At 47.3% G+C, this 107,258-nt stretch overlaps 2 protein-coding genes and 1 long non-coding RNA gene across 4 annotated transcripts; all 3 read left to right on the top strand.

Moving 5' to 3' along the window:
* Window positions 1–15,629: 15,629 nt before the first annotated feature.
* On the top strand, window positions 15,630–72,933 carry EGFL6 (EGF like domain multiple 6). Of its 2 annotated transcripts, none has more exons than XM_043569807.1 (12): window positions 15,630–15,903; window positions 38,809–38,921; window positions 44,860–44,952; window positions 49,407–49,526; window positions 52,374–52,493; window positions 55,199–55,333; window positions 57,104–57,226; window positions 59,986–60,312; window positions 61,358–61,438; window positions 65,218–65,322; window positions 68,401–68,666; window positions 72,384–72,933. In XM_043569807.1, exons 1-12 carry the CDS (start codon window positions 15,830–15,832, stop codon window positions 72,492–72,494), a joined length of 1,668 nt encoding a protein of 555 aa, XP_043425742.1. In that variant the 5' UTR covers window positions 15,630–15,829; the 3' UTR covers window positions 72,495–72,933. The 2 variants fall into 2 exon arrangements, with proteins under 2 accessions (XP_043425742.1, XP_043425743.1); XM_043569808.1 differs by having other exon boundaries at window positions 65,221–65,322.
* Window positions 72,934–79,849: 6,916 nt separating this feature from the next.
* On the top strand, window positions 79,850–85,306 carry LOC122476859. Its single transcript, XR_006295622.1, has 3 exons — window positions 79,850–79,975; window positions 84,385–84,655; window positions 85,258–85,306. It is a non-coding gene; the product is annotated as an uncharacterized LOC122476859 (long non-coding RNA).
* A 2,012-nt stretch (window positions 85,307–87,318) lies between these two features.
* Window positions 87,319–90,155, top strand: TCEANC (transcription elongation factor A N-terminal and central domain containing). Its single transcript, XM_043569728.1, is given in 5 exon segments — window positions 87,319–89,379; window positions 89,382–89,720; window positions 89,723–89,794; window positions 89,797–89,943; window positions 89,946–90,155. Coding segments are annotated over 5 exon segments (963 nt in total). The 5' UTR covers window positions 87,319–89,156; the 3' UTR covers window positions 90,128–90,155.
* Window positions 90,156–107,258: the final 17,103 nt, after the last annotated feature.

Here is a 107,258-nt window from a genome sequence, read left to right on the forward strand (position 1 = left end):
GTGGGGCACTTGGTCAGTGTCCTCCGAGAACTGAGTGAATCGTTTTGGTGGTATTAGAAAAATAAACACACGTGGGAGCTAGTAGTAAGAATATCAGCTGGGGGCGCCTAAGCGGCTCAGTCAGTTAAGCGTCCGACTCTAGATTTCAGCTCCGGTCGTGATCGCGCGGTTCGTGAGTTCGAGCCCCACACCCGGGCTCCGTGCTGACAGTGTGGAGCTTGCTTGGGGTTCTTTCTCTCTCCTTCTCTCTCTGCCGCTCCTGTGCTCACTTACTGTATCTCTCAGAATAAATAAAATAAACTTTACAAAATTATAAACATAAAAAAAAAAATTACCAGCTAGCCATGTGATGTTAGTTGTTTTAGCCTCTCTGATGGAAAATCAATCTTCTATCTTAACAGTTAATTTGTTAATAGCCCTCCCTAGTCAACATAGATGGTTCCAATATATTCATTTAAAAATTTTTTTAAGGTCTTGTTATTTATTTCTGAGAGAAAGAGACAGAGTGTGGGCGGGGGAGGGGCAGAGAGAGAGGGAGACACAAAATCCAAAGCAGGCTCCAGGCTCTGAGCTGTCAGCACAGAGCCTGACGCAGGGCTTGAACTCACAAGCTCTGAGATCATGACCTGAGCCGAAGTCGGGTGCTTAACCGACTGAGCCACCCAGGCGCCCCCCAATATATTCGTTTTTTAAAGTTTATTTCTATTTCGGTAAATTTGGGTTGGGGAAGTACTTTATTTTGTTGGGGTTTTTTTAACGTAAAGAATTTTTATTTTAAAGTGTGTGAGCAGGGGAGAGGAATGCCACCCAGGTACCCTTGCTTTGTTCAAATTTAAGAACTCTATTACAGAGAAGTAGAAATAAATTGTGATTTAAAACAAAAACAAACTGATGGGCATCTGGGTGGCTCTGTCGGCTGAGCATCTGACTTCAGCTCAGGTCATGATCTCATGATGAGTTTGAGCCCCACGTCGGGCTCTCAGCTGTCAGCACAGAGCCTCCTTTGGATCCTCTGCCCCCCCCCCCCGCCTCTCCCCTGCTTGCGCGTTCTCCCAAAAACAAAACATTAAAAAAAATTCAAGGGGCGCCTGGGTGGCTCAGTCGGTCGAGCGTCCGACTTCAGCTCAGGTCATGATCTTGCGGTCCGTGAGTTTGAGCCCCACATCAGGCTCTGTGCTGACAGCTCAGATCCTGGAGCCTATTTCAGGTTCTGTGTCTCCCTCTCTCTCTGACCTTCCCCCACTCATGCTCTCTCTCTGTCTCAAAAATAAATAAAAACATTTAAAAAATTAAAAAAAGAAAAAAAAAAAGAATCTAACTGGTTTGGAAATCACACCTCAGAGTGTCTTAGTTATCAAACCAGTGCCCCGTATATAGAACCGGTATTTTTATTTTTATTTTTATTTTTTTAATTTTTTTTTTCAACGTTTATTTATTTTTGGGACAGAGAGAGACAGAGCATGAACGGGGGAGGGGCAGAGAGAGAGGGAGACACAGAATCGGAAACAGGCTCCAGGCTCTGAGCCATCAGCCCAGAGCCCGACGCGGGGCTCGAACTCACGCACCGCGAGATCGTGACCTGGCTGAAGTCGGACGCTTAACCGACTGCGCCACCCAGGCGCCCCAGAAACCAGTATTTTTAAAACCTATTATCTACTCTGTCTGGTCACATTAGATTTCAAGTATTTAAGCTGTATTTCGGTTAACTCTGAAGACTAAAGTGATAGTTTTCGAAAGGTCAAAAAAATCATGGCTCCCCTAAAAATGTAAGACGAACGCGTGTTAAAGATTTAACTCATCGCTGTGGGAACTAGGACAACGCTACAAGTAGCTCGGGAGAAATCAAAGAACAGACACACGTAGACCAGGAATGTTGAAATGAACGTGCCTCCATTTGCAGGATGGTACAGGTCTGTGGACAGTAACGATTACGCGCTGTGACCCGTCGTCTACAACATGTAGTCGAATAGCTCACAGACTCTGAAAAGCTAGAGTCAGGAAACCAGGAAGGGTGCCATCTAAACACACTGCTTTCCACTGGAGCACAAATGTTTCTCTGTCCCCACCATACGACAACATTTTTTGACCGAGATTTCCCCTTGGCGTGGCCGTGAGTGTTGGGGATCTTCTGTAGCCGAAGAATAAAACCTGAGGAGGTTTATTATGGAAAAACAAGGAGGCTTTTACTAAACTTCTTAGAAAGCCTTGACCGAATCCTTGCAATGAATACTGACGTCATATTTGTCGTGCTGCAGAAAATTCGGTCTCCCCAAATGCATCCTCTTTGGTATGGTAACCAACGGTACAACTGGGAGATTCAGTCCTAGTTGACCCCCAAACTCCAAAACCCGTGTTGGTTTTGAAGGGGGGGGCTGTAGTGTGGTGGTATGGAAGGAGCTTTGGGAGTTCAAAGCCTGGATGCCACTCTAGTTGTGGGCTTGGGACACATCTAAAATAAAAAAAAATTGAGGGCGCCTGGGTGGCTCAGTCAGTTAAGCGTCCGACTTCGGCTCGGGTCACGATCTCGCGGTCCGTGAGTTCGAGCCCCGCGTCGGGCTCTGGGCTGACGGCTCAGAGCCTGGAGCCCGTTTCAGATTCTGTGTCTCCCTCTCTCTCTGACCCTCCCCTGCTCATGCTCTGTCTCTCTCTGTCTCAAAAACAAATAAACGTTAAAAAAAAATTTTTTGGGGGGCGCCTGGGTGGCGCAGTCGGTTAAGCGTCCGACTTCAGCCAGGTCACGATCTCGCGGTCCGGGAGTTCGAGCCCTGCGTCAGGCTCTGGGCTGATGGCTCAGAGCCTGGAGCCTGTTTCCGATTCTGTGTCTCCCTCTCTCTCTGCCCCTCCCCCGTTCATGCTCTGTCTCTCTCTGTCCCAAAAATAAATAAACGTTGAAAAAAAAAATTTAAAAAAAATTTTTTTTAAATAAAATAAATTTAAAAAAACCCATTCCAACTCTCTGATGACCTCTAACACTAGATGGGTTTTTGCCTTGTACTAGACACCATTCTAAAGTCTGAGTTTGTATTAACTCACTTACCTTCACAATGACCCTGGGAGGTAGCTTCTTCCCGTTTCACAGCTGCGGAAATTAAAAAAAACAAGTCGAACTCCCCCCATGTGATACAGCTAGTAACAGGTGGGACTTTAACCTCCATTCTTTAACCCAGATCATTCACGTGGCCCTATCTGGCCCTGATTTTTATGTCATAAAAGCCAAAACAAAACAAAGACGGGTGACACCAGAGAAAAATGGGACCAACTTCTTTAGAAGTTTGTCTTCCAAGACTTGTCTTACAATTCACCATTTCCCGTGTCTGTACTTCGATGAATATGTACGGGAACCAGAGTTCTCAGTTGGCCTGGAATCCGTTTGAGTTGGACAGAACAGTAAAGGCACCAAAAAAGAATCCTTGCATAAATGATTGGGCGGCAGGCTTGGACCCACCTCCTTCAGAGGTGGCGTCTTCTATCTGTCCGCACTTGCACTTAAATCAGAATACCAACCTTCTAGATGGCTCCTATCCCCAGAGTATTCCCACGAACCCTTGGAGACTGGTGAAGAAATGCCATCGTTGAAAGATCCCAGAATTCGCAGTTTGAGACCGATCGCTTGATTTCTGAGTCTTAAAAGTCCAGCTATATTGGGTCTCACAAATACCTGCTTGCAGCCGTCTTGTTACCGGAAAACAGGTCAGGCAAAATTCGGGGTGATGAGGCCAGAGCGAGGCTGCACGTCAGTGGTATCGTTAGCATTCGGGTGACACCTGACGGGTTTGGGTCCGGGAATCAGAGATTCTCGGCTTAGCCCCCGAAGCCGGAAGCAAAACTCGGCAATTCACGGCAACTACCCGGCAGGCATTTTCCTCCTTTGACGACGAGGAGGAGGGGGTCTCATGCTGCTTGATTGCTAAGGTTTGCACTTGTATGTTTCTATCCTTCAGGACTGATACGAAGCGTTAGATGGCTGTTTTGCATGTGTTTCCTATAATTGCTGCCCCTTGCCGTTGTATCCAAAAGAGACCAAACGTTATGCTACTTTAAAAAATGTTTATTCTTTGTTTCTTTGATTTTTTTTTTAATGTTTATTTTTGAGAGAGCGCGCGAGCAGGGGAGGGGCAGAGAGAGAGGGAGACACGGGATCCGAAGCAGGCTCCAGGCTCCGAGCTGTCGGCACAGAGCCCGATGCGGGGCTCGAACTCGCAGACTGCGAGATCATGCCCTGAGCCGAAGTCGGATGCTTAACTGACTGAGCCACCCAGGTGCCCCTAAAACTTGGTTAAGTGTTAATTTAAAAGGTATGTTGTAGAAAGTAGGTGCTGTTTAAATAAATGGTATGTAAATCTCCAGTTTTGTTGTTCTGTGGCTATAAAGCCAAATTAAGGGCTTTGTATGTAACGGGATGTCCCCCGCGCCAAAAAAAACCAACTAAAAGCAAAAGTTCTATTACTTGCATATTTACCTACTTGTTCATCATCTGCTTTCCCTCATAAGGAAGCTCTCAGAGTAGGAATTTTCTCTTGTTCGGTGCTCTGTTCTACAGATGGGTGCTGGGGACATCGTTTGCGTGAAAGAGAAAACACAATCAACTTTTCAACAGCTTCCAGCACAAACATTTCCATCAGCCTTATGTTGTATTAGTAATTCCTGAAAATAGGCCATCATCTACAATGTTTTACTAATTAACTTACATTAATGGAGCCCAGTAGCAAACGTGAGGTATCTTATTTTCATAGTATGAAGATTATTTCACATCAACCAAATTTTAGTACATATTTTTCTGTATTTTTTTTTTTTATTTTTTAGGGAGAGTGCACGCAAGCAGGGGAGGGGGGCAGAGGGAGAGACGGAGACTCTTAGGCAGGCTCCATTCTCAGTGTGGAGCTGTACATGGGGCTCAATCTCATGACCCTGGGATCATGACCTGAGCTGAAATCAAGAGTCAAACGCTCAACTGACTGAGCCACCCAGGCGCCCCTGTTACATATGTTTCTATTTGGCAAAGAGATCTATGAAATACAAAATAATTGTTATGTTGTGTTTCTACCATAAGCTTCCAATTACATAAATTCTTGTCTCCGGCGTTCAAGTATCAGGAATTTGACGAAAGAAAAATTCTAGAATTTATAAACATCATAAATCTGTCATTTAGGGAATTAAAAAAAATTTTTTTTAATGTTTATTTTTGAGGGAGAGGGAGAGAGAATCACAAGCAACAGAGAGCCCAGTGCAGGGCTCGAACCCATGAACTGTGAGATCATGATCTGAGCTGAAGTTGCATGCTTACCTGACTGAACCACCCAGGTGCCCCCCTAGGGAATTTATAGTTTAATTTTACAAGGTGTATTTTCTTCATTTTCATACCAGACAAATATTACGCCATACCCAAAACACCACATGTTGAAATAAGTTCAGTAAAATGAAAGGTGTGGGGCCAAGCAATAAATTGAGGATTAGATTTATGGGTTTTATCCTCTTGCTTATAGTCAGACTAGGATAACAGGTTGTACCAAAATGGCCACTGAAGAAGACCAAAGCACCTCACTGTTCTCAAATTGGCTGTGGGGAACCTCTGAATTCATATATACAATAGAGTTTATGTTAGATGGGCTTCCAAGGAGGGCCCCAAAGCTCAGATGGAAATGTTTCTACTAGAAGATACGTAGGTATCTCGTTTAGGGTTTCCCCAGAGGCAAGGGGGTGAATGCCAGGAGGTTACTTGGAAGGTGATCGTGGGAAGTTTTGGCGAGGGAGTGTGGAAATGAGATGGGTAGGAGAAGAAAGCCAGTAAAGAGTAAATTATCAAGCCAGCATCCGTGCTGGGCGTCTGGTGCTCAGTCCCCCTGGGGAACGCCAGGAGTCCGTGTAGAGCTCTGCCAACCAAGAGGTGAGGTATCTGGGGTGTTGAGTCACCAAATCCCTGTCCGTTACTAGTTTAGTTGTCATCAGTGACTACAAAGCCCTTTGATGAAGAGTGGCAAGGGTTCAAGGTAAGCAGCCCTCGGCAATGAACAGAGAGTGCCACAAATTTTGTCAATGTTTGTTTATATTTGAGAGAGACAGAGTGCACGCAGGGGAGGGGCAGAGAGAGAGGGAGACGCAGGGTCCGATGCAGGCTCCGGGCTCCGAGCTGTCAGCCCAGAGCCCGACGCGGGGCCCAAACTCACAAACCGTGAGATCATGACCTGAGCCAGAGTCGGATGCTTAACCGACTGAGCCACCCAGGCGCCCCTGCTGCCATAGATTTTAAAAGGTCGACGGATGAACTGTTTCTTTCAATTCCTCTGTGCATTTCCTTTGCCCCATGAGAATAAACTGCGGGGCCAGGAAGAACACTTACCAGGTGACCTCATTCTTTTTATTTATTTATATTTTATTTTAGAGGATGAGCATGGGGAGGGGCAGAGGGAGAGAGAATCTTTTTAAAGTTTATTTATTTTGAGAGAGCGCGCACGAGCAAACGAGGGAGGGCCAGAAAGAGAGGAAGAGGGAGAATCCCAAGCAGGGATGTGGGGCTTGAACTCCCACACCGTAAGATCATGACCTGAGGTGAGGTGAAGAATTCACCTGAGGTGAAGTCAAGGGTCGCTCAGTGGATTGAGCTACCCAGACGCTGAGAGAGAGAGAGAGAGAGAGAGAGAGAGAATATATCTTAAGCAGGCTCTACACTCAGCACAGGGCCCAATGTGGGGCTCGATCCCAGCGGAAATCAAGAGTCAGATGCTCCAGCAACAGAGCCATCCAGGTGCCCTCATTCTATCCCCATTTTTATATTTTACTACCTCTAGTAGTAAATACCTCCAACATCTCAAGGCCGACTCCAGGTTGGAGCTCTCTGTACCCATTTTCCTGTCTGTGAAGTGGGAGGCGTGGACCATGTGATCCCCCGAATTTCTTCCATCTTAAGATTCAATGTTTGATGCAAATGAATGTCTCCTTTTCTTATTAGAAGAGGTCAGTGCAGGTTGGCCAGACTGGGCAAAAGGTAGGAGGTGGAATGTGATAGTGTTTTAGTCCAGACCCTTCTGGATGCAGGAAATAAAAACTCACTCAAACTAGCTCAGGGTCAGAGAACGTCTATTAGAAGGATCCAGGGACTCCTAGAGACAGAGAGCTCAAGGAACAGAAGAATCCTAAAACTAACTTGAGATAGACAGTGATATGATATAGACAGTGATAGAGAGACAGCTAGTTACAGGTATATAGATGGAATTATAGAGATGTAAATATATAGAGATACTATCATAGACCTAAGGATGTCGATAGCTACACATATAGAGAGAGAATTACACACAGAGTGATAGAGGTATAGCGATAGACTTATGGACATGTCGATACAGATATGGTGTTAGATAGTCATGGATACATGGAGAGAAACATACGCAGAGAGGGATAGACATAGAGCTATATAGAAATAGGTGCACGTGGGTGTAGTTGTAGAGATACTGTGACACAGGGTTATATATATGTCGCTAGATATGTAGATTGTGTATAGATATTGATATGGATACGGATATAGACATAGATGCAGATAAAATGGGTAAGAACCACCTAGTCCCTCAGCATTTGCTCCCTTTCTGCTCAGTGGCCTTGTTACTCCTCTCCCCGGTCAGTCCCCTGCCCTAACATCGGCTTGGACATGCTTGACTTGTCCCATGCCACTCTCCAGTTGAGCGACAGACTAATGACCTTAGTGTTCCAATTCCAAAGTCTTGGAGAGGAAAAGCATGGCTTGTATATCCACCCTGGTCCAATCAGCCACAGCCAAGGACTGGTGAGTCACAGGGCACAAACGTGACTACTAAGCCTACTGTGTTTTTAGTACTGAAGGGAACTAGTTTTAAAGTTGACGAAGGAAGGGCACCTGGGTGGCTCCGGGTGTCGAGTGTCTTGACTCCCGCTCAGGTTATGATCTCGACGTCATGAGTCCCGCGCTAAGCATGGACCCTGCTTGGGATTCTCTTTCTCTCCCTCTGTGTCTCACAGCATGGATGTGTGCTCTCAAAAAAAAAAAAAAAGTGATGAGGGAGTCATAAGATGTCCAAGCACCCCAAAATGTGTCTTCTTAATTATTCTTAAGGAGTGCTAGAGGCATGGTTCTACACTTAAAAGAGGACGAGGGTGTTTGGGCTGCAAGTGATTCAAAGCAAGTACTTATTTATTTGTTTTCGGAAACTTCTTTTTTTTTTTAATGTTTGCTTGTGAGAGAGAGAGTGCTTGTGTAAGCAGGGAAGGGGCAGAGAGAGAGGGAGGCAGAGGATCCGAAGTGGGCCCGGCACTGACGGCAGAGAGCCCGAAGTGGGGCTCGAACTCACGAACCGTGAGATCGTGACCTGAGCCGAAGTCGGACGCTTAACCGACTGAGCCACCCAGGCGCCCCGTGATAAGTGTATTCTTAATCTCCTTCACCTGTTTTATCTATCCCCCCACCCACCTCTCCTCTGGCAATCAATAATTCGTTCCCTAGAGTGAAAAGTCTGTTTTCGTGTTTGTCTCTCTTTTTCTTTGTTCGTTTGTTTTGTTACGAGTGAAATCCTTTGCTATTTGTCTTTCTCCGACTTCTTTCACTGAGCATTATACTCTCTAGATCCATTCATATTGCTGCAAATGGCAAGGTTTTATTCTTTTTATGGCCGAGTAATATTCCACTGTATATACATAACACATCTTCTTTATCCATCCATCTATCGCTGGACACTTGGGCTGCTTCCATGATTTGGCGATGGTAAATAATGCTGCAGTGAACATAGGGGTGCACATATCTTTTCAAATTAGTGTCTTCGTATTCTTTGGGTAAATACCCCACAACGACATTACTGGATCTTAGGGCAATTCTAGTTTTAATTTTTTTTTTGTTTACACAGAAACTCTAAGTTCTACACCCATTGTGGGGCTCCAACTCAAACCCCCAAGACCAAGAGTTGGACGCTCTACTGACTGAGCCAGCCAGGTGCCCCTCCATGTTTAACTGAGAAGCCTTCGTACTGTTTTCCACAGTGGCTGCACCAGTTTGCGTCCCCACCAACAGTGCACGAGGGTTTCTTTTTTTCCACATCCTCGCCAACACTTGTTTCTTGTGTTTTTGATTTTAGCCCTTCTGCTGGCAGGTGTGAGGGGATAGGTCATGGTGGTTTTGATTTGCATTTCAAGGAAAGTATTTTAAAACAGCGGAAAGGTAATACCAAAAGGTACAAGTGCCCATAAAAAATAGCAAAGGAAAAAAAGGTGACACGTACAAGAGGCTACGAGGTTCAGAGAATTATTATTTCAACTTCCTCCTCCTCCTCCTCCTCCTCCTCCTTTTTAGAGTTTATTTTGACAGAGAGAGAGCACAAGTGGGAGAGAGAGAGAATCGCAAGCAGGCTTCGCACTGTCAGTGCAGAGCCCGATGTGGGGTTCTTGAACTCTCGAACAAGAGATCGTGACCTGAGCCAAAGTCAGACGCTTACCCGACTGAGCCACCCAGGAGCCCTGGGGTCCAGAGAATTTCTTAAGAGAGCTTAGGATGCCGTATCACGCCTCCTGCCCTAACAAAGTGCCTGCCTCCCAGAAGGAGACCCCGAGACTTAAATATGAGTGAAAATGACTTACAGATGATTCAAGACAACAATGGTAAACAAGAGGGGAGGTGAGACAAAGAAGGGAAGGAAGCCTTAAGCAGAGTGTGTATTTAGGGAGCTCTTGCTGTGGTCCCCATCCTGCTACGCAGTTCTCAATAGCACAGGACCACCCTCATGAGGGCCTAATGGAAATGTATGGTGGGTTTTTAGTAGACGTGATGATTAGGGGTACTAATGTCAGTTAATGCTAGACATCCTGAACTATATTACCAACCCCAAGCTCTCTGACACCAAGTGGATACTAAATACAGCTTTTGAAAAAAATTTTAAACGTTTATTATTTTTGAGAAAGCACAAGCCGGGGAGGGGCAGAGAGAGAGGGAGACACAGAATCCGAAGCAGGCTCCAGGCTCCGAGCTGTCAGCACAGAGCCGGATGCGGGACTCGAACCCACGAACCGCGAGATCGTGACCCGAGCTGAAGTCGGACGCTTAACCGACTTGAGCTACCCAGGCACCCCAAGTGGGTACTAAATAAATTACTGTATAAACACACACAACGTGTGGGATAAAAGCCAGAAGCAGAGCAGAGTGAATCTTAGCCACAGTGGAAGAGGAACTTCCATTTACTCCTTTTTCCATCCATTTATTCATTGAAACAAGATTCCTTGTTTGCTGAAATGAACCCTACTTTTGAGTTTCAAATACGATCTTTTGGGTCCTAGTTGTTTTTTCCCCCCACCTTCCTACAAAAGAAAATGTTAGAATCATGGAGCTTTGAAGAGAGACACTTAAGGATCCAGAATCCTTTGCAAGCATGATACAGACGTAGTGAGGCCTGAGGACGTGAACTGACTTTGCGCGAGTGGAGGCAATTAGTTGGTAGAACCCTGAACTGAATCCGGATGCTCCCCCTCTCAAAAGGACCGGCACCCCTGTGAGTCAGGACCACGTCGTGGTTTGGGACCAGTTATTATCTGAGCAAAGACAGTTTTCAAGATTCCCTGTTTTGTAAAACCCCCGCCATCTAAAAACTGTTTTATAAGACAATTTATGCAAGTAGGGAACATCGATAGGTATAGAACCCAAAGCATTTATCTTCTTCCTTCCTTGTTTCCACAGCACCTAAAGTACTTCTGTTAGCCCTGACACCGTTAATCCTAATGTATTGACATTTCCGTCACCCAAGGCAGGGGATTATCTCTTACTCATCTTTCCATCCCCGCCGGACACAGTGTCCTGCACGTGATTGGCAGGAGTACAATAAATGGATTAAAGGAATAAGTCTGCAAACCCCATGAGAACCGTTTGCAGATCGGAAGGTATGTATGTGAAAAAAAAAAAAAAAAAGAACGAAAATATATTGTTTTAGCAAGTGTTGCTACTTTCATCCTTAAAAGAGGCATCACAAAGATAGTTGCAACTTAACAGTCCACGGAGCAGCTCTCAGCCAGGCTTTCCCAAGTCAAGTCAGAGCGACTTGGGACAAACGTCTGTACTTTGAAGGCCCATGTAAACGGAGTTGCCCGGGTTGAATTCTCAGCAATCAGCCTGTAGGATTTCTGTAGAACAAAATAAATAGACTAGCCTTGCCAGGGGTATGCCGAGCTATTATATTCAATCGTGAACAGGAAAGCAGCACAGGATATTTACACATGGAGCAGGAAGGAAGTATAGAGGGTGCACTCCAGCTGTACCCCCACCCCCCACCCCGTAAAGACAAAAAGAAAAGCCCTTGGTGACTGAGTGCCATAGGTGGGAAACATGAATTTAGTCAAAGTCAAGGGCGCTAACATTCAGACAGTGAAATTTCATTCATGGGCAAGGAGATCTCTCTAGACAGTAGTGACCTTTAAAGCGTCCTAGGTCACAGACTCCCTTAAAAATCAGACGAAAGCCGGGGTGCCTGGGTGGCTCAGTCGGTTGAGCGTCCGACTTCGGCTCGGGTCATGATCTCGTGGTCTGTGAGTTCAAGCCCCGCGTCGGGCTCTGGGCTGACAGCTCGGAGCCTGGAGCCTGCTTCAGATTCTGGGTCTCCCTCTCTCTCTCTCTGCCCTCTCCCGCTCATGCTGCCTCTCTCTGTCTCTCAAAAATAAGTAAACACTAAGAAAAAATTTTTTTAAAAATCAGATGAAAGCCGTGCTGACCCTCACCAGCACATACTCCCCGACATCGAAAATCTTCACTGTTGCTGGTGGTGAACGGGCCTTCCTCCACCACCGCCAGGCCATGAATTCCTACTAGGAAGAAGGAAATCTGGTGGCCAAATTAACCACCAGTGGGGTCTGACTCCCACATCCATGTTCCTTCCATTTTGTCGATGGGTGACCGTGGACGAGACGTAACTGCTCCAGACTTCACGTGGCTCATCCGTAAAACGGTGTGGTGGTATCTACCTTATTGCCAAGAGTAAAGAATGACTCTGAAATGTCCAGCATATGATAATCCCTCCACAAATACCAATTTCTCTTCAGTTATCAAGTGGGAGGTCCTAGGAGCGGGCAAAATTGGAGGAAAAATGAATCACGGTGTGATTTTGTTCTCTTTCAAGTTGACCGTCGTTTTTTTCCTGCTCCCCAAGAGGTGTGGGTCATGATGTTGAAGAGGGCCAGGTGTTGGCGGGCCATCCCAGGTCCCCAGGGAGGAAAAAGCAGAGCCTGTCCGGCAGACACATTTCTACCAAGCGGTCCCCACAGGGCCTGGCACTTGGTAGGGTCCAGATAAATGAGCAAGAAGGGAGGGAGAAGACGCAGAGGGAAGGAAGGAGAGGTGGGGGACCAGGAAGGGAAGGAAGACTAAAAGGGGTCGGGATTTTTCTGCCGCCGCAGAGCTCCGGGAACAGGGTCCCTGACAGGCACAGGATGAAGCAAAGCTGTGTGTACCTGAAGATTCTTCTTGCCATACAGAAGTTCACGGAACAAATGAGAAGGGTGATGGATATGAAGGAAGGCACTTGCTGGGACGAGCTCTGGGTGTTGGAAGTGATGAATCACTCCATTCCACTCCTGCAACCAATACTGTGCTAAACTAAAACTTACACTAACATTTAAATAAAACTAAAATTGAAATAAAAAGTAATAAAACACAACAAAACAGAGAAATGGAAAGAAAACCAGACTGGGAAAACATCAATTTCTAGAACGTGTCACTACAATTAACAATAGAAGACTAAGAATGAAGAGGGGCCATTTTCCTCTTGAGAGGAAGGGTGATGTCGAAAATCTCTTGGTTTGCGCTTAGAACCACCAGGGAAGATTCTAAGGGTCCCCATGCTCAAGCCATGGTTCATACAGTAGAAACTGTGGAGGTGTGGCAGGGCATCGGCAGTTTCAAAGCTTCCCAGGTGACCTCAATGTGCAGCTGAACTTGAGAACTACTCCTTCGGGTGATCTCCAATTGTTTTTTAAGGTTTTTGATTTTTCTTTATTTTGAGAGAGAGAGGGAGACAGAATCCCCAGCAGGCTCTGCTCTGTCCGCGCAGAGCCCGACGTGGGGCTTGCACTCAACGAACCTTGAGATCCTGACCTGAGGGGAAGTCGAGTCCAGTGCTCTACCGACTGAGCCACCCAGGCGCCCCCTCCAGGTGATCTCCAGACTCTCACTTCTTGGGACGGCAGCATAGACATCACTTGAGATCTTTTGAGTAATCGAGACTCCGGCCTTATTCCAGAGCTAACACCATCCGAATCTGCATTTGAACAAGACCCCCAGCTAGTGTGTACTGACCTTCGAGTTTAAAAGCTCTGGCCTAGACACTTCCACCCAGCCGTTTGATCTCACAATGCTTTGCTTCTGGTGCCGCTATTTCCTTTTTTTTTAATTTTTTTTTTAACGTTTATTTATTTTTGAGTCAGAGAGAGACAGAGCATGAACGGGGGAGGGGCAGACAGAGGGAGACACAGAATCTGAAACAGGCTCCAGGTTCTGAGCTGTCAGCACAGAGCCCGACGCGGGGCTCGAACTCACGGACCGCGAGATCATGACCTGAGCCGAAGTCGGCCGCCCAACCGACTGAGCCACCCAGGTGCCCCTGGTGCTGCTATTTTAATACAACTTTTGGATCTCAGCACCGGGCACGATGTCAGCATTCAAAGTTTTATACGTGTGTTCCGTGTGTATATTTCAGAAGGGCACAAGAATATCCCATCACACCTGTACCACGCAGGGGGCTCGGCGAAAACAGATTGGAGGAAAAAAAAAAAAACGTGGTAAAAGGCGCGAATGATTTTATGAGATTCTGATCAAAGATTGTTTTTCCTTTGTAGGAGGCAGTGGGGCCCCCTAAAGAGCCGCACTCCTCAACGTCAGCGACGCCAGTGTGGTTATTAGAAACACCTGCCTCTCCACGGCAGTTTGTATCCAATGTCTTCTCACCTGGCAACACACAATTTCCAGGTTCCTTCTCTGTTCATCATGCTACCCGATGGCGCCTCTGTCCACAGCTCCCCCTAGGAGGTAATAGGTGGGTTGGCAGAGGAGAGTTTGACCACTCTGGAAGGTTCCTGTTATAACGTTCATCACCTCCTTTAAGCAGACAGAAGAGAGGTCTGTTCCGAAAAAAGCAACAATCGTAAAACAGCCTCACCTTTAGAACTCAGTTTTGGTATTTTCAGTAAATCTCACCAGTTTTGGTGTGAAGAGTCCAAAGGATTGGGGTCATGGCCTTGAAGCGGTCATCTTACTACCTTATTCACGAGACTCATTTGACATCTGCAGCCGCCAAGGATTAAGAAGAGGAGAAAAAGGATTTCTGGAACAGCAGAGCTCGGGGGAGAAGGGCCCTCCTTTCCAATCCCAGCTTCACACTTGTTAGATGTAGGACTTCGGGGAAGTCGCTTAACCTCTCTGGCTGCCTTTCTTGACACTTTAAAAATGGGGGAACCAATGATCACTACGTATAGAGTTGTGGGTGTTGAGTAAGATGATGCATGTAGAGTGTTAGGACAGGCCATTATCTGTGAGCAGCTCAATGGCCTAACTGGTTACTGACCAACGATACCGCATCCACTAGGATACCTACAACCATAAAACCAAAGATCCAACTGAACATGGCTTGCACCAATAAGGAGATCCATTATGGTTTAAATCAAGAGTCCACCACTTGAATCTTCCCATCTCCGCTTCTCACATTTTGTTGGCTACAGTTAAGGCATATACTCATTATATAACCATGAATCAAGCATATCAAGACAAACCTCCTCTTTCTCCATTATGCTTCTTTTGATTTCTAATACCAGGTCATAGGCTGCGTCCGCGTAACAGAGGGTCACAATGAGGCTCAGTAGTTTGTCTGGCATCGCTGACCTTGGCTGAGCTCATTCGTGTATCTGGGGGTTGGATGATACAGGCTAAGCTTGACTGAGTGGCTCTGTTCCTCATTCTCCTTGGCCTATGATGCCAGCTGGGCCATGGTCTTCTCTTGTCCGGGAGAGGGGCTCAGGTGTCTTATGGTGTAGGCTTGGAACTGGCAACTTGGCTAACTTCTGCCCTTATGCCATTGGTCGAGGCAAGTCACAGTCAAGTCCAGAGACAAAAACGTGGGGCCACAGGTTGTGCCCACCGTGAAGCCAAAGGGTATGGATGTGCAGGGGCGGGGTGGAGGAAGGTCCGAACGTGTTTCTGCCATTAGATTCTGCGCTGGTTATATTACAGTATCATCCGATGGTCCCCTAAGTAAGCCGTCGCAGATGAGCCTGAGAGATCGCTTGTGAAAGGAAGGGTTTGCCCCGGACTTCGTGACCTTCCAGCTCTAGCCGCCCATGATTTACAGTGCGTGGAAGAAAACCTAGCGGAGTATGAAGACCTAAACAAAAGTGGTACAGAAGTGCTCTGAACCAGCATCCTGGGCTCCTGCTTCGACTACACCAAATTCTGAAACCCGAGCGCAGGTATCCCCGGAATCGGCCCCAAACAGATGGCGCCACGCGGTGACTCTGCCTGGAGACAAGCGCCCTGAGCCCCGGGGGGAAGGTTCTCGGGTGAGCAGAGAGCGCGGAGGATGCGCGGGTCGTGCTGGAGGCGGGTCCCGGCCAGATGTGCACGGCCCGCCCCGCCCTCCCTGGCGCGCCCGGCCCCGCCGCACGGGGACAGGAGCCGCGCGCGCCTCGCCGGGGCGCCCCCACAGCCCGCTGCGACCGCGCCGGGGAGCGGCGGAGGCCCCGAGCGGCCGAGGAGAGCGGAGGCGGCCGGCCAGCAGCGCCCCGGGGCCCGCGCCCTCCCGAGGGGGCGCAGCAGGAGCGGCGGGAGGCGGCGGAGGGAGGCCCCGGCGCCAAGATGCCGCGGCCCTGGGCCCTGGCGCTCCCGCTGCTGCTCCCCTGGGTGGCAGGTGGATCGGGGGACACGGCCAGGTGAGTGGTTATCGCCCGGCCTGAGCTCCCACGCGCGGCGGCTTCTCACTCTCTCCTGGGTCCCTCCAGGCACCCCTGCAGCGTAGGGGAGGGGGGTGCCAGTGTGCGCGCGCGCTGAGACGGGGTTTCAAAAGGTGCGGGGCCCGGGGCGCACACGGGCTCTCCAACCCGCGCCCCTTTGGCGAGGCTTGCTCCCCGGCACCCCCACACCGCCTGCGCCCCACCTAGCGGCCTCGGGCGGGTTTCGTGGGGAGAGAGGCTCTGTGCCCAGCCCGGCGGGTGCGCGTTCTGGCTTGATGGTCTGCACACATCCGTGCGGGTGAGAGCGGCGGTGGGTGGGTGGGTTCTGTGCCCGTGGACTTCTGTATCTTCCGTTCTGTCTGTAGGGCGCCCACTGATTGTCCGTCCGTCGCTAGTTTTGCTGGGGAAGGAGGGGGAGAAACTGAGGCCGAGGGAGTAAGTGTTTGCCGTGCTTGGGCTGAGCCTGGGGGGAGGGGGGCGCGACTGCGCCCCCCCCCCCGCCCCTCCTCGCCCCTCCTCGGTCTAGGTGCCTTTCTAATTAAGGTTGACGAACCGGAAAGAAAGGGTGTGGGTGTCGGATGAAATTGACTCGTTTTTTCTTGCTGTGGCAATTGAGACTCTGAAGCCGTTCTCTCTACTGTTGATAAACTTCCCGAAGCCCTTGAAAAACTTCCTTCTCCAGAGATCAGCAAAGCCACTTGGTAAAGACGAACGTAGTTAGGGCTTACTGTCGGCCTGGCCCCGTTCTAAACACTTGAGGACTATTAACCCCATTTAAAGCCCATAAGTGTTGTGGTAATAAGCACTATGATTATAATCCCCATATGTCAGGGAAGGGAAATGAGGCACAGAGCAGTTGAATAACTCCCGCAAAGAGGCACAGCCAGTAAGTGATGGAGCCCGCGTTCAAACCCAGGCAGTCTGGCTCAGATTCCTGCACTGCTCTCCCGCACTAGGGCAGCCTTTGAGGAATCACTCCCTGGACATGCTTTCCCGGTTCTCTGGTTGTGATACCTTGCTTTCTGAGGTGCCCACTAGAGCTGGGTTCCTTTGTTGTAGCGCTGTTGACCTTTGGGGCTGGGCTGGACAATTCTTGGTTGGGGGTGGGTGGAAAGCTGTCCTGTGCATTACAGACTTTTGAGCAGTAGCAGCCTCTCCAGCTAGAATGTCCCCAGACACGCACCAAGGTGGGGGTGGAGGCGGTGGCTTCCAGAATCCCTGCCCTGTGGAGATTTTTTTGTGTGTCACTAATTCCCAGGGAGAGCAGGCTGAGAGCCTTGGTGTGGAACAGGCTTCTTAAAGGTGAGCCTGACTATCTTTGTTTGACTTACAGGGGGGAAAAAAAATCTTTCATCAGTCAGCCACCGTATTAAGGGATTTTGAAGTTCAAACAGAACAAACCTCAAACCAGGTTCTTAGAACGTATGATCGTAAGTTTCAATTTCCTTTCCACAATAAAAATGTAAGCAGATGCAATTTTGCTCATAATCACGTTTTCCTGGAACGTTGGGGGGTTCTTGTATGGCTAGAAAGCCTACTTAAGAAAGACCAAATGCTCTTTGGAGATGAGATTAACGGTTCCTCAGCAGCCGGCAAACCGACCTCCAAGAGCTCCACTCGCAAAGAGCCACCAAATTAAAATAAAAGCCGAAAAGCCCTCAAATAAACCAAGGAATAGTAAAACGAAGAATCCACGTCAGGATTCTGCAATTCCTTGGTTTTCGAGATGTGAAGTGTGCTTCCTTTACACGGTATCAGGTTCACAAGCTGGTGTGTTTATTACCTGCTCAGCGGGCTTGGGAATGTCAGGCGGTCAGCCCTCCAGGAGCTGCCCAGAAACCACGTTTAATCAACTCCAGCCCCCACGTTACAGACGATATGTTCACCAAAAAGGCAAGGCACTTGCTTGAAGAAGAGTGTGTCTTCCAGTTGTTTCCTGAGGCTTCGCAGCCTACAGTAAAATCTGCGACTGCTGTGTAGAGCTTTCTAATAGAAGCACTGTTTTCTTTTGTTTTTAATTAAAATACTGCACCATGATTTTCGTGATCTAGAAAATTGCATGCCTCCTAAATGGTGCTTAGTGCATAGTACACAGTTATCAGTCATCAACTGAATAAATCATTAGCAGCATGTATTTTCCTGATCTTAAGCATCAGTATTTGGCTTGAATCCTATGTATTTAAAAAAAAAAATCTTTCTAATGTTTTATTTATTTTCGAGAGAGAGACAGAGACAGAGCGTGAGCAGGGGAGGGGCAGAGAGAGAGGGAGACACAGAATCCGAAGCAGGCTCCAGGCTCTGAGCCATCAGCACAGAGCCCGACGCAGGGCTCGAACTCATGAACCGCGAGATCATGACCTGAGCCGAAGTCGGACGTTTAACTGAGACACCCAGGCGCCCCTGAATCTTATATTTTTTAAATGCTCTCTGGGCATTGGGACTTTTTGCCCGTCTAGGACATTTACTGATCTGAATTTCACCTCCACAGTGTTCCAGGACCTAACACTGGTGTCTTTTGGCCTTGAGCACATGAGATAAATGTTACTGTTGTTAATCTTTTCAAGTTTGGAGCAATTCCCTGTTATAACATATCTCTGGTAAACGTTTTTTTCTCTGTTGAATTCAAGTGAAAATGTGAGAGGAAGGAATGAGTGGGTTCATGCTGAGGGTCTGTGCTCAGGGAGAGAGATGCCTGCTTTCTGTAAATCACGCCTATGTTGAGAACTGATTCTTGTCCGAGCCCTGCTAAGAAAGTGCCCTTGTATGAATTTTCCACACATTTTGTGGCTTAAAAAATACACAGATTTATTCTCTTAGAGTTCTGGGGATCCACAATCCAAAATGAGTCATAAGGGGCTAAGACGAAGGGGTTCGGAGGGCTGGTTCCTTCTGGAGGCTCCAGGGGAGAATCTGTCCTTGTCTTTTACAGCTTCTGGAGGCTTCCAACAATCCTAGGCTTGCATCCACATCACTTCAGTCCCTTCCTCATCACCTTGCCTTTTTTCTCTTAGTCATCTTCCTCCCTCAAAGAAGCAGCCTGCGATTATATCAGCCCCACCCAGATATTCCAGGACGGTCTCTGTCTCATAAGATCCTTAATTTGATCACATCTGCAAAGTCCTTTTGCCATAAGGTAACATGTACAGGGTCCAAGCCTTAGGACGTGAATATCTTTGGGGAGACCATTTTTCAGCCTTCCACAGGAAGCATGAACTGTGAATCCGTTGGTCTTGGTTTTATGGGCTGGATCTTTTTTTTTTTTAATTTTTTTTTTATTTTTTTTAATTTTTTTTTTTTAATTTTTTTTTTCAACGTTTTAAATTTATTTTTGGGACAGAGAGAGACAGAGCATGAACGGGGGAGGGGCAGAGAGAGAGGGAGACACAGAATCGGAAACAGGCTCCAGGCTCTGAGCCATCAGCCCAGAGCCCGACGCGGGGCTCGAACTCACAGACCACGAGATCGTGACCTGGCTGAAGTCGGACGCTTAACCGACTGCGCCACCCAGGCGCCCCTTTTTTTAATTTTTTTAATGTTTTATTTATTTTTGAAAGATTGAGCCTGAGCATGAGAGGGGCAGAGAGAGAGAGACAGACAGACAGACACGGAATCCAAAGCAGGCTCCAGGCTCCAAGCTGTCAGCACAGAGCCCTACACGGGGCTCGAACTCATGAACCATGAGATCACGACCTGAGCCAGAGTCGGACGTTTCACCGACTGAGCCACCCAGGGGCCCCCTGGATCTTGTTTTTAAACACGATTTTAGTGATTTGTCAGTGGCTGAGGTATCATGCATCTTTTACATTTCATGGTCACTATTTCCTAGAGGAACTCCGCTCATTGGTTTAGGAGTTATTAAAATCCTATTTATATGTAATTGATGCGTATAAGCCAAGGTTGCACGAACATTAAAATGAAAATAAGTATCTTACCCAGTCTTCATAAATCAGATCAGCATTTAACAAATACTGTTGACACTGTACTGTGTGTCAACGCTTTTCAGTGTGATTTCAATCACTTCTCTCCTCAACCCTAAGAAAGAGATATTGTACCTATTTGACAGACATTGGGATGGACAAGCTTGAAGAGATTTGATGAATTTCTAAGAACCTTATTTGATTGGCTCTTCTGCCTTTAGAGCAGTGACATTCCAATATTCCAAATTTATTCCCCCACCCCCCAAATTGGATACATCAATGCTGACATAATCTCAGAAGCAGATTCTGAGACCAGGATTTGAGTGTATGCGGTTTATTTGTAAGGTGACCCCAGAAAGTTCTAGTAGGGAACGAAATGTTTTCGAAGTAAGTTACCACTGTGATTTCATCCTGCTGGGGAATTCTGGGAGACCGTAGGACACACGGCTCAGAATTACCCCCCTGAAGGCAAGGGAGCTGGGGTATTTATACTCCCATCAGTCATTGGTTGAGGGCTTCTGAGGGGGGCAGTCTACACTTTCAGCTTACCGTGGGCACAGGCAGAGCTGGCTGCCGCCGACAGAGAAGACCCTTGAACATCACGAAACGAGGCTGGCCACCAGCCACAAGGCACCATTTGTCACTAACCTGATGACACAGGGAAATGCCGCAGGCATTTGTGCTTCTGGTGACAAGTTCCAGGACACAAAGTCCTCTGGGGAGACTAGGGGCAGGACATACGGGTGTCCTAAGGTTTTGTGGGCTGAGTTGTGCCCTCCCCTCCCAAATTCATATGTTGAGAATGTGGCTCTTAGGGGACATAGGGTCTTTAAAGTGGTAACTAGTTAAAAATGAGGTCATTAGGGTGGCCCTAATCCAGTATGACTGGTGTCTTCATAAGAAAAAGACATTAGGACACACAGGCTCACTCGCGCGCACATACACACGTACAACCACAGAGGAAAGACTGGAAAGACCATGTGAAGGCACAGGGAGAAGATGGCCATCTGTAAGCCAAGGAGTGAGGCCTCAGAAGAAACCATTTGTGGCTTGATCTCAGACTTCCAGCCTCCAGAATTGTGAAAAAATGAATTTTGGTCCTGAAGCCACCCAGTTTGGGGTACATTGTCACGAAAGCCCCAGCAAACGAACGCGCAAGTTAAGCGCACAAAAGATAGAGACCCTATGGGACGTGATCTTGATTTCCGGTTGAATGCACACTGAAAACTGGGCCTCCCAAGACATGTGATGTTGGGGATTTTAGGTAGGAGATGTCAGAATAGGGTAACTGGCCAGTGAGTATAGCAACATTGCCTTTTGACCCTTTAATATTGGCCACAAGTGAGAGAAAACCCACATAACCTTGGCTTAAACAAATAGAACTGTGTTTCTCAACATAGGAGGGGGTAGTTGGGTCAGTCAGGCGCCCAGGCTGCACCATCTAACATCTCTACCAGAAGGTTCCCCCTTCATAGCCAAAGATGGCTTCTAGAGCTCTGGCAAATCTATCCACATTCCAGCCATAAGAAGAACAGATATTGAGGTCCCTTTTGCGATGTCAGCCATGTGTAAATTACAGATCATGTCTTCAATTTATAGATGGATAAACTGAGTTTCAAAAGACTGAGTGATTAAGTGATTTGCTTAAAATATCATAGCGGAGAGGTAGCAGATTTAAAAGCTGTGGTTGTCTCCCAAGGATAGTTAGATCACTTTCCATGAGGTGTTCTATCCAGAGTAATCAGTGTACTGGTTTAAATACTAACCTGTTTTAAGTCTGAAGGTCTCAGGGCACCTGGGTGGCTCAGTCGGTTAAGCGGCCGACTTCGGCTGAGGGCATGATCTCGCGGTCCGTGAGTTTGAGCCCTGCGTCGGGCTCTGTGCTGACAGCTCAGAGCCTGGAGCCTGTTTCAGATTCTGTGTCTCCCTCTTTCTGACCCTCCCCCGTTCATACTCTGTCTCTCTCTGTCTCAAAAATAAATAAACGTTAAAAAAAAAAAGAATTAAAAAAAAATCTGAAGGTCTCATTTTTTTGTGGGTTTTTTTTTAAAGTTTATTTATTTGTTTTGAGAGAGAGAGAGCATGAGCTGGGGAGGGGCAGGTGGAGAGGGGGACAGAGGATCTGAAGCAGGCTCTGTGCTGTCAGCAGTGAGCCCAATGCGGGGCTCGAACCCACAAACGGTGAGATCATGACCTGAGCCGAAGTCGGACACTTAGGCAACTGAGCCACCCAGTCGCCCCTGAAGGTCTTGTGTATGAAAACAAATGAACAAAACCCCCCAAAACCCAATGTTCTAAAAGTAGTTAAAACTAATTCACTTCAACTCAACATTAATTGAACAAACGACATGCCCAAACATTCTCCTGCATGCCAGAGATACATATCTCTTTGCCGCCCCCACTGAACAACTTTGTAGGACAGGCAACACCTCTGTCTGTTTTGGTGAATGGGGTGCAGGGTGAGGGTCGTAACTCTAGCTCCTAGCCCCGTGCCCGGCACATAGTAGGTGTTGCATTCCAAAGAATGAATACGTATATATTATATTTTTACGTATTACAGTTGACCCTTAACACGCGTTTGAACTACTTAACCTTGGATTTTTTATGGTACGGTACTGTGGATGCGTTCTCTCTTAATAACATTTCATTTTCTCTAGCTTACTTTACTGTAAGAACACCATATTCATACATATACAGAATACGCGTTAACCTTTGTATGTTATCGGGAAGGCTTCCAGTCAACGGTAGGCTATTAGTTCAATTTGGGGGGAGTCAAAAGTTATACAAGGATTTTTGACTGTGTCGGGGGCCAGCGCCCCTAACTCCCACGTTGTGCACAGATGAACTGCGTCTGTTTATGTATATATATACACGTATAAAACTATATACACATTTGTGTGTGTGTGTGTACGGTGGGGGGGAGAGAACATAGAGAACATAGGAAACATTCCATAGAAACCAGATAGGAGAAATTTAGTCTGCGTGAGTCAGGGAAAGTGGAGGACAGGGGCTGACATTTAAACTGTCCTTGCGCAATGAATATGAGCCCACCTGATAGAAAACAGAGGGCAGAAAGCCAGGATTCCACTGCTTAATTCCCAGTAGATGTTTCATAGGAATAAATGAGTGGCTGGCTGGATTGATACATACTTGCAAGAGGAATGTGAAAGGAAGGCATTGGGCCCAGATAGGAAGTGGACTGGCCAGCATCTGGGGTCACGAGCCCAGGGGCAGCCAAGAAGGCGAGCTGGAACCAGGCTGCAGGGAGCCTGTGGGTTGGGCCACGGGACGTGGGCTCGGTTGTGAGAGCAGAGAGCAGGGGGGGGCCTTGCAGGCCGCGTTCTGTAAAGCTAACCCCATCATGACCAATTCAAGCTCAGAATGATCACACAATTGCCCTGAATTATCTTTAAGGCAGTGGCCCATAGTTCAGTGAGACTGGCAGTATTTTTCCTTTCCGGATGTACATATTAGCGCGCTTATGATCCGTGGCGCCTCAGACTTGATGAAAACAAATGCAACCTTAAAAATCATACCAAAGCACCAAATATCTTTACAGAGACCATCACCTCTGCTCTTCGGGTAGTCCCTTTGCTTGGTTTTAATTTTAATTTTCTACTGCCATTCTACAGAATACTCCAAAGCTCAGAGGTTTCAAACGACATTTCTTATCCCTCATGGTTTCTGTGAGCTGGGAGTTCGGGAGCACGTCAGCTGCACAGGGCTTGGGGCTTTTCACAGGGTTGCAGCCAAGTTGTCGGCCAATGCTGTGGTCCTCAGAAGGCTGGACTCCAGCTGGAGGGTCTGCTTCCAAGATGGCGCACTCACCCGACCACAGCAGGAGACTTCGGCTCCTCAGTGGCCGGTGGCAGGAGGTCTCAGCGCCTGGCCTTGTGGACCTCTCCATAGAACTGCTCGAGGGTCCTCATGGCATGTCAGCAGACTTCCACATCGCAAGAAATCCGAGAGAGAGAGAGAGAGAAGGCGAAGGTTGCTACGCCTTCTGTGTCCTAATCTCAGAAGTGAGCCTCTATCGCGCCCACCATGATCTCTTCGTCTGAAGCCAGGCACGAAGTCCAGTCCCACATAAGGGGTGGGGACGTGGGCTTCACCTTTTGAAAGGAGGACTGACAAAAAAATTTGTGGGCATGTCTTAAAACCACCACATCACACTTTCTGGTTTTCCTTCTCCCACGCTGGTTACTCCTCAGCCTCTTTCATCAGCCTCCATTTGCGCAGAGTTCCATCTGTGACCCGAGTTTATTCCTTATCTATACTCCATCCAGGCGATCTTTCCAGTTCTAGCTGTTTCAATGCCATCTATGTGTAGACGGCTTCAGAATGTCAGCATCAAGCCCCAGGTGCTGTCTGCTGTACTCTTGACCTGTCCATTGGGATGTCCCGTTGAGCTCAGGACATCCCAAACTGAGCTCTAGATCGGCTCCCCAGAACTCACTGCCCCCCGTCTCACCCAGTCTCTCTCTTCCAGAACAAACAGTATCCCCACTGGTTCAAGCCCAAAACCTGGGCATCATTCCTGACAACTCACTCTTCTCCCCTCTTCTGTTCAGTCTGGCGCTAAATCCCATTGCAGACCGCGTCCCAAGCCCATCTCCTGGCCTCCCTCTCGCCTGCCACCACCCGGCCACATCACCGTCATCTGTCACCTGAACCCCTACAGTAGCATCCCTTTCCTGCTTCTTGTGTCCCCTCTAGTTCAGTCCCAAAGTGTTCCTCTTCAAATTTAAATCAGATGGTGTTAGCCCTCTCCCTAAAGCCTTTCGGTGGCTTTCCATTGGATGAAGAATAAAATCTGTTCCATCTAAGATGGTGTAGAAGGCCCTGTTTGATCTAGCGTTGCCTAGTTCTCAGACTCCATTTTCTGCCCTTGGCCCCCATGCCCTTCCCTCCTCGACTAACCACTTGTATTCAGACCCTTGTTTCGATCGGCCTCTGGAAGAGCCCGAACTAGGACCACCCCCATGCCCAGTTTCCACCGGCTCCTGAGCTTGGAAGGCAAGCGAGAGAAATGGAGGAAGCCATGGGAGGCACCACGTATTACACTACCATTCATGACCCGGGAGACTGGAAGGTAAGGGACACATCCCGGGGCACACGTGATAGTCCGGGCATTTTTTGATGAGGCTCTTCAGTGGCTTCGCATCTGGGAAGGTGAGACGCTTTGGGGCATCCCTGGGCCTGTTGGACTTGGGCTCTGGATATTGAAGATGTGTCGGAAATCAGAATTAATCCTAACCGGTTAGGTACAATGGGCCAGCCGTCCTGGGAGTTCTGATAAACACAAAAGGAAACAAAGCAAAGAGACCTCATGGCCGGACCTGATGGCCCCTCTCTAGAAACCATTTCGTTTCATTTGTTTGGCCATATATAAACGTGAGCGGAAGAAGTTTTAACTCCTCAATTTGTCTTGTAGAAGGAGTAGCCTAAAGTTTCCTGGAACCTGACCATCAGCAAGCAAAGAACTCTGGCACAGTATATTTCTGCGGAAAATAAGGAATCCCATAAAGACATACTACACTACTTACACAATCCCTGGAATGTTTTTAAATTAACTTCAGCTGTGGAGATGGCGATTCGTGATTAATTTGATCAGTGTAGACAGCAAGCTGTATAACGCGTTAAAGGAACTGGGGACAGTTTGGCATTTAGCTCAGACTCCCACAGCTCAGAGCCTCCTCTCCACAGACGTTTGCTCATCTACACTGACACGTCCCTGCCTCGGGAACAGGTTCCCTGGGCCTCCGATATGCCAAACGTTGTTCAGGAAGAGAGATCTGAGAGAGACCGCCTCTAGCCGACCAGGCCAGACCTCCCGAGATGGCCGAGGATGTTGCTGGGGTCAGTTCAGCCCACGATCAGGAATTCTCTTTCTAGGTTCGTAAATCCCTTTGGATTGATGACCCCACGTTTATCGGGTCCCAGCAGGTTAGGTAATCCAGCCAAATGCATACGAGCACATTATAGTCTGTTATGCATTAAATTCCAGTGCTTCGTACTGTGCCGGAAGCATGCCTCCTTCGTATCTTGGAATGCGCTGCTCCAGTTTTGTACATTTCAAAAAAAAATTTTTTTTTACATTTATTTATTTTTGAGAGACAGAGCACAAGTTGGGGAGGGGCAGAGAGAGAGAGGGAGACACAGAATCCGGCTCAGAATCTGAGCCATCAGCACAGAGCCCGAGGTGGGGCTCGAACTCACAAACCGCGAGATCACGACCTGAGCCGAAGTTGGACACTTCACCGACTGAGCCACTCAGGCGCCCCGCCAGTTTTGTACATTTTAAGAAATACATGCTGGGGTGCCTGGGTGGCTCAGTCGGTGAAGCGTCCGACTGCAGCTCAAGTCGTGATCTCGCGGTTCGTGAGTTCGAGCCCCACGTTGGGCTCTGTGCTGACAGTTCAGAGCCTGGAGTCTGCTTGGATTGTCTGTCTCCCTCTCTCTGCTGCTCCCTGCTCGTCTCTGTCTCTCTTTCAAAAATAAACATTAAGGGGCGCCTGGGTGGTGCAGTCGGTTAAGCGTCCGACTTCAGCCAGGTCACGATCTCGCGGTCCGTGAGTTCGAGCCCCGCGTCGGGCTCTGGCTCAGAGCCTGGAGCCTGTTTCCGATTCTGTGTCTCCCTCTCTCTCTGCCCCTCCCCCATTCATGCTCTGTCTCTCTCTGTCCCCAAAATAAATAAAAAAATATATATATGTATATTAAGAAAATAAAAATACACGGTTCACTAAACAGGGAACTAAATGCAATTCATGTTGATAGTTTCGTAAGATTTTATTTGTGCAAACAGATGCACGTATGAGAAACAAATAAAAAATAAAAAGAAATAAAAAACAGATGCACGTATGAGGAAAATATGTGCGCTAGACTTTAGGAAAGGAAATCGCTCTTGAGATACTACTCTGTTGATCAGGGTAGGCTAATTTCCGTATCAAACCATCTCAAGTTTGCAGTGGCTGAACATGGTTAAGTTTATTTCTTCACCTGCCTTGAAGTCCAAGGCATGTTTGAGAGACTTCTGCTGCATGTTTTCACACGGGTCCAGGCTCCATCCATCTCAAAGTGCCATTTCCTCCAGGTCCACAGAGTCCTTTTTGTTCATTGGGCTGTTAGAAATGGAGCGTGTCCGGGATCCCACGGGAGGCTTTGTGAACAGACCTGGGGGTGATCTGCCCACTTTTGATGGGCCCAAACCAGTCATGGTGACCCCACCTAACTGGCAGGCTGGCGGGCAAGCATAGTGTAGCCCAGGAGACACAGAAGCCGATTTGCTGAGTACCTATAATGTTCTCATCCACGATCGTTAAATCGTAACGCGAAAGTTCAGAAACTTGGCCATTTTGGGGGGCCAGTTTCATCTTGTAAAAATTTCATGTAGTTTAACCTAACAGTGTATGTCCCTCATCCAGAATACAACCAGATATTAAAGTAAAACGATAATTGAATTAATGGTGGGAAACTTAGTGATTGGACAGGAATTAGAGCAAAAGACAGGTGGAAGGAGGATGCTAGGGAAGTAATCTGAATAATTCGCTAACATTAACTTGCAATGCCGTGCAAGAACTCTAGATTAAAGAACTATAGATTAAACCTTTTTTTTTTAGCGCTTTTTAAAGGATTTTATAAGCCCACGTGCCCTGCTAGTATTGTCGAGATGCTTGCCTGCGCTGCGTTCCTTTCTTCCCCTCAATCGTATTGTTTCAACTTAAACAGAAATATTTTAATACTTACTTTTTTATCCATAATTTTAAATAACTGCATATGTGCATTTCAGAAAAAAAAAAAAGAGAAAAGAAAAACCCGGCAAACATAGAATGTAGAGCCGGATTCTTGGGGTAATAAATCAATTTCCTCTGGCATCTACAAACCAACAAGTAATTATTAGCCACTTTATCCGCCAGAGAGTCCCCCCCCCCCCCCCGCCTTTAAACTAGTTTTCCATTTTCCTGACCAGATGTAGAATCGGATGATTAAACCACTAAAATCCCATTTGTGGCTGTCCCTTTGAATTAAAAGGCATGTTGCTCGTTTGTGGACTTGCGTGGTTCTCTGATGGTTTTTCCTATGCTGTTGTTTCAGGCTGCTCGGTCTTCTTTAGGAAATATGCACAGAACATGTCGCTGCAGCTACAGAGAAGCCGTCGGCTGAACTGGTATTTTCTGATTTCTGTAGTTGCCCAGACATCAGAATCCATTGTATGGTTCTCAATCATAAGTTCATTCTTAACTATTGTTTCCTTTTTTTTTTTTTTTTTTTTTTTTACCAAATGGGAATAAGGCTAGATTTAATAACAAATCTCCGTTATCTTCTAACAAAGCTGTAGTGCTAAGATGCATTTTCGGGGAAGAAACTCTTTACAGCGGATAAGAAATCTTACTTGATTAACAAGTCTTTGGTGGCCCAAGAGTGGGTCGTTAACATTTTGGAGAGCTTTTCAAGTGATGCTTTGTACCCAACGTCAAAAATGATGATTTGGGAGAAATTGATACACCTCAGATTTCCCAGCTTCACCTTTTCACCTAAAGACACGCATGGGAAAGCAAGAAAACTCGAGAAGAAGAATTTCTCTGGAGAGTTGCGGTAATGTGCGAGCACTGTTCAGACAGAGGACCCTGGACTCTTTCCCCAAAGTTTCTAATTAGGCTTTTAAAAAATATCGTGTTTCAACCAATTTCAATTTTTTTGTTGTGATTTTACATCCCAACAGCTTTGGCAATCTTTTTTTTTTTTTTTGAGGTGAAATTGACAGATAATATTATATTAATTACAGGTGTACAACATAATGACTTAATATTTGTATCTATTGCAAAATGATCACCATAGGTCAAGTTACTTACTGTCTGTCACCATGCAGAGCTGCAATTTTTTTTTTCTTGTAACGACAACTTTTAAGACTTTTTCTCTTAGCAACTTTCAAATATGCAAAATAGTATTATTAACCATCTGTACATTACATCCCTATGACTTACTTATTTTATAACTAGAAGTTTATGCCTTTTGACCCCCTTTACCCATTTCACATTTACCCCCACCTCCCTGCCTGTGGCAACCACCCATCTCTTCTCTGTATTTATGAGCTTGTGTTTTTTTTGTTGTTGTTTGTTATTTATATTCCACATAGAAGTGAGCTCATATGCTTTCGTCTTTTTCTGTCTGACTTATTTCACTTAGCATAACGTCCTCACGGTCCATCCATGTTTTCGCATATGGCAAGATTTCACACTTTTTTTATGACTGAAGAATACTCCATTGTGTATATATACCACATTTTCTTTCTTTCTTTCTTAACTTCTTTCTTTCTTTCTTTGTTTCTTTCTTTGTTTCTTTCTTTCTTTCTTTCTTTCTTAGGATTTATTTATTTTTGAGAGAGAAAGCACAAGTAGGGAAGGGGCAGAGAGAAAGGGGGACAGAGAATCCAAAGCGGGCTCTGCACTGACAGTAGTGAGCCTGATGCGGGGCTTGAACCCATGAACCGTGAGATCATGACCTAAACTGAACTCGGACGCTCAACCGACGGGGCCACCCAGGCGCCCCATATACCACATTTTCTTTATCCATTCATCCGTCAATGGACACTTAGGTTGTTTCCAGATCTTGGCTATTGTAAATAATGCTGCAGTGAACATGGGGCGTGTGTGTATCTTTTCAAGCTGGGTGGTTTCATTTTCTTTGGATAAATACTCAGATGTGGAACTGCTAGGTCATATGGTAGTTTTCTTTTTAATTTTTTGAGGAACTTCCATACTGTTTTCCAATTCACATTCCCATCAGCGGTGCACAGGGGCTCCCTTTTCTCCCCATCCTCGCCAACACTTATTTCTTGTCTTTCTGATAATAGCCGTTTTAACTGGTATGAGGTGATCTATCCTTGTGGTTTTGATTTGCGTTTCCTTGATGACGAGTGACGTTGAGCATCTTTTCATATACCTGTTGGCCATCTGGCTGTCTTTGCAAAAATGTTTATTCAGATCTGCCTTTTTTTTTTTTTAAACCAGGTTGGTCTTGTTGTTGTTGAGTTGTATGGGCTCTTTATATATTTTGGGTATTAACCCCTTCCCAGATATATGATTTGCAAATATTTTCTCCCATTCAGTAGGTTGCCTTTTCATTTTGTTGATGGTTTCCTTTGCTGTGCAGGAGCTTTTTAGTTTGAAGTCATCCCACTTGTTAATTTTCACTTTTGGTGTCAAGTTTCAGTAATGTTGTTGCTTATTGAGTTCACCCTATGCCTACAGAGGCTGCTTTGTCTTGCAAAATCCTTGATGTTTTCAAACTGCTTGAAATCCTTCTATAACTCTCCAGAGCCTTCGGGATGGACAAAATGTTCTGCATGGTCGCGGGCCTTTTCCTGCCCCTGCTTATCTCTCTGCTACCTTCTCCTCCCCGTACTCCCCCCACTTCCCTTCCCACTCCCCTGCTCTAAACACACACCCCTATCTGAGCTCTAGCTGATAGGCCACCAATCCTCGTGTTCTTAGTGGCTCCCGCCTTGGCACAGGCTATCTTCTTTGCCTGGAACATCTTCCCCACCGAACAGCCTCCTTTCGTGTTACCCGGGTAAGTCCCGTCAGCCACCAGAATTCACATCGGGCCCCCATTTCATCCAGAAAACCCCTCACCTGCCCACCTGAACCTAACGATTCTTTTATCTTCTCCGAGCTCCTGAGAACTTACTCCTTGGATAAGATTTGTCATGTTGGAGTGTAATTATCTGTTCACTTGCCTCTCTTCATCCCTAGATTATAAGTTCTTTGTGGGCAGGGGCTGCTCCTTATATATGTCTAGAGTCTCAGTGCCCACTACAGTGCCTAACATGTGTAGTTACTGAATAAATTTGGGGTGAACAAATGGAAAGATGGATGAATGAATAGCGCGGGAGGGTGGAATGATTTTCCCTCTACCGTTCTAGGTTCTTGACTGAGTTCCCCCTGTAATAGAAGATTAATAGAAAACCAAACAGAAGTGTAATAACGTATCTACCTGCTGTGCACATGGGGAGACCCAGGAAAACCAAATAACTCCCCCAAATGGAGTTATTTAAGGAACATCTCCAGCTAAAGACCAAAGATGATGTTGAGGGTGGGGGCGGGGAGCAGGTTATGAGAGGTTACCAGGCAAAGCACTGTAAACAAGGGTAAGGCTGTTACACAGATTTAAGTCCTGGCCTTCTCCATTGATAACAGTTTCTTGAGATTTAAAGTCATCATTGGGGTACCTGGGTGGCTCAGTCAGTTAAGCGTCCGACTTCCACTCAGGTCATGATCTTGTGGTCCGTGGGTTCGAGCGAGCCCCACATCGGGCTCTGCACTGTCAGTGCGGAGCCTGTCTGGGATTCTCTCTCCCTTTGTCTCTGCCCTTCCCCTGCTTGTGTGTGCGCTCTCACGCTCTCTCTCTCTCTCTCTCTCTCAAAATAAATAACTTAAAAAAAATAATAAAGCCATCATCCCCTTCCTGGTACAGAGAGGGGGACACCCTTACAGGTGGAGATTTCTCTCCTTCTCAGGTTTTCAGAGCTTCTCCTATGTCTGCTGTTTCTTAAAAATAATCAGCCCCGGGGCGCCTGGGTGGCGCAGTCGGTTAAGCGTCCGACTTCAGCCAGGTCACGATCTCGCGGTCCGTGAGTTCGAGCCCCACGTCAGGCTCTGGGCTGATGGCTTGGAGCCTGGAGCCTGTTTCCGATTCTGTGTCTCCCTCTCTCTCTGCCCCTCCCCCGTTCATGCTCTGTCTCTCTCTGTCCCAAAAATAAATAAACGTTGAAAAAAAAAAATTTAAAAAAAAAAAAAAAAAAATAATCAGCCCCAAATAGCCCTTATGCCAAAGAAGCATATTTTGAGGTGAAATCTCTGTTCCCCTTCCATACTTTGGTGAAGTGTGTTCCCCTCTGACTTTTGATGCAATGTAAAGTCCCCCGGTCTTTTTCTTGGCCCTGGTTTCTTCAGGTGTAAAATGATACGGTAGAAGGGGGCTGATGCCTAAGGTTACTTTCTTTAAGGTAAAATTCTATAATAACCTCCCCTTACGGTGAAAACCGATTCGTAGGTACGTTAACAAGTCAATTCGCGTGGAAACTGTGGCAACCACAAGAATGTGCCTTGCAGACTCCCAACTGCCGGGGGGGTGTAATTGACCCAGGGCCCCGACTACTCTGCTCTTAGAAATCCATCACCACATTTGGGGCGCCTGTGTGGCTCAGTGGGCTATGTGTCCGCCTTTGGCTCAGGTCATGAATCTCGCAGACCGTGAGTTCAAGCCCCGCGTCGGGCTCTGTGCTGACAGCTCAGGGCCTGGAGCCTGCTTCCGATTCTGTGTCTCTGTCTCTCTCTGCCCCTCCCCTGCTCGTGCTCTCTCTCTCTCTCTCTCTCTCTCTCTCTCTCTCTCTCAAAAATAAATATTTAAAAAAAAAAAAGAAAAATCCATCACCACATTTGAGCAAGGCCACGCCTCCCATGGGCTGCTCCCTCCAGGCCGCCTTCCAGGCTGAGCATGGCAGGGATACTAAGGCAGGACCTTTTGTGGGAAATACCACTCTCCTCTGAAGGTCAGCTTGGGCTCCAGGAGTCCCCTCGGTTTTGCCAAACCTTCCTTAGACTACGCGGCAGCCTCGGATGCTTCCGCTCAACTTTTTTCCCTGTTCCCTCCACTCCGAGTCAGACGTCCGTGGGGCTCCAATAGATGTCCCAGCCTTCCCCGGCTCCCGTCCGTTTTCTCTCACAGGTGTTTCCTGTAATAACACCCTTGCACGTTTAGTCCCCTCATGGGTTCTGCTTCTCAGGGGACTCGGACTGAAGCAGAAACCTAGTTCAAACTGAGATTCTTTTCGTCGATTATGGGTCAATGGCAGTTTTAAACCTTATACCCTCTTCAACACATCTAATAATAATCCTGCGCTGCTGAGAGCGATCAGGTAGAGGGCATTTACCGTGTTCGTCACTGTTCTAAGCCCTTTACGTATACGTATTCAATCATCTCGTGACAGGCCCGTATATAGTGGAGCTGAGATCCGTTGAGACAGAGAGAGGTGAAGTAACGTGCTGAAAGTCACAGGCCCGTATATAGTGGAGCCGAGATTCCAATTCAGGAAGGAGACCGTAGTCCTAACCGTCATATTTTATAACCACTCAGCCTCAGCTGATCCTGCTTTTTCTAGAAACGCTCTCTGCATTTAGTTTTCCTGACACTGTACTAACCTGGTGTTCCTTTCACCTTCCTGAGCATTGTTTGGGTCTCTTTCTGGACCTTTCCCCTCCCTCCTTGGCCCACCTTCACGTGCTAGTTTCCCTGGGGCTGTGCCCCAAGCCGCCTTTTCTTCTTACACTACATGCATTCCCATGGACTCAGTAATCAAGTACCTCCGGAAGCCTCCGGAATGCAGTCCTGCTTCCTGGACTTCTGGCCTCAACCTCCAGCTTCCTCCTCAACATCCCGTCTAATGAGCCCTTACAATTATCATGTCCCAAAGACAACTCCTCATTTACCCTGCTCCTGGATGTGGTCCTCCATCCACGCTCCCCATTCCAGAAGCAACACCCTGCCATCTTCCCATTTTTGCATCCCTCTCACACTCCGCGTCTGATCGACCAGAATACGACCTCTGTGAGGCTGAGAGCTGACGTTCCTCATGATCGCTGCTGAGCTTCTGGAGACTATCCCAATGCCTGGTACATGGTAGGTTCTCAGTAAACACTGAATGTTTCAATGAATGAGTGAATGAGTGAGTGAATGAATGAATGAAGATTCATCCATTACCAAGTCTTTTGGTGCCACCTTGAACCATTCACTTTTCCCCACTGCCCCTGCTACTGCTCCAGTCCAAAAGACCAGCATCTTCCAAGCCAGCTGGCATCCCTATTTCCGTGTTGCCTCCGTCTCGTCCACTTTCCAGACTGCTGCCACGATAATAGTTTTCTAAAGGAAAATGTTATCAGATAACCTCCCTACTTCAAACCCTTCCGTGCTGCCGTGTGACCATTCAGTTACGAGGCCCCATAGCCCTAGCTTGACTAACACGGCACTCTGCGTTGTAACCCGCTCTCCTCCGTTCCCTCCGATCCTCTCGTCTTCTTTCGGTTCCTCGAGCACCAGCATGGTGTCTCTTAGCTCTTACCCTGCACTCGTGCTGTGACTTCTGCCTGTAATATTCTTTCCCTCACTCCATGCGGTTGACTTCTGTTCATCTTCCGTTTCCCTGAAAGGTTGCGCCCTCAGAGGGAACATCTTGGAACTCTTCAACCAGAGTGTGTCTCTTTGCTTTAAGCTTCTATAGCTGATGGAGTATGTTTAGTGCCTCTATTACCCTCACCCTCTTGTCTGAAAGCTCATAGTCAGGGACTATGTTCATCTCTGTATCCCCAGTCCCCAGCTCAGCGCTCAGTACATATTCACATCCTATTGAATAAGCTGAGCTTGGGGCGTCGGGAAATAGGTAAGGCCCTCCCTTGCAAACCTATAGGCAAGAAGTTGGCCACGGTCATCGCCAAGGTTTTAGTTGATAGATTGAAATCTAACTAAATGCATCCCTGTCTTCCTGTTTGTCATGTTTTCTCTTTGATTTCTATTATTTCTTAAATGTTTGTGTTTTTTGGAGCGAGCATGAGCTGGGGAGGGGCAGAGAGAGAGAGGGAGGGAGGGAGGGAGAGAGAATCCCATCAGGCTCCGCACTGTCAGCACAGAGCCTGACACGGGGCTTGGGCTCACGAACCATGAGATCATGACCTGAGCCAAAATCAAGAATCAGACACCTAACCAGCCGAGCCACCCGGGCACCTCTGTCATGTTTTCCTTTCAAATCCAACCCCAGTGTCAACATCCCCTGTGACACCTTCCTCTTCTTTCCCAGGCAGAGTTAGTTCCTCTGTCTGCTCTGCTCCCCAAACATCAGCTCCAGGTTGTTAAAGGAGAAAGCAGATGTGCGTGCTTTGTCAATGTTTATGAGAGGCATGTGTAGTGAAGAAACTGAGTCTTGAGGGGTGCCTGCGTGGCTTCGGCCTAGGTCATGACCTCGCCACCCCTGAGTTCGAGCCCCAAGTCACTCTCTGTGCTGACAGTTCAGAGCCTGGAGCCTGTGTCGGATTCTGTGTCTCCCTCTCTCTCTCTCTCTCTGTCCCTCCCCTGCTCATGCGTGCACTCGCTCGCTCTCTCTCAAAAATAAACTTGAAAAATAAGAAAAAGAAACTAACTCTGAAGTTCTAGGGGGAAGAGTTTTCTGCAGGGTGAGACAAAGTTACATTACCTTATTCACCAAGGTTTGGGGATAGCTGTTTTTACTGACTAGTTTCAATCTTTGTGTTCACATCTTAAGGACATTGAGATGGGGCGCCTGGGTGGCACAGTCGGTTAAGCGTCCGACTTCAGCCAGGTCACCATCTCGCGGTCCGTGAGTTCGAGCCCCGCGTCAGGCTCTGGGCTGATGGCTCAGAGCCTGGAGCCTGTTTCCGATTCTGTGTCTCCCTCTCTCTCTGCCCCTCCCCCGTTCATGCTCTGTCTCTCTCTGTCCCAAAAATAAATAAACGTTGAAAAAAAAAATTTTTTTTTAAAAAAAAGGACATTGAGACAAATAATCCAATTTAAAAATGGGCAAAGGACCCGAATAGATCTTTCTCCAAGGAAGGTACACAAATAGCCAATAAACACATGAAAGATGCCCAACACCATTACCATCAGGGAGATGCAAACCAAAACTACAGTAAGATACCACTTTTCACCCACTAGAATGGCTGTAATGAAAAAAAAATGGACAATAACAAGTTCTGGTGAGAATGGAGAAATCAGGGGGGGCGCCTGGGTGGCTCAGTCGGTTCAGCGTCCAACTTCAGCTCAGGTCATGATCTCACGGTTCATGGGTTCGACCCCCGCATCGGGCTCTGTGCTGACAGCTCGGAGCCTGGAGCCTGCTTCGGATTCTGTGTCTCCCTCTCTCTCTGCCCCTCCCCGGCTCACAGTCTGTCTCTCTCTGTCTCTCAAAGATGAATAAACGTTAAAAGAAAAATTAAAAAAAAAAAAAAAGAATGGAGAAATCAGCAGGCTTGTCCATGGCTGGCAGGAATGTAAAATGATGCGGCCATCTTGGAAAACATTCTAGCAGTTCCTCAGAAAGTTCAACATGGTTACCATATGACCTAGCAGTTCCACCCCTAGAAGTGAAAACGTGTCCGTGCAAAAAGTCGTGCAGCAATGTTCACAGCAGCATTATTCGTGATAGCCCAAATGTAGTAACAACCCAAATGTCCATCAGCCGCTGAATGGATGAACATATGTGGTGTATCCATACAATGGAAGATTATTCAGCCATAGAAAGGAACGAGGTCCTGTTACGTGCCACAGCACAGATGAGCCTTTTGCATATTAAGTGGAAGAAGCCAATCTCAAAAGATCACATATGATTACATTTATGTGAAACGTCCAAACTAGGCAAATCCCAAAGCAAAGAGTAGATTTGTGGTTGTCAGAGGATAGAAGGGGGAGAAATTGGAACTACGAATGGGTGTGGTTTGGGGGTTTTTTGTTTTTTTTTGTTTTTTTTTTTTGGAGGGATGAAACTGTTCTGGAATTAGATAATGGTGATGGTTTCCCAACAGCGAATACTAAAACGTACTGTGTTTTATTATGTCAATTTTATCAATTTTTAAAATACTAAACCAAGATTCTGAAGTGCATCATGATGTGTGGACTGACACACATAACACTTTATGTTCCGTAGTCCGCTTTCTTGTTTGGGAATTCTTAGTAACGTGCAGACTAGGTCAAGATTGTGGTATTTTGGGCAACTGGATACTTCAGCCGTTAAGCGTCCGACTCTTGATTTCGGCACAGGTCATGATCTCATGGTTTGTGAGATCGAGCCCCACGTCGGGCTCTGCGCTGACAGCGTGGAGCCTGCTTGGGATTCTCTTTCTCTCTCTCTCTCTCTCTCTCTCTCTCTCTCTGTCCCTCCCCCTCCCCCAAAATAAGTGAACTTTAAAAGTTTTTTCTTTCATTAAAAAAAAAGTTTGTGGGATCCCTTGAAGAATTGTTAGTAATATCCATATCAGATTATGACAGGTGACTGTATTATTTCTCGGTCAGAGCTCTGAAAGTGTCGCAAAGGATACTTACCATGCTGTCCTCGACTGCAATATATCTGTTTACAATAGATTGGGAATTTAAGAGAGAAAACAGTGGGTCTATTTTCATCACTCTATGTGTCTAAGACAGTGCTTGCAATATCGCAAGTGCTGAGTAAAGGTTTCACTTGCAGGGGGACTTAACGGGACAGTCTTGTCCCCAGGGGACGTGTGGCAATGTATGGAGACACTTTCGCCTGCCACACCTGGAGAGGTGGGTGTGTAACCCACACGCTTCTGGCGTGTGTAGGTAGAGGCCAGGGATGTTGCACAGGACAGCCTCCAGCGGCAGAGATGTATCTGGCCCAAAGCGTCCGCCACGTGGAGGTTGAAAAACCCAGTTCTAAATGGTCGAGCGAATGACTTATAAATCCGTCAAATTAACTTCAGCAGAAGATGAAAGAAAGTCCCCTTGAAGAAAAATTAAACACTAAAAGCATCCTGGCGTTCGGTGTTCTCGGTTAACGAAATGTCCCAGACCGTATCTTTGTGGCTCTTGACGGAAGAACCAGGCTGGTGGGAGGGGCAGACCACAAGGGAAAACCGCAAGGCTGTGTAACTTCCCGACCTTGACTAAGGTGTTATTGCATAGAATTCAGTCGTGCAGCAGAAAGCGGGTGGTAACGCGTGCGTTCCTTGTCTGTCAAAGAGCCCGGGAAACGTTTTACGTTGTATTTAACACGCGGGAGGAAACCATCCCAGCCCTCCACAGAATACACAGCTCCAGTCTTTTCTTCCAGAAGCTGGTAGCAACCCTGTCCGACACTAGGTCAGCGGGCAAGTAAATGTGGGCGAGCTTCATTCGTGGCCCAGAATGCTGAGGGGCGCTTGATGGCCGGGCTCGCTCTTTCTGGTCTCCGGATCAGGGGTCGGCAAGTTCCAGCCCGCGGGCCAGCAGTGGTTTGCATCTTTTTAAGTGGTTAAAGCTAAACCAAAGGAAGGGTACTATTCCATGGCGCGCAAAAAGTGTATTAAATTCAAGTTTTGGTGTCCATGAAGAAAGTTTCTCGAACCCAGTTATGCGCACCTGTGTGCTATTGCCTACTCTTGTCCGTCTGGCTGCTTTTGTGCCTGTTCAGAGACCGTGTGACCGTATTTATGACAAAGCCTAGGATATTTACCATCTGACCCTTTATGAGAAACATTTGCCACTCCCTGCTCCACAGTTAAGGAGTGTAGCAAATGGTGTTTCTGGGAGGCGGTCTGGACCGAGAACCTGCCCCGGGCTGGATTCCCCGACACCCGGCTCTGCTGGGCACATGACTGTCCCCCCACCCCCACCCCGGGCTGGAGTGTCCTCATGTGTGACATGAGAGGGCTTTGCCAAAGGGTCTCTGGAGCCCTTCCAGTTCTTAACTGCCTGTGGCGTGTGGAGATTCCAGTTTGTCTAGTGGTTCCCAGGTGGCCAGTGGGGTGAATGCAGCACTCTTGTCTGGGACAAAGCGGCGGGGCCAGGGAGTCACATTACCGCCCTCGGCAGCGAAACAGACACAGACCTGGATCGCCACTGTGTCTATGCGGAATTGGAGCGGAAAATTGGCACCGCGGAGTGTCCGGAGACCAACTTTGGGCCCCTCTCACGCGCCCTCGTTTTATAGATTATGTCACTCAATTCTTTTAACCCTGAAGAAGAAAGAAATGGACGGCGCTTATGATCGGGGAAGGCTGGTAAGGGATGGTGGCAGAGGCTGGCAACCTGAAATTGACGTTTTCAGAATCTAATTTAGCCCTTAGGGCGGGTTTATTGAAACTCACCAGGTACTTGTCATCTCTCCTGCTCATTGACTAGCAGGAAAGGGTCTCTGTTGCCCTTTCTGTTTTCTCAGTACTAACGGGTGGCTCTTGACCCACAGTGCAAAGGATCGTGGGCTGTCGACGTCCACACCGCAGCCCGGGCTCTGTCGCTACGGAACTAAGCTGGCCTGCTGCTATGGCTGGAGAAGGAACAGCAGGGGAGGCTGTGAAGGTAATTTTATAAAAACTCAGACCACCCTGTGCTCGAGTATGAGGCCAGCGTCCTTAGGTTTTTACCTGTGACACCGTAAATTGTCGCCAACTTGTCAGTGGGTTCCCCAGCAGAGGGACGGAAATATCTATACCCAAGGTCCGGGTTCCTGTGAGATGTTTTCCCGTTCAAAATGTGGCTGCTACCTTCATCCTAGACAGGATTTGCTTTAGGAGAAGGGTCTTGTGAGTTACTTCTGTCAGTCTCCGGCCGGTATACTTCCTTCTAGTTATAATTGTTCCAACTGATTGCTAATGAAATCTATTTGTTAATTATGAATCATCCAACCAGTAGGCTCCAATTACACACCAGAAAGTAAGCCATTTACTTCATGGTTTGGTTACTCACATTTTTAAAGTCCATTATGCCTGTTTCTAGATATTTCAAGAGATAGGTGCGTATAGGTAAACACTTTAAGTATTTTTCTGATCCTTTTGTCTGGATTTCAATCTAAGGAACCGTAATTTGCTTTGGATACGGTTTCTCAGACCATGTGTGAGGAACTCCCAAGAGAGGCCTCTGATCATTTTCAGGAGGGCTAGGGAGGACGAGGCTTTGCATACTTTTATGTCACTTTCTTTTTTTTATAAAAGTTTTTTTATGTTTGTTTATTTATTTATTTATTTATTTATATTTTTTTAATGTTTATTTATTTTTGAGAGAGAGGGAGACACAGAATCGGAAGCAGGCTCCAAGCTCTGAGCTGTCAGCCCAGAGCCCGACACGGGGCTCAAACTCACGGACCGCGAGATCATGACCTGGGCTGAAGTCGGATGTCTAACCGACTGAGCCACCCAGGCGCCCCTATGTTTGTTTATTTTTGAGAGAGAGCATGAGCAGGGGGAGGGGCGGAGAGCGGGACACAGAATCCAAAGCTGGCTCCAGGCCCCGAGCTGTCAGCACAGAGCCCGACGCAGGTTCGGACCCACGAAACGCGAGATCATGACCTGAGCCAAAGTCGGACGCTCAACCGACTGAGCCACCCAGACGCCCCTCTTTGTTTTGTATGACTGTCTGTGAGAACCCACAGTCACAGTGAGGAAGAATCCGATCCACATTCCTCCTAGCTGACTGTCTGACCGGGGGTACATTCCTTCAGGGCAGGAATCTGGTCTCATGGTCCCCATGTCCCTAGCAGGTGGCTATACCTGAACCCAAAGCCCTTAATCTCTTCAATAGGATCAACACACAACTGGATTATAAACAGTAAGGCGCAAAACTGTTAGCTTTTTGTGACACTACTACCTTCTTTCTGTCTCTGCCCTAAACTCTTCCTCTCTAGCTGGTTAAGAAATAGCCGGATAGACCACAGGTGAAGACAGAACTTGATAATAACTGAGATCTATAAAACCCTGGAAGGCACTGATAATGCTCCTACCCGCTCATTATTATGCCACATCTCTCACCATCAGCCTCCTTGTGCCCAGATGATAAGAGTATAAAGATACCAGAAAAATAGTTGAGGTCGTTCTTGCCCACCTCCGTGAAGTTAGAACATTCTCCTGGGGCTTTGTCAATTAAAAAAAAAAAAGAGGGTGGGGCCTCACACTGCCGGGATTTATAGTGTCCCCATCAAGGACATTGTCCTGAGAACTCAGAACACCGTCTGTGACCTTGGGCAAGGTGGGTAAGCCGGCTGAGGCCCTCCTTCCTCCATGTGGAGAGATTAAGCCCTGCTTCAGAGGACAAGGAGAGTAAATATCGAAGGATATGCTCGTTCCCTGGCACGCGTAGAAAATACCTCCTAAATCACCCTTGATTCGGAAAGGACCAGTAACTCCCCTGCCCCCGAAAGCACCAGGTGATGCAGGAATGAAACGTTGCTGTATTCTTTTTCGAGACACAGCACATTTTTATTTGAAGCCAGTCAGGTGGAAGGGGGCAAAAACCACGTGGAGCGCGTGCTTTGGAATCTCTCACAGTTGCACAAACCCCAGCACCTACTGCCGTAAAACTGACACGTCTCTGGCGAATAAATGAGGGCGGTAAGGTCTGTTCCGTACCTAAATCAGAGCAGTTTGGCCGTGGCGCAGCCAGCCGGTCACGTTCTCGATGTTTTTGTGGACAATGTACTACCACAGGCAGGAGAGGCTTTAAAGCAAGATGTTAAAAGAGCATGCGCACAGGGTTCGAGCGAAATGCTCACTGTGCGTGTTTGGCAAGCCGGGGGGACCATCGCCCCCTCCGCCTGCTGCCCGAGCCCAAGGTTCAGGTATTGCATTGCGATGATTTCTGTATCTGAAATCCGTGTTGTATCACGTCCAATTTGCGTGGTCCTTCTTGCCGGTAAAGTCATCTCCTTGAAGCACCAAATAACAGCGTGATTAGCCCCCGACTGCCAGACCTCTGATTCCCAAGCCAGAGTGTGGGCTGAATGGTAATGAGGCGAGAACGCACGTCCCGAACAAGCCGAATCACACCCCAGACCTGGGAGGTCACTTCCATCTGTCTGTTCCTTCCTCCAGAGGCCCTGACTCCACGCTGGCACTTTCTAGCCCTTGGCGGGATGGCTCAGCTCGACATCGTTACCCTTCAAATGTACGGCACTTAGCACGATGAGATACGGAGCTGAGAGCTGTCCGTGAACGCATTCCCACCGAGAATCTGGAGGAATCTAGGGAGGATGAACAAGAACTTTAGTTGGAGGACACTTAAACCTCAGGCCATTGTAGACATAAACCAAACTTCCCTGTGCTGGACCCTGGCTGTTCGAATCACAGATCCGAAGTCACTGTAAATGGAAAACATCTTGCTGGAGTTTTGACCTCAGAGCAGCGGGGATATTATTCACCATTTCTCTCATGTTCTATTTGGCCCTGGGCCTGGCTTTCCTCTCTGGCCCACATTGAAAATAACTTTCGAGGGAGCCATCAGAAGTATTCAAGGCTCAAAAAAGTAACAGATTTCTTTTCCTAACATCTGAACTTAAGGCTGCCTCTCCAAGAACACATCCATAACAAAATAGGCGCTGGAAAGCAGAATTCTCTTTTGTCTCCAGAAGTGAAAGCAATTTGCCGGGAAGCATTTTTTCCCGACCTTCTCACTTGTGATTTGCTCAGAGCCATAAGAGGTTGCCCTGGTCAGAGTTCTGCACCTTTTACTTTACTTACAACTCAGAACTGTTTGCGTGTCTGACACGTTCACGACACCGCTAAGCGCAGCGGGAGGAACAATGATGAATGTTTAAGTCTGTGTTCTGAAGGCACTGGGATCAGAGAGGAGATGCAAGTCAAGGATAGAAACCAAATATATGTCTAATTATTTAATAAGATGGTACCTGATCGGCTTCATGGGAGAGGCCCGCCAGAGGTCTGTGGAATTCTCAAGTTCACACATGGCCAGAGAAACCCCTGAAGGCTTCTGGAAGCAGAGGTCATGCAAAGTAGTCTTTGAAGGATCAGGAGGCTATTAACCATTGGAGGGTGAAAAAGGGGTGCCCGTGGGTGAGAAGAGGCCGAAAGGGTAGATTTATTATTTTAAAAAATATTTTAATGTTTTTATTCTTGAGAGAGAGAGCATGAACGGGGCAGGGGCAGAGCGAGAGTGGGACACAGAATCCAAAGCAGGCTCCGTTCTCTGAGCTGTCAGCACAGAGCCCGACGCGGGGCTCGAACTCACAAGCTGTGAGACCGTGACCTGAGCCGAAGTCGGACCCTCAACCGACTGAGCCACCCAGGCGCCCCACATTTATTAATTTTTAAATGTTTATTTATTTATTTTGAGAACAAGAGAGATTGCGAGCACGTGTGCACTAGCAGAGGAGGGGCGGAGAGAAAGAATCCTGAGCAGGCTTTGCACTGTCAGCACAGAGCCCGACACGGGATTCAAACTCATGAACCGCAAGATCATGACCTGGGCCGAAATCAGAGAGTCACTTAACTGACTCAGCCACCCAGGCGCCCCAGAAAAGGGTAGATTTAGAGAAGAGTAGGCAATCTAGTTTGACCACAGGGTTGCCTATGTCTAGGGAACAGAGTAGGCCAAGGGAATGAACAAAGGTGAAGCCAGGCCATGGTGATGGTACCTATGCTGTATCCTAGAGGCAGTTCATAATATCTGGTGACTTCTGCACAAGGCCTGGCATGATCAGAGCTGTGCTTCTGGAATATCGGCTTAATGTCGTATCTGACATCGGATTTCCTAGGAGCAGAGCCTGTAAGGGGGCTTCCTGGACAAACAATCTGTTGAGAGGCACTCTCCGGAGAGATCTGTAAGGGAGCCGGGAAGCAGGGGAAGAAGCCAGGCAAAGATGTGGTTTCGAGAGAAGTCTGCCTTCGGCTTGATCCCCGGGCAGCTCGAGTTTTAACCCCACCACCGAGTTTGTCCTGCCCCCAAAGCAGGGGCTAGGCTGTGAGACCCCATGCCAGTCAAGCACTTGGTCACAGGGCTGTGGCGGGGAGAAGCGGGAGACAGACGGGTGCAGGGTAATGTCCCAGACATCTGTGGGCAGCGTGGTTCCCTTTAGGTAGATAAAGACCTGTTCGAGGAATGACTTGGTGGAAAAGGAGGGATAGGATGTTGCAACGGATTGGTTTGGGGACAAGAGAATAGCGATGACTGGCATTTTGAGTCCGGGTAACTGGGAGATAAATGTGGACGTTAACAAAGAATAGGGTCTGTGGTGGAGGGGGAAGAGACTGGGGTCTTTGGGAACAGGCGTGCTTAGAGGTAGACCTACGGAGCCGGGAAATCAACGAGAGGGGAGGTAGGTAGCCTTCCTGGGCAATGGCCGAATCAGCCGTTCAGGGCCCGACTGCTTCCTGGGCTCCTACTAGATCCAGAAGCTGCTAAGGGCTCTCTACTCCTTACCTACCTCCTTTCTCGTTCATTATTCCTTTGGCCTCTTCCTCTCTTTGGGTTTTTTCATTTTTCGTTTTCCTTTTTTTCTGATCTACTTCGTCTCCCTGTCTCCTTCCTTTGAGCCGGACTCAAACTTCCCACCGTCGTTGACTCTTTTTGCTTGCCCCCAACCCAGACAGACGCTCCAGCCTCGCTCTTTCTCCTGCCACTTCTTTCATCAAACAAATATTAAGCGAGGGCCTCATTTGTGTCAGGCGTCTGGGTGCAAACATCAAAACAAAACAAAACAAAATAATGACACAGAAGAAGCATATCCTGCCTCACGCCATCATCACCATCACCATCCTTAAGCTGATCCTTTTGACTGATAACGTACAGCTTTCAAAATAGAGTTTGCTGGGTGGCTCAGTCGGTCGAGCGTCCAACTATGGCTCAGGTCATGGTCTCGCGGCTCGTGAGTTCGAGCCCCGCGTCGGGCTCTGTGCTGATGATGGCTCAGAGCCTGGAGCCTGCTTCGCATTCTGTCTGTGTCTCTCTCTGCCCCTCTCCCACTTGCGCGCGCGTGCGCGTGCACTCTCTCTCTCTCTCTCTCTCTCAAAATATAAATAAAACATTATAAAGAAATAGAGTTTGCTCATTCCAAAGAAAAGCAGGACAAACAATATGCAAGAGAAAAGAGAGGTGAGTGACAGAAAGGAGGACGACCTTGACCTAGAATTACTCTGGACTCTCTTCCAGCTCCCACGTTATACTTCTTTTATTAAATGTTTTTGTGTTTAGATGCAAACCTATCTGGCTGTGGTCTGGGAGGCTTTGTTGATCTTGGAATGCCACTTGGAGGCCTGGCAGGGCTAAGCCAAGTGAGGATAAACTTGGAAAAGCTTGCGTTCATGGGGGTGCGGGATGGGGCGAGTGCTCTCGTTCACAGGCAGAGGGCTCCCCAGCATCCCGAAGGGGAAAACAGACCCGAGAGGGAGCAGCACATCATCCTCTCTACGGCCCCCCAGATTTCTGTGCCGTACAGAAGGCTGCTGAGTGTGACACACGTGCATTTCTCTGTGCAATCTACTCCCGCTCAAAACGCCTTTCCTTTCCACAGCTTTGTGTGAACCCGGATGCAAGTTCGGGGAGTGCGTGGGACCGAACAAATGTAGATGCTTCCCGGGATACACCGGAAAGACGTGCAGTCAAGGTCAGTACCACAAGCCAGGGTCCCAGTACCAACCTTTCCCCGGGGCTTTCAGAAGCAATGCAATCATTGCGGGGGGCTCTGTGATACAGGACAGCGCCCGGGATTTTGTAGACTTAACCTGAGTCTTAGAATGAAAAGGGTTTCAGGACTAGATTTTTCAATCCATCTCTTCTAGAAAAATGTAGAAGTCTTTCTGATCTTTTTGTTAAGATGCCAGACAAAAGGCCTTGTTTTTTGTGGGTTTTTTTTTTTTTTGGCCTTTTTTGGCCTCTAGAATATTTTTTTTTCTAAACAATTTTTCTTTTCTGAAACAGTTTTCATTGTGGGGCACCTGGGTGGCTCAGTCAGTTGAGCGTCCAACTTCGGCTCAGGTGATGATCTTGTCATCTGTAAGTTCGAGCCCTGCGTCGGGCTCTGTGCTGACAGCTCAGAGCCTGGAGCCTACTTCAGGTTGTGTGTGTGTCTCTCTCTCTACCCCTCCCCTGCTCATGCTCTGTCTCTCTCTCTCTCTCGAAAATAAACGTTTAAAAAAATGGTTAAAAAAATAAATGAAATATATACATAAAACAATTTTCATTGTGTTTTTATGCTACCAAATGCATATTTTTATTGGAAAAAAAAAAAAGCAAAACAACCCAATGATGCAAAAGGATATAAATGAAAAAGTGGGAGTGGGGCACCTGGGTGGCTCAATCCCTTGGGCGTTGGACTTCCACTCAGGTCGTTCTCTTGCAGCTTGTGAGTTCAAGCCCCACATCGTGAGCCCTCTCTCACTGCCTCTGTCTCCCTCTCTCACTGCCCCTCCCCCGTGCACACTCCCCTCTCGCTCTCTCAAAAATTAAAATTAAAAACACGTTTTTTAAGTGGGAGTGCCGAACTGAGCACCTGTGATCTGTTTCTGTGATGGTGCAGACAGGGATGTTTCTCGTGGGCCGGTTTGCGTGTTAGTGCATACAGAGCTAGCTCGTGCTTTTTAAGGCTGTATCCTAGGCCCCGATGCGAATGCTTTTATCATTTGTGTAAAAAAGATTTCATTTAACTGCTCTCATTTACCTTGTCTCCAATTTCTCACCATTACAAGCGATACTAAATCGGATGTCAGTCTCTGCGTATCCTTGTACCCTTGAGTATTTTTATAGGAAAAATGTCTGAAAATAGAATTGTCGGGGTGAATGACGTGCACATTTTTTTAACTTTATGTATTTTGAGAGACACAGCGCGCGGGAGGGGAAGAGACAGAATCCCAAGCAGGCCCTGCGCTGTCAACACAGAACCCGACGTGGGGCTCGAACTCACAAACCGCGAGCTCATGACCTGACCCAAAATCAAGAGTCAGACGTTTAACTAACTGAGCCACCGAGGTGCCCCGACATGCATATCTTTAATTATAATTAGCGTATTTAAAAAGATACTTTGTGACTTGTCATAAGCTATTTATCTGAGGATATTAAAGAGTATTTATAATAATGAGAACAGTGGTTCTCAATTTGGGCAATCTTGTTCCCCAGAAAGAGTTGCCAGATAAAATAGAGATCTCAAGTTAGATTTAAATTTCAGATAAACAACAGATAATATTATAGTGTATGAACGTTTTAAATACTGCACGAGACATAGGTATACTAAAAAAGTATTAGGGCGCCTGGGTGGCTCAGTCAGTTAAATGTCCGACTTTGGCTCAGGTCATGATCTCAATGTTCATGAATTCGAGCCCTGCATCGGGCTCTGTGCTGATGGCTCAGAGCCCGGAGCCTGCTTCAGATCCTGTGTCTCCCTCTCTCTCTGCCCCTCCCCCTTCACACTCTGTCTTTCTCTCTCTCTCTCAAAAATAAATAAACATTAACAATATTTCAAAAAATAAAAATAAAATTAAAAAGTATTAGTTATCTAAAATTCAAACTTAGGGCACCTGGGTGGCTCAGCCGTTGAGCATCTGACTTTCGCTCAGGTCATGATCTCACGATTTGTGAGTTCGAGTCCCTCATCTGGTGAGCTCGAGCCCCACTTTGGGTGAGCCCTGCTTTTCTCTCTCTCTCTCTCTCTCTCTCTCTCTCTCTCTCTCTCTCTCTCTCAATAAAATAAAATAAAATAAAATAAAATAAAATTTTAACTGGGCATCCCGTATTTTTACTTGCTCAATCTGGGAACCTCCCCCTCGAAGACATCTGGCAGTGTCTGAAGGCATTTTGGCGGGGGGGTGCTACTGGCGTCTGGTGGGTAGAGACCAGCAATGCTACCGATCATGTTCCAGTGCACAGGGCAGACCCCACACGAAGAATGCTCTGACCCAAGTGTCCACAGTGCTACAGCTGAGAGACCCTGGCCTGAAGAAAGTGTCCCCAGCCCTATAAGCAGTTGAACAAAGAGCCGCAGATCACGTTGAGCTGTCCTTCAGGCCACCGGGGTTCCAGATGGACAGGTGGGATCCCAGAGAAGGGCAGGCACACTCCACTCGGCCATCCCCAGGCCTTGCTGCTAAGCCCAGAGATTAGCTACGAAGGCCGAGGGGACTGCCGGGCCTGCGGCCTCTGCGGGGACCTCTGAGCCTCTTCCATCCCACCACCAGCACAGAGGCCGGTGCCCTACGGTGCTTCTTACCCCCCGTGTCCACCTGCTGGAGAGACGTGCGTCACGGATCGTGCTCTTCTAAGTCGTCATGCAGCAGTGTCCCTCACCGGAGGGGCTCGCGCCAGAAAACCTGTTTCTCCCTCGTGTCTTGGATTCTGTAGCGAAATGGCTCCACCCAAGATTTGGAATAGAGAAGAGATTTTTTCATGCTGGTGTTCGATTCCCAGTAAAATATCAGTGTCGAGGGAGTGGTCTAGTCGGCTCAGGTCTGGAACTGTCTGTCTCCCCCCCACAGCCTTTCTGCCCCCCAGGGTGACCTGACCAAAGCCCGGATGTATCCATTAATGGTGACAGGCCTCAGCCCTCCGCTATGCCGTCTTTCCCCCAAATGCTTCTTCCAAGCGACGCGTGAGTTACCTCTGAGTTAGGGCCAAGTGACGGGGCGTTTCTGGGTTTCCCATTGTGTCTCATCAGCTTTCTCCAATTCCCACTTCTTTATTTTCAAGGATCCGCTTTGCCTGTTGCCCTGCTGAATTTTGGTGTTACGTACAACTTGGTTCTTTTCTCCTTTCTGTATCTTCCTTCAAGGAGTTAAGCTATGAGGGACCCACGTGACCACATTTCCAAAGATAAGCTCCTCTCCTCATGATCGTTTTATTTCCCTCCTGTATCGTTTTTATTTTATTTATTTATTTTTTAGTTTTTAAAAATTTTTTTTAATGTTTTATTTCTTTTTGAGAGAGCGAGCGAGCGAGAGAGAATGAGTGGGGGAGGGGCAGAGAGGGAGACAGAAGCCAAAGCAGGCTCCGGGCCCTGAGCTGTCAGCACAGAGCCCGACGCGGGGCTCGAACTCACGAACCGTGAGATCATGACCAGAGTTGAAGTCGGATGCTTTACCGACTGAGCCACCCAGGTGCCCCTAAAGATTTTATTTTTAAGTAATCTCTACACCCAATGTAGGGATCGAATGCACACCCCAAGATCAAGAGTCGCAGGCTCCGGGGCGCCTGGGTGGCGCAGTCGGTTGAGCATCCGACTTCAGCCAGGTCACGATCTCACAGTCTGTGAGTTCGAGCCCCGCGTCGGGCTCTGGGCTGATGGCTCAGAGCCTGGAGCCTGTTTCCGATTCTGTGTCTCCCTCTCTCTCTGCCCCTCCCCCGTTCATGCTCTCTCTCTGTCCCAAAAATAAATAAACGTTGAAAAGAGTCGCAGGCTCTAATGACAGAAACAGCCAGGCGCCCCTTGCCTGATTTTTAATGTATTCGTTTGTCTCATAGCGTCTTCCACTCGCTCTCACGTCTGTGAGCTTCATCCATTGTGTTTGTAGCTGTACTCTGTCCAGTCTCATTGCCATAATAGTGTTCCTTCTGTTGAGACATGTTTGGATGTCGATGGTCGGGGCGATTAAGAATAGCATTATTGTCGGGGCGCCTGCGTGGCTCAGTTGGTTAAGCGCCCCACTTTGGCTCAGGTCATGATCTCACCGTTGATGAGTTCAAGCCCGGTATATATCAGCCTCTGTCCTGTCATCATTTTAGCACGTGTTTTCTTGGTGGGCACATATCCATGTTGCTGTTGGGGATCTCCCCAGGGGAGGCACTGCTAGGTCCTTGGGTAAATCTGTATCTAGCTTCAGTAGATTCTGCCCAACAGTTGTCCAAAGTGGTTGTGCGCGTCTGCCTCCCCTCCGATGGCGCGTGATCGTCCTGTTCGCTCCGCACGCTCATTCGTCCTTCAGGACGGAGTTTTCATGATGACTGGAGAAGAGGCGACTCATTGCCCCTTGTACCCACCCCCACCGGTGGGGGCCAGGGAGGCCAACACAGTCCTACATCTTGATGCTTCCCAATCCGGTTAACCTTTCTCCCTTTTCCCCCTGCCCCGTGCAGACGTGAATGAGTGTGGACTAAAACCCCGGCCGTGCCAACACAGATGTGTGAACACACACGGGAGCTACAAGTGCTTTTGCCTGAGCAGCCACGTGCTCATGCCGGATGCCACGTGTGCGAGTAAGTTTCAACAGCCAGGCTGCTCTCCGTCATCCTTTGAGACTAGATTCTTGCCATCTGAGCAGTTGGGGCGGGGGCGGGGGGGGAGGGGGAAGGTGGTAAAACAAGTAAACGTGAAATTCACCATTTTAACCGTCACCACATCCTCATCACCCCAAAAGGAAACCCTGTGCCTATCAGCAATCACTGCCTACTCCTCCTCCCCCAGCTCCCCCACAGTCCCTAACCTGCTTTCTGTCTCTCTGGGTTTGCCTATTCTGGACACTGGCTTTTTAAAGCAAACAGCTAACTGGGAAGAAAAAGAACTTACATATCTCTATATGCAGGGTTGTATGGGGTTTCTTCCTGAAAATGAGCATATTGCCTTGGGAAGGTGATGCATTGAAATTCCATCTTGGGACATCTTCTTTCCACCCACTTCCCATCTTCCCACCAACTGCCTTTCTCACGCCCCTTGCCCCATGCTCAAAGATTAGTGACTCTTGTTGGGAATACATTCCGATTCACATTCCTGAAAAGAAAAGCCCTTCTTTGATAAAGAGAAACCCATGTCCCGTGGGAGGGTGAGAGTACATCTATTCATTTATTGAGAGGGAAGGTTTTTCGGTTTAATGTTACAGCCGACAGGCAAACCCATCCTCCCTGCCTGCCTGCCCTCCTCCCCTCTCCCCCTCCTCCCTTCTTCCCCTCCTCCCCCCTCCCATCTCTCTTTGCTCTGTCCTGCTGTCCCCAGCAAACCTGGGGCTTAGGTGTTCTGCTAGCTCCCTGTGCCACAGTGTCACAGTCCTGGCTAGCGCATGGCTTGCTGCTCTCCTGACGGGTCCTTGTGCTTTCAGTCCTTGGCAAAGCGCCCGATACCACCAGTCACCTAGATCCTCTGTTGGCAAGCAAGCTTAAGAGATAAAGCAGACATTCAAAGTCTTTTTTTTTTTAAATCCTTAGTATTATAAATTAAACCCACCAAAGACAAGTATGTATGTGTGTATGTGTATGTGTATATACATATCTCCATATAGATACATATATCTCCATATATATATATATCTCCATATATATGTATCCATCCATATATATATATATATATATATATATCTCCATATGATATTATATATTATATTATATTATATGTAGCTTCATGAATTCTCCTAAGACGAGAATAACCCTGTAACACCTACCAAATAGAACTTTGTCAGAACCTCCCTCCCTACCCCGTCATGGGAATTACCATCCAGGCTTTTACAGTGATCACTTAACACTTTTAAATAGATATGTACTAATGGATGTTTCTGAAACATTCCACGAAAAGCCTAACCAGTGCCAAGAAAAGTATCTTTTCCCAAACGGAAAGATAGAATTAGGTAAATGTTGAAGACTAATCTTAAGAGGCGAGGCAAGAGGAAAAGAGTATAAACTAGAAATGTTACCATTGGTGGGTGTTTGTTACATTACCTTGACCTGTGTATGTATCCTTTACCCTCTTTGTCTATTTCTGTATATGGAAGCTGTTGCCTGTGCCTCCCTGTTTATAGCTCAGAGTGTCCAGGGAGCCCTGGACCTCTTTCCTAATTTTATTTCACCTGGTTCCTGGCAGTCTCTCTTGTCCCGCTGAGTGATGGGCATGTTACGGATGCCCATGGTGGATAAAGGGAGTATATTCACCATACTTGCCTATAGTAGACACGCGTGATCCATACATAGTAGGCCTGTGCTAGGGAAATGCATTTATGGGAGACAAGTTACGTGTAGCAACAAGTAACCGGAAAATCCACCTAAATTATCTCGGGTACTGAAAAAACGGAAGGCACACAGTTCTAGAACAGCTCGGCAAGGACTCCATCTCTGCCATCCTCAGGGTATGGATTTTATGCGCATGCTTGTGACCTCATAGTCACAGGATGGCTGCCCCAGCTCCAGGTATCACACACGCATTTGAGGCGTGCTAGACAAAGGGGAGTGATGTCAGTGAGTGAATGACTCTTTCGTCCTTGTCCCTTTTTGTCATGCAGCAGCATGTTTGGGGAAGCCCCACTCCCTCCAGGAGACTTCTCTGTATATCTCTTTGGCCACGGCTGGGTCCTATGGCCACCCTTTGTTGCTGCAGAGGAAGCCGGGATGAAGACACATAACTGGCTTTCCAGCCTCTACGACGGTAGTGGCGAGAGGAAAAGGCGTCCGGGATGGCTTTCGGGCAGCCAGTCGGTCCTATTTGCCGCATGTTTTAATACAGCCATGTGAACGACTGGTTACTTGCTAACTTAAACAGTGTACAAGGGATAGATTTTTGTTTGCCCTAATTACTCAGACTGATCATCTCCATCAGAAGTTGCATTTCAGCGTAGCAACGCCAGCCGGGTGACGTAAAGAGTGATTTGAATGTGCAAGAGGAGGGACGCCTGGGGGGCTCAGTCGGTTGAGCGTCCGACTTCAGCTCAGGTCATGATCTCGCGGTTCGTGGGTTCGAGCCCCGCGTCGGGCTCTGTGCTGACAGCTCAGAGCCTGGAGCCTGCTTCGGATTCCGTGTCTCCGGCTCTCTCTCTCTCTGTCAAAACTAAATAAACATTTTTTTTAAAAATGACTTTAGAATGTGCGAGAGGAGAGGAAGATGCAGTCTCTGGTAACTGCCAGGGACGTGCCGACCTAAAGACGATCAAATTCAATACACCGGCCCGCAGAACAGACCGTGGGGGCCACCAAGAGGCCACCCTTGCCCAGATTCCATTCGGGTCTCAGACAGTGTGCTTATCCTATAATACATTGCAGGTGTCCCGCCGAATGTCCTAGAATGCAGAGATGGCTCCTCAGTAAGTGCTTTTTATCACCTCGGCTAATCCTTGCCTACGTTTTCAGACTCCAGGACGTGTGCCATGACAAGCTGCCAGTACAGCTGCGAAGACACAGAGGAAGGGCCTCGCTGTCTGTGTCCGTCCTCGGGGCTCCGCCTGGCGCCGAATGGAAGAGTTTGTACAGGTAGCCCAGCAGGAGGGCCGGCCTCCACTCCTCCTCCTTTCCCCTTTCCTGACCTCCTTCTGTCTCACTCATCACAGTCTGCTTGTTGACTAGACCGAAAGTTCCTGAAAGTACAGATTTATGCCCATGTCTGAGGCCATCAGCCACATATACTCTAGACACCCGTTAGGACGCTGGAAAGCACACTTCTCTATTATTTGGGGGTTGTCTAATGTCACAGTGGAAAAAAGGATACAGGCCATCTTATTTTAGTACATTTACCCTGTATGTTTCACTTCAATCACCATCCCACAGAAACCTGCTACTGTGGGAGGTAGGCCCAGTCCCAAGGGCCACTGGACTCCCTTTCGGGTTCTAACGAATATTTTCCTACAAAAAAGTGTTTACTGGGGCGGCCGGGTGGCTCAGTCGGTTGAGCGTCCGACTTCGGCTCAGGTCACGATCTCGCGGTCCGTGAGTTCGAGCCCCGCGTCGGGCTCTGTGCTGACAGCACAGAGCCTGAAGCCTGCTTCGGATTCTGTGTCTCCCTCTCTCTCTGCCCCTCCCCTACTCACGCTCTGTCTCTATCAAAAATAAATAATAAAATGTAAAAAAAATTTGTTTTTAATGTATTTACTTTTTTTTTTTTTTTAGATCTAAAACTGTTGAGAGTAGTCTATCCCTTGTACACTGTTTAAGTCAGCAAGTAACCAATTTCTCGTGGTCTTTAAAGGTTGCTCTAAATTATGTGAACTAAGTATTCCAAAATCATTTCCGCTTGGAGGGGTGAACAAATTAAATCCATAATATTAGAGGGCGAGAGACAGCCATCATTTATAACTTTGAATTTAGTCAAGTCACTGGATTAGAACTTTGGGCTCTTACTCTCTCTGGTCTTATTTTGTGTCTTAGTCTTCGGTCCCCAAAAGCTGACCCCGAGCAAGGAGCTGATCTGGGAGGTGATCTCAGGGAATGCTGGTTGAGGAGGGGAGAAGGGAAGGGAAGACCCTAGCACGGGGTGAGTTCAATGAGCCGGTTAAACATCTGTGCCCTTCCAGGAGGCTGGGAGAGCTGCCTCCGCATTTTCCTTCCTTCCAGAGCAAGTTGAGGGGGGGGGTGGATTTATGCGTCAAGTTTATTGATGGGGGAGTGGCTCCAGAACACTGACTCGAGGACATGCCCAGCCCAGCCCAGCCCGGATAAGGGTCATTGCAGAAAGTCCCAGGTACGGCCTTAGGCAGGTAGCTGAGTGCTGAGGGGCGATGGGTGGGGCACCCACAGGGCACCCTCAGTGACTGATGCAACACTTTCTGCCTTAGCTCCCTTGTGGATTTGTATTCTGTTCAACAACCAAACTGTATATCCTCCTGGATCTGTACTTACATCACACTAAAGATACACGGTATTTAGAGCAAGTGAGCACATAGCATTAATAAGGGATCTCAAACCAAATCAGAATATTGAAAGGGTTCTTAATGTTTTTTTTATTTAAATTTTTTTTTACATTTATTTATTTTTGAGAGACACAGAGAGACCGTGAGCAGGGAAGGGGCAGAGAGAGAGGGAGACACAGAATCCGAAGCAGGCTCCAGGCTCCAAGCTGTCAGCACGGAGCCCGACGGGGGGCTCGAACCCACAAACCGTGAGATCATGACCTGAGCCGAAGTCGGACGCTTAACTGACTGAGCCACCCAGGCGCCCCTTTGTTTTATTTAAATAAGTATATTCTTACTTGTTGACTGCAGTAGAAATACTTTTCAGTCAAGGTGTTGGACGTTTATTCTAAATGTGCCTAACTTGATAAGCTGCATTTAGAAAGTTCCGCCAAACAGGTTACCTAAAGCAGTTACATCTTTTTTTAAAAATCCCTGTAAAATTACAATTTTGGCTCTGTTCTTTGAGAGTAATCCGATTTAGTTACATTCACCGGGTTTAACGTTCTTTGGTGAACTAAGATGTGTATGACAAGGCTAATTCTCGACCAGACCGAAGGCAATTTTCACCACCTCTGATTTGTCGGGTGCCTTTTTTATTGAAGGGAAAGCTGATCTGCACAAAAGTGGTCACTGAGAAATGAGTTTTGATCAGTCCAACACTTCTTTAGTATTTTAAGAATGCACCACAGGTCCAAATGAACAACATACACCATCTGCTCGATCTGATCGTGAACGCAAAGCCAGAGTCTGGCTGTTTTGCTCAGCGTTGCCGCCGGCCCCTCGGTGACCTGACTCACAAGGAATGGAGGGGACCCTGTTGTCTGCTGAAGTTGCATCATCACACAGTTTCTGTTTAGGTGTAGTTTCAGGAAACCACATCTTGGGCACTTGGGTGGCTCCGTCGGATAAGCGTCCCACTTCGGCTCGGGTCATGACCTCGCTACACGGTCTATGTACCTGGAAAGGTAGTAATTCAGCCACCAAGCCTGTAGCGTATATGTCCCCAGGGCCAGGCATCTCCCAGCCCCAGAGGAGCCTGGGCCTACCAGGACAGATGTGAATGTAAGTAGTGCCGTGAGATAACGTCTCTAAGACGGGATGTACAACGTGATGGAAACACATAAGAGGAAGAGCCGTGAGTGTGCTGAGAACACCTCCCGAGGGTATGATGCTGGCAGAATAATCAGAGAGACTGCTGGGCGTGTGGGCTCACGTGTGTGCGTGCGGGTGTGATTTGGTGGGAAAGTGCCGTTCTGGCTATCGCCGACGCCTTCTGGTTCTGCGTCCTAGATATCGACGAATGTGCCTCTGGGAAAGCTGGCTGCCCTTACAGTCGAAGATGCGTGAACACGTTTGGAAGCTACTACTGCAAATGTCACGTTGGTTTTGAACTGAAATATGTCCGTGGCCGCTACGACTGTGTAGGTAAGAGTGGGTCGCACCGTTTCCCTGTTTCTTCTCCCCCCGCCAAACCTATAGCCGTCGTCTACGGATATTTTGAGGTCGATGCCGTCTATTAGTTGAACAGTCTATTGTACTGACCAGTTTAACAATACAGAAGAAGTCACATTGTTTTGTTTCTGGCTTTTAGGAAAAGTCTGATGAGATGAATTAGAAGAAGGCAGGTCAGTCAAGGTCAAAAGTAAGGGACCTCAGCGGGTATCGTTTGTTCTGGGGGCAAATATCTTAAGATGGTTTTTGTGCGTTTTTTAAAAATTTGGCTGGTTTTCTTCCTAATTTTTGACTTTCCAGCTACATACCTAAAAATGGAAACAATATAGCACAAAAGGAAGCCTAAAAAGGCCTGTTTGAGCTTGATCTCCGCGATCTGTTCATGACAGTTCCCTCTGGGGGTGGCATTAGACAAAGGTGTAAAGAAGATGAAGGCCCCTTTCATGGTTCAGGCTCCAAATGGCCTAAGATGTTCCCTTTCCAGGTCACCGAAGCCACTCTCTGATAAGATTCTGGTCTCAGTTGGCTATTGGCCGGATCTGTGTGAAAGAAGATATTTGGGCCCTTAGTGAAGGGATTCCGAGTCCGAACGAGCGAGTAAAGTACGGTGTTTGGGGACCTGGGGTGCATCCGCACTGCCCTTGATGTAATGGGGGACGGGGCCTGCCCTTCGGTGAAGGGAGATCCGGGCTCCCTGTAGATGCCTATTCGTGTAACACGTGGAGCCAACGTGTGCGTGACAGGAAAGCCCACAGTTGGGGGAAAGTGGGATTTCTTTCAACCCCACGTGCAGAGCGTCCCAGGTTGTGTCCTGTGTGACCGCACCGTGGCCACCGTTGGTTCCAGCATTTTGAACCGTCTTAGGAAGACTCCCCAGCTCTTTACTCAGATCTTTTCAAACACAAAGGCCATTCTTCACCGGCTCGTCACAGCCGTGTTGCTCGTGGGCTTGGACCCCATGTCCCGCCGCAGACCCATCCAGCTGTGTAACCCAGTGGTGCTGTGTCCCTGAGAAGTAGCCTGTTCCTGGATCCCTAGCCGGTTCCACTGGACAGGGTGGGAATTCCCATGGAGAGCTTCCAGAAGAAACCCATCTTGTGATTTTAAAGGATTAAGATTGGCATCTGGGCTCCTTTGGTGGCTGACTTAAAAACAATGGGCTATTTTGTGTGCATAGGTCTCCCAAAGGGTGGATAGCAAGTCAGATGCAGAAGAGGGCTAATGAACTTCTCACTTGGGTGGAATTTGGCCAACTTTCCTGGTCTCGGTCCAGCAGACAAGCTCCGACCAGCCCAGCCCTGCTCCTGGCAGCCTTGGAACAAAATGCCTAGGAGTTTAGATGATGTCAGTGGTTCATAACCCCCCTTCTCCTTTGTTGGTTAGGAGTTCCGAGCCCTTCCACATGTAGAATTTATTTTTTGATGCCGTTATTTAGTTTGGAATTAGATGAAAACGTGCAGAAAAAGACATAAACATCTTCCAGCTTTCAGTAGTTGTGATAAGCAGTCGAGGTTGCTGGGGGTGTGGGGGGCTGCGAGGGGCCCCCCAGTTCCCTGCGTACCGGCGTCGGGCAAAAGCCAGGCATTGGGAGATTTGACGGCGTCCCGGTTCTCAGGCCCCACGTGGTTTGTTGGCAGGTGTTCAGGGGTCGGCCCTGGAGTTGGTCAAGTGTAAGGGATAGTCGGGCTTTTAGCAAAGCCCGGCAGCCGCAGAGTTGTTCACGGGAATGTTCACATTTTTTAGATATAAACGAGTGTGCTGGGAATACCCATCCGTGCAGCCTCTATGCCAACTGCCTCAATACCCAAGGATCCTTCAAGTGTAAATGCAAGCAGGGATACAGAGGCAATGGCCTTCAGTGTTCCGGTAAGTAGGATTTGCTCATGGCGTCTTAGCTATTCTCAGTAAAGCATTCTCTCCTCTTCTTTCTCCCTTCGTCTCTGTCTCTCTCTCTCTCTCTCTCTCTCTCTCTCTGCACGTATGATAACGTGTGCATGCAATATTTGGAAACTCTAACTCAGCCTTGACTTCTCTGCTAACTGGACCACATCTTCACTACTCACTGAAGTCGTAGCCACTAAAGCTTACAGAGCAGCAAAGGTCCTGGATTTCTGTCTGGTCACAACGCACTCTCAACGACCGAAAAGAAGATTTAAGGACAAATGGCCCTGGGCCCATGTTACCTGCCGAGAGAGGGCAGGTTATGGCACAGTAGCAAGCAATCCTAACACGTCGGGGGCTTAGAACCACAAGCTTGTTGACCACAGGAGTCAGAACTTCTTCCAGAATACACCACCAAAAGCAAGTCGGACAAAGCTGACGGCACGTTATCGGTCATCCTCAAACCTAGATTCACACGTTTAGCAAAGAGTCCCATTGTTCTTGCTGGTGAATTCCTTACTGCGTAGGTGGTGACATCTCAAATTGACAAACCACACGTAGAACCATGAAATGTGACACTCATTGCTCTTGGCGGTGTATTCTCTCCGACGTTTCTTCTCCATGTGGTCCCTCAGGGAGCCACGCCGATAGAGTCCCCAGCGTCCTGTGATACCACAATACCGATTGGAGCCCTTAGGGTTTGTCAAGGCAGGGAAAGAAGCACGGACAATCGCACACCAGCTCTTCGTTCATTCAACTTGGGAGTAGGGGCAAAATATACATAGTCTTGCTGTGTGTCTGGCAAACTAGAAATGACCATAAGAACCCGGAACGTCTACCAAGACAGGCCGGTGGTGATTACATTGCAGTCACCGTCCTGGCGAAAGTGTCTCGTAATGTCTGAGGTCCCTTAGGTTTATCCCTCGGGTCTTGTCCCTTTTATTTCTCTATTTAAAAAAAAATTTCTTTTTCATGTTTATTTATTTTTGAGAGACAGAGTGCCAGTGGGGAGGGGCAGAGAGGGAGGGAGACACAGAATCCGAGGCAGGCTCCAGGCTCCGAGCTGTCGGCACAGAACTTGACGCGGGGCTTGAACCTACATGCTGTGAGATCGTGACCCAAGCTGAAGTCGGACACCCGACCGTCAAGCCACCCGGGCACCCCTGGTCTGGTCCATTTTAGCACTGGCCCATCATGTGCCTCAATCTGTTCACTGCCCTGACTCCACTGTCCTGTATACCCCTTAGCATGGTTCTCACGTCTTCCAACACGTACGGCTTCAAGTTCTGCCTTGACCTGTCCCGTGTCCTTATATGGCCAGTGCTCCTGGTGACACAGCGGAGTGGCCACTCCGTGGTGGCCAAAAGCAAAGTGTCCGCACCGTGATAGACACTGAGCCCCACAGCCATAAAAGTTCACAGTACCCCGGTGGGCCGTGGTTGAGTGCCACTGGACGAGAGTGTGTGCCAAAGAATATGGTCAAGGAGGATGAGTCTAGAAATCAAATTCTCTGCAGAACCGCCAGAAGAACTGGGCAGCATTTCGTCTGGAACAAAGAGCATGGAAAAGTACACGTGGTGCCCGTAGGTATTTAAGGAATGTGAAATAAAAGTGACTTCCTAAAGCGGACTGGGAGCGCCGGGTGGAGGCCATGTTCTGTCTTCCAGATGATGGCCAGGTGTCTGGGAGTGGAGCCGGGAGCCCTGCCCAGCGCGTCTTCCGCCACTCAGGCTTCCAGGCCCGGCTCTCCGAGGGATTCCTGCACGGGGCTGGAGGTGGAATTACACAGCCACTGGGTCTCCAACCACACAATGCTCGGGTCTCGATCCCGTGCACATGTGCTCGTGATCTCCTTCTGGAACTTTCTCAAAGACAGAGAGAGAGAGAGATCGACGGCCCGTGTAGGACGTGCACAGGTGGGTCGGGAGGAGGGATGCCATACCCTGGAGAGGCCCCCAGAGAAGAAGTGGAGTAGATCAGCTTTTCGTGTTGCATCGTGGTCAAGGGCTCCTTCGTGCCACCAAGTCTGAACGCTTGTCTTCCAGCCTCACCTGTTGTGGGCCATTTGGTGTAATGGTCAACAGCTGAGGTTCAGGACCTAGGAAAGCCTGCATCTCACTCTGAGCTCTGCCCCATACTGGCTATGACCTTCGATAAATTTTTTTCAACCTCTCCAAACTCCATTTCCTCCTGTCCAGCTTGTGACCAGCTAGGCCCCAATCCCTTGTTGCTCCCTGATTTCAACACGGCAGGGTGGACGGACAGTTCCACGCAGATCTTCAGCCCCAGGGCAGTGGGCTCTCTGCCTGTGGCCGCGTGTCTTCTCTAGAGTGCCACTCAGCCCCTTTGTAAGGACAGCCCTCAACCAGTGGGGGCCAGGAGTCTGGATAAATACCCCTAAATTGTCGCAGGATGGGACAGTTCTGAGGTGTGTTCTACATTGTTTTCCTCCTTCCCCTCACTTCTGCCTCCAGGGATCACCTCTCAAATAAATCCCCTGCCCCCAAATCCTTGTTTCAGGGCTGGCTCGGTCAGTAGAGCACGTGACCCTTGATCTCAGGGTCATGATTTCAAGCCCCACGTGGGGTATGGCGCCTACTTAAAAAAATATATATTAAAATATCAAGCAGTAGGGCCTCCTGTGGGTTGATTCTGGAAGCATTCATTTACTGTACTTCACTCCATTTTTCATGAGTGACCTAATTGTCAGCCAATGTGAAACTTCCCACCTGTTGTTATTGTAGTGATCCCTGAAAATTCTGTGAAGGAAGTCCTCACGGCCCCTGGTACCATCAAAGACAGAATCAAGAAGTTGCTGGCTCACAAAAACAGCATGAAAAAGAAGATAAAAATCAAAAATGTCATCACAGAACCTTCTGGAACTCCTGCCCCTGAGGTCAACCTGCAGCCCCTCAACTCTGAAGAGAGTGTTTCCAGAGGTAGGAACTCTGATGGAGGAAAAAACCGAAATGAAGAGAGAAAGAAAGAGGGGCTCGAGGAAAAGAAGAGAAAGGAGAAAACCCTGAAGCACCACGTGGAGCGGGAGCAAAGCCTTCGAGGAGATGTGTTTTGTGAGTAACACTTTGGTTATTTTGCACATTTTATGAAAAGCGAATGGTGATTTCTCCTGGCAGGGAAAGAAGGAAAGACGGCTTCGTGCCTGCCGTAACACTAAGGTTCGGTACTGATTCTAAAGAAGCAGGGTTCTCTGTAAGTTCTGGAAATGAACATCCCCTGCAGATCCCAAATCGTATTTGCTGCTGTGGGAAACAAGGAGGTTAAGTCCTTTCCCCTTCCCTGGGGGGCTTCCTGTTTGATGCAGACCTTCTTTCCGCTCCCAGCCAAGTAAGCACGCTAGCCCTGGCTGGCCATGCTGCACACCCCCAGACCAGAGAGGCCTTGGGTCCAGCTGGATCTGCCAAGCTCTGCCTTTTTACTTCTCGAAGGCACTTTCGACCTGCCCGCTCGATGCAAGGGGAATTTCGCAGCTGTGAGGTTACAGGTTAAAAAGCCAGAATGACAATTGTAGAGGGGAACATTCTAGAGAGGAGCTTAAATTTTCTCCCTGAACTGGATAACTGCCCTTTTCACCCATTGCTGTGCAGAGCCCACAGCCAAGTCTCAGCCCCTCCAGGACAGTTTCCATATTAACCCCCTCTCCCCCACATCCCCAGGCGGAAACTTGGTGTTTCATTTTCACCAGGCATTTGTTACTGCCCCTATTTTTTTTTTTTTTTTTTGCCTTGTCTGCCCTTGGCTCCATGGCTGTTGGATTTAACCAAATGGAAAGCAGACCCAGGCCCACTTATCCAAGAACTAGCATAACGATGGCGTTGTCTCCTCGAATAGAGAGCGAAAATCTCAAGAGTGTATTTCCAAACCCGGGTGAGAAGAGGCATGTTACTAGTGTAGATGCTTAGGTCATCTTTGGAAAACGATGTCTTAGACACAGAAACTGGAACCAGTGTGAATGCTTTGGGAATGTTCAGGAAAGTCTGCTCTGACATAGTCTGTACTCAGAATAACAGGATAAACCTCTGCTCGGTCGTTCATTGACACCTCCTTAGCATGCGAGGGTTCAGGGCTTTTCTTAACTGACCAAGTGTTCTTACTTAGCCCCGAAGGTGAACGCAGCGGGTGAATTGGGTCTGGTTCTGGTCCAGAGAAAAGCTGTCACATCCAGGCTGGAACACAAAGGTAACTGATACCTTCATTTATGAATCACTGCTTCATTCCTAAGCCCCTGAGGAAGAATCGTTACATCTGGACACAGTGCCAGTACGAAGTAGTAGGTCCTTACGGGGTCAGTACCAATGACGACAGTATAGGAAGGCTGTCTTCTCTCCACCACGCCCGCCTGACACCGAGAATGACACATGGTATATATGTGAAGATAGATGAAAATGACCCCTTTGCTTCAACTTCAACACCCGACGGCCCACAACCTGAAAATGACCATGCACTGAATTCCGGACGATAGTGCTGCGTCATAGACAACCCCAGACCTTCGGTCGCCTACAGCCGCTGTTTATTTTTGCTTATGAGTCCGTCAACCGGCTGAGTGGTTCTGCTGATCCGAGCTGGTCTGGGGGGGCTCACCCACGGGTCCGCAGTCAGCTTTGGTCCCACTCGGTGACTTGGCCGATCTTAGCTGTGCTCCGCGCCTCAGTTGGGACAACAGAGCCGTCTCGGCTCTGCTCCATGTGGTGACTCATCCTCCAGCGGGCCAGCCAGGCTTGTTCTCGTGACGCAGTGGCAGGGTTCCAAGAGAGAGTGGAAGCACACAGGCCTTGTGAGGGCTAGCCTCAGAGCGGCCACAGCATCACTTTCACCGTATTCTGTTGGCCAAGGCAAGTCCCAAGGCTGGCCGGGACTTGAGAGTTGGGGAAGGCGCTACAACGTCATATTGCAAAGAGCGTGGAGACAGGGAGGGGTAAAAATTGGGACCATTCTTGTGATCAGGCTAACAGAGCCTCATCGTCAGGAATCTCATAGGCATGATCCCGGGTTCCTCTGAGTCCCTTTAGCACTTTGACTACCTGTGACAAATTATATGTGGCATCTCTACACAGACACCAGGGGAAAGCCTATTTCTGTATTTATCCCTTTATTTGGCATAAATATTCATGTGTCGATCTTCCCTCCCTTTGCAAACTCTCTTACTTACCGCTGTGCATGTCCTAAGCTTGTGCTAATTTGACCGCCATTTGTGTTTACCCCATGAGTACATTCTCCAGTTCGGTCCCTTTGGTTTATAGGAATCTCCACCATGAAGGTAGAGCCTCTCTGGTTCAGTCCTCCAAACTTAATCTGAGAAGCGTCTACTAAAACCTCTCCAAAGGCTAGTGACCCAGCTCCGACAGGCATCTTGTTTTCTTCCATATTTCCCCTAAATGTTCTGTTTTCAATTTTATTTTATTTTTAATGTAATTTATTTATTCTGAGCGAGAGAGGCAGAGAGAAGGGGAGAGAGAATCCCAAGCAGGCTCCATGCTGTCAGTGTGGGGCCCGATGCGGGGCTCGATCTCACAGACCATGAGATCATGACCTGAGCCAAAACAAGAGTTGGACGCTTAACCAACTGAGCCACCCAGGCGCCCCTCAATGTTCTTTTTTTTTTTTTTTTTTTTTTTTAAGTTTCTCTGCAGCAAACATCTTATTATCCATTTTCCTGGTTGGGAAGAAAATGTTTCATAGCTCAGGGAATTAGCTACATTCTCCGGGTGCTTAGAACTGCTTCTGCTCGGCTCTCTACTTGCTAAGTGACATTACTAAATTGACCCCCTTTGGATCCCCAGAATGACCATGTCTCTTATTTTACTTTTTCTTCCATGATCCTTAATGAAACACGTGAAGTTTACTCAATTGTCAAAGGTTCTTGAGTAAGGTCCCTTGGAGCACCCAGTCTCACTTGGAAGACTCGGTGGGCACCCCAGCCCTTCTACTTGCTATTTGCCTTGGGCAAGTCCCTGAGACTTAGAACATCTCATTGCTTTCATGTGTGAGGTTGGAATAAAAGCACCACTCTTGTCTAAGGTGCTGTCTTAGGCTGGATTCCCCCGAAACAGAATTTGTGTGCAAGTGGTTTACGTGGGAGGCGGTCCCAGGAAAGAATGCTTGGGGAGTGGGGGCGAGAAGGAGGCAATCAACAGTGTGTTATTAAGAAATTTTCACTGGGGGCAACTGGAGCCCAATCCCATTGGGGAACTCAATCCCATTGGAGCCCAATCCCATTGGGGAACTCAATCCCATTGGAGCTCAATCCCATTGGGGAACTCAGTCCCATTGGAGCTCAGTCCCGTTGGGGAACTCAATCCCATTGGGGAACTCAATCCCATTGGAGCTCAATCCCATTGGGGAACTCAATCCCATTGGAGCTCAATCCCATTGGGGAACTCAATCCCATTGGAGCTCAATCCCATTGGGGAACTCAATCCCATTGGAGCTCAATCCCATTGGGGAACTCAATCCCATTGGAGCTCAATCCCATTGGGGAACTCAATCCCATTGGAGCTCAATCCCATTGGGGAACTCAATCCCATTAGAGCTCAATCCCATTGGGGAACTCAATCCCATTGGAGCTCAATCCCATTGGGGAACTCAATCTCATTGGAGCTCAATCCCATTGGGGAACTCAATCTCATTGGGGAACTCAATCCCATTGGAGCTCAATCCCATTGGGGAACTCAGTCCCCTTGAAGCTCAATCCCATTAGGGAACTCTGAAAGCCAGTGTAGAACACACAGCTCTTGTCTTAGAGGACAAGAGAGCTGGGTATTCATACACCATCTCCCATCTGACAATGATTAATGGCCACTCCCGGGAGGGTGTTAATTCCCTGGTACTCCTGGCTTGCCATAAAAGCAGGGAAGGGCACCACTGTGGCCACTGGACCTCCATCCCAGTTGGACCCTCTGCAAGACCAGAGAGAGCCTGGATTCCAGTCTGACTTCAGGTCCATGTTCAATTCCAGGGACTTATGGTCTTACCCAAAGGCAAGAAAATTACGGTATCTGTCCACCAACACCTGTCCACCAGTGGTTGAGGGTTTTCCTGGGGAAATAGCTTCCTGGTATTCTGGTCTGCCTGGCTTGATCCGAGCATGCTCCAGCAAGAGAATACCCTCACACAGAGAAATTTAGCATTCTGCAGATTATCCCGAAGGATCTGACAAGGTCTGCACTAGTTCGTTTGGGTAGGAGAGATTTTCTGGCCCAAATTTTACAAACTCTTGCCTATATTCTCTGTCTCACTTTGCTCACAGGGCTCTTGCCCATTACTTTTTTTTTTTTTTTAAGTTTTTGTTTTTGCCTCTACTTTATTTAAGATCACAACAGAATTTGGCCAGAAGGCCTTCACAGGTTTAAATTGAAGCAGTATCTGGTTTGACACTGTCCTTAAGGCCATTTCAGTGGCCGTGATCTGTACTCCATGCAGTTGTTATGATTTTGTTAAATTAATATTTGTCAGGTAGAGCTCCCCGGGTGCCAGATGGCTCAACAAAAGACCACAAGAGAAATTGAGATAGAGAAGTTTATTACTCGCAGGTCCTGTAGGAGCATGGCACGCCTCGAGGGCCACACAGGGAAGTTGAGGCAGGGTGCTTAGAGAGAGAGGCGGGACCTAGAGCACAGGCCTTTATTAGTGGATTGGTCCGTTCAAACCAGAAAGATCTGGGTCTTGGTGAGTTCCAAGGGAGTCTTATCTACAAGGGCTGTTGGGAAGTCATATTAGGAACTTAATTAGCTTGTGACTCAGCAGGCTGTTCTCTAGGGCTCGCACTTGCATGAGGGGCAAAAGTCCGTTTTAGGACCCCGTAGGCTGTTTGGCCAAACCAGATGGTTGCGGACGCAGCAATACCGTGGAGTAGCTTAGCTCGATGCTCAGCTGAAAATACGGCATTTCCTTCCAAAGCTCCAAATGTCAGACGTGCTTCTAATACTCTTCGTGATTATACAATGTACCCTTTTTCTTAGCAGATTTAAATATCTCAGTTGACTGCAGCTTTGAGCACGGGGCCTGTGACTGGAAACAGGATATAGAAGATGACTTTGACTGGAATCCTGCTGATCGAGATAATGGTATTTCGATTTTACTGTTTCGTGTTCTCCGCTGTGTGCTCTGCCCTCCGTACAGGTAAAGAAGGCTCTCCAGTGACGGAGGGTTATTATTCCTATCTCTCGTTAGGTCAGCGTTTGTCACCTTTGGAAACTTCTAGACCTTCCGAAGTCTGCCCTCATGAATGGCTCCGTTGGTTCAGTATCTGTGTCCCGCCTTATCTCTCTTACCCCCACCCACCCACATACAGGATGTTCTAGCAAAACTTTTCCATAGTCACTCCTGCTGCCAAGAGACAGATGTTAGAACTCGTGAACATTTTTGACTTATAAAGAAAAAAAACCCTATTTTTTAAGTAATCTCTGTGCCCAACGTAGTGCTCAAACTCATGACCCCGAGCTCAAGAGCCACATGCTCTACCAAGTGAGCCAGCCAGGGCCCAAGAATTCATGTACATTTTAAGAGCATTGGGGGAAGGGTAGAAAGAAGCTGTTCTTTTCCCCAGTTTGGCAGCTCGTGGTGCTCTGTAGTTTTTGTTTTGCTTTTTGTGGGGAAATAAATCTGGAAAGGAAATATGACCTCTGCCTAAACCTGAAGTTTTAGTAAAGCCACCCCTCAAAGTAGCAACACCATAATGAGCATCAGGTCAGCAACCTGAACTTCTGGACTGAATGTTCCCCTCCGTCGCTTGCAGATTCCTTTCTGGCCACTTACACTGGGATTTTTCTCGACTTCAGCTCTGAGCTGTGGAATTCTAGCACTTTCCACTTCTTGCTTAAACACTATTGACGGGCCCTAGCTTTCCCCTTGGGTAGAGCATTTTGGCTGATACAACCCACTTGGAGCATCAATCGAGGCCCTGTCTCCTGAGGCTGACACGTAGAGGTGTAGGTAGAGACAACTCTGGGGACTCAACTTTCTTACCAATCCATTTATTTATTTGGGAATCTACAAGTTCAGCCCTCAGTTACAAGATCCTTCTCCTGGACCCTTCCTCTAGACTAGTTCCTCCCTTAGACCTTGCCTTTCAAGCCTTCACACGCAACCAGGAAACCTGGATATCCCCCAACAAAAATTCCTTGCAAAACTTGAGATTAGGGTAGAGGGGGTACATCTCACGCAGCAAGTTGTATGAGTGGAACTGTCGCCGAAGATTCAAGGCAGGTTTAACCAGTCCCAAGACCGTATATCTTGGGAGAGCCTGTCTGGTCAATAGCTAACTTGCATTTCTCCTTTCTTCCATCATGACATCTCCAAGTTTCTATCCGCCAGAGCCACATCATACAGGGAGCCCGTAGGTTATTCCAGAATCTTGACAGCTCACACAGTCAGCAGGGTCTTCATGTGGAGTTTTCCAGCAATGGAAAGTCCCCTGTTTACAAACGCAATTCACAAATGGCCTCAGGTTTCCCAGCCTTTGTGTCACTCAAATCGTACCTTCTTCCCCCCTGCGCCCCGTTCAGATCTCTAGGTGGGCTCGTCTTTCCCTGAGGAAACGTGGGATGAATCAGCATTTCTAGAAGGATAAAATCTCAAGGACAAATCAAAATGGGCTTTAGGGGAGAGAGTAGGGAAATCTGCCCCAGTGGGTCACAGAAGAGAGGGTGTCCCTGGTGGTGTGGCAGTGGCTAAAGTGTAGGATGCCTACATTTCAGATTAGCAGGAGAATACTTTTTAGTACATCTCAGACAGGTTGTTGTTTTTGGTTTTTGTTTTTTTAACATTTATTTATTTTTGAGACAGAGAGACAGAGCATGAACGGGGGATGGTCAGAGAGAGGGAGACACAGAATCTGAAACAGGCTCCAGGCTCTGAGCTGTCAGCCCAGAGCCCGACGCGGGGCTCGAACCCACGGACCGTGAGATCATGACCTGAGCCGAAGTCGGCCGCTCAACCGACTGAGCCACCCAGGCTCCCCTCAGACAGGTTATTTATCTGAAATTCAAGCTCTCCTGAGCATCCTGTATCTTTATTTGCTGAATCAGGCAACCTGAGCAGCTGGGGAAAAGACCAGACAGTCCCTGAGTCCAGTGAAAACTAAGGCAAGGTCAACCTGGGTCCTTCAAGTGACGCTGGGAATATACTAGCAGAAGACTCCGGGCCCCCACCCCCTACCCCCAATGCATTCCTCCTGGCTTCCGTACGAATTCTTTCTTTTCGTCAACTTCTTTAGACCCCCATTCCCTGAGAGTTTTTTGCCCAGGTTCGTCACAGCCACAAGCAAAGGACTGAAGATGAGCTATACTTAGGACATGGATCTTAGAAATAGAAGGAGGTGTGTTCCATTCCTCAATCGGAACTCGGACTGATACGTTACAGGCGGTAGTTGAGCTCCATGAAACCATTAGGACAAATTCATGTATGTTGTGGATTAAATACCACCCTACCTAAGGAGCTGGCCGTCATACATCTCATTGACTCTGTGGGAAAATGCAGTGCAAGGTTCAAACAACCAAGGTGGAAAGTTCTGGAACACGAGTTCTCCATCAGCTGCAAATTACCTACAGTGCCAAAAGGCTATTTCATTAGATTCTTACCCCGTCTCTGCTTACCACCACGCTTTGTGTATGTGGACAGATTCCTCCGTTTGTCTAGCGTTCGCTTTCCCTTTCCGTACCACAAAGGATTTCAGCTCTGTGATCCCTAAAATCCATTTTAGCATGAAATTGTCTTTCCTGTGTTGGAAATGAGAGAGACTTCAGCTTTCCCTACAGGAGACTATTATTCATTTTTTTTTTCATTTTGTTTTTTATAAAAAATGGTTTTTTGTTTTTTTAATGTTTGTTTCTTTTTGAGAGAGCGAGAGAGACAGAGCAGGAGCAGGGGAGGGGCAGAGAGAGAGAGGGAGACATAGAATCTGAAGCAGGCTCCCGGCTGCGAGCTGTCAGCACAGAGCCCGAGGCGGGGCTCGAACCCACGCACCGCGAGATCGTGACTTGAGCCGGAGTCAGACGCTTAACTAACTGAGCCACTCAGGCGCCCCCTATGTGTTTTTTTAAGATTTTGAATCTGGTTATCATTCATCTTCTGTGCTATTCTATACCCCGTAGTCAGACCCTTTACAATGGCCTCATTAACTGCGCATGTTTCTTCTCTTGAAGCTGTTGGCTACTATATGGCAGTTCCGGCCCTGGCAGGCCGTAAGAAGGACATCGGCCGCCTGAAACTCCTGCTCCCGGACCTGCAGCCCCAGAGCAACTTCTGTTTGCTCTTTGATTACCGGCTGGCCGGAGACAAAGTCGGGAAACTTCGAGTGTTTGTGAAAAGCAGTAACGACGCCCTGGCATGGGAGGAGACCAGGAGCAAGGACGAAAGGTGGAAGACGGGGAAAATTCAGTTGGAGCAAGGGATCAGCACTACCAAAAGTGTAAGTGGAAAACCAGTGTCACATGGGATACTGGCATTCTCTTGCAGTGACTCAACAAACAGAGGGGCGGTGGGGCCCTAAAGATGAGCGAGGCTTTTTCCCTATACTTCGAGAGTTTATATTCTGGAGCAAAATAGGCCAGGCGGCTAAGCAGCGCAGCTCGCGATAACACCCGTCAGGTGCGTGCCCCTCACGTGTCATGGAAATGATCCGTTTGTGTGTCCGGCTCCTCACCAGCGTCCTCCCAAACCAGACTCTAATTTTACGTGTGTAACTTAATATGTAAAAGAATGTCTTGCTCATTCATTCTGTGCCCGGCACTGATCACGATGAGTGGAAGCTGCAGGGTCAGTTTTTTAAGTGTTTGTTTCTTATTTTTATTTTACTTATTATTTTTTTTAATGTTCATTCACTTTTGAGAGAGAGAGAGAGAGAGACAGAGTGTGAGCGGGGGAGGGGCAGAGAGAGGGGGAGACACAGAACCCGAAGCAGGCTCCAGGCTGTGAGCTGTCAGCACAGAGCCCCGCGCGGGGCTTGAACCCACGAACCGGGAGATCGTGACCTGAGACGAAGTCGGACGCTTCACCGACGGAGCCACCCAGGCGCCCCAAGCGTCTGACTCTTGATTTCGTCTCAGGTCATGATCTTACGGTTCACGAGTTCGAGCCCTGCATCAGGCTCCATGCCGACGCTGCCGAGCCTGCTTGGGATTCTCTCTCTCCCCCTGCCTCTCTCTCTCTTTTTGTTTCCCTCGTGTGCACGCTCTTTCTCAAAATAAACAAAACTTCAAAAGAGCTGACCTATTTACAATTACACGAAAAATAACAAAATACCTAGAAATAAGCTTAGCCAAGGAGGTGAAAGGCCTGTACTCTGAAAACTATAATACATTGAGAAAAGAAAGTGGAAGATGACACAAACAGATGGAAAGATATTCCATTCTCATGGACTGGGAGAACAAATACTGTTACAATGTCCCTCCTGCCCAAAGCAATCCACAGATTTAACGCACCCCTTACCAGGATACCAATACCATTTTTCACAAAACTAGAACATATAATCTTAGAATTTGTATGTACAAATTTGAGGTCTTTGTACAAAAGACCTCAAACAGACCAAGTGATCTTGAAAAAGAGGAACAAAGCAGGATGGTACTGGCACAAAAATAGACACATAGATCAACGGAACAGAATAGAGAGCCCCGAAATAAGCCCACACTTACGTGGTCAATTCATCTATGACAAAGGAGACAATATACAATGGAGAAAAGATAGTCTCTTAATGGTGTTGGGGGAAACTGGACAGCTGTATGCAAAAGAATTAAACTGGACCAGGGCACCTGGGTGGCTCAGTCGGTTAAGCATCTAACTCTTGGTTTCAGCTCATGGTGTGTGAGATCGAGCCCTGTGTCAGGCTCTGCCCTGACCACACAGAACCTGCTTAGGATTCTCTCTCTCCCTCTTTCTCTCTCTCTCTCTCTCTCTCTCTCTCTCTCTCTCTCTCTCTCTTTCTGTCTCTCTCAAAGTAAATAAATAAACTAAAAAAAAAAAAGAATTGGGGCCCCTGGGTGGCTCAGTCGGTCAAGTGTCCGACTTTGGCTCAGGTCATGATCTCGCAGTTTGTGGGTTCAAGCCCCATGTCGGGCTCTGTGCTGACAGCTCAGAGCCTGGAGCCTGCTTCGAATTCTGTGTCTCCCTCTCTCTCTGCCCCTTCCCTGCTCATACTCTGTCTCTCTCTGTCTCTCAAAAATAAATAAATGTTAAAAAAAATCTTTATTAAAAAAAAAAGAATTCAACTGGATCACTTTCTTACACCATACACAAAAATAAACTCAGAGTGATCTAAAAACCCAAACGTGAGGGGCGCCTGGGTGGCGCAGTCGGTTAAGCGTCCGACTTCAGCCAGGTCACGATCTCACGGTCTGTGAGTTCGAGCCCCGCATCGGGCTCTGGGCTGATGGCTCAGAGCCTGGAGCCTGTTTCCGATTCTGTGTCTGCCTCTCTCTCTGCCCCTCCCCCGTTCATGCTCTGTCTCTCTCTGTCCCAAAAATAAAAATAAACGTTGAAAAAAAAAAAAAACCCAAACGTGAGACCTGAAACCAAAAAGCCCTAGAAGAGAGCACAAGCAGTAATTTCTCTGACATCGGCCATGGCGACATTTTTCTAGATATGTCTCCTAAGGCAAAGGAAACAAAAGCAAATATATACTATTGGGACTACATCAAGATAAAAAGTTTCTGCACAGCAAAGGAAATAATAATCAACAAAAAAGTAAAAGACAACCTACTAGATGGGAGAAGATGTTTGCAGACGACGTCCAGTAAAGTGTTAGTACCCAAAATATATAACGAACTTCTAAAACTCCACACCAAAAAAATCCCCAAATAATCCAATTAAAAAATGGGTAAAAGGCGTGAAAAGACATTTCTCCGAAGAAAACCTACAGATGGCCAACGGACACATGAAAAGATGTTCAGCATCACCCATCAGGGAAATGCAAGTCAAAACCACAATGAGATACCGCCCCACACCCGTCACAGTGGCTAAAATCGAAAAGTATTTGTGAGGATGCAGAGAGAAAGGAACCTTTGTGCCGTGTTGGTGGGAAGGCAAACTGGTGGCAGCCAGTGTGGAAAACGGTGTGGAGATTCCTGAAACAATTGAAAACAGAGTTCCCATATATGATCCAGTAATTTCACACCTGGGTATTTACCCGAAGAAAACTGAAAATACTGATTTGGAAAGATATATGCAGCCTCGGTTTATTGCAGGATTACTTATGATAGCCAAGATATGTTTTAAAAAGTTGTGGTAACGGGCAAAAAAGAAAAACTATCAGTCAGCTGTCATTTATTTTCATAATATTTCTTTCTAAATATTGTTGGATGAATGAATATAAAGTAGTAACTGTCTGTCTTTCATTTTGTTCAGTGAGTCACTCCTGTCAGTTTTTGTCCAGTTTAGAGATAAATTTTTTTTAGTATTTCTACAACATAAGGAAGTTTGCTTCTCTTTTGATTATTAATAGATAATAGATATTTAATTTGATCTACTTTATCATAGGTGAAAATCATTATAGCCTATTAGCAAACATTTTTCAACATTTGAAAACAACGACATTCCCAATAATTTCCAATATTAAAGCCAATGTTTTCGGAAAAATAGCCATACTACTACAAACTCCCAAAATCTGAATATATCAAAATAATTCTCTTTCAACTGTTCAGTTTTACATTAGATGTTCACAGGGAATGTTAAATTTCTTCTAGCCTGGTTTTGGAAAAGAAAACCACATGATTTTTTCATTTTTTGCTTTTTATTTTCTTTAAATGGGAATTCCAAAATTTCCTCTTCAACCATACCTTTCTCCGCTCTTCAGGGCCGTCCAGATTCTTTTAGGTGGTGCAGTGACCCAGTTTTCTCTGACTATAACCCGCTCAGTGTAGATACTGGCATCTGGAAAATACGTTACTATGCATGCAATGTCAAAGCCTGTTCCTATGCAATAGGGCTGATGAGTTCAGTCCTTTTATTGTTAAGTAATCTCTGTGCCCAAGGTGGGGCTCGAACTCACAACCCAAGATCAGAAGTCTCATGCTCGACCGACTACGTCAGCCAGGCTCCCGAGCTCAAGCCTCTTTAATAGCTATTAAATAGTTTGAGTATATCTTTGACTTGGAAGTTGAAAGTAATTATTTTATATCTTCTCCGTTATTAGATCATTTTTGAAGCAGAACGTGGCAGGGGAAAAGCCGGAGAAATTGCAGTGGACGGCGTCTTTCTGGTTTCAGGCTTATGTCCAGATCGCCTTTTATCTGTGAATGGTTAAATGTGACCGTGGTCTTTTGCATCTTTATATTCGGCTTTTTATGTCAGTTCTCTGTTTTCTGATATTACACCATAGATTCCCCCACTTTAGAAATACAAACTGAAAAGTTGTAATGTACCAACAGAAACATTATTGTCACACGCCTTTCTTGTATAAGACGTGCCAAGAGTTGCTTTAAATGTAGTGCCACTGTGCTGTTAGAAGTATAAAAACGAACAACAACAACAAAGACTACAGGGAATTGTTTCTTTGTTTGACTTTTCTGGCACTCCTTGGAAACTGTGACGTCACAGATAGGTTTTTACCTAAGTGGCTTAGCCTGATCTTTTACAGCCTAGCTTGTACATTTAAATTCTTTGTAATGACGTTCAAATAATTACCTTGTGTCATGGTTTAAGTTTTCCTAAGTAAGAAAATGAGTTTTTGATGCTGTGTTTCATTACGTGTATAATTATTTGCTTTCCTGGAAAATGGGGGTTTTATTCATTTTCGTCGGAAATACTTTGCATTCTTAAAAATGCATAAAATTACTTCCTTTTCTGGGAGCACACGACTGCTTTGTTAGGCCTCATAAGTGCAATGCACATTAGCTTCCGTTCTTGAACGTAAGGCCTCAGAGAAATCCCTAAGATGAAATCATGCAAATACCAGGATACAGAAGAAAGACCAGTGCCTTCTTTTCTGTTTCTCTTTTCTTCCAAATTCAAGAACAGCTTTGTGTGGTAATGAATCTTGAGTATATTCCCCTGAGGATGAACGTATATTATGTTTTTAGATTCTGGGTCCAGGACAGCTCCCAAACAGAAGGTTTCCCAGCTATTTGTTACCCCCTAAAGCAATGAAGGCATTGAGCTGTAGGATGAAGGAAAGAGAGAAAATGGCCTCCTTACTAATCTTTAATGTTTATAGCCTCACTCTTAAAGTTTATTTTTATTTTTAATTTTAATGTTTATTGTATTTTTGAGAGAGAGAGACAGACCATGAGCAGGGAAAGGGCAGAGAGAGAGGGAGACGCAAAATCCGAAGCAGGCTCCAGGCTCTGAGCTGTCAGCACAGAGCCCGGCGCGGGGCTCGAACCCACGAACCACGAGATCGTGACCTGAGCCGAAGTCGGCGCTTAGCCAAATGAGCCACCCAGGCGCCCCAAAGTTTTTTTTAAACTGAAACTTGTAGTGATCCTCCCCCCCCCCCCAATTTAGTAACCTTTTCCCAACAGTGTTCTCTTTGATACAGCCAACACATACAACCTTTTAAGATGGTAGGGGAAAGCGTTGTTTTCCTTTAGTGTGAAGGGATTTTGGCATATAGTCTCCAAGGGCTGTGGTTGTATCTGTTAGGATAACTGCTAGGTATGAAAACCCCCAAAATAAGTGTTTCTAGTGAGACCAGATGAAGAGGTTTCTAGCTAAGTCACATCAGCCTGCAGAGCTGTGAGACATAATAAGATGGTTGTTTTAAGATGCTAAGATTTGGGGTTGTTTGTTACACAGCAAGAGCTAACGGATACAGGTGGTTTCTAATACTGTGGTAGAACTTGAAAAAGAACCCCTGTTTCTTCAATGACCAAGGAAGTTGGAGAGCATAGTTATGGCTTAGAATAAAGGAAGATAGAAGGGAGAACTTGCGGTGAAGGACCAGTGCCCCGATGATCCAGGTTAAAGGAAGAGATGTTGAACCCGAAACGAAATAGGGAAGCCTGGGAATCATGTTCTCTACAGGTAGAGAACCATTGCCCAAGGCCGAGTTAAGTTGAATTAAATAATAGCGTTTCGTGTCTCTCTAGGAGCTGTAGCAGAGACTTAAAGTTGCCTACCCAATATCCATTTTCGAATTTCGCCTTACAAGTATAAACATATAAATATATATGTATATACAGCCTCTCTTTGAGGTGGGAGAGCCTGCTGAAGTCACTGGTGGGGCTTCGAGGAAGAGTCATTAAAGAGGGCTCTCAGGCGCGCCTGGGTGGCTCAGTCGGTTACGCGTCCAACTTCAGCTCAGGTCACGATCTCACGGTCCGTGAGTTCGAGCCCCGCGTCGGGCTCTGGGCTGATGGCTCAGAGCCTGGAGCCTGCTTCCGATTCTGTGTCTCCCTCTCTCTCTGCCCCTGCCCCATTCATGCTGTGTCTCTCTCTGTCTCAAAAATAAATAAAAACATTAAAAAAATAAAAAATTTTTTAAAAAAGAGGTCTGTCAGTTGGAAGCCCCTCTCGCCATTCCTCTCCCGCCTCCTTCCTTCCTGCGATGTGGTCGTGAGGACAGGAGCTCTGTGAGCTACCTTGTGATCATGAGGTCCAGGACCGTACCTTGTGGAGGAGCGCGTAGCCGGAAGACGCCTGGGTCCCTGATGACACTGTGGCATCTCTATCTCTATCCCTGTCCCAAACCAGTCACAGCCCAACATTTTATTAAGTGAGAGAAAACTGAACCCTCTCTTGGCCTATCTGGGATTTCAAACAAAGCACAATCCAGACTCTGGTGACTACTCTTCCCTGACCCCTGGGGGCTACCCCTGCCATTTCCACCACAAGACCATCATCTTGGGGGACTAACTTTTTGGATCCTGAAATAGCAAAATATTGGTTTGAATTCCGGCCAACAGGCTATGGTGTCCTCTGTCTCCCGGGGCTACCTCTCCCCTTGCAGCCTTATCCAGTGAGCCCTGCTCATTGTCCTACATTGCCCACATGCAGGGTCCAGTGGAAGGTGGCACCCGGTTGATCCCCTCTTGTTCACAATCTCTCATTTCTCTGCTTCCGTGTAAAAACCACCGATCCTTAAGGGTCCAGTTAAATCGCTCTACAGCCCTCTCTGGCCTCCCTTGCCATTGCCATCAACCAACGTGGCGACATCTATGCAGACGACCTGTCCAGTGTCCCAGCCTCACCGTTCGTGGGCCTCTGTTCCACTTACCGTCATCTCCCCGGTCACTGCACCGTGGCTGCCCCGTTGGACTTGATCATCCCCTCTGAACTTGAACTCCAACATCACACTCTCTAGTTTATCTGGCTTTTAATCATCCCCCCACTTATCCTTTGGACTCTTTGAAAGCCCCATTCCCTTGAGATCTTCATTTTCTGCCCCTCTCTTGGCTTCCTCGTATCTGGACTCTCCTCTCTAATAAAACATAACCTAGACCCTAATGCGCACCATCCCTTCAAAGACCCTCTTGCCAACGCTCCCCAAGGCCCATGCTCTTGTCTCCTTCCACCACAGCCACCACGCAGGGTCCCAGTGCGCATCAACCCACAGCCTTTCGTCTCTCCCGTCACCGGGCTTGCTAAGCAGTGTTACAAAGAATGACACATTGTGCAGGCTGGTTCTTCGGCGAAACCAGGACCTTCAACCTTTCGCGGATCCTGAGCGCTGCCCGAGTGACCACCGAACGAACGGTGCTTGCCTGCTTGCTGGCTCGGGCTGAGTAACATTCACCAGGACGTCCCACATCCTCCAGTCTCAGGGCTTCCGATTAACACATTGAAATAACAGTGGCGCCAGTCCCCATTTCTGCCTCCTCTCTGAGGCTCGATGTCCATGACTGACTAAAGCACCAAGTTGACTTTGAGAACACGGCGGGGCCTTTGCCGTACGCAGGGAGGGGTACTGAATGACACTGGGGTTTTCTGCTCTACGGGTTGAGAAAAGCCTCCTTGTGGCCAGAAGGTTTGCCCTCCAAGGGGGTGTTGGTGGAGGGGGGAAGCCCGACGGGGGACATCTGGAGGCCCAGTCGTTCTGTTTCTTGATGCTTTTTGGTTGGCCACGCTTTGTGAAAATCATTGAGCAGTACACTCACGACCTGTGCACCGTCATTTCTATGTATGGGTTCTACTTCAATAAAAACGTACCTTAGAAAATAAAAGTGTCACCCCTCTCCCGGTTAAGATGAACCCCATCTGTCTGTGCCGGTTGACTTGGGACAAGTCACCGAGTGAATTCACCTCTCAACACCAGGCGGGCTGTAACTGAAGTCCCACAGGCTCGCGTATAGTCCAGCCACCGGTGCCTCTTACGTTGGGGATGTCCCCTGGCTTGCCACCCAGGATACCCGCGGACGCTGGTCACCAAGCTGGTTGCTGAAGGTAAACTGTATTGGAGTTTCGAGGCGGATGAGGCCGGAGATGTGCCTGCTGCTCAGAAAGCCAGGAACCCCTCACCTCTCCCACATGTGTTGGTCCTTCTGGACGCCCGTGAAAGCTTCTACATCCCCCTTTCCCAGTCCTGTCACTGTCCTTCTAAAATCTTTTCCCTCGTGGGCCCAAGCTGCAGTCACACGGCTCTCCTGCTGGATAGGAGACACTTCTTGCCAGCGTTCGGTTTTCGGATCCTTCTCCGAGTTCTGGCAGCGCCCTCTCGTGGCAGCTGGGGGTGACCGTGTGTGTGTGTGTGTGTGTGTGTGTGTGTGGCCGCCGCGGGGGCAAACCGCAAAGAGGGCCGTCTTCAGTATCTCCTGCTGCCTCTCTGCTCCATTTCTCCCCTCCCCGGTGTCTTGCGAACCCGTGCCTCTTTCTGGGGGCCTAGAACCTTCCAGTCCGGTCACCCCTGAGATCTTGAAGAAGCCAATCTTGCAGACCTTTCATTATTTCCCATCTCACCCCTGTGTACTTGTCCTGCCCCAGGCTGCTGGTCTCTGCCTATGCTTCGATACAAGGGACGAGGAATAAGGCAGTTTCGGCACCATCTGCTGTCAGGTAGTAGGTGGCCCTCAAGTCACACGGCTGCATTAAGGGAAGTTACGGCAAGGAGACAGGAGCGTGCAGGCGCGTGGGAAAACCAGCAATCCAACTTTGGAAATGGGCTTCAAGGCCGGAAGCAGAGCTATGGGGAAAAGGCCCTTGCTGATCAGCCTGCCCACATCACTGTCACCGCACTGGTCTCCACATGACTCAGAATTCACATTCCAGGCGCGCCTGGGTGGCTCACATCTGGCCCAATGTGTCTCCGCCTGAAGATTCAGAAGACCTGGAATAAGCATGTTATCCTTTATATTGTCGCGGGGTTTTTTTAATTTCAAGTTTATTGGGGGGTGGGGGGCGCGCAGAAAGGGAGAGAGAGAGAATCCCAAGCAGGCTCCACACTGTCAGCACAGAGCCCTGATGTGGGGCTCAGACCCACGTACCGTGAGATCACGACCTGAGCCGAGGTCGGAGGCTTAACCAACTGAGCCACCCAGGCGTCCCAAGAGACCTCCCTTTAAATGAAAAAACCTGAGAGCCAAAGCGAGGCGAGGCACTTCACAGAGCCGTCCAAACATCAGGATCACGGACTGTATTCCTTCGGGCAACAAGCAACTGACAGAATGAAATCCCAGGTGGCGGGCTCAGATTTCTTAGCAGAAATGCCAAAGGCAGTTGAGCAGGCAGGCAGAGGTCTTTGCATAGCATTAGCATCCTTTCTTCCCATTTTTTTTTGTACCTTATCTATATTTTCCTGATTAAATGGAATGTTGAGGCGTCCCTAGTAACAAAGTAGTATAAAATGTTTCTTTGCCTCTGAATTTCCATCCTGTGATATGCACCACCAAGTGATTGAAGACATACGTGCTGGTCTTTCATTTCCCTGCTAATCTGTTGTCACAAATCTATGGTAGAATAATTCTAGAAAAATGGGCAAACTGGACAAATGGCGTGGAGAAGAGTAAGTGATATAGAAACGACCTACAGATTATGACAGGTGCAAGGGGATGTTAAATGAGACTTTTCTTGACTCAGAGTTTTGCCCAGGGCCCCAAAGCTGAGCATCGTGTGTAAGTGCCCTCTGGTTCCAAAGAGACATGGTAGGGGCGCCCGGGTGGCTCAGTCGATTAAGCGTCTGACTTCGGATCAGGTCATGATCTCACGGTTTGTGGGTTCAAGTCCCGCATCGGGCTCTGTGCTGACAGCTCGGAGCCTGGAGCCTGCTTTGGATTCTGTGTCTCCTTCTCTCTCTGCCCCTCCCTCACTCACGCTCTGTCTCTCTCTCTCTCTCTCTCTCTCTAGAAAAATAAACATTAAAAATAATAATAATAAAATAAAGAGACACGTTAGACCATCTGCACGGGGCTCACCGAATGGAGAGCCCAACACTACTTTCTGCTCCCCGTGGTCCGTCACCCCTCTTCAGCTTTAAGGCAAGAGTGGAAGAGGGCTGTTAGAATTCCAGAAGCTTATCTTATTTTTATTTTTTATTTTTCTTTATTTTTTAATTCTTAAAAAATTTTTTAATGTTTATTATTGAGAGAGAGAGAGTGGGGGAGGGGCAGAGAGAGAGAGGGAGACAGAATCTGAAGCAGGCTCTAGGCTCTGAGCTGTCAGCACAGAGCCCGATGCAGGGCTCAAACCCACAAACCGTGAGATCACGACCTGAGCCGAAGTCAGACGCCAACTGACTGAGCCACCCAGGCACCCCCTTATCTTATTTTTAGATGGTTAGCAAGTCCAGCCTAATCTAATATTGAAACTTCAGGCACTCGTCCAATTCCAAGCTCTGGCCCTTGCTTGGCTCAAGTGTAGTCTCCAGATCCTACAAAGCCCCCCTTTTTTTTTGCCAAGTAAGGTTGCATTCACAGGGTTCGGGGGTTAGGAGGTAGACATATCTATCTTGATCGGGGTGGTTGGGGGGGGGGGAATATTATTCAACCCACAACACTGATCAGATTGTTTCTTTATACCTGAAAGTGACTGGAAAAGCTGTGGGATTTGCTCAAACCTCAAGCTCCAGCCCAGGAGCAGCCAAGGGGCGGGAGAGAGAGAGTGAACAGAGCTGGTTTCAAAGCAATGGTGAGAAAAAATAGGTTTCTTCTTATACCCTATGGATCCCAGCCTACTCAATAAATTAGACGTATAGGTGTCTCACTTTGTTCTTGTAATAGAAACAATCTTAGAGCGACAGCCCTTTGAAACTAAAGTCTCTAGTTTTACCATCACTTTGATTTTATTGGACCCTTGCAGGGAAAGAATGTGTACAGGTGAGAAGTGCAGGATACACCCACGGCTGCTTAATGAACGTTTACTACTTTCATATCAACTGATGTATGCTAGAGGGTGCAATAAATACTTGTATTAATTACTGCATTAAATAAATCGCACGTTTGGCCAAAGTTCTGTGAACATTTAGCTCAGCAATGCCTTGAATGGAAGCGGAAAGCGTGCGTTGCAGAGTAGTTCAACCAACGTTGCTGCTGAAAAACATCACTGGGGCTCGTTTCTTTCAATCCAGGCCCCGCTACCCCACAGTCGCCCAGGCAAATCAGCCCTCCGGCAGGGGGCGGGGGGCGCGGCTTCACAGCCGCGGGTCGCTCTGCGCAGGCGCCATTCACCTAGCACGCAGGCGCTAGGGGCAGGGGCGGTGGTCTCTAAGTCTGCGAGCTTGGATTGGTTGAGCCTTGGTGGTCCCGCCCGCGTACCGGAAGCTCTGGGCGCGGAGGTGTCCGGAAGCTCTCTCTGGGCGCGGAGGTGTGCGGTTGCTGTCTCTGGGCGCGGAGGTGTCCGGGATTTCGCGGTTTCTCGGTGAGCAAAGCTCTAGGTTCGCCGGGGTGTCTGCACGCCGGTGCTCAGAGAAGCCGGCGACTGCTCGGGGTGGGGGTGGGCCCTCGGTGCGTTCTGGGTCGGGTAGGCCCTATCCTGTCCTTTCCTCCCCCTCCCCCCCGAAGTCGCCGGGGTGGGCAGATCTCTCGGGACCGCCGCCGCTTCTGTGCTGGGTGCCAGGCTGGCACACTGGGACGGCTTGCAGCCGGCTTTGCTTGTCGCCCCGCTCCACCCCCCGGACCCCGAACCCCGAACCCCGAACCCGGGCCACAGCGGGCCTTCAAGCTGGTCCCTTCCCCTCGCTGCACCCGTGCTAGGGATCATCCCAACGTGATAAAGGGCGCTAGCGCAGTGTTGAGTGGCTGTTCCGAAACTGCAACGCCCCTACCGAATATTTGGCTTCAGTTCTCTCCATAGAGGAAGGGGCTCCCTGTGTATGTGGAGAGGTGTATGTGGGTTATGGCTAGAAACAGAATTCTTCTCTAGATGTTAGGTCTAAAGACTTAAATAGAATTGACTTACTGCTGATTTGTTACCTACCGGCTTTTGGAAATTGTCTTTACTCTCCCCTCTCCCCGGGGTTTAGGCCAGAAATGTGCAGATGTGGGTACCTTGCCCATGTAAATGTTAGTTAACATTTACAAGCTTTTTTATGCACCTAGTCAACAGATGTATGGGACCAACTATTGGCCGGCCCTATATAAACTCTTATCGATACGTATTCAGAAGGTAGGATTTATAGGTGTGTATGTTGGCATTATCTATATTAGCATATGCTCTAGAACTGTGTTGTTCACTATGGTAGCCACTAGCTACATAGGATAATGAGCACTTGATATGTTCCCAGTCCTAATTGAGATGTGTGGTAGTGTAAAACAGCGAATTTGGGAGAGCTAGTATGAAAAAGAATTAAAATATCCATCATTTGTTTTTACCAATTACATGTTGAAATAGCAGTGTTTTTGGATACACTGGTGAGGCAAAATGTTATTAATTTCGTCTGTGTATTTAAAAAAATTTTTTTTAATGTTTATTTTAGAGAGAGACAGAGTTCGAGTGGGGGAGGGGCAGAGACAAAGGGATTCACAGAATCCTAAGCAGGCTCCAGGCTGTCAGCACAGAACCCAATGTGGGGCTCCAACTCACAGACTGAGAGATCATGACTTGAGCCGAAGTCGGACGCTTAACCGACTGAGCCACCCAGGTGCCCCTAATTTTGTAGTTTTAATTATTTTGTGTAACCACTTTAAAAAATAGATGAGGAACACCTGTTTATTTTTTAAAGTGGTTACTAGAAAATTTTAAATTCTGTCTGTGGCTTGCATTATATTCCTGTCGGACAGTACTGCTTTAGAAAGGGGTCAGCAAACTGTGGCCTGCAGCTAAATCCAGCCTGCCTGCCTGTCTTTGAAAAAAAAGATTTGTTGGAGCAAAGCCTTACTCATTCTTTTATGTATTGTCTGCGGCAGAGTTGAGGAGTTCATACAGAGATTGGATGGCCTGCACAGCCTAAAATATTTCCTATCTGGCCTTTTACAGAAAAAGATTTGCTGACCCCTTGCTGCAAAACAATGCCTGCTATGGTAGATACATGTCATGTGAGCTTTTTAATTAGAGTCCTATGTTAATTGTCAGGCCTACTGTGTGACAGGCACGGTTCTAAGGACTTTATAAGGACTATGTCATTTATTTCCCATATTAATGCTAGGATGTGGGATTTCCTTGATTTTGGAGATGAGGAAATCGAGGCACAAAATCGTCAAGAGACATGCCAGATGTGCTCAACACCCCTCCCTTCTGGAAATTGCACCCTCCTGACCCTCCTTATCCCCAAATGCTTGACACTGGGAGGCTATTCGATTAGCCCCTAGTGGGCACCGTGCTGCTGCGTTTTGTTTTTTTTTTCTTTTATATGACTTTTTAAACTAGAATTGAGGTGACGTTGGGTCTCCTGTGGAAGCAGCTGAGAGGCACTGGGCTTGGGGGAAGTGGGTACAAGCAAGCGGTTCCATAGAAGGAAGCGCACAAGCAGAGAGGAGAGGGCGCAGCCTGGGTGCTCTTTTCTCCTTTAATAAAAACCCTGTTTGTTGAGAAATAGTAAAGCACTGGCCAAGTATTTTCCAGGCATTCTCCGTGAATGAAACAGACATCATTCTTTTATGGTCTTGTGGGCAAGGCAGACAATAAACCATTTTTTCAGTGCAATACACGCCATGAAAAACCACTGCCAATATTTGCAGTTTTTGAACAGGTCTCACTCATCTGTAAGATGGAGATAAGCCGCATGCTTGTCTCGGGGTTGTCGTGAGGCTTGAGATGACGGGAGCGCGTATGGCACGTAGAGTTGTTCAGTAACCCTACTGGGTGCTTTCTGCCGTGGAGAGGTAAGGGAGGGAATGGGTATGGGCAGTCGGGGGCATCGTGACACTTACAACATCGCAACCGCCGTGCCCGGCAAGTGTTTTTAACACGTCCTGAGGGGGCTCGTCCAGCAAAACCCAAAACCAGAGCGGTTCTGTACATTCAGTCCAGGAACAGGACGGGAGCTGTCTTTGGGCTGATGGCAGCAGAACTGAGCGGGTCCCATTGAGGGAGGGCCCTGTGCCCATGTACAGAGCAGTGGCAGCAGCTCAGAGTCCCCTGGATGGCTGGGAAAGCACCTAGGCCTACCCTCAGGGATCCTGATCCAGGGTGCCTGGGACAGGGCCCTGGCCTCGGTTTTGTTTTTGCTAATTTCTCCAGATGACTCCGGTTTATAGGCAGGACTGAGAAGCGCTCGCGGTGTGGATCAGGCTAGGCTCAGGGAGCTACGGAGGTGAAGCACAGAGTTGTGAAATAGGCGGGGCCTGTGAATGGTTCTGAGGTCTCAGAGGAGGCTGCTGGGGCGGGGGGGGGCAGGGGGCTTTTTATCGCCTGGCGGGGGACCTCGGGCTCCGTCCTGAGGGCAGAGGGAAACCTCTGGAGGGCCGGGAACATGAGGGAATGTCTTGGAGAGATCCGTAGTATTTCATTTCTACCCCCACCGTGCGGCTCAAACACAAAACCCCGAGATCAAGAGTCTCATGGTCTACTGACAGAGCCAGCCAGGTGCCCCTGTGATAAATATTTATTAAATGAGCTCTGTGGAACTCTAAACTGGACCCACAGCTTACTTTGTCTCCTTGTGGCACTTCTCAAAATTTTCTATCTCGGTTGCTTTCACAGTATACCGTCCTAGGGCAGTAAATGCTTTATATCCGCATCATTGTCCCACAGAGGGTATAGAAAGTTTGACAGGATGTAAATGCTGTTAAAAATATAGAGGAGAATGGAAAACAGTATGGCGGTTCCTCGAAAAATTGGAAATAGAATTCCCGTATGACCCAGCAATCGCACTCCTGGGTATTTACCCAAAAGCATCGGAAGCAGGGTCTTGAAGAGAGATTTGTACATCCAGGTTCCTGGCAGCGTTAGTCACACCGGCCAAAAGGTAGAAGCAGCCCATGTGTCCACTGGCAGATGAGCAGATAAGTAAAATGTGCTTTATGCATACAATGGAATAGGAGTCAGTCTTAATAAGGTTCCATTGCATGTATAGACCACACGTGCCAGGACACGTGCTACCATGCAGGTGAGCCTTGAGGACATTATGCTAAGTGAAATGAGCCAGACACAAGAGGCCGCCTGCTGTACGATTCCAGTTCAATGAGCCTGTAGTCACATTCAGAGACAGTAGGGTGATGGTGGCCAAGGGCCACGCAGGGGGAAGGAATGGGCAGTTGTTTAATGGGTACAAAGTGTGTTTTGCAAGATGCAAAGAACTCTGGGTGTTGGTTGCACAACAACATGAACGTACTTACTGTCACTTCGCCGTTCGCTGAAAAATGGCTAAGATGCTAAGTCTTGGGGTATGTGTGTTTTTTCACAATCGAAACTGAAAAAGAAGGAAATGAGAGGTAAATAAAAGGACATGCATTCCTTCAGAATCTCCTGGAGACTCTGACCCTTGGTTAAGAAATTCTGGCCTGAGTTAAATATTGTCCAGCCTCCACATGGGCACTGTAGGCCTGTCTGTTATTAACCACCTTGCTGACATGTGGCAAACTTCAATCCCGATCCCTTTGGTAGCGATGCATATAAAGTGAATGTGGAATGCAGGCCAGGTGAGTGTTCTTTCTTTGTCGGGCAACTTGCCAACAAGCTGGTGGGGAGGGTTCAAGTGTATTAAGCAGCTTGAGACCTTATCATGATGTGGGCTGCTAGGCATCCTCCAGATCCCAGGATCTCAGGCAGACGGTTCGGAGAAATGTTCAGCCATTGAAGGCAAGTATTTTTTTATTTTTCTGTGTTATCTTGCCTGTTCTTTGTCCACTGAGCCTTTTTCTTTTCTTTTCGTTTCTTTTTTGACACAGAGAGGGAGAAAGAGAGAGATTGCACACGTGCACTAGGTGGGGAGGACAGAGGAAGAGGGAGAGAGAATTCCAAGGAGGCTGCAGGCTATCAGCGCAGAACGCGACACAAGCCTGAGTCCCGTGAGCCGCTAGATGATGACCTCAGCCGAAATCCAGAGTGGAATGCTCAACCGCTTAACCAACTGAGCCAGCCAGGTGCCCCAGTGAGCCTTTGATTCTCAGGAAGACCTCTTTCACTGTTTCCAGTGTTTCAAAGTGGAATTTTAAAAAGGTAAAACAATGATCTTGAAGTACTGATTCTTGCTAACGAGAAATATAGCCACTTAAGATCCTGAATTGCTGGCCCACTGAGTCTTAAATAATTAAAAAAAAAAAGACCACCCAGGTTGCCTTCATTCCAACTCCCTCCCATGGCAAAAATGCCAGACTCGCAATCTTGGTCATTCTTGAGCTGGCCCCACAGGGAGAACTTGAGTAGGAACATCATAGCTGTGACCAAGGGTACGTAACCGTTCGTATTTGAGGGGAGATTCATCTGGTTTAGACTCAGTAATAGACTTCATTCTGACTGCTGGTCTGAAGACAAAGCCACAGGTCCTGTAACACCTGTATGATACTCTGATTCCAAGAGAAGGTAGAAGACTGATCCGCCGACCGTGTCCAATTTGCAAATACTATAAATACATGTTTACCATGAAATTATATTGGACTAGTCACTTTTCTGGTTGTGAAAATAATACATACTCATACAAAATACAGGAAGGAGTAAAAGAACGAACAAAAATCACCTAAAATCTTACCGTTCAGAAAATGTCACTGTCTAAAATTTTGTGTATTTATTTTCAACCTTTTCTCTTCACATGTGATTTTTAGTGTTCGAGGGGAAGATGGCGGCATAGGAGGACGCTGGGCTCCGCTCGTCCTGCTGATCACTTAGATTCCACCCACATCTGCCTAAATAACCCAGAAAACCACCAGAAGACTAGCAGAACGGACTCTCTGGAGCCAAGCGTAGACGAGAGGCCCACGGAAGAGGGGCCCCTCCCGAAGCGGACCACCGAAGGCAAGGCAAGCTGAGCCTGCCCCTCCCGCCCCCGTGCACCTTGCGGGTCCACCCCGGCTAATACGCCAGATCCCATCGAAGCAGCGCCACGAGCCTGGCAGTGTGCAAGTAGCCCAGACAGAGGCCACCCCGCTCCACGGTGAGTCCTGCCCCCGGGAGAGGGGAAGAGGAGGTATACACCAGTGTGACTGTGGCCCCAGCGGTGGGCTGGGGGCAGACATCGGGTCTGACTGCGGCCCCGCCCACCAACGCAAGTTACTCCTGACGGCACAGGGGAAGAGCCCTGCAGTTCCGCGCCACCCCAGGGACTATCCAAAATGACGAAACGGAAGAATTCTCAAAAGAAACTCCAGGAAGTAGCGACAGCTAATGAACTAATCAAAAACGATTTAAGCAATATAACGGCGCAAGAATTTAAAATAATATTTATAAAATTAATCGCTGGGCTTGAGAAACTTATAGAGGACAGCAGAGAATCTATTACTACAGAGATTAAGGGACTAAGAAAGGGTCAGGAGGAGCTAAAAGATGCTATAAATGAGCTGCAAAATAAAATGGAGGCAACCACAGCTCGGATTAAAAAGGCAGGGAAGAGAATAGGTGAATCAGAAGATAAAATTATGGAAAAAGAGAAAGCTGAGAAAAAGAGAGATAAAAAAATCCAGGAGTGTGAGGGGAGAATTAGAGAACCAAGTGATGCAGTGAAACACAACAATATCCGTATAATAGGGATTCCAGAGGAGGAAGAGAGAGGGAAAGGGGCTGAAGGGGTACTTGAAGAAATCATAGCTGAGAACTTCCCTGATCTGGGGAAGGAAAAGGGCATTGAAATCCAAGAGGCACAGAGAACTCCCTTCAGACGTAACTTGAATCGATCTTCTCCTCGACATATCATAGTGAAACTGGCAAAATACAAGGATAAAGAGAGAATTCTGAAAGCAGCTAGGGATAAACGTGCTCTAACATATAAAGGGAGACCGATAAGACTCGTGACGGATCTGTCTACTGAACCTTGGCAGGCCAGAAAGGAAAGGCAGGAGATCTTCAATATGATGAACAGAAAAAAAATGCAGCCGAGAATCCTTTATCCAACAAGTCTGTCATTTAGACTAGAAGGAGAGATAAAGGTCTTCCCAAACAAACATGTGATTTTTAAATAAAATTTGGATCAGACTCTATATACTGTTTTTAAATAACTTTCTTCAGGGGTGCCTGGGTGGATTTAGTTAAACGTCCAATTTTGGCTCAGGTCATGATCGTGTGGTTCGTGAATTCGAGCCCCATATTGGGCTCTGTGCTAATAGCTCGGAGCCTGGAGCCTGCTTCCGATTCTGTGTCTCCCTCTCTCCCTCTCTGCCACTCCCTATTCACATTCTGTCTCACTCTCTCAAAAATAAAAAAAATAAGGGCACCTGGGTGGCTCAGTCGGTTAAGCATTTGACTTCAGCCCAGGTCATGATTTCATGGTTCATGGGTTTGAACCCCGCATTGGGCTCTGTGCTGACAGCTCAGAGCCTGGAGCCTGCTTCGGATTCTGTCTCTCCCTCTCTTTCTGCCCCTCCTCTGCTCATGCTCTCAATCTCTCTCTCTCTCTCTCTCTCTCTCTCTCTCTCTCTCTTTCTTTCTTTCTCTCTTTCCTTCTCTCAAAAATAAACATTAAAATTTTTTTAATGTAAAAACCATCTTTAAAAAAATTTTTTTTTTAATTTTTTTTGACGTTTATTTATTTTTGAGACAGAGAGAGACAGCATGAACAGGGGAGGAGCAGAGAGAGAGGGAGACACAGAATCCAAAACAGGCTCCAGGCTCTGAGCTGTCAGCACAGAGCCCGACGCGGGGCTCGAACTCACGGACCGTGAGATCATGACCTGAGCCGAAGTCGGACGCTTAACCGACCAAGCCACCCAGGCGCCCCCAAAAAATTTAAAAATAAACATTAAAAATGTTAAATAACTTCATTCAGATAAAATTTATACACCATACAGTTAACCTCCTTAAAGTGTATACACTTCAGTGGTTTTAAGTATATTTTCTACTGTGCAGTTCATCATCACAGTCCACTTTAGAGAAGATTTTCCACTTTCCCCAAGAAAAACTACACCCATTGGTAGCCACCCCCTTTCATTCTACCCCACTGGGTCCCCTCCCCCACCCCATCCGTCCACCCCAGCCCTAGTCAACCACTAATCCATTTTCTGTCTCTAGATTTGCCTATTCTGGGCATTTCATATAAATGGAATCGTACAATCTGTGGTCTTCTGTGTTTTTAACCCAGCATAGTGTTTGTAAGGCTCATGCATGTTGTATATGTCAGAATTTCATATTTCTATTGCCACACACCACTCCATTGTATGGATATGCTACATTTTGCTTATCCATCAGTTGGCAGGCATTTGGGTTGTTTCCAGTTGGGGGTTATTAAGAATAGTGCTGCTGTGAACATCTGCATGCAACTTTAACCATTTGAGACCTTCTAGTTTGTCTGAAGTTTGACAACATTCTTACATACACACCTTCCCCATCTCTGGTTTCCCTAATGTAAACTCGCAGAAGTCGAATCACTGACAAGGACGTTGCATTTTACAGAACTTGTCGGATGGTTTCTAAGAAGACTGTATGGATTCTCTCTGCACTCTAGTGTCAGCCTGTGTGCTTAGTGATGGGCATTTAATATCAGGTCCTGTGAAATGGAAGCCCATGAGTTTCTTATGAGACAGGTCCCTACCATCAAGATGCATATGTCTACGTGTAGACATGATGGGCAGATGTAGGTCCAAAGGTATTAGGTAGCAAGGTTAGGTACCTTACGTGGAGAGAAAAATGGACTGGTTAGATAAAGGAAACATTTGCCTGCCCAGGATGAGGTTCACGCAGATGCAATCATCAAGCAACTTTTTGCACCTTGAAGTTACAAAATTAATGGAACCAAACTGGCCTGGGGACTGGTTTGGTCCAAAGTCATCACTTGTCCAGATTGCTTAGTCTGAACCCTTACCCTGTTGTTCAGAAGACTCAGTTGTCAGCACAGTGCCTTTTGACCCTTGGGGTCCACCAGGCCTGTCTGCGGCTGCCTCCCAACCTGTGCTATCTCACGATTTCTTCCGATGTCCTTGGGATGTCTAAACAGCATCCTCTTATTGTTCTGTTTCTCATTCTTTTGTATTCAGAACAGTACCTCTTAAAGATGATAAAATCAGCAAGTAGTTCAGCGATGTGGCTGAAGAGGGGGGGAAATGGTCCCGCCTTGCCCAGACTTCCCTGTTGATGCTGACACTGGCATGATTTCATGCCCAACAGGACCGCCAAATCCCATCCAAAGCAGCTGGCCAATCCGGATCCGCAAAGATCACGGATTTGTCCAACTTGAGATGGACAAAGTTCTAGAGTTCTTCCAGCAAGCTTCTTTTAAGTGACTGGGAATGCAGAAGCTGGTTGCGTTGCTGCTTTTTTTTTCCCCCCGCTACAGGGACTCAGACTTTTGAAACTGCAACGATAGCACGTTGCAGATGCCGTTTTCTAACATGTCACACCCCTTTTTGTTACATAACTCTTTCAGAAAATACACAGGTAACTGGCAGAAAGTGCTGTGCTGCTATTAGGTCGCTGCGATTGGCAAGCACAAGCCTAAAAAAAACGGAACCTTCTTTTTTTTTCTTTGCCGCTGTAAAGATGTCTGACGACAACCACAGCTTCCCTTATTGAGCATTCGATGTCTAGAAGGAATTTTGAGGATCTTGGCAACCACCTTACTGAGCCAGAAACTCTTCGTGTGACTCAAGAGCACCTCCAGGGGACCGCTGTGGTCAGGGCCGTGTACGGAGTCCTCAAAAATTGCCCCACGGTGGCTTGGAAAAAGAAAGCCAAGCGTCTATTGTCAGAATGGAAAGCTGTCTATAAGCACCTCCGCTTCAACGGACAGCCCGAAATCATTCCCTACGGGCGGAAATGAAGAAAAGCCAGGACTTTTCTCGTGACCCAAGTCGGGGTGAGATACGGGGTGGCTCCGGTTCTCATTCATCATGCCACGATGTTGCAGAAGCCATTGAAATGATTGCGCCTGAAAACAGCACTAGTCCATTGGAACCTGAGAAAAAGCATTTCACGGGCGGTGCCCCTCAATCCGCTGATGAACGATCCAGTGAGTTGCCGGATCCCACAGTACCTGTGAGAGCTAAAGGCACAGAGCTTCTTTATGAAGCTTTAACGAGTTCTTCCATGGACCAGCAGCCCAAAGCCGATATGTGGCACAACTTCGCAAGAGACATTCTTACCCTCGACTTAACCTCAAAAAATACAAAACTTGTGTTAGAAGCAAAGTCACCAATCTGAAGAACCCCCAAAATTCTCACGACAAAGCTTGCTCTCTGGGACCATGTCGCCAAGAGAATTTGCCGAAACGACCGTCGTGGAAATGGCACACGAGGACCTGAAGCAGTTGAGAACCGCATACACGGAATCTCACATCCAGGAACACCACTTTCCCCGAGCGGTGGGGGGCGCACAGACAAAATAAAATGCGGAAGCTGTGAGAAGTTCAATTGCATGGTCACCGTAGTCACCAGAGGAGCACTTTTCCTTCCAGGCTGGGTGCGGAACTCAAATCCAGACAAAGACACGACCTCTGTGATCTGTAACGAGTGTGGGGAGCAGTGGTACCACAGCAGGTGGGTGTGCCTGTAATTGGAAATAAATGTTCTCTTCACAAAGAGCCAGAGTGATGCCTGTTTGTTTTGTTTTTTTTTTTTGGTACCACCCTTTTATGCTTGGTCTTAAAATCTTGTACACACTATTCTCAAAACAACCCTAAGAAGAAGGAAGGAAAGTCATTCGTTGAGGCTCACACCACCGTCGCTAAAAGTTGACAGTTTGGGGAGAGAGTGGATGACTGTTGGCCCTGTGCTTTGTGGCCACTTAGTACTTTGCTGGACTCCAGAGCGTGGTTGAGAGCAGCTCAGCACACCCTAGAGCCTGTTAGAAATGCAGAGTCCTAGGCCTCGTGCTGCTGAGCCTGACTCTGCATTTCGGCAGGATCCCGGAGCGGTCCTGTTCAAGGTAGTTTGAGAAGTGCTGCTTTCGCAGTAGGCATATAGTTCTCGGCAGTGGCTGCATAGGAGAATCATCTGGGGAGCTTTGAAAACCCACTGGTGCTCAGGGCCCTCCCTAGAACGATGAAATCTGAATGCATGGGATCTGACCCAGGCATCAGCATTTCTTTAAAAAAATTTTTTTAACATTTTCATCTATTTTTGAGAGACAGAGTGCAAGCGGGGGAGGGGCACAGAGAGAGGGAGACCCAGAATCCGAAACAGGCCCCAGGCTCTGAGCTGTCAGCACAGAGCCCGATGCGGGGCTCGAACCCACGAACCATGAGATCATGAGCTGAGCCGAAGTTGGACGCTCAACTGACTGAGCCACCCAGTTGCCCCATTAGTATTTCTTTTTTAATTCCTCAAGTTATTTTAAGATGCAGAGTTGAGAACTATTCACACACAGGCTCTCACTTGATTGTCTCACGGCTCTCAGACAAGAATGTCACTATACATTTTACAGATGAAGAAACAGGTCCACGGAGGTGCTGTGACTTGGCCGAGCCATGCAACCTTAACTAGCCCAACTCAAACGGCTCCCACATTGGCCTTCCAAATTCACTGTCCAAGACCGTCTCACCATTAACTTCTGAGAAATGTGTTCCTGGAGATGTGTCTTTAGGCCCTAACATTGGACAGCTAGAGCTTTGTTACTGTTCCCTGTCTTTTCTCACATTACTGGTCTCTCCCTTGAACCATGAAAGTTATCCTGTAACTAATCCCACAGTTAGAATTTTGTTTCAAGTCCTCTTGCGTAGAGGAGGTGTGTGTGTGTGTTTTGTTTTTTGTGGGGGGGTTTTTTGCACAAGTTCTCAAGAGTCTATAAACCATTTATAAAATTTGGTTTCTGTTGTTAGAGAGCCTTCATGTTCTCAAGGGCGTGTGAGTTTAGATCTGGAGGAGCTGGAGGCGCCTGGGTGGCTCAGTCAGTTAAGCATCCAACTCTTGATTCCAGCTCAGGTGTTGATCTCAGGTTTGTGAGTTGGGTTCCATGCTGGGCATGAAGCCTACTGGGGGGAAAAAAAAAAAAAAAGATCTGTAGGGAGGAAAAAAGCTCTCCTAGGCTGTATAGGTGGGACTCTGCAAATTAGCATGACCAAAGACAGAGTAAGGAGAAAAGCAGCTTATTAACATGTGCAGCATAATACATGCAGGAGAAACTCAGTGATGAAGAACTCAAAGGGGTGGTTAGAACTTGGGCTTGTATAGTAGAACCTTAAAGAAGTGTACGTTTGTAGAGAAATGAGACAAAGGAAAAGGGCTTTAGGCTTTTAGGGGCAGCAAACTATGAGAGGGTAAAATACGGGGGTGCTGATGGAAGATAATGTTTATTTAGGAAGGTTTGTGTAGACGCTTCTCCGTGCCATCCCATCTCCAGCGATAAGATTGTTACCTCCTTCCTGGTACAGGATTCACAAGGGGGTTTTATGTTCTACTTTCAGGCAGGTAGGTGGAAGGCGGAGAGCTCATTCCGTGTCTGCCTTTTCTCTTTTGCTCTCAGCTCAGAATGATCCTTATGCCAGCATGGCGGATCTGGGGACCACATATTTTGAACCCTGTTAGGTCTGAAATTCCAATTCTGCTTATGTAAAAACAGGCCATCTGTCAGAGCCAGTCCATTGCCTCAGCCTTTGGATCTACCAATATTTCTCGAATGAATGAATCATGAAGAGGAAGTCAGTTCTTTAAGGCTTTTTTTTGCAGTGTTTAACCAGTCTGTGCAATCCTTTCAGCACAACCTGCCTTCCGTATGATTACAGCTGGTTGTGTTCTCTTTTAAGAACTTAGAGGGCACTAATGGTTACAGTTTTTTTCTTGAGAGAGAGAGAGAGAGAGAGAGAGAGAGAGAGAGAGAACGAATCCCAAGCAGGCTCCACGCTGTCAGTGCAGAGCCCTCTGCAGGGCTCGAACTCACAAACTGTGAGATCATGACCTGAGCCAAAACCAAGAGTCGGACGCTTAACCAACTGAGCCACCCAGGCGCCCCAATGGTTACATTTTTAATAAGTTCACTTGTAAGTTCTCTCCAAGCCTACGTATTTTCACCAGTTCTTTCCCCCACCGCTCCTAACTTCTGAACCAGTGATTTGAAGGCCTAACCACACATACAGCTTACCTGCCTCCTGCCGGAATTCCCCCAAATGTGCATAAAACTCAAATATGTTTGTGTCTTCAAATGGCTTGAGGCCACCACGTAGGAATTCTATTTTGATACCTTTTCTCCCTGTGGCTGCCCAGGAATGCTCGTTGTGATGTAACATGCTAGTCTTATAAAGAGAAACTTGCAGAGTCACCCAAAATTTCAAGTTTCACAAACTGGTTTCATGTGACTTGGAGTGATCTTAAAAACTATTCAGCGGTTATAAAAGAGCACATCACATGAAAACCAAGTGTTCGTGCCGTGTTTGTTTTTTGTGTGCGGTTTTTTGGGGTTTTTTTTTGTACTGGAATTGTGCAAACTTAATTTGCAGACAGAAGCATTTGAAATGGCAATTCCTTTACTCCCCTAACATGTAAAAATCTGGGTAGTCTTTCTCATTTCCTACCAACTTTGTAATGTAATGTGGGTTTTTTTTCTTTTAGCCAATGAGACAGCATTACATTTTAAAGTACAATCATTCCTTCACATTCTCTGTCTTAGCCGCTAAAAAAAAAAAAAAAAAAAAAAAAAAAAAAGGTGTTTTTCTTTAAAATTGCTCGTGGGAGAAAGGAGCTTTCATTTATTTTTTTATGTTTATTTTTGAGCGAGAGAGAGTGCATGGGGGAAGGGCAGAGAGAGAGGGGGAGACGAGACTCCCGAGCTGGTTCCCACACTGTCAGCACAGAGCTTGAACTCAGGAACCGTGAGATCATGACCTGAGCTGAAATCAAAAGTCGGACACTTAAGTGACTGAGCCACGCAGGCACCCCAAGGAGCTTTCATTTAATTTGAAATCGTGTTTACAGGAACGGCAAGTGCAGGGGCCCCGAGGTGGGGGGCGGCTGACACAGACCAGGCCGAGCAGGAGTCCACCGGGGCTGAGGAGCCGTGGCCAGAGGAAGAAGGATGAGAGGTGACGTCTAAGAGCCATTGGGCTCGTTAAGGCCCTTGTCAATCACGACAAGGACTTTGGGTTTTTTTCCCCAGCCCAATGGGAAGCCACTGAGGCCAGGGAGCTGGTAGTGACACCGTTTGAATGGCCTTTGGGAAAGGTCCCTGTGCCTCGTCAAGTTAGATGGGTGGGGGGGGGAAGCAAGAAGGGATGCAGACCACCCAGTTAGGTGGCCATAGCAATGGTCCCAATGTCATGTAACTGGTTTCAAACACCAAGGCTGGTCTCCCTGCATCTTTATAGTGGACTAAGTCCTTGGTGACAGGGTTCGGGACGCGGTACTCCAAAATACGGCACCTTGGCGCATTGAATAAGCTGAAGGAATCTGAGTGACCCTCTGCCCCTCCCTTCTCCCCTGAGGCAGGTCCCAAGACCCTCCAGGGAAAGGTGCCCTCCCGGTTCAGCCGGCAAGAGCAGAGGCGGGGACACAGAGGGGAATCCGAACGAAGAGGCCTTTCTAGGTTTCCCCCTTAGCTCGTGCCCTTCTGTCCTATCCCGTTTCTCCGTGATGCTTCACTCTTCCTCAGGCCGAGTATAAAAGCACACCAAAAAAAAAAAAACAAAAAAACAAAAAAACAAAAAAACGCAGAAGACAAATCCCACCGGCTTAACTGCGTCTTGGGCTTCCTTTCCTTCCGAAGGCTCCTGTGTCCCGTTAAAATTTAACTTACATACACGTGACCGCTTTCTTTCCTCTCGTTAATCTGCCTTTTGTCACAGAGCCCCAGCCGAGAGCCTAGATGGGGGTAGAAGAAAAAAGATCCCTCTTCCTTCCTTATGTTGGCAGTTGGGCAAATGGACGTTTCATCAGCTCCAACCCACCCCACATCCCCTAGCCGCGCGGGCCGCAATACAAATCAGCTAACAGCACGGAAACGCAGCCCCCGGCGCGTGGAGCCTGGATCTCGTGGCCGCGGTTCCGGGAGTCCCTGCAAAGGGCCCGAAGCATCAGCTGTTACACCTGAATGCGGAAGGGCTCTTTGGGACTTGGCCCACATCACTCTCCTTTTGTCCCTGGTACTTTTTTTAGATAAAAAAAGTTGGATACAATTGCGGCTCTGTGTCTTTCCCCAGCACTTCCCCGGCTGAGAGGCCCCTTTCACGCGCTATTACCATTTCTAAACACCAGCCAGGAAGCCGCAGCTGGCAGCTGCCTTCGCCGCCGGGGGCCCAGCTTCATCTCTCAGGTCAGATCGCTTTCTTTATGACTTCCCAGTAGATGCAAAAGAGTTTACAAAAATACTTTCCTACCTCGCCGGGGTATTTATTGTCTGTACCTACATTATAGCAGGCGTTCGTCTTGCTTTCAGCACAGCGCACAAATCAAAAGGAGAGGGGAGGACAGCTTCGTGCAATCCCCTTGGCGTGATTCTTGAAAATGAGGTTTGCAGAGATGTTGCTGTACGTTATCGGAAACGCTGTGCGGTAGTGATCGCACAGGGCTGCGTTGCCGGGTGCTGGGGGCAATGAGACGATCAGGAGCCGACCCAGGGCTCGGGGATCCACAGCGTGATGTAGCTGGCTATCATTTTCCAGTTGCAGAGCCAGGAGCGAGGCATGGACTGACTGACCGACCCGGCAGGGCTGCAGGGTACCCGGAAGAATCAGGGAGGGCTTCGCGGAGGCTGTGACCCTTAGGGTAAATCTGGAGATGAAGTTAGCCAGGCAGAGGAAGAGGGAAGGGGATCCCATCACCATATTTGCTAGATTCCTGGCCCTTTATATACAGCATCTCCTTTCATCTTCACGACTACCCTGCCGGCATTTTAGAGATGAGGAAACTGAGGCAGAGAGAGATTAAGTGACTTGCGCAGGAGGCACACAGCGACAAAACCAGGCAGGGTGCTGTTTGGGGGCTTTTTTCTTGCATATCCGTTCGCTTCCAGAAACACCCTGACTTCCTGTTAATTCCACCCAAGGTACCACTGTTTTTTAGTTGTGGTTTGTTTTTTCAATGACCAGAGTGTGTGATTTATAGACTCCACCTTGCTCCAGTGCTGTGCATCCCTCCCTCTGATGGAGAGATCAGCCGGGGGCACCGGCCACCCATGCTGGGGCTCCTGACACGGGACTCTTTCCAAACCTTGTGGCGTCCATGCGGCTTATCTGGCTTTCTGAAAAGCAAGTGATTTTTGAAATACTTAAATTTTAAAACAGAAAAACATATAGCTTTTAGGGGCACCTGGGTGGCTCAATAGGGTAAGTGTCTGACTTCGGCTCAGGTCATGATCTCAGAGTTCGTGAGTTCCAGCCCTGCATCGGGCTCTGGGCTGACAGCTCGGAGCCTGGAGCCTGCTTGGGATTCTGTGTCTCCCTCTCTCTCTGCCCCTTCCCCGCTCGTGCACATGCATTCTCTTTCTCTCTCAAAAATAAATAAACATTAAAAAAAAAAAAACAGAAAAACATGGAGCTTTTAAAGGGACATTTATATGTTTATATATATTTTTTTAATTTGAAGACTATAAGTGTATAAATGCAGCTTCAAGTATCATTTCCTCTAAAATATAGTGGCGTTAATATCTTCATTCTCTGTGTGACATGGGGAAACGATATAACAAAGATAACAGTCAATTATGACAAAGTAACCAAGCTGTTTTCTATCCTTTGTTAAATTATCGCAAGCATCCTGCAGGACAATTTTTTTTAAAAAAGAATTAAATTTGTTGGACATATTCTTGCTTTCTTTTAAAATATCAACAAGGAAAAAAAATAAAAAATAAAAAATAAATTAAAAAAAAATTTTAAAAATGGGGCGCCTGGGTGGTGCAGTCGGTTAAGCGTCCGACTTCAACCAGGTCACGATCTCGCAGTCCGTGAGTTCGAGCCCCGCGTCGGGCTCTGGGCTGATGGCTCGGAGCCTGGAGCCTGTTTCCAATTCTGTGTCTCCCTCTCTCTCTCTGCCCCTCCCCCGTTCATGCACTGTCTCTCTCTGTCCCAAAAATAAACTTTGAAAAAAAAAATAAAAAAATAAAATAAAATAAAATAAAATATCAACAAGGTACAAATAGGAGTCATTAATCTTTTTCAAATGATGACACATTTTTTTAAAGATTTTTAACATGTATTTTTTATTTACTTTTATTTATTCATTTTTTAAAAAATTTACATCCAAGTTACTTAGCATATGGTGCAACAATGATTTCAGGAGTAGATTCCTTATAGTGCCCCTTACCCAGTTAGCCCATCGCCCCTCCCACACCCCCTCCAGTAACCCTCAGTTCTCCATATTTAAGAGTCTCTTCTGTTTTGTCCCCCTCCCTGTTTTTGTTATTTTTTGCTTCCCTTCCCTTATGTTCATCTGTTTTGTCTCTTAAAGTCCTCATATGAGTGAAGTCATATGATCTTTGTGATGACACATATTTTTTACAAAATGCAAAACGGCCGTAGGAAAGTTACAGATCTGATTAATAAAGAAAATATTGCCCATTCAAACACTTCACTATTTTTAGACGGTGTTCACTTTCAAAAAGTGTAACAAACATCGAGAGAGCTCCCCAGCTGCTGCTTTGAAATCATCAAAACGGCATCCTAATTTGCTAAATTCACCGTTGTGGATGGAAACAATTAAGACATTTCCAAGTTTGCCCGGTGGGGTCCTCCGGCCGGGTCCGCCTAGTGCACGGAGAGCGGTAAGGACGGAGCTGCAAACCATTTTTCGTTTTCTGTCCCCAACCACAGCATAGCCAGAACTTGTCCACGCAAGCCCTGCTCCACTCGGCTCTGGCCCATGGCAGGGGACCCAAGCGCGCGTCTGTCGGGCCAGCTGAAAGGGGTGGTCACCCACATCTGACCGGAGAGAACCCCCAGGTTTAAGTGGCTTGTGTGTTGGCATCTGAGTCCACCGGGGGGTCTCGCCTGTCGTGTCGTCTCACACCGAGGACTTCCATCTCTACAGCTCTGTTTTCATGCAACAGATGCATTCCCCCCTCCCGCCAGCTTTGTGACATCTCACAAGTTGCTGAGCAGAAAGTTTCCAGGCATGTTAGTGGATTTCAATATCATTTCAAAACGAGCCGGTGGCTAAAGGGCCTGGGGGTTTCTTTCCAGGACGATGAGGATGTTCACAAATTGACGGTGGTGATGGTTCACGACTGCGAATATGCTAAGCACCATCGAATTATGCACTTGACACGGGCGAACTGTGTGGTCTGTGACTGAGATCTCAGTAAATAAAGCTGTTGGAAAAAAATCAAACGAACTGAGGGAGGGAATGAGACATAGGACCTCTCTTGGATATTTATCTCAGCGAGTCATTGTGAACCTTTAGTATATTCCCGCGTGTAATGGAGAAATAATGGCAGTCTTCCTCAAAGGGGCCTTGCGGGAGGCTCCCCTGCCAGTTTGCACTGACAGAGAGAGAGAGAGAGAGGCCTCTGTCCAGGCAGTTGGCTGGGCCCCAGCCTTTGCATTTGTGCGTAGAAGGCCCCTCCCGCTTTCACAAAACAAACAGGGCTAAAGTTTCCACCCACCGTCATCGCTCCTTGCGTTTCTTCCCCGCTTGTCAGGCCACAGACCTGAGCTGCACTGTGTCAGTGGCATCAAGCCCCTAGAACACAGAAAATCTTAGAGCAGTGCCATTCGCGTGCCCGGTTAGATCTGCACTCAGAGAAGAAACTGCAGATGAATTCAGCGCGCCACTCCCGCCGCCTCGCAGTGAGGCCCTGGGCTCAGCGGCCGCAGCCAGACCTGGGAGCGAGTACCAAACCGCTTAGACCCGTTGGATCGGAATGTACGTTGTCGCCAAGCCCTCGGTGACTCCTCACAATGCGTGTTACAGTCTGCGCGCGCTCTCCTGACCGCAGCAAGTGGGCCTGGGAACTCTGCCTTCCGGCTTCTGCTTGGGGATGAGATGCCCGAGTTTCTAGCTAACACGGGTCTCTCAACTCTCGTCTTGGCCACGAACCACCTCCACCGTCCACACTGCTACATGCAGGGGACAACTCTCAGCCCCACTCGACACGCTCGCTTCCTTCTCGGGCACGCTTGTCACGTGGCTGGCAGTGGGTTGCGGCCACTCTGTCTCAATGTTGTTTGTTGGTTCCTCGCGACTTTCCTAACCTCTTAACTTTGGAGTGTCCAGAGTTTCCTAATCGGACACCTTCTGTATCTACATTCATTCCGTACCGTCTATGTGCGAATGACTCCCCCTCTTTATGGTTCAGCTTGTGTCTCTCCTCTGAATTCCAGGCCCCCAAATCTAACAGCCTCCTTGAGAACCCTACTTGGATGTCTAAAGCGTCTCAGACTTTGTCTATCTTTCTTTAAGTTTATGTATTTATTTTTGAGAGATACAGGGACCGTGAGATCACGACCTGAGCTGAAACCGAGAGTCGGACGCTCAACCGACTGAGCCACGCGGGCGCCCCTAAACTCAAGCTTCTGACCTTCTCTCCAACACTACTTCTCCACTTAATAGCAACTCCACACTTGCATAACTTAAGCTAGAAACCAGGCAGGGATGACCGACTCCTTTCTTTCTCTCGTATTAAGCTTCCAATCAATCAGCAAATCCTATTGGCCCTATTCCAAAGGATAAGAAGGCCAACTTAAAAACAGGCAGAAGATTTGGGGCGCCTGGGTGGTTGAGCGTCCAACTCTTGATTTGGGCTCAGGTCATGATCCCAGGGTTGTGGGATCGAGCCCCGCGTCAGGTTCACCCTGACAGTGTGGAGCCTGCTTGGGATTCTCTCCCCAACCCCCCCACCCAGCCCCTGTTCTTCTCCCACTTGTGCATGTGCATGTTCTCTCTCTCCCTCTCCCTCTCTCTTTCTCAAATAAATAAACCTAAAAAAATAAATTCTCTCTCTCCCTCCTCCCCTCTCCTTCACTCACACTCTCTCTAAAAATAAATAAATAAATAAACAAATTTTTTAAATGAGCAAAACCGGGGCTCTTGGGTGGCTCAATCGTTTGAGCGTCCGACTCAGGCTCAGGTCACGATCTCACAGCTCGTGAGTTCGAGCCCCGCGTCAGGCTCTGTGCCGACAGCTCGCGGAGCCTGGAGCCGGCTTCGGATTCTGTGCCTCCTTCTCTCTCTGCCCCAACCCACTCGCATTCTGTCTGTCTCTCTCAAAAATAAACACTTAAAAAAAATTTTTTTACAAAAAATAAATAAATAAAATACATAAGCAAATAAAAATAAAAATGGGCAAAAGATTTAAATAGACATTCCAGCAAAGCAGATCAAAGGAGATACAGTCATGTCCAATAAGCACATGAAAAGATGTTTAACATCATTAGTCATGGGAAAAGGCCAATTAAGACGGCCATGAGACACCACTTTGTGCCCGCTATGGTGGCTCTAATCAAAAAACTGGAAAATCCTGGCGAGGATGTAGAGAGATCAGAAATCTGTGCTTTGATGGTGGGGATGTAAAATGGTGCAGCCACTTTGGAAAACAGTTTGGCAGTTTCTCAAGAAGTTAAGTGCAATTTCACTATACAACCCAGCAATTTCACACCTTGGTACCTACGCAAGAGATATGAAAACGTAAGCCCCCACGAAGACTTGTGTGGGAGAGTTCACAGCCGCATCATTCACGATAGGCAAAAAGGGTAACAACCCAGCTGTTCATCAACCGGTGAATGCACAGACAAACGATGGTCTGTCCATTAAAAACATACATTTACTAAGTGCAAGAAGCCCGTCATAAAAGACCGCACTTTCTGTGACTTCAGTGACATGAAATGCCCAGAATAGGCAAATCCGTAAGGACAGAGGTAGATGCGTAAGTGGCCGGGGGCTGGGGGTTGGCCTGGGGAGTGACTGCTAATGGGGGTCTTTAAAATATTTTAAAGTTGGTTTGCGGTGATGGCTGCACAACTCTGGAAAATTCTGCACAGACGCTCTAAAAATCGTTGAATTGTGTACTTAAGATGAGTGAATTTTGCTGTATGTAAATTACACCTCAGTGAAGCTGTTAGAAACATCTAGAATCTGACTGTATTATGTTCTCTGCCACCGTAGATAATAGATAATTGTTCTGTATGTTCATCATTTTAGTTCCCAGAAGACCCTGCAAATCTTAGGTAAGGAACATAGTTGAGAGAGTTGTGGGGCGCCTGGGTGGCTCAGTGGGTTGAGCGTCCGACTCTTGATTTCGGCTCAGGTCGTGATCCCAGGTCATGATCAACTCCGCGTCATGCTCTGTGCACAGCATGGAGCCCACTTACGATTCTCTCTCTCTGCCTCTGCCCCTCTCGCTCTGCCCCTCTCCCCTGCTCACATGCACTCTCTCTCTCTCTCTCTAAAATAAAAAAAAGAAAAAAGAAAAAGAAAAAGTCGTTTGGTGATTTTGTTGCTGTTGATTTTTTTGTCTGTATTACAGAATATGCTTGGCTAGATATATGTCAGTAATTCTGACAGTGCCTCTTTGAAAATAATCATCCCCAAATCACATTATATGAACACTATTTGCCACTTACGAGGTTTTTTTTCACTCGTTTCTAGTATATTCACAAAATTGTACCACCATCACCATCATCTAATTCCAGAACATTTCCATCACCGCCCCCGAAAAACACCTTAAACCCATTAGCAATCACTTCCCATTCTGCCCTCTGCCGAGGCCCTGGGAACCACTAATCTACTTCCTGTCTCTATGGATTTGCCTACCCTGGACATTTCCTATCAGTGGAATCATGTAATATGTGACTTTGTGTCTGACTTGTTTCACATGTGTATTTTGGGGGGTTTTTTGTTTTGTTTTGCTTTTTAACTCAAGAAGCAAACCATATTTTACTAACCAAAGGAACTGAACTGGCCTTTATTTAAAGTGCAGCTTTAACTGAATTTACATAAATAAATTACCATTTACATCTGTCATAATTGCACTTCTCCACATTTTTATGTCAGTAATTTTTGGTAATCACATGTTAAAACTTGACATTTTGAGGGTGCCTGGGTGGCTCAGTCGGTTGGGTGACGCACTTCGGCTCAGGTCATAATCTCGCAGTTTGTGAGTTCGAGCCCTGCGTCGGGCTCTGTGCTGACGGCTTGGAGCCTGGAGCCTGCTTCGGATTCTGTGTCTCCCCCTCTCTCTCTGCCCCTCTCCAACTCATGCTTTGTCTCAGAAATAAATAAACATTTAAAAAAAACTTGACATTTTGAAAGACAAAAAAAAAAAAACCCACTTATCTACAAGATAAAGGTCACAAGATTTTTTTTTTTCTTTAAGAAAAGGGAAATGATATTTTCCCCTACTTACTGTCATTGGCCAAGTTGAGTTCAGTCTGATTTCATCACTACAACCATTGTCTTTAGTAAAGACTTGTAGCCATTGTTTAGTAAGGAGCAAAGTTAGGAATTCCTAGCCACATGTTGGATCAGTTTTTTCTCCCCTGCATGCCTTCTTCCAAACACACATACCGTGCGGTATAAAATTACTGTGCATTTGCAATCTATGACTTCCCAAAAAAAGAATTATGTGGCTTGCTATAAGGCAGTCTGTTCCTCACACAATTCCATTGTATCTCTAGACTGAGAGATTTCACACTTAGCTCCTCCCGTGAATTCTCTCCAACCTATCTCTCCTTTATTTTCTCACTGCTTCATGTTATTTGGGGGCATGTTTTTTTTTTTTTCCCTCCTCTAACTGCCCATTAAATTCCTGTGCCCATCTTAGTGATGTTTGTATCCCTCAAAGCCCCAAGATTAACTCCGGGTGTGGTAGATGGCTTAATTCAATGTTGTAAAATAGGTTTTTACTTAGAGTGGAATTCCAATCATTCATATGTATTTCTGTTCTACATATGCCACCCCACACTTTGGCAGGACCGCATCTAACTTTAATAAAGTGGATCAAACGTGACTATTGTTAGTGTTTCAAACCCAATATCCAAAAAAAAAAAAAAAAAAAAAAAAACCCAAATTATTTTAAATAAATCTATTTCATTCATGTTATGGCATCTGAAACTTACCAAATCGATCACACGAAGCCCTGAGTCATAAGAGCTGTGTTAGACTGTGTTATGGCTCAAGTATTTGATGACCTTCCCAGGGAGACAGTTCTAGAATACCATACTGCTGACATCAGATTTGCCACGTGACTTGCAGCATCCCGTCCCTCCCTTTAGAAGGATTGTATATCCTAATTCGCGACTTGCTTTGGCCAAGGACACATGGGTGGAAATGATGCCTGTCACTTCCAGGCAGAAGCTTTAAGAGCCAGCAGCTGTAATATTGTGGTCTCTTTTCTCTCAACCAACGAGACCTGCACTGTATCTGACAAGGGCTTCTCCTTTGGCTCAGGTTCATCAGCTTGGGTCCAGAGGGAGCATGACCTAGAATAAGCCCCTGAGAGTTGGTGGGGGTGGGGGAGGTCATCTTTTTTACCACAGCATGGCTGAGCCTAAGCTGGTCGATACAAAAGTGTTGAGAGGTATCATTCCAATTACCTGAATTTATATTATGAACCACGGTAAATTTGTACTGGATGATCTATAAGATACATTCTAACTTTGTACCACTCGGAGTTTGTTTCTTCTTTTTTTTTTTTTTTATTTTATTTTATTTTTTTTTTTTATTTTTTTTTCAATGTTTATTTATTTTTGGGACAGAGAGAGACAGAGCATGAACGGGGGAGGGGCAGAGAGAGAGGGAGACACAGAATCGGAAACAGGCTCCAGGCTCCGAGCCATCAGCCCAGAGCCTGACGCGGGGCTCGAACTCACGGACCGCGAGATCGTGACCTGGCTGAAGTCGGTCGCTTAACCAACTGCGCCACCCAGGCGCCCCAGTACCACTCGGAGTTTGTACAGTTGACCCTTGAACAGCACAGATTTGAACTGCTCAGGTGCATTTATACGTGGATTTTAAGTATATGTATACACACACACATACATATTTATTGTATGATTTTATTATAAGAGTACAGTATATAATACATACACAAAATATGTGTTAATTGACTGTTTATACTGTTGGTAAGGCCTCTGACCACAGTAGGCTGTTAGTAGTTTTGGGGGAGTCAGAGTTTTGTTTTTTTTTAACGTTTTATTTATTTTTGAGACAGAGAGAGACAGAGCATGAACAGGGGAGGGGCAGAGAGAGAGGGAGACACAGAATCGGAAGCAGGCTCCAGGCTCTGAGCCATCAGCCCAGAACCCGACGTGGGGCTCGAACTCATGGACCGCGAGATCGTGACCTGGCTGAAGTCGGACGCTTAACCGACTGCGCCACCCACGTGCCCCTGGGGGAGTCAGAGTTTTATACAGATTTTTGACTGCATGGGAGTCAGTGCTCCTAACCCCCATGTTGTTCAAGTATCGACTGTGGTTTCAAATAAAGACATCAAATCCTTCTAACTTAGAAAAGGGATTTCTCAGGGAGATATGGAGTAGTTCTTAGAGGCAAGGCTGGAGTATGGAGTTTGGACAGTGGACAGGAACAATGAGAATCCACAACACGAATGGCCTGATCAAGATGCAGTCACTGCTGGGCGGAAGGCGCTGCCCCTGGCATCGTCACCTCTGGCATCATCTGTGGTCACGAGATACCAGAGGCCGCCACTACGCGTGCCGGAATGAACTCTGAACTATTCCAGCATCTCTGTGTTCCCTGCCTAAGATTCAGATCTTCAAAGAGAGTATCTGATTGGCCTTGGGTCTCATGCCTGTATCCTTGTTGCCAGGGTTCTGGAAGAGCGAGTATCTAACTATCTGGCCTTTAGAGCTTCTTTTTTTTTTATTTTTTATTAAAAATTTTTTTTTCAATGTTTATTTATTTTTGGGACAGAGAGAAACAGAGCATGAACGGGCGAGGGGCAGAGAGAGAGGGAGACACAGAATCCGAAACAGGCTCCAGGCTCTGAGCCATCAGCCCAGAGCCCGACGCGGGGCTCGAACTCACGGACCGCGAGATCGTGACCTGGCTGAAGTCAGACGCTTAACCGACTGCGCCACCCAGGCGCCCCTAGAGCTTCTATAATGAAAAGACTCACAAAATAGTTGGCTCCCTGGGGCGCCCGGGTGGCGCAGTCGGTTAAGCATCCCACTCTTGATTTCCACTCAGGTCATGACCTCACGGTTGTGAGATGGAGCCCCTCCTTGCGCTGGGCATGGAGCCTGCTTAAGATTCTCTTTTCCTCTCCCTTTGCCCCTCCCCCCCCCCAATATCCTACTTATTGCTCAAAAAAGTACTGTAACATGGAATTCAAAATTTAAATAAAAATTACCCAGAATCCTGCTGCCCCAGTGATTCAACTGTTTTGATTTTCCTTGTTGCTTGCCATTCTTTTTTTTAAATAAACACTCATATGCAGAAACACCCACAAACACACACAGACACACACACACACACAAATATACTTTTTATATAATGTAGCCATGGTGTCCCGGGAATTTCCCTTCTGACTTTAAAGGCAAAGTTCATTTATGACTCACATTCATCAGGCAATCAGCAAAGGGATCAGATTCCCCCCTACATTCCAGAATCGTAATGCCTGCTCCGTTCTGCCATCTGTAATTACCTGAGTGAAGCTATGTTTAGAATGTGGTGGAGAAAGATCACTATTCAAAATGCACCTAATATTTTTTAAGAGAATACTTTAGATCTAAGCGTGGCTAGAGAAACGACTCTAATTTCGGTTCTCCCATCAATTATGAAGATTTTCTTTTTTTTTTTTAATTTTTTTTTTTCAACGTTTATTTATTTTTGGGACAGAGAGAGACAGAGCATGAACGGGGGAGGGGCAGAGAGAGAGGGAGACACAGAATCCGAAACAGGCTCCAGGCTCTGAGCCATCAGCCCAGAGCCGGACGTGGGGCTCGAACTCACGGACCGCGAGATCGTGACCTGGCTGAAGTCGGACGCTTAACCGACTGCGCCACCCAGGCGCCCCTATGAAGATTTTCTAATAGTTTGCCTCTTTTCTTTAGAGTTGTATTGAGTGCTACCGCGTTCTAGGTTCTTAATAGACTGTTGTTCTCTCAACCAGTATCACCTGTCCACACCCTTCCCACTGCTGTTTGCTTGTCTTTAGGGCTCAGCACACGTCACCGCCTTCATGCCTCCTCTGATACCATCCCCCTGCATTCCCACCGACTGCACCTTATTTCCTTCAAGGCCCTTAATCCAATTTGTAACTGCACATTCGTTTCGTTGCTTATTGAATGTCTCTTCTCTTCACGAAGGTAAGTTCATATGATGTCAACACAGCTGGGAGACAGCAGCGAAAACGCAGGGGTGCTTGGGGACACCCCTGGAATTCTTCTGCAGCTTGTGCCACCGTCGTATTCTCAGCACCTGGAGCAGCGTGGGCCCTCACTACATATTTGCCGAATCACCAAGTATTAGCATGAGATGACTTTGCCTTTCCCGCAAAATCTGAAAACCACCCAAGGGAAGGGAGATGTGTGTCTATACCGCGGGCATTGGAAGGGTTTGGGCTGGTGTGGTGGTGACCCACAGACTGGGAACGTGCCAGTTGCGTTGGCTCCTGACTCTTATGCCCCCTCTCTTCTGACAATGGGCAGGCCGATGGAAGGAAGTATGTTGGGGGCTCTTGATTCCCGGGTAACCGTTGAACACCAACCACTATACAGAAATCATGGGACCCATGAAAGAACATACGTTCCGTCATGGCTGCGAGTCAGACTTTCCACTTGATCGCTTCGATCTGAAGATCGCAAATTCTGAAAGGTTCTCGCTGACGATATACAGATTAAGGACGATGCTACTCTTTGTTTTTTGATTTAGTCTTCCTTTTTTTTTAAAATTTTTATTTATTTTTATTTATTTTTTAACTTTTATTTATTTTTGAGACAGAGAGAGGCAGAGCATGAACAGGGGAGGGTCAGAGAGAGGGAGACACAGAATCTGAAACTGGCTCCAGGCTCTGAGCTGTCAGCACAGAGCCCGACGCGGGGCTCGAACTCACGGACCGCGAGATCATGACCTGAGCCGAAGTCGGCCGCTTAACCGACTGAGCCACCCAGGCGCCCCTGATTTAGTCTTCCTTTTTAAGCTAAGCAGGGAAGAAATCAGATTTCTGGTATTTTCTCATATTTTTTGATCTGACTTAAGGATCAGGATAAAAAGTTTGCATTAGCGTAAGAAACATGTGGAATTTAGTTTCTCGGCAAATAGGATGGGTGTGACGTTGGTTTGGAATATTGAAAATGTATGTATCATATAAATGCATAAATATAAGTAAATAATGATTAGATGAATCTTTGAATATTTACTGAACTTATATAAGAAATGTTTCTTCCACCAAAGTGGGATTCTTTCCTTCATATAATATTTGATAATATTCTTTTTCACTTATTGTATGTTGTTATGTTCCCTCTGACTTTAAAGCCAAATATAATGGATTTCAAATTACTTTTTATGCTTTTCTCTCTTCTTAGTACAGCTATACAAGTACATCTATGTAATATTGAGATCTCTTATTTTGGTGATGGTTTAGGGAAAATATAAAATTTCTGATTATTTAGATATGTCATTTAATGGTCAAATTGCCTACCATTGAGTTCTGTGTTTTTCCTTGTATGTGAGAAGTATGGTCGATTTAATTACATCAATATTTATGATACCTGAGTCTGGGGCCCACTTATTTATAGTTTTTCTTCAGAGATTCCAGAGATGATTTTCTTTCAGACTCCAGCTGGAAATGGGGTACTAACTCGCAG

Source organism: Prionailurus bengalensis, chromosome X, assembly GCF_016509475.1.
Source record: "Prionailurus bengalensis isolate Pbe53 chromosome X, Fcat_Pben_1.1_paternal_pri, whole genome shotgun sequence".
NCBI classification, from domain to species: Eukaryota; Metazoa; Chordata; class Mammalia; order Carnivora; family Felidae; genus Prionailurus; species Prionailurus bengalensis.

Coding starts and splice junctions, on each gene's coding strand:
- EGFL6 (XM_043569807.1), top strand. CDS start 15,830: ATGCCGCGGCCCTGGGCCCTGGCGCTCCCGCTGCTGCTCCCCTGGGTG. Junction 60,313..61,357: donor CCTTCGAGGAGATGTGTTTT/GTGAGTAACACT, acceptor GTTCTTACTTAG/CCCCGAAGGTGAACGCAGCG. Junction 65,323..68,400: donor TCCTGCTGATCGAGATAATG/GTATTTCGATTT, acceptor CTTCTCTTGAAG/CTGTTGGCTACTATATGGCA.